We start from the raw sequence: 120,704 nt of genomic DNA on the forward strand, positions 1-120,704 counted from the left end.
ATTTCAATTAAGATGAAATACTAGTGGTTGGCACAGAGACACTGTGGTTAGCATTGGTGCGTGGGCTGAATACCATACCTGAGCAGCTACAGTATCTGTGTGGAGTTTGTGTGTTCTCCCTGTGCTTGCCTGGGTTTCCTCCAGGTTTTCCAGTTTCCTCTCACAGTCCAAAGACATACTGGTGGGTTAATTGGCTTCTGTAAAACTGGCCCTGGTGCGAGAGAGTCTGTGTGTTTGTATCTGGCGTCCCATCCAGGGTATATCCTGCCTTGCGCCCCTGGCTTGATGGGATAGGCTTCAGCTCCACTGCAGTGCCAAACAGGACGAAAAGGATAGAAAACGAATGGATGCATTGGATTGGCCTCCACTGTACAGTACATGGAGAAGCCCCACTTTGCGCTGTGTGCTTTTGTGATGGTCTGGGCCACAGTGACCCTTACCAGGAACAAGCAGCTTTCTGATCATGCATGGATAGACATCTTAGACTAGATTATTCTTTATTGCCACATAATAATAGTTGGAGGAATTTGCTATCGGTACAGCAAAACCACAGATGAGACATACATATAACATATACAGTACAAATTTAAATAGGACAGAAGACAGACAAACATTGTCACAAACATATGTAAAATCTTAGTTTTATGCTGGATATCTGTACTGTACTGTATGTGATGTAATATTTATGTATCATATTATATACATTGTACCGCTTTATATGTCATTTTTGATTTTGTAATTCGTAGTACAGGAGTGGAGTGTAAGAGCGTACAATGGGGATTACACAGGAACAAGAACATTAATTAAGGTGCAATAACTGGATTTATTGTACTGAAAACCAAAGGGAAAGTGGTAGAGAACAGAGAAAGAATTGCATACTTTTATAGAAACATGGTGTACTTCCACAGCAATTCCAGGGGCATCTGTATCTGCTGTGGCAAACAAGATGTTAACGCAGACTCTTCAGCTTTCTGAGTCAGCATGTCGTGGGCAGCAGGATTTCAGCATGAAGAAGAAAATAGAGACTGCAACAGCCTACTATTGCTGAAAAAATCATGCTAAATATTTAAAACAGTAATCGCACTGTATGTTAAAACCATGAAGAATTTCTGCTTTAATGCTTGTTTAATTGTAATATTAAAAGTAATAATTACATTTAACTTTCAAGGAAAACTTTGACTTATCTATGATGTGTTAATAAGCCATAGGCTTGTGTAGAAATGTTTCATTCTGCAGTGAAAGCCTATGAAAGAAGTTAACACTGAAGGGCTGTGGTTACATACAGTATGTCCATTCTCAAAAATATGTTGTTGAGATGCATATACAAAAAAATGTAATTTATTTAATATCAACCCTGGTCAATTCCCTTATTCGGTGCACTGAGATGCAGTTTTCAGAGGTATTTTTCAGTGAATGTCAGGATTAGCGATCAATATGGCCACACATGACTATGAACAGTATCTCCTACCATTCCACTGCCCCTGCTACTGTCCTTTTGATTCAGAGCTTAAAAAACTGCATTCTACACAAGCACATACTGTAGTTTTATCCTCTTAGCAGGCTGGTGTGTCTCATCAGTGAAAAGTACAAAATTTCTCATCACTTTGAATAACCACATATCCAATTTGGTCAATTCAGGGTCATAGTGGCCTGGAGCATATCCCAAGAACCTTCTCTGGCCAGGCAGGATACATGTTGAAAATGCCAGTCCATCTCAGGCTGAGAAGCATGTTTTTCGCACGCACAAACACAGGTTTGCACACCACCTGTCTGATCAAGAAAGCGCAACAGCGCCTGTACTTCCTAAGACGGTTGAAGAAGGCTAAGATATGTCCCCAGATACAGGTATGTCCTCACTAACTTTTACAGATGCACTACAGAAAGCACACTGACAGGTTGCATCACAGTGTGGTATGGCAACTGCAGTATTGCTGACCGCAAAGCCCTACAGCGGGTGGTGAAAACTGCCCAGCCCATCACTGGGGTTGCCCTCCCATCCATACAGAACATTTATGACAGATGGTGCTTCAGGAAAGCTCTAAGCATCATCAAAGATCCAACACACCCCAGCTACAGACTGTTTGACGACCCTCTACCATCTGGAAAAACGGCACCCGAGCATTTGGCCCCGGACTACCAGACTCAGAGACAGTTTTTACCCCCGCACTATCAAACTATTAAACTCCCAGCCTCTCTCACTTACTATCTGAACCTCTCAGTGCTTTCTCTCTTTATCAAAACTCAAACACACATATAAATCTACCTCTACCTCACATGTCAAGAAGCTCACTCCCCATAATTTTCTATCCTTTATTTCATTTTGTTGATGTATGTTTTTGCACACCTGATGTTGTTTTGCACACTGCCTGTTGTCTCTTTCTTTTATTATACAATAGTATTGTTTTTTTGTACTACTTATCATCTGAGAGCTAGCTAAATAGAATTTCGTTATACCATATACCTGTATATGAGTATAATGACAATAAACCTGAACTTGCCAATTGTTCTCAAAGGTGCAAAAAAACAGACAAAATTGTCTTATTTTTGGTATTGTTACAGGCTGAGGTAGATGACAGAGGAGGCGTCTCTTAAGAATCTAGACAGAATGGGCAATACCTAACTTGTGTCAATGTTTCCACTTCCAAGAGATTCAAGCCAAGTGATGTTTATTTAGGTATTACCCATTCTGTGCAGTTTCATAAGAAGTTTCTTAGTTGAGCTGCGTGTGAGACACACTGATCAAAAAAAATCTTCTGGCTAACCTTTTGGATATTCAGGTTCTGAGAAAATGGTAAAGAGTATCGAAAGTGTAAGATAAAAGTGAAGGAACAGACCAGAAAAAAAGCAGACCACGAGAGAGAGGAAACAGGAAGAGGCAGAACTTGGACCGTGAGCCATGCGAGAAGTCCTTGTTTGAGACAAGACCAGATTGGAGTTAAATATTTGAATCTTGCTATTCTGTACCTTTTAGGGCACTCTGATTTCCTGAGTGAGGAAAACCTCACCTCTGGTTAGTGGGTGCATTTTGGAACAGGGAGATAGGCTCCCATTTATTTTGTGGCATTTGTTTAGTTTAGAAGGCAGCTTACAGTATCTCTTATTTTGGCCTCTGTCAGAATTATTTAAGAGTGAAATACTTGTTAGCCATCTGGGGGTTTTCCCTGGTGGTCTAGATGTAGGTCTCTGAAATACCTTGTCTGTAAACTTGTAATGTACATATGGAAATTTGTGTGTAGTATGATTATGTTGTGTGTAGTGTTTGTATTGTAACTGTTAATATTTTTTTAATGAAGTGTACCTGAATTATTGCTCTTTTAACCAAAACTGTATAATTATACCAATCACTCAGGTATATTCTTGGGGAAAACATTTACAAGCCAGGGATTTTGCAACCCTCCATTGTAAGTGTATTGAGTGGCTGTGGCACTGCGTTCCTCCCAGAGCCCGAGCTGCTGACCTCACCTTTGATTTGAAAACAAGCTCACTGGTGGGGCGTCCATCCTTGGCCTTTCTAAGAGTGTGGGCTAATATGGCTGACGTGTATTGGTGAAATAGTGAAAGGCTTGTAAATGACCTGTGCTCCCAGAAATTGACAGGTATCCTTAATGACAAGAGCAGAAAGCCTTAAATGATGGTATTTAATAAAACATGACTACAAGGATGCATTGATTAACCATCCTAGAAAAGCAGTGCTGGAGAATATCACCTTTATAAAGCATGTGCAAACTGCTAGAATAGGTCTGATTTCTGAGTCTGAGGCACTGGGCCAAATTCCCAAGGCTATATATTTTGGCACTGACCTTGAGTGTTCATCAGATTGAAACTAACACTAGCCTGTTTGTGAAGACAACCCATCAATCAGCAAAACTGCCACAGGATTATGACCCATCAAGAAAAGAATGTTGACAAAATGTTATCTGAAAATCTATCCCAGTCTGGTGTGCAGGGCATTTTACTTTGTAAATGGTATTTTTAGTTGCGTTACTAAAGAGGTTCTTATTGGAAAATAAAACTTCCTTCTATTGTCACAAGCATTTGGAAGCATGGCTGCAATGTACTTCAAACAAAAGTAATTATGTCAGAAGAAAGAAAATGAATCAGAGCCAGTCATTTATGATCTCATATATTTTATTGACACTGTAAGTTTATTGGGTGTTACTGGAGTAAAAAGATGCGCACTGTAGAAGTGTTTTTTTAAATGAAAAAGCAATACTCATTTCAGTAACAGGAGACCAGCACACACGAAGTTCGGTATTTCATTTTCATTAAAGCTTCAGCTAATGCAACTTCCCTTTTTTAGAATATGCTAAAATTCGGGTGACATTCCTAAGACAGCCAGAGGGACAAATCATGTGTCCAGAATACAAGAATATCCACAATCTTCATTTTGAAATCTGTGACATCTAAATTTGAGTTTGGATCTTTTAGGACTTTCAGATGCAATCACATCTGTAATCATCTTTTCATTTTTTTTTTACTTTATACATGCTTTAATGATACCTTATGCCAGGTATCATTATGAAACCAGTTCCTTCTCAACTATTAATTGTTCTGTTTCTAAAGTGCATTTTAAAATTATTACATGATAATGAATCATCTTATGTACGTCACAGTAGCACATTATATACCTAGTTTCAACTGTGTGTTTTCCGTTCTCTTTTCAATATACAAAATATTAGATAACATTTAGGGAAGAACAGCAACTTTAAAAGAAACCAGAGGTTATTGGTTAAACAAAGTCCCAAAGCGTCAAATATAATCCCATAAGATGACATTCAAACAATAAAATAAATTGAAGAAACTGTTGCCTTATATTGCTAGATTTTGCAAAAATAAAATAATTGTTTTTCTGTAGGTTAGTGAAAGAAAAACACTTGGTTATTACCAAGGACCATTTCAGCAAGATCTATGAAGATCATTGTCTGGCTATCAAGCAAATTGTTCATTAGGCAGTGTCTGGGGTGAGGAAGCTCACTATTGTATACTTTAAGAAAACACACAAAACCCCCTGGCCAGCCAGGGTGCGTCATCACTCACATGAGTAATACAGGGAATTAAAAGAAAACGTACTATGGCCACCTGCATGAAAAAAAGTGTTTCTGAGTAATTCGTGACATGTGACATACTAAGTAACTCCACTTACATTTGCTGTTAAACATATCCTGATATAAATTCAGCCTTTCTTAAACTGAGTATTTTTAGACTACTCCAGCTAAAAATCAGCATCCTATATGGTAAAATAAATGTATCTATCAAGACAAACCTATTTCTAGAATTTTGAATTGAAAGCTGAAATTTGTTGCGTGTCGATGTTTTAGACTGGCTAAAACACTAGCTACAAAGAAAACCCCTCCTGAAGTCCAAGCTTAAACATCTCAGGAGATTATCAAGCTAAAGACTTATTCAAGGTCTTTAAAGAGTTATTGCAGAACAATTGCTGGGATGAGCTGAGGTGCTATTACGAATAAAAGCACCTATTACAAATAAAAGCAAATAAAAAGTGTAGCAGACACCATTTTTCAGAAAGGCTGATGTTAAAACAGCTGTACATTTTCTGAAAAGCAGAAAAAAAATATTCAAAATTTTAAGTTACATTCGAGGTGTTTCATTTGAAGGTTTTCACCTTTAAAAACATAGTGGCAACACCATTCAGAAAATTACCTTCCCCCCCAAAATTTTACCTTTAGATGCCTGGATGACCAGAACTCAGAACTGCTCACTATTATTTCAGACGTCAGGAGCAATAAATATTAAAAGGGACTTCAATTTCACAACATTGTTCAAAAATATTACACAATTTGATGCTTTTCTATGCATGCTGAAAATCTGTGGGCTTAGCAACAATGGACTCAAAATAGCAGGGATCCGTGGATTTCTGAGTCATCGAGCGAAATGGACTTCAAGTACCTCATGAACAACACGGCCTCCACAAATATCTGTTCCATTGTTCGGCTAGATCATGCTAACGAGGCAGTGGAGTAAAGGCATGATGATTAGTGCTGCGCCTGAGTGTGAAATGAGGCAGCAGAGACGAAGCTGCACTCGCAGCCAGGAGCCGCTGTTTGAGGGACCTCAGACGTTGAGCAGCGGGATCTGCCACACCATGATGGTGGAGACGGTCTCTTCCTGACGTGGCGCCTTTGTCTTCTTGATCACTCTCCTGTGGCCCGGCCCTCCGGACACGACGAGCACCGAGCTAACCGCAGCCTTCTGGGTCTTCTTGCCCCGGTGCGCGAAGCTGGGGTCGTGCAGGAGGTCGTAGAGAGCGCCGTCTTCGGGGCTGTGCTCCAGCGAGCCGTGGGAGAGCGCGAGGGACCCCGAGGAGGAGGAGAGCGAGCCCTGCTGAGCGATGGACCTGCTGGAGTCTCCCAGCCACAGCCCTTTGTCTTGCGCACTGGCCAGGGACGAGGACGATCCCAGCGGGTTAGCCACCGCCTTTTCTCCGTCTTTTCCTTCCATGGGGCGAGGCAGGCTGCCCACGGAACTGCTCCTCTGCGCTGCCCTTGTGATGGCTTCGGCCATGGTGAGGAATCTCACGGGCCCGCAGTGGGCGTGGAACGACACCATACCGCGCCCTGGGCACATGAAATGGAAAAAACTGAAAAACCCTCACTGAAGCACTTGAACCATGGGCTGAACTTCAGAATAACAATTTTAACCCTGCTTACATCTAAGAAAGCTGTTTTTATAAAGTGGATAACAGTATATTAGGTTTCTGTGTGAAATGATTATTTTAACCTGATAAATTAACTCTAACTCAGATAATATCTATTATTAAAATGTCAGCTGATATCAAAGTGGTCAACTGGGTCTGGCCTACACAGGTCTCATAGGTTGCGAACCTAAACTGCTCCTTAGCTCTGTTCAATTACAGAAATTTGGAATTTATCTAATTTCTATTCTAAGCAAGAATTACTTTCCTGATCATTAAGGGACTGAATGTAGATTGCAGACAAGCTTACCTTTAGATCCTAATGACATGTCAGTGCATTAATAATAACACAGTGCCAAGAGTGTACATACAGTACTGTATTTCACTGAAAGCTAAAAGTAAAGTATTCATATGTTTTGTTGTGTTTTATATTGGCCCACTCTGCTTCTACTGATAATTTGACACAACAGAAATGTGGCTGCTATCCTATCTAGTTCTTTCCCACCAGAGTACCTAAGCACATTATACTGTAAGATCTGTAAATAGTACTGTAAGTATAAGATCATCTTTACTAATGGCTGCCTGACATTTATTGTAACATTCAGCAGAATCCTGGCAGACAGAACTTGAAATATGCACTGGTAAGTGTTATACTTGCTTGAAGGAAAATCAGTTCACTAATTATCTTTCTTACTTAGCATAAAATATAATTGCAGCCTGACTGTCTCTTGATAATATGAAGTAGGACAGGTCTTAAAAGCCTTTGATTAGTATCTATTTTAAGAAAACTTAAAATATGCATTTTCATCATGTGGCATTAAGAAATGAGTATTTCAGGAGGTGATGAGCACAACCAAAATGTTGCTCAATTCTTTACTCGAAAGAAAGGCACGGGTTTCTATACAGCTGGAGGAAGGGGAGCCACAGATGAAAGAAAAAGCTCTTAGCAACCACAGACACCTACAATAAACAAACCAAACCAGGGCTCAATGCCAAGACTGAGTTACAGCCTTAACCACAACCTGCATTGAGGAATACGAATAACAGCACAACTTCACCAGCATTTGCAATGAAATAGTGTTTGCAGGAACGACACCTAGAGGCATGTCTCTCAACCATCCTCCTGCGTCAGTGAGCAGCTTCTTGATGAAACCAAGGAAACATATGATTGCTGCATCAATGGACATGGGTATCTGAATGGGACTTTAAAGCTGTATAATTCACGTTCTTCCTGGATATTCATGATCCAACAAGGGGTGACAGCCGCGTCCGCTTGTGTAGTTCACTGTAAACTCACTCGGTGTTTCCCTCATCTGAGGTTTATGACTCATTAAGTTAGCTTTTCGCAACAGTGTTCCATCACTTGAATGTAATTAGAATTTAAATGTATTTGTCATCTGTCACATGCAATATCACTTTTAACCACTTTTTATGACCTTTATTTCTTTATTCATCTGAATTATTTTTGCCATGGAAGTATTTTGTCATGTAAGATTTAATAAATGGAGAACATATGTGTCAGAAGCTTCAAAAACCACCCAAGTTCTTTATTTCTATTTTCACAACACTGCTGAATTTGTACAGATATGTCATTACCCACTGTACTGTAGCTCTAAAGACTGGACTATTTTTTAAGTGTAACTATCAGGTGGCCCATTAATGATCTGGCAATCACTGATCTGAACAGATCTTCAGTTTACAGTCAATTTTATTTTTCTCGTCACAGTAGCACATTATATAAAATTGACTGTAAAATGTGGTGCTGTGGGTTAGGTTCCTGACTCCCACATCACACGTTGGGTGTTCGAATCCAGCCGGAGCCATGACTTTTTCTGCAATTTCCCTCATGGGATCAATAAAGTATCTAGTCTATCTATACCTTAAGCTGAAAATGGTTAAAGATCTGGCTTGCCGCTTGGTAAGTGAGTAACAGGCCACTCAACTGCCCTTGAAGGCTCCCTACTGTAGCCTGCTTGAATTAAGTTTAGTGCTTGAATATGGGGTCAGGTATTGTATTGTTTTGCAGTGCTACAGTATATTACATACACCCTGATTGGCTGGATGCAACTGTAAGTCATTTTGTATAAAAGCAATGGTACAGTAAACGTATCCGGATGAGATGAGCATTTTATGTGCAAGGTTTACAGTGAAGATCTGCATTTAGAAAAGTAAAATTCCAATGGCAAAGGAAAAATAAAAATGGAATTAAAAAAAAAAACAACCACCTTGACGGGAATGAGATCCTCACCTGTGACTTTGGGAATGCCTTGTAGTCGAGGGACAGGCAGAGCCACCAGGACTCCCAGGTTTGTCCCCACCATCAGCAGGCCATGACAGACCAGGAGACTGCTCACCGACACCCTCTGGTGACCTGGAAACACAGTGCAGTCTGACACAGCGGCATTTCACCAGGGGACATTCAAGTTATCACTATGGATTTGCGATGAACAGATAATGGGTTTGAAGAGACAGCTTATGCATACTGTACTTGAGTTATTTGTACATTTAAACAGTCAACTAACTTAAAACGTTACTCGTAAGAACATAAGAGAGGTTACCATTGAGGGGAGGCCGGTTAGAAGTTAATTGATCTAAGGTTCTCTTGCAGCTCTTCCTTAAAATATTACTAGGGTACTGACTTCAACATCATGGCTGGACAGGTTTTTCATACTCCCAAAACTCTTGGAGTAAGAAAAAGTTCTGTTCTTAATTTTAATTGCACAAGATCTTAGTAATAACTTCTTACTGCTGCAAATACATCATGGGATTTAAAAATTTGCTGCTGCCTCCAAAGATCAAATCTTAAATATGGAGGTCAGAAATCATACTGCCAACACTGTTTAATACACATTCTTGTATTGAAGGTTTCACAGGTTAAGAAAAATTATGTGATGGAATGTAACAATCATAAATGTATTTTGGGGGGTGTTCACTGTCTCTTTAAGGCAGTAGTTTAATACAAATAGTTTCTCAGCAATCCAGAAACATGTGAATAAAGAATGTACCGTATTGTATAAAAAGAGAAAAACAACAAAAAGGGTTTGTGCAATTATTGTATGTATGACATAATAAAAGTCCTCCATAACCAATAGTTATAAGGTACAAAAGTACAATAAACTCTGTAAGAGAAGCAGAAAGGGACAAGGAGAGGCTTATCTCACACTGCAAAGTATAAAGAAGACGTATAATAGGCAAGAACAGTGCTGGTCACAAAACAGAATTTGTCTACATATAAATGAAAAAAAGAAGAAATTTATATTAATTAAAATAAGAATTAAAAATACTGTATTTGTCTATAAATAAGGAGCTGGTGCTGGAGATCAGGGGAAATCTACTGTATCAGGGGAGATCCTCAATTTCTATTCTGGGAGCAGGACTTCATCTAAACGGCAGCTCATCCTTTAACATATTAGCATGTCACCACACTGACATAGTGCTCTGGATTTTCTGCTCTATCAACATTATTTCCAGCTGCTATGCTAATGTTCCTTAGAGTTTGCCAACCAGGTTGCCAACCAGACCCTACAGTTATAAGCTTGTAAGACCAGACAAGTTTAGGCTTGAAATTAGGTTGGGCTGAATTCTTTATTCTTCTTTTAGTATTACCAGCATTGTGGCAGAAGAGACCTAATATACAGAGACAAAACACTTGTTGCAAAATTGTCATTCTTGCTGCTGTGTGGCCACGTTGGATACAATTTTAATTACAAGGGGGAAGTCTATTTCTGCTAAGAAGACTCTAAGTATACTTTGCCCACTGGAAGTGCAGGATTTGCCTCTGTGGTAATATTCTCATCTGTTGCCAAGGAAATAAACAATACAAATCAAATCTTAAAATACTGTTTAAATAATCCAGCCAGAGGAAACAGGTTCTGAACAAGTATAGTCACTTACACAGGTTGTGGACTCGAAAAGGTAATCAACAAAAACACTTATATAGAGTTTCTTAATAGGGTGTTGAGGCTCAACTGGCACCCAGTATGGGTTGTACACACCATGGCATAGAATCTAGCAGTGTTTGGAATTATGCAGTAGGGATGTGGCATCATTCATCCCCATGAAAGTCAATTAGCTCGTGCCTGGTTGAAGGAACTGGAAACTGCTCTTTCAGACGTCAGTCCAGCATATCCCCATAAATGCTCGTTTGGGTTCAGATTTGGAGACTGAGAAGGGCATAACATTTGCATAACATCAGTGTCATGCTCATCAAACCTTTGGTTGATCACACATTCTCTGAGGAGAAAAGCATTGTTATCCTGGAAGACACCTCTCCCAGCAGGAAAGAAATGCTGCACGTCGTCACAGGGTGAAAGATGATTAATCTGACCACATCAGATTTCTCCAGCGCTTGGCAATCCAATGCACATTCCCAGCGCACACCAGAATTTGTAAACATGCACTGCCAGGTGTGATGAATGGTTTGTGAACTGCAACCTATGGTATCCCTGTGGAGGTCTCAGTGAATCATTTCTAATGTACAGTAACAGGTTGCTCAAGCCCTAGGTTGAGATTTACAATCAATTAATGGCCTGTTTTACCATGCACTAAAAAGTATAAAACGTATACAAATAAGTATAGTGCCAATACTGTCATAATATAGTGTCACATTATCATTGTAGAGCAAATATTCATTGCAGTGCATACATTATTCTGCTTTCAGAACTGAAAGGAAATCAACTAGGGATGCCTGAGATTGCCACATTGCTGAACTACAGGAGATGACAACTGTAGAAAAGACCTGTGGCAATAATGATCTCCAACTTTGTTAGATATGGAACAATAGTGTTGACAATGATGTGTTTCATGTTGAGAACAATGTCAGCATGCCTGTAATTGACTATATTCTGAAAACAAATAAAACCTGCTATATCTGGTATCTTATAAAAGAAATAGAAAAGTGGAAGGCACTGTGTTACCACTGTGTACAAGTAAGTTCTGTTTACCACTATAAATATTACCTACCACTGCTAAACAATTGAGCAAATTATTCAAATTATGACCAGAAACATGTTTTGAAATGAATACTTTCTCAATTGCTGAGTTCAGTTTTGAGCAAATACCTAAGTTATAAGAAACAGACCCCACTGGTCCTAAAATACTTCCCAGAAAAAATATGTTTTTATTTACAAGGCAGACTTCAAATTGACATAAAGGCACAGATGTGACCAAACCATCAGTGGACAAAATGGCTTCTGTCTCACTTGAGGAAGGGAGTTTTTGGTTGGAGTTCGTTGCCTGACTTACACAATACAGAGTGGCTGCTGGTTTATTCTGGCCACTTCTAAGATTATCTTGCTGGAAAGAAGCCACAGCTTCTGTCACTGATTCCACCATGCTGTGGTAGTGTGGGAATGGTTTACTTCACATCTTTGATTCTGTGGGATTCTCCTTCAAACCCTTTCCTCTGCTCTCAATCTAAGAGAGGACTTAGGAGGTGGAAAGTCTATGATTACAAGCCCTGTGAGGAAGTAGTATTTCTTCAGACCACATATGAGGCTTGTAATGTCATAATGGCACAATAAAACCTAGGCTAAATCCATTCTGCCAGATGATTCTCTCCACAATGCACAGCCAGAGAGAATATTCACTGTGAAATGGCTTAAAACATATGGAAACATAACATAACATAACATAAGGAAAGATGTTGAATAATTCTAAATGTGTGCATGTATTTGAATGTTCTGCTATCTTCATTGTAACGGATATGATAAATAATTCTTGAGTATACATTTCTTTAAACTGAAAACATATTCAACCGGCACATTAATGTTACTGAAATTTCCTCATCCTTTAAACTTAACTTAAATTAACTTTCATTTGCATCTAATTTTAATACTTTTAAACCATAATTCTATTATCAGTCTTACAACCTTTTCCAAGATCTATAACTCTGAGATGTAACAATTAAAAAAAAAAAGAGCAAAAGCTTCATTTAGTTGAATGCTTAACCATGGAATACCCCTATTCAATGATTTACAGCAAGCGTTTTGAAATGATAAAATAATAAAATGTGAAATGAAAACTTTAAACAAGAAATATTTGGGAAGATTTTGTTGTTTGTGTCAATTGTTTTGAGAATTCTGCCAATAGTTTCAAAAATCGTATTCTAGAAAAAGATATAACAAGCACATTACAGAACAAGGAATACGTTATTTAAAGAGTTCTTAAAACCCGCTTTAAGCAAATTATAGGTTAATTTTTGCTGAACTTCACAGGGCTTATTCAAATAAATAAAAAATCTTGAAGTGTTTGTTTTATTGAATGCAGATGTCCTTTTGGCATCATGGCCTTTTCCTGCTGAATATGAATAATAATGTCCTAAGGCTATCTCTGCACGTCTAACTTTCTACAGAAAGCAGAGTTTGTCTATGGACACCTGCAATCCAACGAAGTGGTGCCAAAAATCAAAATTTCAGTATGCCATCAGGATTATTCAATAAAGAGGTTGATCTCTGAAAGACTGACACTTTCCTTTTACTCAACAAATGAAAAGAAAAAAAACTGAAAAATGAAACCACTCAATGAAAAAAACAGCAAACTGCTGGTATTACCAAAGGACTAAGAAGCAGATGTGAGGAGGAATTTGATATCCGCAGATATATAGGTTAACATTAGCTGACCTGTTTTTAACTACAATAAGAGAAAACTTATTTTGAAATTTTCCTTACTGACACCGGTATGTTTATGTATTTTCTCCCTCTTTTAGGTAGGGAGACAGCAAGTCTCCCTACAAAAATGCAGTGGTAAGCTGGAAACCATAAATACCACTGACCTATACCATAAAGGTAACAATTTTCACTAAATGCTTCCCAGCAGCGCTTAAAATGATAATACAGCTGGACTAAATTCCCATCCAGGGACACACGGCAGAGCCCCTAATTTGCAGTCTCAGTGTTGATGTTTAGATCTGAAACAATTCAGACAGTTATTTGAATGTAATATCCACAATAGCAGTTAACTAGGTCAGCTATCTCAGTTCATCTGCAGGGTTTGCTAATCATTGCTGATCCCTTTGTACTGTCCCTTCACTAGGTGACCCTTTATTAGTGTGAAAATGAACACAAGGCAGCCAGTCTGGGACAGACTATTGCAAAATGCTCCATCAGTGCTCTGGCAAACCTCCTATCAGGGAGAAAGCACAGTATTGTCATATGACCGGAGCTCTGTGTAAACACAGGTTGTTTGCATCTGTGAGTCTCTGTCTTTACTTTATATTTAATAACTGTATGCAAATAAAAACCAGCCTATTACCACAAGGTTTAACCTCAAGGGTTATATATCTATTATTGTAAGTATTGTAAAAAATTCAGTTTTGTTCCTTAAAAAAGAAGCATGGCAAATGTTAAAACCACATGCATGTTTTGCATGGATGGCCAAAGCATCCACAGATCACACAGATCCTACAGATATTCCATTAAAAATCATAATCACATCAAGTTATTACTTGGTGTACATACAGTATATACAAACATGAGTCATTTAAATCAATGCTCCCCTGAATTGCAGTAAACCCCTAAACCTTAGGTGCTGAGTATATTGTTTACAATGCACTTGTTTGTCCCATTAGAACACACGTGGATGGGTATTTAGGTCACTGCAGACAAAGCTGCCAGTTTAGACCCTTATCTCCCTAAAGACAACAGTGTGTGTGTGTCCCCTTGGACACAGTGTAATAGCAACTAGTATAAAGGAAGAGTTTTTCCCATGGTATTAATAGAATTTTAGTTAGTGTGATCCAAGCATCTTACTTTTAACTAACCTCATTTCACAACAGATGAGAAAAAAAGATAAATCCTTGTAAAAAATTCAAGGATTATTGTATACATTAAAATTGTCATTCTTACAGGTGTAAAGACATTAATTTATTATGATGAATATCTGCAGTAAAACGTAAAATCAATTATGTATATAGTAAATGAGTAGTTTTGCATGTCCTGAAAAACCCACAGATGTGTTCAGTAAGATGGAGGAGACAGACAATGTCAATGCATGTGAGCCCTTCAGGCTTAACAACTCTAGAAACCCGGGCCAGTAGGTAGATCACAGGATTATGTCCAGGAAGAATAAAGAATAAGGAGGAAGACACGCAACCAAAGAGTGAAAGGTGAGATTCTCTACTGACTTTGTTTATTACAACATGTAAATGCTAATGATGTTAGGTTCATTAAGTGAGAAATTTATTTACGATATAGAATCACCATAAACATAAAAAAATGTAAAAAGACAATAAAATAGAAAAACAAGACAAATGTGACAAACAATAAAATGTAGGAATAATTCCCAGCAGCCATTTCACCCTGCAACTCAAAACTGGCAGCCCACTGAAGCTCAGCAGGTGTGAGCCTGGTCAGTACCTGGATGGGAGACCTCCTGGGAAAAACTTCGCTGCTGGAAGAGGTGTTAGTGGGGCCAGCAGGGTGCTCTCACCCTACAGTCCATGTGGACACTATACTTTAAACAGGCGCCATCCTTCGGATGAGACATAAAACCGAGGTCCTGACTCTCTGTGGTCATTAAAAATCCCAGGGCGTTTCTCGAAAAGAGTACAGGTGTGACCCTGGCATCCTGGCCAAATTTCCCATTGGCCTTTTCCAATCATGGCCTTCTAATGATCCCTGTCTTGAATTAGCTACATTACTTTGCTCTCCTCCCCACTGATAGCTGATGTGTGGTGAGCGTTCTGGCACACTATGGCTGCCGTCACATCATCCAGGTGGATGCTGCACATTGGTGGTGGTAGCTTCAAGGCGTTAACAGTATTTCTAAGAGGAAATAAACTCACATGAGAAAATTGTTGAAAAGAAGAACTATAAAAGACTAAAAGGAAGGAAGCTTATTTACTAAGGTTTTCATCCTGCTGACAAAAGCCCAACAGAAAGACAAGGTCAACATGTGTTCATAGATATACATCTAACTGAAGAGTGCCTTCATCTTCCCTGCGGTTACAATTACACAAGGGAAATGAGTCCAAACAAATATTGCTTAACTTATTATACCTCTCTGCAGGCATCTTGAGCTTTTCAGTTTAACAAACAATGGACAGTGCTTCAGTATTGTCTGTCATGGTAAAAGATTTGCCCCTTGGTAACATCTGTATATATTTACATTCTGCAGTAATAGATCACAATGAAAGGACATTCAATTATTTTATTTTTCCTGTCACAGCATTACGTAACCTTACTCCAACCCAGGGTACATCTGTTGTTATGTTACTGCAGGAAAAAAAAAACTGCTACAGTAACTTGTGAGTGTTACATCACTCTCTGCTCTTAAAAACGGGCTTCTAAAACAGGCTCCTAGCTGCTTACTCTCTCACAAACTTCTCTGTAAAAAGAGCACGGGATTAAGTGGATTAAGAATATAAGGGGTTTATGATTGCAGATTCAAGGCATTAGTAAACTTAAGTGCAGTTTGAAAATTCCAGATACAAAACAATATTCTGAAACTCATCTCTCTTTGTTGCAGTTCTTTTCATTATTTTTCATGTCCCATGTTTTTTTGCCAAAATAAGATGTCTATCCAGGAAAACGCGACATACAGTAGTGTATTACATGTATTTATTTCTTCACAGAAGTACTAAATCTGAGATGAAAACATTTCACTCATGTAATGTTGAAAAAAATGAATCTTTTACTATTTATTTCTCTGGTTGCCACACATCGCTGATACTGCTTATGCATTAGTAAAAGGTTCACTTTATGCTTTTTACTTTGGATATAAGATACTTTTATATTAAACTGGTTAGAGACTGCAAAAAGCAAAAATATTCTTTTAATTCATTTTGTATAGTGTATAAATTACTATTCAAATTCATTTGCTTTTTTTTTTTTGGTCTGACAAAATCACACCCATTGCTTTTTCACATCAGCTATTTGATTTGCTGAGCCAGATTGCACCTCTCCCGATAATTTGTATAAGTTCAAGCCTATTCAAAATCGGCTGCATGCTTTGTCAGTCAGTAAGGGAGTGTTGAAAAAACTCAAAGCTTCTTTGAGTTCAGTCGATCAAAGGTCACAATGACGGCAAATATTAAATGCAGCTTTCTCCACCTCTCGGGAAAATGTGCCAGCGCTAAGCAGAGATTTGACAAAAGAATATATATTTTTTCAGAATTTAAGAGAAACCTTAGGAAAAAAGTAAGCCTGGGGGAAAAGATAAGTTACACTCCAATGAAATCATAAAAAGAGAAAAACCTGTCCAGACAAATTAAATCGCTAAAGTTGATATTTTTAGACTGCGGTAATAGCCAGTAATTTCTTTTGTTAAAAATTGTTGTAACTTTTTGAAAGAAACGTAACGTCTGTCATAACCACTGAAATGAACCTGACTAAGCACAAGTATCAATCTCTTGCCATATTACTAAAGCACAATCCACAAACCAAGTAGTACGACCATAAAAATTCCTACACTATTATACATTAATACATATATTCAATGTTATATATCTTATCAAACAGTCTTAATCAGTTATTTAACATGAAAACACAACAAAAATAAAAGGCTGAATGGCTTCCCTTAATTTGTTACTTTTCTGTTCATAATGAACAAAATAAGTCTGTTTGCAATGTGAGTTGTAAACAGTTTGCTTGGCACTGTTTTCTGCATTAATTGCAATGTGAGACTGCGGTCTCTCTATGCGGGGGCACAAAATGCAATAACTGATGTAAAAAATGAACTAAAAATACTATGATAATAACAGCAACCTTTCCACTAATTACAATAACTACAAGGAGTATTATCTATTTTGCTCCCAGCAAACTTTTCTAAATTAAAAAAAAAAAACAGAAGTGTAGCACACTTGAGTAGAGGTTCCAGGAGGGGACCACCTCCTGCTGACTCAAACCCAGGCCGTGGCTTGTTGGTTTTGGTGAATTTAGGACATTGGGCGTAGAGAACAGCCGGCAGAGAGATCCTCGATCTGTGATCTGTGATGTGATGGTTGGTGTCATGTCTAGTCTGTTGCATACTGGGCGAAAAAGACTCGGAGGGACCTGTGTCTGCTCTTCAGCTCTGTCGCTTGTTAGGAATCTGAAGTGCCAAAGGAAGGGACCAGCTTGACGATATACCTCAGAGCAATTTGATTGTTCCTATGTCACAGTAGGAAAGCAGGAAGTTGGCTTTCAACTGTCTATGTTACAATCCTACCTATTTCCACTCAGGCTAAAACTACTAAGTGTAAAACACGATGACAGGACGAATTATTAAGAACCTAATAATGATCCCGGTGCATGTTGTTTGCTGATATGGATGGACCAGGCTGTGGCTAATCTGTCTCTTTACATACCGAAGGTTGTTCATGCCCTTCAGCTGTCTGTTCTACTGGATGTGCTTCCCTGTGGGCGGTCGTCTTCTGTGTCTGGAACCATGCTGCGTACGCTCGAAAAAGAGTGACCTCCATGTTTCCTGATAGGCTTGTGGTCTTTGCCACTGATGCCCTTGCTTCATGCTCCTAAAGTCAAGCTACCGGCGTTTGTGTCTGCTCAATCACGTACCTGTCCTTGTATTATCCCAGTGTCCTTGGCTTCCTGTTTATACAATAAACTTATACTGATTTCATTTCTATGCTTTCAAATTGTAGACTGAAAAAGGCACAGGGGTACAGAGATCTGTATTTTAAATACCATCACCATTTTGTAATAGAACCCTGAGATCATTAATATGGATTTCTCAGCCCACAGTCCTGTTCAAATTCTGTAGCAAGTTACAATGCCAGACAGACCTCTAACAACCACTAGAATGTGGTGTTTAAAGTGCCAGCTGGACTTCTGGATACAAGTGGGATTATTAACAAATAATGTTCTTGCCAAGACAACTTTTAATTTATTTTAGATCTGAATTCTATTAGAACAAATAGCAGTATGTACCACTCATGCAGATATTATTGCATAAATAAACCTAAAAGCAATGACTTGCTTGTGCCTGAACTAGACAGTTTGTTGGACATTTTTTAAATCAATACTTCATTGAAACTCAATAAAACTCTGCAACATGAACTGAAGCACAATTAAATAAAAATCAGTATAACACATGAATCCAGTATTAACGAGACAAGGTCGAAAAAGGATAAGCTTTATTGTACTCCCTCAAATAAGTTAAACCATAGTAAAGGGAAAGTATCATGAAATCATGCTAAGTGATGAAGATATTTGACAACCTATGACTTATACTGTGCCAAACTATTCTAGACCTGCAGTCACACACACAGATAAAGAAAATACACTTCAGTGACCAGTCACATGACAAAGTTCTCAAGTAAATTAACAGAAACGTCAAAGAGAGAAAATTGATAGATTGATGGGTCACTGTTCTCCAAGACCTATGATTAGTGAAAAATCAAGAATTCTCAGAAGCCTAATACTGCTAGAATACAAAAATAAACCTTTCATTGGAGTTTGAAAAAAAATGTATGGAAATGTTAAATAAGGACACATGGAATTCCTTATGGAAAAGACAGCCAATTCCAAGCACAGGCAATAACTACCACTGCATGTCTACTCAATATATCCTCAGGGTCAGAATTTCAACCAGCATGCAATGCAAACTGTAAAAAAGTCACAGGTCAGTTTTACAGATGACATTGGCGTGAGTTCTGTCACTCCCCATTACAAATTCTTTCTTCAACAAGTAATACGTAAAGAAATAATTTTATACCGCACTTACATTTCACTTGATTTAACATTTACAGCATACTAAAATTCTAGTATAAGACCTAGAACTGAGCGTTTATGGGAAATGAGTCATAAGACATTCAAACTCCTGTATTTGCCATCAGCCCCTGGAGCTGCAACTGGATCATGCAGGGGATGTACTAACAGTACCTTACAATCCAGTCCAGTCCAATCCAAAATACTTTACTCGCCTCCAGGGGGGCAATGTAAGCAGCAAGAGGTGCAACGTACAATACATAACAATTATAAAAACAGCATTTCTAAGAAAAAATATACATGTAAAAAACAGCAAATGGACCATAAAAGTGAGAGAAAGTAACAGTGTGTAGTATTTAAGAAGGTAATAAAGTTTTTTCTGTCCAATAGACAGACTTCATTACAGTCATTGTTTGCAAGCCTGATGGCCTTTGGAACAAAGCTGAATTTCCTTTTAATTGTTTTGCACTGTGGTCAGCGAAAACATCTCTCTCTTCTCTCGCATGAAATTAAGCAATAGGCTATGAAGCACTAGGTGTGGGCTCTAAAATTCCTATGATCATGTAAAATTATTTGTTCCTGCCATTATGTTTTGTGAGAATTATTACTGTTTGTATGGTTGTTTCATATAGATTTTTACACGGCGGTCATAGGGTGGGTATTTGGAGGTTATCCCTAATCTCTGACCTGTCTGAGGGAAACTGAGTAGTGAGAAGGAACCTGAACACACAGTTTTGGGATAAACCATTTTTGATAAAAGATTTCACCTCCTCATTCTTGACAGCCCATGTCGGTAGCTGCAAGTATGACAATGATTTTCCCTTCTGTAGCTTGCAGAAAACAAGAATTTGACATTAAAGATATTTCTATAGGAGGGAAAACAGGGTGACTCAGACTGACGGAGTTCCTGTACAGCGCCCTTACATATCCCTGCAACATACTGTACTTTCTCCTTGTCTTGACGTGTTTTAGCCACTGGCAATCTGTGGAGGAATCAAGCATATTTCAGCACAAAACCTGTTTATGCACAAAGCAGGTTCTATAATCGCAGCTCGAGACATGAATTATGAGTGTTTCAGAAAAGCTGATTAGGCTTTGACAAAATGAGGGGTGGAACCTGACGTGAACAAGTGCTGTCCTGCCAGATACACATCTGTTGACATTAAGGACCAATAACATTAGAACAGGCTGGAAGATGTTTGGAACAGTTTCTGTTGCTTTCTGTGCATATAATCATAACAACTTTGTCATATTCACCTGAAGAGCAAAACAGTGCCCTTTTACACATTGTTATACACCTGGAATAAACTGCTCTCCAGACCAAAGCCCTCATCTTACCAATGGTCAGTGCTGAAAGAGCACAGACGATTCCCAAAACATGACAGGTAATATGACAATCTTTTCTCTCTGCATTGCTTAGCTGATGGAAACAATCTGCTGTCATATTTATGTAAACTCACATTATCTGCACAGACTGTGATGCCCCTTAACAATGTAAGTCAGAACAAATGTCAACTCAGACCAGGGCATAATGAAATAAGGATGACGTCGTCCACATTACTTGAAAGGAACACGAGAAAACATCAAAAGGAAATTCAGTGCAGAGAGATAAGCAGTTATTTGTTGTATGTTGGCAAGTGCAACCTTTAAGGCCAAATACTTTGAATGGCAGATGAATACGACCGCAGCATTCAAACTGTTATGACAAGGAAAAATGTAGCATGTTTCCACAGCTATAAAAAAACAACCACAAAGGTGGAGCTACCTGCCAAAATTACCAGTCAGTTTGAGACATCTTGTGGAGTAAACCTGCACTGCCTATTTACAAATTAACGTTTGAAGTATCAGAGTTTACCATGTCAGAATTGGACAGTGTGAGTGACAGTATCAACGAACACATAACAGATTCTTCTTATTATTACATCCTGCTAGTTTTTTAGATCTGCATGAGTGGCTTCACTCTTAGGAAAACTCTGCAAAGCATTTTAACACCCTCCAAAAACAGCACTCCACCTTGTCGTGGTCATTATAAAGGAATTACTTTTCAATTCTAAAAAGGTTAAAAAGACATTTGTCTTTCTAAATCATTAATGCTTAGCAAATGAATTTGAATTTTTCAAATAAAGCTTTGATTAAAAAAAATAGACTTATTTGGTTGCCTACTTTACATGGTAGCCTACATTATTCAACTCATAACCTCCTCTTTTATGAGCAAATAGAAAGGATAAATCGATAAGTCGCAATGCATCTGCAGCGGAGTACAATCAGGAATGGCTGCCAGAAGAGTATGATTTGTACTTTCTCCACTTGTTGGCCATTGTTTTTAAGTAGCTTTTAAATCATGCCTAATGCCACGAGAGCTTCAGTGACATTGCTGTGTTGCAATTCATTGTCCACAAGATCACCCGTATATCTCTTTCCATGTGTCATGTAAGCAAGTTTTCTGATCATTGCCGCAAGGATGCAATTCTCATCTAGAAGTAGAAATGTCATCTTTACGCCCAGCATCTTAAAAATCCATTTAAATGTTTTTTTTTGCTATCATTTCAGTGCATTAACATTAACAAAACACTTTAGAAAAATGTACAAATGCTAAATGGCAAATGTTGGGAGTGCATTTGTGGTAATATCTCTAAAATGTGAAGAGACACTCCACTTGGCTTTGGACCACATAATACCTTCGGCATGTAAAGTACTGTAATAATTATATTTGATTATTTCTGAATTTACCCAGGTTAATTTGGTTACGTTCGGGAGGGATGACAACAACCAAGTTCGATCAGACTCAGCTGTTAGTAATATGCAATCACTCCTGACACTCCTGCTTTTCTAAAACAGAACAAATACTGTACCTGATCTCCTTCTCTGCCTCGCATACATCTTTTTGATTCCACCTCTACCTCTGCAGCTGCCCCTTGGTCACTCCTCACTCTGCATGGGAGTCCTAGCCTCCTCACCCTCTGTCCAGGAGCTTAGCTCTCAGCCCATGCAGGTTAAGCTAAATTTTAACTAAAGACTCCATAATCTTTTCAGTACACTTAATTCTTGGTTGTTGTTATTCCTACTAAAATATGTTAATGCGGCTCAACACTTAAACACCAGATCAACACCAGCAATAAACCATCAGCTATAAAACTAGAAGATAGAGGTAACAGGGAAAAGAGCTCAGAGTAAGCTTTCAAGCATAATAACCATAAACTAGTTTAAAAAAGTAATTAGTTTTGTACAATTATTGTAAGAGACAGAACATGGTTAACAACTTATATAAGAAGTCTTACAAAGGCCCAGGATTCTAAAATGTGTGAAAGAACTCAAGGCAATATTGAACATAAGAGAAAGTGTGAGGGAAGCTTAAATGGCCTTCAAAACCACATTTAAAACCACATTCTCAAAATATTACACACATTCTAGAATTATGAACTTGACATTTTAGTCACACAATAGTGTTCCTGTAAAGCTATGAGAACATTCCACCACCTGCAGAAATCAGGAAATCAAACCTTCCTCTAGTTAATGTTTCACATGCTTGATTAACAGATGTGGCTGTAGTGTGGGAGGAGCAATCAAGATTAGAAATGGAATAGAAATGAACTTGCCTGACACAGATTTCCAGTTCAAAGGAAGGTATAACCTGACTCAATATTTAAACAGTGCTTGTCGACTAGATCTTACCTGACAGCATGTTGTGCACTGGGGTTGCAATGTTGATGTCCTGTAGGTGCTCCAGTGTTTCTGTGTGAAAGAGTCTGAGGGTGGAACCTGTGCTGAAAGCAATCCAGATTCCCACTCCAGCTACAGCCATATGGGAGATCACCATGCCTTCCTCCTGGTGTGCCTCCAGTTGACGCTGCAGGGAAAGAGAGAATCAGACTCTCAGGAGAAGGTGAAAGTCCCCTTTCTTCAAACACAGTACAAATCCATATTGAAGATTGTTACATCACTGCATTGGTGCTCTTCAGAATTTAAAATGTACAGAGCAGCATCATACAACGCATTTTAGTCTGTTGTCTGCACTGGAATGACACCTGGAAAAAAATACTTTGCCAGAGAAATTAAATGACTGAGACTAGAGCTGGATAAACAAAACCCACAAGAGGCTCAATAATCTTCAAGAACAGCAGTTTAAGACCCCTGCTCTGAGCACACTTAAATAGAAATCATAATCTGAAATAATGAATCACTGTGCAACTTTTGTCCACCTACTAGAGTTTAAATTCATCCCCAAAAATGAATGTCAGCCTGTACTATGACTGAAATGATAAGATTTTAGAGATGCTTCACAATATGCAAATGCCCCGTTGTGAAATATTAACATAATTCACAAAGGAAAAGGAGCAACGGGAGATTCCTTTCTAACAAGATTACATTACAGTTCTCAGCAGGCACAGAAATCCATCCCTGATTCATCCCAAATATTTGTGCAGGAATGTTTATTTTTCAGCTCTTTGTGAAGTACAAACCCCTTGAACTATTTGATTTTCAATGAGCAATGGGCAATGCATTTTATACACACTAGAAGTAAATGAAACCTTTAAAAAATTGTATAAGGGAGCTTGCCACAGACCACACACAAACTAGTTAAATGAGCTACTTAAGGAATTCTCCATTTAAATTAAATGTAATCTGCTGAAAGAAGCATTAAGTACAGATCCGAATGCTGTTTAGCTACAGAATGACTTGCGTGCACTGGGGCTGTGAAGGAGTGCTTGTTTTCTCCAAAGTTTGATGGTGCCATTGTTTTTGAGGTTTCAGTCCAAGAAGTTTCCTAGTATTATCAAGTGTACTTTATGCCGTGTACAAAGTAAAATCCAAAACAATGTGTGGGATACTACATTTCCATAATCCACACGCTGACCACAAAACTATTTCAACTATGCTCACAGTATGTGATGAATGCTGTAACACCAACTCAGTTGTAACTAGGCCATTTTGACTTGAACTTATGAATAAAATGTCACAGGGGACTCAAACCATAAATATTGCGTAGTAGCACTTTATGGCACCAGGTCTTTGTTTATTAACATTCTTTTGAAAGGAAAGCAAACTTCTCAATTAAAAAAAAAAACCAATTACAATATAATTAATTTAATAAGGGAAGATCAATTTGACTAAGCAAGAAAAAAAACAGCTAGAAAGTTTTCACACAAAATCCATAGCTGATTGCGTATTGTATAAACTGTACAACAATTTTCCATTAAAGAACTGTACTATCAGGATGGATGTTAAGTCACAGCACACTGGAGAAACTCCCAAGCAGGCAAAGGCATATTTTTAGCCATTAAATGTATTATTCATTATGAAATAATAATAAAAAGGCTTTGTTGGTGGTTCACTATAGCTCAGTGTGCTTCACTAGATACCACATCACATCACTTTCAATACCCTCTTATGCACGTCAGGGTCATGAGATACAGTATGTAGCCAGCAAGCACTGTTTTTACGGGTCACTTAAATTTCCTCAGTGAATGTACAGGAAGAACTGATCCTTCTTCCGCTAGCTCATCCCCGACGCTGCCAGCTCTGAGCTGCCCCGAGCGAGGAGGAGACGTGAGACGTGGGCCCGTCCTGGCGCTCTCTGCAGCATGCCCCTTAGTGACCCTGACACGGCAGGGCACCGTGACCCACACTTCCCAAGTACAGTACCTCAATCGCCTGCGTCTGGCTCCCGATGATGAAGACCTGCCCCCCAGAAGATGCCCAGATGGTGTCTTCCATCGCCAGCATGCTCTTCACCGGCAGGACCCCCAGTTTGACCACCGCTGGGGAATCTGTGCTCCAGGCACCATCTGCAGATGAGAAACCAACAGCCCGCTATACTAAGTTTTACCTGACTACAGACTATAGTTCTGTCCTTTTTAACAACCTGTTGTAAGAAAATACCTTTGCACCCCGGCAATGTCCTAGCACAACATTGCTACTTAAATATTAAAGCTCTACAGAAATATCTTACATTCATACCATGTTTTTTATTTCTGATTAGTTTCTTGTACTTTACAATGTACATGAGAATAATATATGTGTAAGCTCATATAAAAACAATCTGAGTGTGAACAATGTGTACTTTTTTAAAATGTATTTAACCTTTGATGATTCATTCTTAAAGGTAAACTGCCTTTAAACTCTTTTTGCCCATCCCCTTTAGGCTTAAGTTTCACAAATATAGATACACTGTAGGAATTAACCTCAAACATTAAAGGTAAATTAAATTGCTCCATAATATTCTAATCTAAATTTAATCATGAAAAAGTGAAATTCAAAAATGAAGTCATAAAAGCAGCAGCACATTATCATTTGAACAGATTCAGACATATGACTTTGCAAGATCATGTAAACTATCCTAATCTTTCTAAAACAATACTCTGATTCTTTATTTCAAGGGCTAGACCTGGTCACATCCAGTACATTATGTGTTATATTATGCAACTCACAGCTCTTTCAGGTACTTTATATGCTGTAGATAATCAATAGTTTATTTGCTTTAGATTGAAACCAAGTCATGGTGCTGAGCAAAAAAACTTAACTGTAGCTATATTTACAGCAGGATGAAACTGTTATCAACACTTTAGAGAGAAGAAATGATTCTGTGCATTTGAAAAATATAATATTGATGGATTAGTCTTGGAATGGTGTTGCATACGTTTTGCAACAATCGCCAAAGTGACTTGCTCCAAAATAAGCCCACGTCATTATGCAATTAAACCCCTGCAGGTGTAACCCAGTGATCTATCAAGAATTCTACAACCTGCCTGCAAGCACTCTGCATTTTAAACCAAAGAAATCAATGGGCCATTCCTCTGTTGTAAGATACTCAATTTCTTTGTGATATGAGAATTGCCTTAAATCTTATATTTAATCCTTAAATACACCATAAGGACTAATATATTTAACACAGCATTCAATGTTTTCCAATTTTGGGGATATCTGTGATTTTACTTTTTGTTAACCTTATGTGGTACAGTAGGTTATACACACATACAGATTCCAGGTCTGTGGGTGCTGTGTACTCAAGCACAACAATATTTTTCAAACTACTCAATCAATAAGTGTTTTATGGGAAAGTGCAACCAATGGACTATGTGCAAAAGTGAAGTGGTAATGTATAATTATAAGGTTTTAGTGAAATTGTGGGGAGAGAATATTTACATGGTTCTGTTGTCGTTGTGTGGATTTCTGTAGGAGTGGAGTGAAATGAATATGTATGGGTAGATATCTGTTATGCAATGTTACATTTATTTGTAATGGAAAGTTTACTTGTATTTGTAGGTTTTGTAAGTTTCTGTGTGTGTAACACAGCTGCTTTGGGGAAATAAAACATTTCTGAGAAACTAGACAATAAACTACTAATATATCGTATTTTGAGCATATTATTGTGAGGACAGAAATGAATGCATTTTTACAGTTTTTCTGGGAGATTACCATAAAGATTGCTCTTTCACAACAGAACTGTAAACAACCATTATGTCCTGTACTGTACTCCCTAACCACTTCATCTAATTGTTAGTTAATTATCACTCAGCTGATTCATCATTTAATAACACATCAGTGAATCACAAATATGATTAGAAAAGTGTCTGTTCTGGAACACATAAGATTAATTGTTTTCTTCTTGATTAACTTACTGTTCATGATTGTCAGTAATGCAGTAAAGTATTTTTGTTATGCTTTAAATATTGATGATAAGAAACAAATAGCCTCATTATTGAAATAAATGATTGGTCACCGGTAGTGAAACGACTGAATGTCAAGCCATGGTAAAATAAAAAAAGAACAACATAGAAAGGAACCAACATGCACATCAAGAGAACAATGCCTTTGTGCCATCGGCATGATGGAGATGCTGGAGGTTAAACAAGGTCACCACACTGTCACACGCTGTCTGGGGTGTCACCGCCAGCAGATTCTGATCCGGCAAAACATTCCAGACAAACACAGGGCGTCAATAACAACCCAAGAGCTGGGAGCCCACGAGTCACAAGACCTCGCCAAGATCAATGAGGGGGGGGGTCCAAATGTGCTGAATGGTGTGTACAGAACTCCACTTGCAGTGATTGATGGCAACCTAATCGCATACTGCTGCATTGATCACATTCTGGGACCTCAGTAGCTGCCCTTCTTGCAGGCTCATCCTGACATGAAAATCTTCCACCAGGACAACACGTGTCCCCATGTTACTCATCTAACGATGAGAATGTGGCAGTTATGCTATGGATGCCCCACAATCCCACAATGCTTTGAGCCCCACTAAACATTTGTGAGATAAAACTGGGGTTGCAGGCGGCATCTAGGGCTCAGAGACCAGTGAAAACGCACATACTTGTCTAAGCTCTATGAGAGGAATAGGATAGAACCCCAGGACAGTATATGCAACCTGGTACAAAGGATGTATTACAGATGTACAGCTTTTACTGCTCCTTTGGTTACACACACTGCTAGACTGTGACATTCCCAGTACAGTACCTGTCGATCAATGCTGTTGAAAATAAATGTTAATTATTATTATTTTCCACATGCTCAGCTGATTTCCTGGATGAATGTATATATACAACAGTAGACTCTACAAACAATATTATTTTACCTGCTTAATCATGAAAAAAATCTACAAATATATATTTTTTATCAATACAGTTCAATTATGTGTAATTAAAGTGGAACGTTTTGAAGAGATCACTATGTACAAAACTATCTGCACATTACAATTAGATAAAGATACATTCAAATCTATCTGAATGGTTGATTCAAATGTGCAAAAGCTTTTTAAATCTAGGGCACTATGAGCACTTTTTGTGCCTAAGAGTAACCAGTGGTTGCTTGGATTTTAGCAATCAGTTTAAACCTAATACAGATTATGTAACATTTATTGTCAGAATGTTTGTTGTTGTTATCTCATAAATCTGTGTCATGAATGTCAGTATTGGCAGGAATATGCAATGAAAGTATCTTGTCACTGAAGTATCAGTGATTCACAAGTACTTGAATAAAACAAGTAATAGGTTTATTCCATGCTGAAAAAAAGAAGAAAGAGAACACAACGTTTCGGCCGTGGAGCCTTCTTCAGGTGTGACACCTGAAGAAGGCTCCACGGCCGAAACGTTGTGTTCTCTTTCTTCTTTTTTTCAGCATGGAATAAACCTATTACTTGTTCCTTTGCAGCCTACGCATGCTGACGCAGCTACCCACCTGAACTACTTGAATAAAAGCTGTTTTATTTGTAAAAGAAAGAAAACATTCTTGTTTTCTCCTCTTGCTTTGCATTTGTAACTATGAAAACAAGGAAGAATTACTACAGCAGATTATTCTACCATAAGAGCCAAATTTACAAAACAGAACCATCAGAATGTCTTTATCCTCTCAAGGGTCTTCAGAGTCTCACCTATTATCTAAAGCATTAAAGGAAAAATCTTATCTATAACAGCAGAAGGGAAAAACAATTTAACCAACTCCGGTTTGAGTTTCTTTCTCACAACTCATTTTCACATCTCATCAACTTCTATTTATTCAATATTTAATTCATGGAACAAAAGCAAATATTTTTATCAAAAACTAAATATTTTAGTATCAAGAACTATAAAAAACGTTAAACATTTTAAAATGATAATACAAATAATGCTATGATAAAATAAACGACATGATAACATATTATCTATGATAAATGTGAATTGCTGAACCTTTAACATTCAAACAAATTTATAACAGGGTGATACAGTTGTACATCAGTACTGTAAACACCGTGATATGGTAGGGAAAAACTTGACAGTTAATACTTTATAGCATCTTATGTTTCATCAACAGAAACAATATCTCTACACAAAATTTTAAAGCGATCCTGTTTGACTAAGTCAGTCTGACTAGAGGGTGATTAATATGGAAAAAATGTTTAACAGTTTTCTCAAAGAGATAAAACATGCTAGTTGAATTCTGTTCAGGATCTGATGATGAAATGCTTACAGATGCACTCCAGTTTTTAATAAAATTCCCTGCACTTTTTTATTTTGTCATATGTTTTTCTTGGAGCTAATGATGTGCAGCTTATTTGTTTCATAAACAGAGCTCCTTGTGCAGACATGAGAAAGATTTTGAGGTTGCGTGCACAGTCCGTAATTTACAACAGTTCACTGTACATTTCCTTATCACAATCTCTGTGACTGTTCTCCTGTTTTAAAGACTTTCCGTTTTGAAGAAGAGTGCTTCTCATTGCATTTAATGTCCAATCAAGTCACAGCAGGTTTGAATATTAAAACAAAAATACAGAGAATCAAAGTCATACTAAACTACAGCCACTGAATCTCATTTTCCACTGACAGTGAGGCTGGAAGGAAGAAAGTCTCAGTGTTAGGCAGCAGGGAATTTAAACCCTAATTCTATTAGGAATACAAAGACCTGAGGATCTTGAATGAATGTTTGACTATGATATACCAATACTTGTCATGAATACAAAAACACATTCTCAGCTTGTACGTATTGAAAGACTTCTACTGTAAGTGCTTCATTGAACAGCTCTGTGCCATGCCATGCAGTCACAGGACAATATCATCTGGGTGATTCCATGAAATCAAGTGTGTGGGAAACAGGCCTGGAGATTAGATACTATGAACCCTGTGTCTCTGCATTACCAAAAATTACAATGGCTATAAACTCAATTTACATCAACAAATCCATCGAAACAAGAAGTACTAGTAAATAGTCAACAACTAGGTTTGTTAAGAACTGAGCTAAAGTTTACAGATCTTATACAAATTTCAGTAGTTCAGTGTTTGATATCGGAGTTGTATTAAAATTGCCCATATGAGTGAATGATTCGATTATGTCCCACTTGAGCAATGAATACTACCGGATTTCTATGAATGTGTTTGAAGACTGCCTGACTACAGAAGAAGTTGCCCTAAGAATCTTGTATTCAGTTTCCACAGTAAGCAGACTAGTTCAGAACAAAAAACAATCTGTGAGGCACAGGTCACATTCTCAAAGGCAGAGATTCATATCTCCAGCCCAGGATAATCCATCTGTACAATTATGCTCAGACATCAGTGGCTACAGGATTAAAAAAAAGTCCAGGAAGAAATGACCAGATTGACTGCAGCTCACCTTCTGCATGAAAACGGACTTGCATTGTCGGAGGCCAATCCAGGGCAACATGTTGAAAGCTAAGAGATGATATCATCATCTTCTGTGACCTAGAGAATATCTGAGGTGGCAGCAGAGACCATAAGAAAATTTACTAACAAAATGGGGGCATTTGACCCATCTAGATCATTTGGTTTTTAATAGCCATGAAGCCAGGGTATCGACTTCAACAACCTATAGTAGCTAGATTATTCCATACTCCCAGATCCCTTTGTGTAAAGAAATGTTCTCAGTTTTCTGTTGCAAATGCATTTCTGTGTGGTTTTCACTTGTGTACTCTGGCTTGTGATTCAGTGTTGATTCTGTTAGTGCCTTTGAGGATTTTGAAAAGGATTTTTTGTCAGGTCCCCTCATCACCTTCTCTGTTCAAGACTAAAAAGGTTCAGCTCCTTTAGCTTGTCAGTGTAGGACATTCCTTTAATCTGGGGAATATACTGTATTGCTGGACTGATTCCAGTGTAGCAACATCTTTTTTGTTTCACAGTGAGCAAAACTGTAATGATATTCTGAATAAAGTCTTAAATTTTAATCCTCTGATTTTAAGTTCTACACCGTCAACTATATATCGTAACATTTTTTGTCCTTTTATTGCTTCCCTGCAGTGTCTAGAAGATGATAATGATATGTCTCCATAATTACCTAAGTCTTTTTCACAAGCAGCCTCTCAGACTTGGTGTTTTCTGCATTTAAAATATATGTTTTTACAAAGCCCTGCACTTGTGTACATTAAAAATAATCTGCCAGATGTTTGCTGAGCTCTGAATGGAGTCTAAGCATTTTATTGAATTCATATTGCAGTTTCTACAGTGTTGGTTTTCCTATCATCTGTGAACTTGACTAATTTGCTTCTAATACCTAAATCTACATCATCTAAAGTATATAAATTTGGAAGAGCGGTGATCCTAAACTAGACCCCTGAGGTACTCCACTAATCATTTTAAACTTCATGGTGAGTGTCATGCTGATTGTAAAGTGTTCAAGCTTCCAGATGATGCTAAATATCTTCATTAATATCAGCTTACTGTATAAGACAACTCACAAGATACACTGTAGGACGTCCTCTACATTCTTTAAACACTCATCATGAATGAATTGCACATGGTCGATGCCTGATGGAAAATTTTGGTCTTCTGAATATTAGGTCGAAGTCCTATATGCTCAGTAGCCTTATTAATTATATCTGGATGTATGTCTGGAGATATATTGCTTACATTGTGCATACTGCAGCATCATTAGTATAATGGAGTTTGATCACTAAAATTTGGTTTAGTTGTGGGTAATAATGTGTGCATTTAATTTTAAGCACTAACGATATCAGAAATTAGGGAGTTGTATGAGATACAAAAACATCGCTAACACATTTGAAAAATAGGTTGAAATCTTCATTATACAAGTACAGATTAAATGTCATGAATGAAGCAGTGATGTTATTATAATAATTATCTGTAAATATGAAAGGAAAGGTTGCTGGGTTCCATTTCCTTTATTTGAATTGTTTTACAGTTTCTTCCTGCCTGCTTTGTACTGTACTGCTGTACTGTAAGCTCTTTAAAGAGCACTAGGTCAGAATTTCAGGCCATTCTAATTTGTCTGCAGGAAAATAGGTCAGCTATGTGGATTAATAATATCACCGAGGCAACCAAAACTCCGCTGAGACATCTCTGCAGAAACAGATCACAGTTTTTTAAGCATGACAAACAAGTGGTACACCCACCAAAACATGGAGGAAAGCACTGAATTTGCAAAGTTGTGAAATGCAGTGCGTGTCAGTCTGACTATTTTTCATTTGCTTCTTACACAATCAAAAGTGGATCAAACACGGAGAAGCTGGGGCATGCAAACAAGCTAACAATTACACATGCAGAAATGGCAGTAAACTAGAATATAATTCTGCCAAAGCAGTGTGTTTTTTTAAACATAACCAAATCTTGAAGTGCACAAATAAATAAAAATTTCTTGGTTGACTTTGACATTTCTTATGTGCTGCCAGAGAAAAACATACATTGTTTCTAGCCCATAGTGATTAGTTATAATATAAAGGTTTTCTCTTAGGGCAGCACAATGTTTTACATTGCTGCCTGGCACTGCTGAGGCCCTCGGTTCAATTCCAGATCTTTTTATTCCAGTGGCTTTTTATCTGCATGGAGTTTGTATGTTTTCCCCATGTTTCCGTTGGTTTACTCCACACGCTTTTGGTTTCTTCCCACAGCCAAAAAACATACTGACAGGTTAATTGGCTTCTATAAAATTGGCTCTGGTGCAAGTGTTTGCATGTCACTCTGTCTGTGTGCGCCCCTGTGATTGTCGTGTCCAGAAAGGTCTAGCTCTAGTTCCCCCCTGACCCTGAATTTGATTAATTTACAGTATTAGAAGATACAGTAGATGGATGGGTTTTCTCTTATGGTTTAAGTCATCTCTTGCAGTTCAAAAACAGTTCAACCACAAATTGGAGTGAAAGTCCTCAGTAAGATGAAGTAATTGTTAAGAATGTAAAAACTGGGAAATATACAATTTAACATTTTCCTATTTTTATATGTAGGACTTCAAACAGGGGTTTTGTCAATGATAATCACACTGGTATTTGTCTCATCTTCTCTGTTAACAGCATATTTACATATGTGTGTCAGGTTAAGATCAAAATGGGTTAACTAATGGGGTAACTGTCAGTGGGTCTGAGGAGCTGACAGGCTCTGAGTACAAGGAAGTCAGGCAAAAGAGGGGAAAGTATTAGCTCTTGCCATATAGAGCCCTGATTGGTTAGGGTAATCTAGGGTTAAGAGAGCTCAGACAAGGCACCCTTGAGTCGTTGGTTTAGTCACTAGATAATACACATATTCAGACACAGACAAATAAAGTAGTAGCAGGCTTGGTCGTTGCTGAGTCAATTCTGCCAATAAGATAATGGTTAGGGTAGAGGGGACCTGGCCGCATGGGATCAGCTGAGAGATGGATTACACTGCTACTGTGGGGCAGTTCAAGTTCTCTCTAAGACCATGGAAAGGTAATGGTTAACATCAGCTGATTAAATACCAGAATGGGCACAGTAACTTTGTTTGCTTTATATCAGCCGGTTATAAATACAGGGGGGGATTTGAGTTTCCCCAGTAGGGGAATAGGTGCTCTGATAGGGGAATAGAAGATCAAGGTTCTCCGGTAAGGAAACACAACTAATAAAGGTTCCAAACTTTGAATAAGAGAGAAGAATATTGGGGAAGGTCTTGAATAACATACTGAAGGTGAGAGAAGTAACATGTAATGGGTCAACTGATAGTTTCGTGAAGGTGGAATGAATTAGTTTGGTGGCTCTGAAGAGGTATAGAAGCAACAGGTAAAAGGTTAGGTAAATGGGAGGGAATTCTAAAATAGGGTACCAACATGGCACCATCAGTTACGTGCGAGAATTCTTATACTATAATATCGAGACGGACGTGGGAATACCAAATGGGCTTCCTAAAAGGGTACCAGAGACCACAGTTCTCTCTAGTACCACATAAGGGGCAGTTAGACCATTCACAGGGTCAGAAACTCTGGAGGGAGTTTGGAAACAGTGCTAAGGTTAAAGGTAGTCTGAGGAAGGGAGTAAGTTAGGAAGTAATTGCACTGTACACCGAAAGGAACCTGTCAGCATTCTGAAGCTTGGAGTCTGCGAGCAAAGGGTTAGGGATGCTGCAGTGTGGAAATCCTCGTGCAGCGTGAGGTGGATGGAAAGGGAGCTCTTGAATCCAGATACTAAGAAGTATAGCCCTGAGACTCGGTAGATATGTGAGATATGCACCCATCTGACCTTCAAGGAGGTTAGGACTTGGGTAATAAAGGTCGAAGATAACGCAGGGGATAAACTCAAGAGGTTAGAGCTACAGTTTGGCAAGGTTAGGCGAGAAAGGAAGCCTTAGCCTGGGAATCTGTGAGATAAAGGCTTAGGAATCCTAACGACAATTGTGCTCTGCTAGAGATAAGATTCAGTTAAAGAAACATCCCCTGGTCGGTTATCCCAGGAGTTGTATCTGAGAGTTTCCCCCAGGAGGGAGAACAAAAAAAAACAAATCTCAGAGGATATTATGGTAACATCAAATAGAGGTTTTCTATTTATTATACATCAGGTCAATGGGAAGCTGGGTATCTGGTCCTGTAACGAGCATGCTTTGGGAATGGGTTAGAGACATTAGGTTCACCAGAGCTGTTTAAGGACAGGACCACAGGAGGAAATACAGTTACATGTCAACCAAAATACTACAGATGTATACAGGTGCATATCAGAGACCAACAAACCTCTGGACAGATGGTGCAAAAAGCGGTGCTGTCTCAGAGACAAGCTGTCACTCTGTAACAATACTTAATGTTTAACACTGATTACTCAACAAACCTACATGTGACCATTTTCAGTATGAGGCTATTGTTTTGTAACACAGTGGGGGACTTCTTCTAGAAAAATCATGTAGAAAAAAAATATCTAGAAAGACAAAAAAACTCTTACTTCTCAGCATCACAGCAAGATGGAGAGGGTCAATTTTAAGAGTTAAATCACCTTTTTCTAATTTCACACTGATGCAGTGTCAAAACATCAAGCAGTATCAATGGACTTCATATTTTAACACTGCATGATCATTTTGACATCCCTTTGCAGTGCTGAATGGAAAGGGACAGGAGAAGGTAAAGCAGTCCTACCTTCTGTTCTGGAGTAGATAGCAACAGCTCCACTCACTAGGCCAGCATAGAGGCATGGAGAACTGTAGACCAAACTCATTACCGTTGATCTGTCTGGAGTGAAGAAATGCTGAAGGCGAATTTTCTTTGACCGTTGACAACTTTTATACACTGATATGCTATGGAATTGAAAAAAAGATTTTGAGATTTAATGGAAAGCAGTCCTTAGAAATATTACTAAACCATGTAGACAAGCTACACCATTACTGATATGCCTTACTTTATAGAAACCAGTTCATACAGATAGGGTTTGTCAGTAATTTAATAAAATAAAAGATGTGCCTTTATCTCACAAATTTATATTTGTGGTCTCCTTAGAATACTAAAATAATAATAATAATAATTGCTTACACTTTCTGGACACCACTCAAAGCGCTTTACAGATAATGGGGACATTCCTCCACCACCACCAATGTGCAGCATCCACCTGAATGATGCGATGGCAGCCATAGTGCGAACAGAGTAATGAAGCCAATTCACAGAAGGGGATAATTTGGAGGTAAGGTAAGGGCCAATGGGAAATTTGGCCAGGACCCTGGGGTACATCCCTATTCTTTCCGAGAAACGCCCTTTAATGACCGCAGAAAGTCAGGACCTCTGTTTTATGTCTCATACGAAGGACGGTGCCTTCTTACAGTATAGTGTCCCCATCACTGTACTGGGCCATTAGGACCCACACAGACTACATGTTGAGCGACCCCTGCTGGCCCAACTAACACCTATTCCAGCAGCAACCTTAGTTTTTTCCAGGAGGTCTCCCATCCAGGTACTGACCAGGCTCACATCTGCTTAGCTTTAGTGGGCTGCCAGAAGTGAATTGCAGGGTGACATGGAAAAACTATACACAATGGCAGATTCTGGAGGGAGTAGGAAGCTCGGTGGAACTCGTAGTTAAGTATGTTATCTCATATCACAACCAGAAAAACAGAGAACAATAATATAATATTTGAAGATTTAAAATGTTTTCTACTTTTTGTAATTCACTGATCATGACAATAAAACCCTCTTAATTTGATAAATAAAACACACTTGAAACCATTTTTAGTTGAATGAATATTTCTGTTCAGTGCTTGTGTTTTTTGAGTTGAGTTGCGATCTGCTGAGAAATGTTACTTCAGCACATTGTAAAAGCCATATTTATTGATTAGAAATTTAATTTCACAACATTTACATCTTACCTTTTTAAAAATTATCTAAAATCCAGGTGATGTTGAGTACTTTTGTCTCCATTAAGATCACTTAAAAAGCACTATTTAGAGCTTTAAAAATTTACATACACTTGTTAAATAAATGCTTAAAATTGTGAGCCTGTTCGTAATTAATCAAAGATCAGATAAAACAAAAACATTCAGCAAAGCTGTAAAATATGTGTAAACATTTACTCTTGTCAAACTGAAGAACAAAAATTAAGTATTTTAGTTCATGTTAATCATATGTTTGCCACTACAATTCCTTCAGCACTGTGATGTCTTCAGAAATCTCACACCATTTGGAGTCAATGCCCTTTCTCTATCTTTGCACAATGGCAACTTTGTTCTAGCACAATCAGTAATGGTTCTCATACATTCCATGACAGTCATCAGATCCTGTGCCTGCTTTCACAACAATACAAACATGTGGTGCAGATAATTACTGTACATTTACATTAATTGTATTATTGTCCAGGGACCTTTAAAGAGTGCAAACCTGGCAGCTGCACTGTCTGTTTCCACAAATTTAAAAAAATATTTTACCGACTCTTTTCATTCACATAGCTCAGATGTCTAAGGGTGGGAAGGCGAAGCAGACAGCACTAAGCTTAAGCTTGTTTATCCTGCACAGTTGAGTCAGCTCATGCTGTTCAGCAGGTGAAAAACCTGATCAGGCCAAGCAGTAAGAGAGGAAGACACTCACTGGCCTGAAATCTAATTTTCTCATACAGATGGTTTTTAAATTCCAATTCTTACATTCTACAAATACAATGCAGTAGACAGTCAAGAGATCTAAATAGGAGTCAAATTATTAATTCAGATGCAGTGGTCAGATAAGGCCATTTTGGATTAATCTATCTCTCTTAAAAATACATTTAAACCTTTTTTTTTAAGTATTACTTAAGAAGAAAAGAACCAGACCAAGCATTTCCAGGTCTGCTTTCATGCTGATGTGATGGCAAGTGAAGAGTTTGATTAAGGTTTCTGGGTTACCTGCCCTCTTCCATGCCCAGGCACACAGTTGGTGAGTCAGGGCTCTTTCCTGTCATGTGCTCGGTCTCGGGGCCACCCTCCAGCTCCTCCTGAGTCTTCTCAGGAGGGATGTGCACCATGCACAGTATGCGAGACTCCACATTGAAGCATTCTGTCACTTTGGGGTTGGAGTTATGAAGCGCCACAATGGAGATCTGACCCATCTGATTTGTACAGCTGGCAATCTGTCGAGTGAAATAATTTTTACACTTACATTTGAAGAAATCTGACTCTTGCCTGGGGGTCATGACCTAACCACAGTGCATTTTAAATAAGCACCTGCCATTGTACTAGACATCACAGAAGTAACCGAAAGGCATTGGTAACATTATCAGGAATAGCCACAGTGCCAAAAGTGGAAATATTTTCTATGATCCCAATATGATTGGTAAATGTCACACATAAACACCCATTCATGGTAATAACATAGGGTGAGCTTGGCTGTACATTGAGTATAAAACTCGCTGTACAACTACTGCAATTCAGGATTCTGTGGAAAATACACCATGTGTGTGTCTTCTTCCGGTGTCCAAACCTTCACTGAACTGTAGTGTGACTCCTTGCATCCATACACATTTTTTTGAAATTTTATATGTAATTGAACCTACAAGAAAATTCCTGAAACAAGAATGAGCACTCTTTTTGCTGAGACAAAAGGCCTATGTCTCAACATGACATAGGGCGCAGCTGTATAAGTAAAGGTCCTCTTACCAAGTGATTTAATTTAAGTTCCATCTCTACCACTTACTGCTTGTTATTCTAAAGTTACTCAGTCTTCTTGTGTACTTAGCCGAGTTGCAAAATTGTGAATGAGTCTTTGCCAGGTGTTACAATGTTAAAATCAGTTTTTGAAATTTTAATGCAATTGTGGTTATAAATTCTCCTTGAGTGTCAAAAGCTGTTCAACAGGACCTTGAAAATGTGTGACAATGAATCACTTCAGTTAAACCAGGGTAATGCACAAAAATATCATGACAAGAGATGAAAAATAACTTTGTGCTGGTGTTTGTCAATTATTAGTGTTTTTAAAAACTATTATTCTTATGTTATAGCAACATTACAGTTACCTAATTGACCTAAATAAGAGTCAAATTATCAACCTCATACCCCAAATCACGGGTAACCCTTATATCCTAGTGGCTGAATTATTAGAACTTAGCACACATTTAAAATACAGTCCTGTCTCCAAAGAGTTAACTGCATTCTATACTTACACCCCTCAAGTGGATACAGATACTCACCCAGAGACACCCATGGCCCATAGACAATGCGTCTGGTATGTTATCATCTCCACAGAATGGCTCAGGGTTATGAACAGCACATTCCACCTGCACAACGAAACAAGACATTGACTTGCGTTCTTAAAGAGATCTAAGAATCATATTCAAGTAGAACATAAAGTTCCATAAATGCATGTGTTGTATTGCTTGGAACTGGCACCAAAAACTGAACTGACTTGTCTGATAGATATTTATTAGTTCATACAAAAAACATACATTTTGGCAAAAAGATATACGTTATTTCTGTAGAGTTTTTAATTCAGATGAAGAATTATTATGTTGTAAAAATAACATTACTTAGTCTGACATGGCTAATGCACAAAAAGGAAAAGGGAAGTAAGTACACTTGCAATAGCCTAGCGGGGAAAACAATAAAACAGATAACATACATATAACAACAGAATAACATTTATCCCATCCCAAGCAAATTTCCCTTACCCAACCTCCTAAGTAGTATCACCTCAAATGTTGTACCTACATATCTTTAAAATATGATAAAATATGTTTAGAAACAGGGATTAGACCGTGTCAGCAGCATCCAATGTGCGAAACTGACATCGCGAATCCCTGCAGTCAAAGGTTCCATCCAAATAATATCAAGATCTGCTAGGTTGCCATGAAGCCCAGAGACCGGATGAGAAGGCTCCCAATGCAGACTCTACAACTTTTTAGCTGCTGTCAGACCAGCCCATCAGATCCGTTTCTGACACTGTGAGAGACCCAGATTAGAGTCATGAAGCCCCAGACACAACTACACAAGGGACTGGTATCTAGCTTCACTTTGTTCCATCTAAGAGGTATTAGGTCCACTTTGCAAAGTGGTTAAAACCTCTGAATGCCGGACTTGTATTGTCAGAAAATGTTCTTCCAGGAAATGGCTTCATGTGCGACATTCACGTCCCTGTATAGTAACCATATAGTAACCACTGCTAAGAGCTTACAGTATACTGTGTGAACAAGATATGGACAAGATACAGGAGTGTTGAGATTAAACCATAGACAATGGCAAAGAAAGTAAAGTGAATTGAATTTTGAATTTATAAAATGCTAAATATTCTAACTGCTAAGTGAAAGAAGAATCAGAACTAAAATAACTCAGTTGAAAAAGAACTATTATGTAACCCAAAAAGAAGTGGGGAGCAATATTGTTTGTAAGAAGTGTTTTATTTTTAACAGCTGTATGTTTAATGTGTTTCACTTACAATTTGAACAAGACAGCTGAATGCATTTTAATTAATCTGATCAAGCTTGTTGGAAAATGCCTATTTTCTCAGGCAGGTTTTTACCAGATTTCACCAGATCTCAGAAGCTAAGCAAGACTGGGCCTGAAAGACTTCCAAGGAAAACTAGCAACATTACTTGCAGCTGGATGTGATATTGGTAAACAGGAGGTGGCGTTCTCCACTTCAGACCAGAATGTTGACGGCATTAGGTATTGTGCATCGGATGAGAGGTCTTGGCTCTTTGATCATTAGAGCTTCCATGATTAACATAAAAATTGTTGCTAAATTGTCTAAATTCCCTGGGCTTATAAAATCTGGCCTTCCTAAAGTTCTCCTGTAATTTAATTGGTGAAGCATTTTTTCAATTGCCCTCTGGGCCTGTTGTGGTGTGAGGCTGCTGATGCACAATGCTTAAAGTGGTACGTGCGCTACGGTGTCCTTCAGAGGTGGATGAAGTGGATCCCCTTCTGTGAGCAAAGTGCTCCCTAATGTGCTACTGCATATAAACAAGAAATTATTATAATTATTGTTTCATCTTCTTTAGAATATGTAACCGTATTAAAGACAAAGCCTGAACTATATGCTTACATTCTACAACTAACACTTCTTCGGACATTTCTAATGATAAGAAAAGGATACACTCCAAGATCGGTAATTTGTATACACACCAAAATGTTAAGTTTGTATCATGTCTGAAAAAAAAAACCCACCATAAGCCATCAAAATGAGAAAAAAAGTAATTGGAATAAATGGAAATTTGGTTCCCAATGCCAGTTATAAACAGTTTTTAACATTTTTTCCTGAGCAAGACTGAGCAAAGTAGTTGTGTTCCCATGGTGATGAAGCTATTACACTAGGCGACCACTTCCAAAACTGTATGCTAAGTAGTTAACTGTCAACCGCCACTGGCAAGAGCAGCTACTAATGATTATGCCACAGAAACTCCAATTCAAAAGTGATCATTAATACTAAAAATGTTCTATATGGTCATATACAGTATTAAGTAAATTAGTCAGTGGAATCCTTTGTTTTTGGATTATTTTCTCTTCAATTTGGAATATTACCGTTACAGCATTAGGTTACTGACGATGAGAACAAATCTACCTTGAACTCCTGGAGTTTAGACATAATGACAGGCATTTGTCTGAGTAGAAGAGGATGCTTCTGCTTTTTGATCTGATTCCCATCATCCTCTGCAAGGAACCAACCCTGCAGGTTATCATCTTCTGTGAAGAGAAACATTTCTTTTTTCAAATATGTTATCTTGGCAACACAGTCTCCATTTTACAAAAACAAAAACAAAAAATAAAGCTATTAAAATAGCTTTTAAAGACATTCGGCAGATATTTCCAAAAAGCGCCGGTGTTACACCTTAAAGTTACACCTTAAAACTCATAAAGTTACTCCTTTCTGGACAACTGAGTTTAAAACAGCAGATAAAACAAGTTCTCCCATCTGAATCTTGGCCAAACTACCAAAATAAATGGAGAGTATCAGTAATGCTGATTTACCACTTTTACCACTTCTATTTTGGCCACCAGTGGTCTTCAGATTGTCAAACTTTAATGATGCACTCTCTGTGCCACTGCTGCACAGTTACTTGGCAATGTTGAATAATTTGTGAACAGATGTACCATGGAATTCTACAAAAATGAATTATTTTGGTGTAACTTCAATAGAAACATTAATACGGGAACTCCCTTAGAGGCTTATATACAGTAATGACATTAACATGATATTCACATAACTTGTGAAAGAACAGATAATGTTTACTAGTCTTAGGTTTGGCAATTTGATTTGAAGAAATCACAATATTTACATGTATGACACAGACTAACATAATATGAGGCCCATGGCTGCTTTTTAGACATTTCAAACAAACAGCATGCATAAACTAAAATTCATGGATATGCTGATGCTGCAGAAAAACACAAAGACATTTTCAGAAACAAAATAATCATGCTAATGTAAAGCGATACATATTTTTTCTGACTGCAGCACCAATATATTTATTTCCACCACAGTTACTTTTACATTTTGAATAGCGGACAAGTAAGAAGTGCCAAGAGCATGTTGGCCAAAAGCATTTGACTTTAAGGCTGCATTGTTTTCTTGTAAGAAACACTGCACACCAGACAGGAAACAGAACTGCAGGATTTTAAAATTCTTAAAACCAATTAAATGTTTTTATATGACCTTTCATAGCCAATGCATTACATAACAGATCATGCAAAATAATGCAGTGTTTTTGTCCTGCAGATATAAATATATACCAATCTACAAGGGAGAAAAGGATATGTATGTAGAATTGCCTTAGATAGAATAGACATACCGAGAGCCAATTTTGCCATCTGTAAATTACTGATCCAGGATTGCTTGATAGATGGAGTAAATGTATTAAACACCGCTGTGAAATATGTAGGCCTTCCAGACCTGCCAGGAAAAGGGACAAAAGCATCATTGTTTTTTTTTCCCAAACCTGGAGTTTACCCCAGCACTAGACATTCACAATGTCAGCTTTCTAGGCATCATATGATCAAGGAACAAGTAATAGGTTTATTCCATGCTGAAAAGAGAAGAAAGAAAACACAACATTTCGGCTGTGGAGCCTTCTTCGGGTGTGAGGGAACAGCCAAAAAATTGTATTTTCTTTCTTCTTCTTTCACCATGGAATAAACCTATTACTTGTTCCTTTACTGGATATAGAGTATAAGTGCATTTAAAATTAGATCAGGAGGCACTTTTTTACCCAAAGGGTTATAGGAGTATGGAACAACTATTGTTTCTGGAGTATTCAATTTAAGGGTCTTAAGGTCATATGAAATTGCTCGGTCACTTCTATAGTAGGTCTCGGTTCTAAACGATCATATGCAACTCTCAATATATACTTAGACAAGGAAACAAAGGATATTTTGGTGCTTTTGTAATTCTATTAAATAGATCAACTCCGCAAAAGAATCAAAGGTTAACTGGTTACTAATGAAGCATTTCCTTTTACAGAATTTTATCGAAATGTTTAGTGTTGTGGGGGTATGGAAGAAGTCACTCAGCCATGATGGATAAGACAATACCCTGGCTTCTTTCAAGAAACAGATGGATCAGGTCCACAAATCCATTAACTACTACCTACCAAATGGTTTAGATGGGCTGCATGGCCTCCTCTTATTTGTAATGTTGCTTTCGAGAATGTCTCATTTGTAATGTTCTTACAGCATGGTCTTTATTTCCTATGAACTGCGCTGTGTACTACGAACAATTAAAAAAAAAAACACCTGCAGTAATGACAAAAAATAGCTAATTCTGCACAACAACTGAACTAGATTTTATCCTGAAAAAGTTCTAATATCTGCACAACTGTCTGTTCACAAAATTGGAGACTAACTTGTCATGCTTCCCGGGGAGCTGTAACTGGATCCTACAGCGGTCTGCTGCTCTGATCTCTTCTTCCTTTTTAAAGATCAGTCTTTGGAGTCCCGAGATCCAGTCCTGAGCAACGGCTTGGTTTACATTCTAAAGACGGAAAATTTCACAGCCAAGTTACAACGAAAGCACTACAACAAGTGTTGGGGTTCACAAGGCAACAATCTGTCTAGAGGAAGAAGAGGAAGAGAGGAATGGAACTGTGCTTGTTCTTCTCAGCCTCATCTCTTTTTTCTGCCCTCTCAGAAACATAAAAAAAATACAAAATGCTCAGAAAGATTACGTAATATGTATATGCCTAGAAAAAATATCTGGTGCCCGGAGCTTAAAATATCTAACAAAAATTGACCTTTTAAACTTAATTCAGTTATACAAAGCACATGTTCCCTGCAGAAACTTTGGCCTCCACACAGTTTGCCTACTGCCATTTTGATTGATCTCTGAAGGGACCAGAAAAGCTACGCTGTAAAAACATTTTCTTATTAAACATACAATACAGGGCAAAACAGTCCGAACAGCTGTAGAACAATATTTGTCAGAGTTTGGGGGCTCTTCCCTGCTGGGTCACAGCTCCAGACAAATCTTTTCAGTGACAGGCCATAGGCGCCAGTAACATTAACACAGTGCCAAACAGTGCTACAGCCAGCTCCTTTAAAACACCCATGGAAACAAGTACCAAGAATCGTGTTCCATTTAGATGCCGGAAATGTACACGACGGATATAAAGATTATGAATTTGAATGCCATTACCTTTGAGTTATCAACCATGAGAAAAACTCTGGAAATACAGACCACTGAACAAGGGCAGCAAGGCTCTTGTAATAGATTAAACCTCAGTCTCATCACTGTGGTGCTGTGTCTGATTTTTAAGGGAATTCTTACATGCATACATAAAATAGATAGATAATACTTTATTAAACCCGTAGGGAAATTGATGTAGGTGATAAACAATTGATCTAGAGGTGTTTTTAACTCTTCAACCTGTTCCCAGTCGTACAGTGAAAGCATTGTCAGAATAGCTTCAAAATAACCGATATCCAGAAATGACAAAACACTTAATAAGTTTACTTGATGTAATACTTAAATCAGAGTAAAACATTATATTTATTACCTCTTCTGTAAAAAGACACTGAAAGGATTCTGTTGGAAACTTACATTTTACAGAAGGCCCGTAGCTCTGTTTACTTACCTGATAGTGTCCTTTCAGACTTCCAATCATGTGTGTGATTTGGTTAACAAGATTTAGATCGTGGATTAAATTCTGCAAATCCTGGTACAACTGTCCTGGTCCCATGTAGAGTTTACCTGTGACAAATAGGGAGAAGAAAAAAAAATGATAAAACTAAGCAGAACATTGAAGACCTGTCATGTAGCAGAAGTTATGTATAGATACCTCATGGCAATATTGGTAGATTCTAGTGATTTACTGATGGACACTGGGAGCCCTAGTGAGTAAATCTGGTTGCATTTTTAGCAGCAACATTTCCAGAGTGCTCTCTCGTACTCTTGCCATGAGCCATGACTGTGCAACTGCAGTGTTGTTAAGGACTGCAGTCTTTTGTGCATGGATACAGCACCTTTATACACATACTATCTTTTTTATGTTTTGTGTTGCGTATAATGCTTCAGACATTTTAGACACAATCATTAGTTACAATATAGGGAATGCAGTATACATTACACGCACAACAATTTAATCACTACTAAATGCTTTCTACAATTCTAACACTGTCGCCTGTTTATACAGTTTTGTTTGAATGAGAAGAGATGAGTCGTTTAGTCATTTTTAAGTCACGCTGATCTGAAACGTCAATAACTGGAGGGACACCTCAAAGTAAACTATACATAAGAAGTAAATATGAAACGCTATAGCAACTATCCCATTATATTTACTGTAATAATTAATTCTAATTGATTTTCTGACAAGTGTTTCTTCCCATTAATGTCATTTGCCCTTCTCTATATATCAATAAAGCTAGGAAACTGTTTTCTATACCTCAAAAACATACATGCAGGATTAGGATTAAGTTCAAATTCAAAATGGTAGTTAGTTCAAGACAAAATGGTTAAAACATCCCTTACTGTGCCACAGAAATATGTTTCTGCATTCTACATAAAGATGAAAACACTCTCATGTTAAACAATAACCAAAGAAAAATGTCAAAGACTCCACAGCAATGTAGAGTACAGTATGTGTTGTTACACTTGTTGAACACTCACAAGGTAACAAACTAGAGACATGAGCTCTAGCATTCTACATGGCAATCTAACAACCTTTCAATATATCATACTCAGGTTAGCACTGCATAACTAAGTATGAGGGTTGGAGTTTTGTGTGGGTGGCATGGTGGTACAATGGTTAGATGGTGGTACAATTGCTGCCTTGCAGTGCTGTGGCATTGGGTTCACTTTCAGACCCGGGGTGCAATCTGTGTGTTTTATGTTCTTCCTGTTTTCACGCTGGTGTTCTCCAGGTGCTTTGGTTTCCTCCCACACTCCAAAAACATACTTGTATGTTAACTGGTTCCTGGGAAAATTAGCCCTGTGGGTGAGCTTGTGCGTGTCTGTGTGTTCCCTGTGATGGACTGGTGTCCCATCCAGGGTGTACCCTTCCTTGTACCCGTTACTAGTCAGGAAAGGCTCCAGCTCCCCTGCTACTCTGAACTGGAAGAAGCAGTTAGAAAATTGATGGATGAAATTGTTACATTTCTAAAGTGGTTCAGTACATGCTGACATATTTTGCTAAACAGATTGGTAAAAATGATACTGGGAGGTCAATGATATATTATTATGAAACTATGGATTCTTTAATAATACAAAATAAGATGTGAAATAAGCCTAATATGACACAAATTTACCATGCTTCTTCAGCATATTTTGTTTTTCGCTGTCATTGAGAAAACGGAGACATAATCACACTTTGACATCTAAAATTGAAAGCAACAGATGTTATTAGCAAAAGTTATGAGTAGATTCAAATGATTGTCAGACCCACAGAAGGTGCTTGTCACGAGATGCCAATTATGAAAGAAACCGTCATGTTTGCCATTTTTGGCTTGTTTTTCGTTTCCCACTGCATGAGGCCCCGCTAATGGAAAGGCTGCACAGTTCTAAACGGGTGGGAACTTTTTCACCCTTGGCACTTGTCTCTCCCAAAACCACAACACCACTGCGAGAGCAATGACATTAATTGGCACGAGAGCCAACACTGTGGGTTCACCAGACTGATCAGCATCTGTTTAATCTATTTCCCCTTTTTATGTCATTAAACAAAATGTACTTTCTGAATGTTTTCAGGGCTATGGTACAAAAAGAAATTCGTTTTTTGCATCAGATGTATGGTGAAGCAACTAATCATTCACTTCCAATGATACAAATTGATGAGAAAGACGTAGTTGGTTCTTGTGATACACAAAGATTCGTCTACACATTTGCACAAATAAATGTACCATGCCTCTTTTACCAAGGGAAACCTTTTCAAGCCTAAGGAACATTCATTTAAAAACCATTATTTAACCACACTGTGCTTTTCAGCGGCCAAACGTTGCTCAAACGCGAACTCTCACTGTGTCCAGCATGGTAATTGAAATCAGGCTACAAAGTAATCATTGTAAAGCTCTCTGCCTTGCTCGTTACAAAAGACTGCTTAAGTTTCCGTGTATATCCCAAACTGGAAAGCAGAGGACAGATTTATTGGCGACGCCTTTCATTATCTGGTAATGAGTTACCTTTTCTTTGACACTGAAAGACCGTAAATTCTTGTGGTTAGTACAGAGAACTAGAGGCTAGTGATGGGTCCTGCACAATATACATTAAAGAACAGCTGAGCATTCTGCAACTCTGAAAATAACCTCATCTTTTTCGTCATAACTCTCTGGCCATTAGACTATTGTCGTTGATTTACAGTTAAATTGGAGTGGATACATTATTTTGCTATCAGCATTAATTACATTTAGCAAACATACTTCCTAATGGATTATGCAAAGAACTAGTTTGTTGTGTTATTTAATTAATGTTTCATTACATTATCCTGACTTATTATACCTTAGACTGTTTTCACATGCCATCACAATGGATTTATCACAGAAATAAAAATGAGCAGATGGATATGTGAAGTATCAGTGAGTGCAGATCCCCCATTACTGCTCATGGATAACAAATTATTTAAACTGCATCGAAAAGAACAGATCAATACAACTTATTTGCACAACAGGATGAACAGTGTCATTAAGTTCACAAACAGGGAACAAATTCAGCTAGTTCTTTTCTTTATTCAGCCAAAGCTCCTTCAAGAAGGTTAAAAAAAACACAGTACTTTGCTGCGTCCATCTACTGTACATCACACATTTCTACTAATCTTCATATACTGTAAGGGAAATGTTACAAAGAAATCTTACAAAGCTTATATATAAAATATAATTATATATTTTCCAATGCACCTTTTACATTGTATTATACTGTATATAATATACACCATCATATTTTCAAATAATTAGATTAACATTTGTTTTTGTTATACATTGTCTGATGAAAGATTGCATGTCTTTGAGCCATCCTATATAACATAACATAACATCACTTTATTAGCTCTATACAATTTCTTGTATTAGTAATTCGTCTTTTCGCATACCCCAGCTTGCTCTCCGTGAGACACAGACAGGGAGAGAAGCCTGGGGTCAGAGCACAGGGTCAGCCATTGTACAGCACCCCTGGACCAGTTGGGGTTAAGGGCCTTGCTCAGGGGCCCAACAGAGTAGGATTCCTCTGCCGGCTGCAGGATTTGAACCAGCAACCTTCCAGTCACAGGCGCAGATCCTTAGCCACAGAGCCTTTACTATAGCTTTTCAACAGAAATTCACATGGATATAGTTCAGTAGGTTGCATACTGTGAAATACTTGTTAACACTCCTCCTCAAAAATAATTAAACGAGATAATATGGGAAATAATATTTCAGACACAAGAAAATGATAAAAACACACATGACATCTCATTGGTGAGGAGACCCGCTTAATTTCTTTTATTTTTATGAGATCTACAGTATATTGGATTCCAATACCTGTTTTAGGAAAAGTTACTGTATGTGTAACACCCACAAAGTCACTATGACCTAGCAGACTGCCCCTCCTAGACCCATACTGGAGTACAGTGCTGCATTTTCTGGAAGACAACCCCTTCTGGCCTAACAAGACTGATGCAAGCAGAAATTCTATCCAATGAGCCGTGGGGTATGGCTTTGCTTAGATTTTAACGTCTAATGAAATAGGGCCTGGAGATCGTGAATCTCCTGTCCAATCCATGCTTTTTTAAAGAGCACAATGTGCCACAAAATTCGAACTTTACTTTTCCAGATGGATGAAAAGCATCTGTGAAATGCAAAAAAAGCATTTAAATAACATACAGTATATGAATGAAACAGCAAATAGTTATGTCATTGCTATGAGCCTTCCCATGTTCATTACCTATTCATAGTGGAATAAGTCAAAACAGATACATAACAACCCTGACTGGATAGCAAAGTGTAATAGACACATAGGAATTGATGTTTTAAAAGGCTAAAATTTCTTTTAGCTTTAGATATTTAATTTCGATTCTGCACAATGAAAAGGAGTGTATGGACAATTGTCTTTAAAATACAATACTTGTACACCAAATCAATCAGGCTCATTATTAGAGTACTCATGTACATGTTCTTTTGAAATTTTCAACAAAATTTAAATATATTTCTAAACGTATTTCACTATTTTATATCATGTATGTTTCAGCTTCTTCTAAACCAAGGTAAGAAACTTTTGTAAAGTATTTGAAATTACGTCGACCATTTTCTAGTGAATTTAACTGAAATTAAAACTTGAACACAGAAAATCCCTAAGACGTCTCACAAATTCATTTACCTACCGCAGTTGAGACTACAATTTAATACTTTAACTATGTAAATGGATTCCATCTTTAAACTTTTCAAACATTTGTCTGGTAGTTTCAGTCCTGACTCAATTTCGAGGTAATAAATTATGGAGCAGAAGATGTAGTGACCACAGATAAAGTTTTGATAATCAAAGAAGACAGCTAATAGCAATGTATTTTCATTTTAAAAAATAATACAGTAGTCTGTGCAGAAAAACAACTAAGTTGGTATTGAACATACAGAAAAAAATACCCTATACATAATTAGGGAACTTATCTGTCTTTTTACACTTACTTTTTAATTTCCCACCTAATCCATACACTCTAACAAAGACAACTGTAACTACATTAGACATTTTTTGTCTTGCTATATAAGAAATACATATTGAATATAAGTATATATAATGTTATTATATTGAATATTCATATGTAAGAAATGTGCATATCTTCTGCATGTAATGTATTATATCTAAAATAAAAACACATTTCTAGAACCTGGACTGCAGTACCACTTCAGTACGAGTAAGCAGCAGATTTCCAGTCACCCTTTTGTTTGACTAGTGTAGTTTTTCACAGCTGCACAAAAGCTATTCTGCGTATTTATTTGCAGACACATTCTCTTTCACAGTTACCAAGGTAACCACAGCTGTCCTCCCTATCCAGCACTTTGGAGGCCTTTTTTATTTTGTCCTAAGAAATTAGGAAAGAAGGATTTGTTTGTTTGCACACTTTGAAGAATTCTTTTCACAGAGAACTCCTAAAACCAAAATTCATTTAAATAATGAATTTTCTTCCATATACTGTAAATTATTAAAAATGAAAAGTGCTATTGTGTCAGAACATCTCATTTATGGTATTTTTGCTGGGTTTCTACATCAACATAAAACCTCACAAGCTTAAGCATCTGCATTCTTTGATATAACTTTTAAAAGTATTAAAGAACATTTTTTTCTTTATTACTGGTACAATTTAAGATGCAAATAAGCTTTTCTCTGCAATTACAAAGAAACCAAACCATGATGTGAGAATGTTTATTTTTTAAATCTACTTCCTATGTAGCCTCTAGTCCTTTTGATATAAATCATATGGTCTACAAGACAGGAATTTTAATTATTTGTACTTTATCTTGTTAAATACACGAATCTGTTCTCTCCTGAAAATGTCCTGAAGACCAAAATGAACTTTGCTAGTTGTCAAATATTTATGGTAAAAAACAAACTCTACAGAAAGAAACACATCTTGTAAATCACTGTGTCCTAATTCTTTCTAACTTAAGTATAAGAGTATGTCCTTATTGATTCATTATTTCTGTGTTGCACATTAAACTTGGTGTTCACTTCTCTGATTGTAAATGTTTGCTGAGCCTGTGGTTAAATATGACTTTAACGGAAACAGTGATTTAAAGCATAATTAGTTATTTGTTTCAAACCCCATCTAATAGAAGTAAATTATTCATAAAAAATAGCACATACAGTACCACAAAAATGAACAACACTGACCATTAACTCTTAAAATTGTGCACTATTAACATAACTAGTAAAGTTTTGTAATGTTTTCTTAAATAAGAAAACAAATGGTATAAAGGTAAATTTTAAATGGTTTATGACACAGTGTTAATTGTTTACAACAGACCTACTGTACATGACCAATGATCAATGGTTTTATTTGATAATAGATACAGATACAGATATCACCAGATGGCTTTGAAAATATGAATAAACCTATTAAAATTTTAATTCCAAACTATATTTTTAGTTCTGTAACAGCATCTACTTTATCTGAAAGTGTGACAGTAAAAACTATTTTTTAGCTTTTCCAATGTGTGAAATACCAGTCTTTCCTTTAAGTATGGATCCTGAAACCTCATTTTGTAATCCACATTTCTTTACTTCACTATTAAGGCATTAACGTCTCTGCCCATTAATTAAAATACATTTACATAACTTCCTCCTTAACTACCATGCAGTTGTACTTCATACGAGAGACAGAAGATCTTAAGACAATGATTGTTTTAATGTTTATAGGTTTTCTTCAGCACAGCTCTTCCAAGTCCCCAGTGAAACTGGAATTCACGATCCCTCATTGCAAAAAGCTTTTTAGCCCATACACACCTTCACACTGATTGGTGGGTGTCCTGACCGTTTGTTCACCCAGAATATGTCTTACTATGTGGTGCAATCAAACTGAAGACAACCGAAGACCCAAGGAATCAATCCTACACCAGTGCCAAACCTCACATTTCAACATCCTTATATATAACTTCACTTACCACTCAATACATTGTCTGTGTTATACTCAATACAATAAGACAGATGCTCTTGAACAGCAGTGCTTAGTATTTATTGCAGCCTATAACCTATTGATTGCCTCACTTACTGGATTCCAATATTGATTACTTTTCTAATGTAGTTTACACAAATGTAATCACAGTCTTCCCAGAGATGGGTTACAAATTGTAATGCTACAAAATACTCCTCTAACCTGTGATTCATGACTTGGGTTATGTTTCTACACCTGTGAAATATCCTAAAATCCAGTTCCTCCTTACGACAGCACTAGAAGTGGAGCTGCAGGAAATGAGAGGGGATGATCAAAATGGATTTAGCAAAGGAAGGTCTTGCATAACAAAGGTCTTAAGAGTTCTTTGAACAGGCAACAACAGTAAGGCCTACACACAGATCAAATGTTTAGATGGCTTTTAATAATTATAGGTAGAAGGCATTTGGTATTATGTGTGTGTTTGGATTGAGAATTGGTTTAAATTAAAGAGAGTGCAAATAAGGAGTGTATGCTCAGGTGATGAAGTGGAGTACAAAACTCTGTACGGGGACCACTGATCTTCCTAAAGAGTTGAGATTCTGCTATAGTTTGTAAATCAGTGAGGTTTGCAGATGATACCAAAATAGGATGAAACTTAGACCAAACAGATCATTTAGATCAAACTCAAGACTGGGCAAACACCTGTCAGTAGACAAATGCATCACGCTTTATGTAGACAATGAAAACGTCAACTAGAGATACAAAATGGGAAGCCCAGGTGGAAGAGGCTACATTGGGCACAACATTTCCATCTTCTGTGAGGAAAACAAAACAAAGATTATAAACAACATATTTCCGTGTAAACTTCAATTTTGTTTTAGAAATATTCATATCCAATGTCAATCCAATGTCAAATATTCCCCACCTCAAAAGTTAAGATGAAAGTTATGATACTTAATAGGTCCACTGGTCAGCTTCATGTACTACTGTACCTGTGTATTGACACATGGCGCAGTTGTGAGGGACAAAACAGAGACAGGGCCATGCACAACATCTAGAACATGTCATGGTATTAGCAGAACTACTGTTTCAAGGCAGAGGCGTAAGCCAGATGTGCTCCTCTCAGAGCCCAAGATCCTGCAGTGACCACAGATGCTGGAGTCTGAGGAGCTTGAATCAGTAGGACTCCCAGGTCAGCGGTTCAGAGTGTTGGGTGGGAGGCTTTGAAAGAGATCAGCTTTCAAAAAAAAAAACTGATGAGAAAAAATGTTTCATTGTTCAAATTCCAAATCTGCGGCTTAAAATCTATTTTTATTGCAGTAGGTAAAGCACGCACATTATGCCACACTTTCCTATGATTTCAAGTGCACATCCTCATAAAATCTAAATACGGCCTCCTCATAAGGTAACATTTATATTACCCTCTGTATATTTATTAATATTAAAATACCAGCTCTTCAGCCCCAGATTAAATAGTAACTCCTTTCAGTGCCATGTAACCCATCTGTGGGCATGTAGTCAGGGCTTTTGTTTAAAGACTCATTTAAAAGACAACGCCTCCAGGTAAATGCTTAAAAGTTTTTCCGGGACTATGGTTTGGAGATCCAGGTTCATATAGAGGAACTACCTACTGCTAAGAACATGGAAAACCACCATCACTTACAGCACTAACCTTGCTTACCTTCTGGTGCTGCAAGGTGGTAAAACTGTTAAGTGTCATTTCCATCCTGATAGTTCAGGTTGATTATTTCTTTAAGGTGAAAAGCATATCTCCCAGTAAAGACCTTCCCCTTTTCTACACCGGTGCCTACATAGTCTGCTGACCAACATCACAGACCACTGTACTGTCATGACTGCATGTCCTATGGCTCCAGCTATCTGCTCAACACATGAATGCCAAACCTCTAACTCAGCATAATATCAAATGCATTGAAGAAGACAGGCTCTAGTAAGACAGCCAACCAAGAGTTATACAGTGTATTATCTCAATATTACATGTAGCTAATAAATAAGGAATATGTACCCAGCAGTAATTAAGTTACACTGGCCAATGGCACACCACTTACATTGAAAAAACAGAAAAAATGAAGGGATGCTTTTAGCTTATGCATTAATGAAAAGGCAAGAATTTAATTTTACTAAATGCAATTCAAAATGACAGCACAATGTCTCAATTCTACTAGCAGCAAGAAGATAAAAAAGTAAAAAAAACTCACAGTATGTAAGAAAAATCTGTAGCATGCAGAATAACACAAATTAAGGGGATTGTAGGCTTTGAACATAACCCACAACAAGCCGCAGTAAGATTTGGTGACACCTGATACGAGTTCATGTATGTCTGGTTTAACATTTCTTATGTGAGAGGTTTGTTGAGCAGCAATCCAGTCATTTAACCATAGCCACAGACAGGAGAGAAAAATTACTCATGGTCTGTGTTATAAACTACAAGTGGATTTGGTTTTCGATTCTCATTTAGGAGACAAGTGCTCATTTCCGCAAAACATAAAGTCCAATTATGATACTGTGACGTGTTCATGTTCATTACACCAATAACTTCATTAAGTGAATGCCATGCATGACGTTTGCTGAGACAGAGTTTTCATTTTTTTCACAGTTGTTAAAAAGACACTATAATTCAAAAAATATGTGCTTTGTGCTTCATGGAAGCGTGGGACAGACAGCAACAGATCACAGGCAACATCTGTCAAGCTAAAGAAAAACTGTTCCTGATTACCAGAGAACATTTAGAGTGGAACATGGAAGACCATGGCAGAAGTTTCCAAGATAGTGTTAGATCTAACACTGAAATGTAATAAAAAGAAAATTAAATTAAGGATAATTCATGCTAAATATGCTTTTATCAAAAGCAGCTTAACCTAGGGAGATTTGAAATATGCACTGATAAGTCCATTAGGAAACCAGACCAAAGACAGTCAGGACTGCATTGGAAACCGACTCTTTTCCTTAACTACTGGACTGTAATTCAAGGCATTAAGTATGAAATTGTTAATATAATCCGATGTAATTATTATTAATAAAGATGTAAAGGTTTCTACCAAGCACTACACACTTCCCTGAAGGTGCTGATTAAGGACATATTCTCAGTATGGTTTTTATTTGTTTAATACTGAATGTATGATTATTGTAGAACAGTGTTTGGTGTTCCCAGCTTTGTAAGCTGGAAGGTTGTGGGTTCCCAGGTGAGACACTACCATTGTACTGTTATGCAAGGAAATGTTATATTAGGCGTAATATGTAAACTTAACCCAACTATATGAAAGGGTACAAATATAAGTCATTTTGAATACAGATGTCAGACAAATAAATCAATAATAATGAAAATTTGCAGCTAGACATTCAAATGTACATTAAAATTGTAATTTAACTCTACATTAACCTAAAGAATCATGTCTCTGAGTTTAAATCTCTTGGGATTTGCTATGGAGTGAAAGTAATTGCTGTAATTATTTGATTATCATCAATGTTTCAAAGGTGCTAGTACAACAGTTAATCTGCAAATGGGTTTACCACTGGCAAAGCTATTGATTTTACTGGCTCTGCATTTCAAGGCTCAGCAGTCTTTTTGCCTCATCACAATAACTCAGAGCTCCAAAAGGAAATGACTTCTAACAAATGAAAACCAGACTGAAACAGAGTCTGAGGACAAATTATAGTACTGAAGCAGAATATGCTGTGAAATCCCAAATAATCTGTGAATTACAAACTCATTTATATTTTAAATGTATGTTTTCTTATGGAATAGCAAAAAAAAATGTTCGCTACATTTTTGAGGCTATAATTAAATGCGCAGTAAGTTTCAGTGATATGTCCATACACATTTTCAAGAGCAAACTTGGATATGGTAGGATTAGTATAGAATGTGTTCTTCAATTTGGAATTGCCAGTTAGTATTCTATTTTTCCATCCAAATTCTGAATGTGCCTAGTTTCTGCTCCAGTCGTTGGAGAGCACAGGGAAAAGGGGAAGACTTTCAATCCAACTTGCCTACCTCTCAGAGCCATACATCACTGGACACACTGCGAGCTCCTTACAGAAATGATAACATTAATTGGAGAGGCAATGTATTTTTTAATGACAGCTGCAAGCTTGCAGCAGTCTGTCAAGGCCCACTGTTGCACGGCAACCTGAGGACACCGCATTCTAGCAAAGATCAGTTTGGAGATCACTAATGCAGTGTTGGTTTGGTGAAAGATATACAGTAGGCCAGGCTTGAAATGGCACTGTATGGACTAAATGCTGGTTGATATAAAAGACAGGTCAGGGAATTGCTCAGTTATAAAACCAAAAAGCAAAATTTGACGCAAAAAACAACAGAATTAAACCCTAAGTTTTATTTTCTCCACAAAAAGTAGTACAAATGATGCTGGCTGCCAAAAGACTGGAACATACTGTAATCTCCATGCCGGTTAATTGTCCTTAAATCAAACTTCAGCTGTACGTACTTGGTTTTGCATTGAGAACCACTTTCTCTCCAGAGTGCTGTGGGGGGAATCGGACGTTCTCCCCCATATCTTCACTGGAGCCAAATTCCACTACGTCCACGTGGCTCAGAGGCATGCTCCACTTTAGCAGGAACTTCTGACTGGAGGGGACAGCCCCACTGCCTTCAGGGTGTGATCTACAAGAGCACAGGACAGTCTCAGAGCCATTTCCATACAACATATTCTGCTGAAGGAAATTTACCGCTTGTCAACTCAGAGAAAAATAATATAAAAAAATAAAATGCCTAAGGTGACGCTTAATAAAGCCACCTGAACATTTCAGACGTACTATACTACATCTTTGCTTATTAAAGAAGGCAGAGCTCTATTCTAGTGATACATTCTTTATCAATATGGCCCTTAGTCACAAAAAAAGGCATTAAAACACCACATGTGTGCACGAGTTCACACCTTCCAGACAAATGTTTCGGCTTACATTCCCTAGTGTCTAAAGAGAAAGAAAACATCTTGTTTGTAAAGGCTAGAAAATGGACCAGATACTTGTCAGGCCTAATATGTACTATATTAGGGGCGGTTCGGTGGCTCTGTAGCTAAGGATCTACACCTGTGGCTGGAAGGTTGCCGGTTCGTATCCCGTGGCCGGCAGAAGAATCCTACTTCGCTGGGCCTCCGAGCAAGGCCCTTAACACCAACTGCTCCAGGGGGACTGTATAAAGGGCTGACACTGCGCTCTGACCCCAAGCTACTTTCCCTGTCTGTGTGTCTCGTGGAGAGCAAGTTGGGGTATGTGAAAAGATGAATTCTTAATGCAAGAAGTTGTATATAGCCAATAAAGTGATCTTATCTTATATGTGTCCGAAACACGTTTCTTGAATGCTTTTGAGATGGGGTGCTAAGTTACTGATTGATTCACTTTGTCTGGTTTACTTTTAGCCTTTAAAGCCAAAACTGTAGACATACTCATAAACGTAAAGGGACCTAAAAATGTGGTGCATTGGACCCTAGCTCTCTGTTGTGAAAATGGGGCGTTACCTCACGTTGGCAGTGGCGCACATTAACACGTCGTTCAAGAGGAACAGGCGGCGCTCCTTGGTTTTGATCACTTCTCCCTTCTCATTGTAAACAGTTTCCACCATGTCATCCGAGCGAATCAGATACCTGCTTCCACTGCTCAGGAGCTGCATTCACAAACCATAACGAAGAGGATCATGGACATTAATAGAAACCTTTAAGCCAGAGGTTAAATTATGAAGCAAAAACTGATACGCTGCGAACAGTGAAAAAAACATTTTGCTCATTTTCAACACCCAACCTCATAGCTGAAGCAGCCCACTGAAAAAGATGAAGAGCAGAAATCAGTGAGTGCAGTCTTCTTTTCCAAACATGCTAAAGCTGCCTAAAGTAAGGAATCAGGCCATACAATTATTTTTAAAAGGACATTTTACTGGTGAACATGCCTTGAGTGTGTTACTTGAGAACTGTGTACCACAGAACAAGAGGTACAAGATACAATACTGCACAGTAAGGTTTTGTACTTTGCTGTATGGATGTGGCTTACAAGCATTTGTTTTTAAAGTGTTCAATTATGTAGAGAATAAAGGGGTAGAACAATAATTCCAAAGAGTAAACATGTCAGTTTGATCAACACAACAGTGGTCCATAAACAGGATAAGAGAAGAAAAGCAGAATCATATTAGGTCTTGTGCAAAGCATTTAATTAAAACTGCATAACACAATGCTTAAAAAAATCACTCTTTTGCACCACAATTACATGTACCACAAAGCCTGCATTCACAAAAAAGCCACGATCTTAAAAACAAATAAGGCCTGCGTACCTTATTGAGATAGCGCTCGCTCATGGCTTTGGCTATTTGTTTAATTTCACAGCGCTGGTCTGCCTCTCTCTTCCGCTCATTCAGTTTCTCTGCCAGTGTTTCTAGTTCAGTCAGAGCCATCTGCAGAGGCAGCCTGTCAGGGTGGCCTTTAGGAGTGTTCTTTAGCATGTCCTACAGCCATGAACATAACAAGGACAGTTTTTATTTTTTTGTTATAGGAGACATTTTGCAAGTGAAAAGTCTACATAAGAAGCTTTTTGTGCTAAAATATAAAAAAAACCCATTAATGTACCCTTATCAAGTCAAAATATAAAATATCTAAAAGCTTTTCTGCTAGTAAAGTAAATTAAAGCTTTGCATGTGTGTGCAGGGCTCCATCTGTTGGTCAAAGCACATCAATTATATTCCTTAGACGTCTCATTGTAACACACAAGATGAAAAAATAAGTAAAGAACTGAATTAGTTAATTGCTCTATTAACAGAAAAGCCTTTTTAAAAAATGCCATAAATTAGAGATATATTTAAAGTTGCAGTTTTCACATTTTGTTGCTTTAAAACGTGCAATCATGACACTAAATTGAAGAAGAAATTCATATTTGTTGTATACATAACCTACTCCACACATTAAAAAAAACAAAACAAAAAAGTGATATGAAAGAAAAAAAACAAGTCACAATTATTCAAATAAGTATGTAAACCCTTTGCCGTGGAAAACAATCTGAAAAAAAATCACACCAACCTGGCGTGCAAAGATTGTAGACGTGTTCATAGCGACTAACCCAAACATACTATACAAGGGTACTTGTAGCTCATATCTGTTGCCTTTGGAGCTTTGTCAGACATTGAGGTCACAGGTCTGAATACGTATGTGTACGCATCATTTTTGTACGTTTGTAATTTCACAAAATAGGCTGCAATAGAAAATATCTGAATTTTCTTGCAAGCTCCTGGAACCACTGGGTAATAATTCCACATGATGTTTTGAAGAGGACCACAAGGAAAAGAAATAATAACTTCCACAAAAAGTCTGTTCAGTACTTGGAATTCCTGCAGTGCCACTCTTGTGGGTTGCACGAAAGCTACTGTACATTACAATTATGCAAGTTTCAAAATATAGCATGTTAAGCTGGAAAACTGCATTTTCAGACATTTGTTTTTTAATGACTGAGTACTTTTTGAAAAGTGAATTTTAACTGCAACTGGGCAAAAATTTTAATCCGACATTTCATATTTGTGACTAACCCTCTTTTAAGAAAAGCCAGACTGCAGAGATAATGTACTGCAGTGTCTCGGTCTTTTCCAGGGTTACTAACTGATCAGAATTAGCTATTTACTGCCAGTCACTCCTGACAGCAACTCTGGATTTCTTGTCTGTCATGTACACTACAATTAGAGAGCCCTAAAACTCAAATGACCCCAAAATGCCATTGTAAGAGACAAAAAGCAGATAGCTGAAGAGTCTGTTGATTCTGATTGACCCAGGATGGACTTATTTCTGTCAGACCATGACAATCCCCTAAGTATGAGACAACGGCCTTTTAAATCAGTTGTTTCACGAGAATGATACAGCACACTGAAATTCTGACTAAAAAAGTAAAATGCTATCTGTTGTCTTAAAATCTAAAACAAAAACTAGTTGTAAAAACACAAAATAAGATCACAGTGGGTGTCTATCATTAGAAAACATTTAAGCTAAACTTAAATGCTGATATTCTTTAACTATACAGAAGGACTGCATGAAATGATATATGGTGTGCTCAGATACTAAATGTCTGTGGAAATATTGTTTGACATTTTCAAAGTTTCCTATTACAATGGTTATTCTAGGATACTGAAAATGGACGTTTGTTTGTTATATGAACATTGCACAGCATCATCAGTTTAACAGTCAATAAGGGTCGTGTTTCGAAATTATCCAAACAATTCATTTTCTCGCAATTTCAAATGACTGTTTTTTTTTACCTGCAGCAGCAGAATAAACTGTGGGAAACGCTGAATCGGCTTCATCATCAGCCCATACAAAGTTACGCGATCACTGCTGCTCTCCTGGCAGTGCTAAGGAACATGACAAGGGTTTGAATAACAGCCAAGGAAAAGGTGTGCCTTTATCAAACCAGGTGGTCAAACATCATGAAACACTGTGAAAGTGTATAATTATACTTACAGCAGGCAATTTTCAAAAGCTCGACATACAAAAGTCTCAGCTGTACACTATACACACCAAAGTCCATTGAACATATTCTTAAGCACTGCAGTCTAAAGAATACATATGACTTCTAAAATGATGGCCATTGCCTTAAAACTCCAAGTCATAAATTCATCTAAATAATTAATTTACTCTGCTGTTGAATAGTGTTAATAATTAAATCAGTCTGTTGTAAAGAAAACCAAAGAAGGCCCAAATGCCTTATTCAACTTACTTTGAGAAATTCAAGGAAAGCAGGCTTTGACGCACACATTTTCTTCACAACTCCCATGGCTGTGCTGAAATGATTCACATACTCGCTGTATGCATCCAATACCATAGATTTGGAAAACTTAGGAAAATAGAACAAGTGACGAGTGAGCAATGAGAATGTTATGACAATGTCATGACAACTGGAAACACAGTCGAAAAACATTGATGAGGGAAGTATAAGATAAGATCACTTTATTGGCCGAATTCAATTTCTTGTATTAGGAATTTTTCTTTTTGCATACCCCAGCTTGCTCTCCATGAGACACACAGACAAGGAGAGAAGCCTGGGGTCAGAGCACAGGGTCAGCCATTTACAAGGCACCCCTGGAGCAGCTGGGGTTAAGGGCCTTGCTCAGGGGCCCAATGGAGTAGGATTCCTCTGCCGGCCGTGGGATACGAACCTGCAAGTATCTCCCCACTTGTGAGAAAAATCAACAATTTGTATGAACACTTTCAAACCACACCACACTGAGAGCAAAGACGGCAACGCTACACACTCTGCAGAGGCACAGGAACAGGAACATGCAGAGGTTAATTTCACGTTGAAAGGTAAAAAGAAAGAAGAAAAAAAAGACCTGAAAAAATCCCACACCTGAAACATGACACTTTTGTCTATTTATATTCTGCCGTGGAACTAACCTCTGCGTACATGTCAATTTGTTAGTACCAGTAATGAACATCTCCTCTGTGTGCACTAACCTTCTTTCTTAGCAAGACATCCTTGTCCCAAGCATATAACAAAAAATATCAGCAGTGAGAAAACAGAATACAGATGCATAAACATAAATTAAGTCCCTGGACAGAGATTTCCAGAGTTTCAGTTCTGGAACAAGTAAGCTTTACTGGCATAGAACCTGTTGCTGGACTGTAAAGACTTTCAAAGTTGAGAACGTGATCAACAGCTACACAGCTGTCTTCAAATCTTAGCATTATTAATGGCACAGAGTGAGAAACTCTTAGAGAGTCTTAGTGAGCAGTCATGCCTCTTTAAGCTGATCAAGACTTTGCTTTACTGTTTATTCTTTAATCACTCTGGATTATTTTTGGAACTTACTGAGGCCACAAATACATCTCCAATCATCTCAGACGTGTCCCACTCAGCCACACGGCTGGCTAAAGCAATCTGGAACAAAGAATGACACTGAAGAATCTCTCTTATCCGGTAGAAAATCATCTTCAGCTTTCTGTCGCTTATGAGTTTTGGTTCCATTTCTGACAGAGGGTTTTCATATTGCTGATGGGGAAACAAAAAACAAAGCTTATGTTTTTCACTGAAACACAAATGTACAGTAGGTGATACACCAACAAATGGATCACTCATTCAAAATAAGTGTTTTCCATGCACATTAAATAAGTATGGCACCTGCAATTTTTTAAAGGAAAGCAGGACATTGTGCAGTGTTTAAGTAAATAACATGATGAAATTATATGACAACTTCAGATAATACTTCTCTTCCAATACTTATAAAATATTTATGTAAGAAAACAAGAAAGCAACAGCTCACTATACCTCTAAAATGCGCTTCAAAGCATCCAAGTAGTTCTTCTCACTTTCCAATATAGATTCTAGTATGTACCTTCTAATAACCTGTTGAAAACAATAAAAAAATGACTCCTTTTAGATATATTTCCAAACAACTTCTATTTTAGAATTTTTTCAAGGCCAGTATATTTTTTCTGAGGTGCTACAGGGATGCTACTCCTATTTCAGGTCAGGGACTGGAAAGCTTGTCAGGACTGTTGAAAAACTGTACAGAGCAAAATACAGGCAAACACTAGAGGAGAGCCTGCTTCAGGTTTCTAAAAATGAAAAATGGGGCAAAAAATTGTCTTTCAAAAGAACAGTGATCCAAAGAACAAGACCAGAGCCAATGTTGAGTGGCTTAAGAATCTTTGTGAAGAAAATGAATGTTTGTGAGTTGCACAGTGAAAGTCCTAACTTTCCTGACAATCATACTGAGAATCTGTAAAAAGACTTGAAAACTGTTGTCCAACAACAATCTCCTGGCTACCTGGAAGAGCTTGAGCAAATCAGATAAAAAGAATGGGGAAAAAAATACATCAAACTGGTGTGCAAAGCTGGTGAAGACTTACTGAAGACTTGTGACTATGATTGCTGCCAAAGGCACATCTGCTTAATATTGAGTTCATAGATATGAATACTTATGAAAACAACATATTTCATTTTTTTCTCTATTGGCACTATTGGTTTCTCCAGCATTCACTGTAATTAATGTTATCCTTTGGTTGATGTATTGAGGTTTTAATTAAATTGTTATTTAAAAAAAAATGTGTATGAGTTAAATTGTAATTTTGCAAAATGGGAAACAACTGGAAGGGTCAGAATGCTTTTGAACTCACTCTATGATGTAAATTCATTACCCACCTGTTGTTGTGTGAGTCCCTCTGGCATTGGATTCATCACAGGCTCCGCATTGAGACACTCCACTTCAATAAACATACTGGTCTCCTCTTCAAGATCGCCAAACCTTCGATCTGAAAGATTTATTAGGGGGACCAAGCTCAACACCAGGAATAAATTAACTTAACAGATTGTGGCCAGGTGTAAATTCACAAAGTTGTACATCAGTGAAAAACACCACCTTACACTATTTAACTACTTCTTATTGACATTCAGTGCTCAAATGACGTGAACTGGTTTCATGCTGGTTTCTGGTCCAAGAGACACAAGAAAAAAAACAAGCTTTAAACTTAAACTTAAAAGTTTAAGTATTTCTAGACCTAAGAGAAGAAAGAAAATAAGGAAGGGCTCAAATATGTTTGTGTACAAACAAAATTATGTTTTAATATGAATTAGTGAAAACTATCATAGAAATCCCCTGGTTTTAATGTTTTTTCGTAGTTCAATAATATAAGTTAGGCACTAAAAATATAAGCACTATATATACTATATAAGTACTTACACACACAGGCAAGCCACTGTTAAGCTACACTGATTATTCTAGGGCTGGGTTCTGAAAACGTAATTCCACAAAATATTGTTCCTATGCACAGCACAGATCCGTGGCTTGTCTACTTGTGAAATAAAAGAAATATGAGAGAGCAGCCCAGAAAGGTTTGGGAAGCCGTCTTTTTTTTACCTTGATAAAAGGACTTGTTTTTTATGAATGAGCGCCCCTTCTTCACTGCTGCTTTGGTTTTCTCTAGTCCATCTTTGGTACCTTCTTTTGCTGCCTTCATCAACTTCTGCACCTTTAATAACATTTGACGACTATAAGCTTGGTAAAAATATGACCTGTTCCACAACAACAAGACTAACTTATTGTTTAAAAAAAAATATTGCTGCGTTAAAAAGGTAAAAGACATCATGAACTACAGAAATGTTGTCATTTTAGATATTTCTTAACTACAGTGAAACTGTATGCAGCTTTTCACAATGATACTCTATCAAATCTACAACATATTACATAATGTTCTTCTGAATTTTAATAATTATATGGAAAGATCTCTATATATTGGATCAATATTTGTCAGTTGTGTCAGTTTCTTGTGGGTGGTCAAATAAAAATATGTTTAAATACTTTAAGCAAGAAATTCTTCACTATCAAACACCACCTCACTTTCTGGTTACACATCTTAATCTTTTGTTTATTATAGATTCAAAATGAGATTATATAATACTAATAATACACTAATACTGCACAGAGCTTTAATTAAACTGCAACTTCTATACACAGTTGAAAACAAAATGAACAAGCATAATTGGAATAATTAACTACTGTGTTACTTTATTAGAATAATTAATATAATGTTCATTCAAGACAATGTCATTTCATGTGATCTATAGTACACTAAAGTTAACGAACAGTAAGTGAGGTCTAGTTATCCAAACATCATTCCAATTCACTCCAAAAAATGTTTTTTGGAAATTTTCACATTCAAGACAATTTAGGGAAAATATACAACAATTTTCTGTTTCCAAAGGTCCGGTAGATTAAGAGTCCAATCCTTACACTCAGGTACTGATTTGCTTTAGTAGTACACTACAGTATATACAGTACAATATTAAAAATGGACCTCAACACGATTAATCATACTGTAGCATTAAATGTAATTATTACAGTGCAAGGCAAAGTGAGATCCGGCTGCCTTGTGACAACAATATGGAGGACAAATCCGATACAACAAATTGACTCTCGGTGCTTTCCTAAAACCTTTGCTATTGCTTTTCAAATTAAAACAAAAGAAATCTCCATTTTGAGTTCTTTAAAAAAACATTGTGTTGAAACACAAGCTGAACAAGGGGACCGGTATGAGCATGACCCTAGTATTTTTTTTTAAAAAAAGCATACCACACTTTTTTACAGATCCATGCAGAATCTGTAAAGTGTGAGTCACTGTGAGATGAAGTGCAAATCTTCCAGCAAGTCTAAGCAGAAAACGCTCTTTGATGGGATTTGAATTCCATGCACTTGGCACCCAAAAATACAGCAAGATATAACAAAATGCATCTCCTGACACATCTTCTGACAAACTTTGATTAAATATTGCATGCAGAATATTTAACATTGCCCAAAGGAGAAACAGTTGCTGTATTTTGTATGATAGCTAAAGAAACTAAAAAAGGAAGATCATACTGATGCTTCATGGAAATTCAGAATACCGATCAGGCTGTTTCAAAAAATCAGCAATGAAAGGAGTCTGACAAAAAACAGATTAATAAGAGTGCAACGCTTTCAATACACGGAAGCTGGTAGGTTAATGAATGGGGAGTAGGGACTGTTTTATACTAATCACTGTATAAAAGTAATGAACATCCCTGATTCTGAACAACCTTTATTTTTAAGAGTCTGTGATACAAACATACAGTACATAATGATATCTAGTAGCATGTCCTTTGGTATTATATAATACGTGAACTACAGTATAAGGTATATAAGGCATTGGAACAAGCAGGCTCTACTGTACATCACAGATTGACACAGAGGTTTAAATGGGCAGCTGCATCAGAGTGCATTTGATGCAAAAGAATATGTAATGGGAAAAACAGAAAGGAAAAGCACACGTTTTTAGCTACAGAGCCTCCTTCCCCACCAGCTGAAATGTTGTGTTTCTCCTATTTTTCAACACGGAATTAACCTTTACTTGTTGCCGATACAGATTCTGTCCAGTAGATCTTGAGTCTGGCCTTTGGAGGGGCCCATTCATGTGCTCCTGGACAAGTGCAGTGGCGATCATGTCGGGACTCAGTGGCATCAGAAGCTGCTGCCCATTTCACCTCCTTCGGAGCATGTGGTTTAATGATTTAAGTCCTTAAGCTTTGCTGATACACCAATGTTTGTAAATAAACCTGACTTCCGACAACCTCTCTTCTACCCAGTGGGAGTCCGCGTTTACCGTTCAATTTACCTTCCGTTCGTGCTTCTGCTTAATCTGCTGAAGCTCTACTGTCCCCACTGTGTTTGCCATTAGATCTTTCATCTTTTTCTCATAGTGTTCTTTCAAGCGAGTCAGATCTTGAGAAAGCTGAATGAAAGTAAGGGAAGCGTTAGCACTTGCGCTTTGAAGATGCGAAGCCAAAGAAGCACCCTCTTCTCCCTTGCACCCCCCCACCTTCCCGCCTCCCCGCCCCTCAGAACAACCCTTCAAAGAAGAACAGATTTCTTTGAAGAAGCCATCAGAAGGATAAACCCAGGGCTTTCCTGGCAGAATACCTATAATGCTCGATGGGGAAATTCAGCACAGATTTGTAACCCCATTCCTGGCAGTCAGAATGTCCAGGGTAAGTGAGATGTGTTTCACTGCAGACAAGGACTACAATAACAACAACTTGTAAACCCTGAAGTACAACAGACACCAGGTTAATGTATTTATTACAAGTGTTAAAAAAACAGCTCTTCCCTTTCACAATATAAGAATGTCTTAGAACACTGTTTCCTGTTCTGGTCCTGAGCCTTCTGGCCTTTGTTCATACCGAGGTCTTGGTTAATTAAGCTTGCTGAATCCATAATTGACCCAATATCCTAATTTCTATTGTTTTGCTGCATTCGGGTCTTTGATTCAGAAATAATCTCCTTTGTTTGTATTATTTCTGAGCATTATTATAATGCTGTCGAGACCCACTGTTTTAATTCCACCGTGCAACAGCAAACCCACATGAGGGGAATTCTGAAACAGCTTCTGGCACAAGGTTATTTCTGATTCCTTACCTTTTCTCAATATCATTCCAAGATGGGAAACTAATTTTAAAAAAGTATATTGTTCAATTAAATGCATTTAGTGTAAAATGAATTGAAGGCTTAATTTACAAAGATAGTCTGGTGATGCGTTCTTGGAAAGGGCACCATATAGCAAATCAATGTATGACTCATCAATAGTCTACACACTTGTTTATAAAGTATTTTTGTACTGTATATCCTCTATATTTTTTTCCTTTAAAACAGTTACCATGTACAAAAGTAAAGAAAATAGGAAATGCAGTAATGTAATATAAGACTAAAAAACAATGTTTTTTAAGCAGACTGTTTTTCAAACTCCGCTGTACAGTTTTGGACACTAGTGATATGAGTTTCTGGAGCTTGGCAATTGCTTGTCTCATCTTTTATTGCTTTTATTTTAATACTCTCTTTGTGAAAGTTAAGTACAGTATTAAAAAGACTTACACTATTAAAAAAACTTTCTTAAATCTCATCCAATGCACTGTACATTGCATATTTGTGGTATTCTATTGTATAGTAATATACAAAGAGTATTAAATAAAGTTAAAACACTATGTTTTTAAATGTAACAAAATAGAACTAGGAATTTATGTCATCTGCACCAAATGGTGCCTTGTGACTTGATAGTCAGAGCAATGTATTTGCAAAGCTTTGGGTAATGGGAATCTTGGTTATAATCTATGATTATAACAGCAGCATATTTGTGAATCAACAGATAGAGAATCAACTTATACCTGTATTTGTTGTCACTCTCAAGGATGGCTTTTTGTTGTAACATCAAGAAACATGTAATATAATTTATATCTCAGATAACATTATGTTTTAGACCTGAAGCAATACAGTAATAATATCAGACGCCCACACAGCATTCTGAGTGCAATCTCTTTTACTTTAACACTAGCATGTTGTGGAAAACTGATTTGTTCCTTTGACTGAACTTTATGGTGCTGAGCACAGAATTTAAACAATTTACTGCTTTGGACTTACCACCTAACTGAGGCCTTGTGAAAATATCTCACGAATCTGAGCAACTATCTAACTTGTATAATTCGGTTTGAAACTTCCAGGTGCCAGTCAAGCCACTTCCGTGGAAGTCATTAGCCCATTTACTGCTGGTCAGGTTTAAAAAAGTGCCTTGGTTCACAGCATTCTGAAAAAGGCTGGGGAAACATAGTAATTACGCAAAAAGGCTCAAATTTAATGGCACAAATATTATATGAAAGGTGTTTTTTTTTCTTTCACAAGAGGATAGAAGAGAAAATAAAAGAAGCACATCAAATGTGCAGATTGTGTAAAATGTTTAAAAATGATCTTAATATAATGAGGTTAGGTTTGCAATGCCAACATACATAGCTGTTACACTTGTATCAGCATCACGTACCTTACATAAGGACAATGAGTAACTCAATATGTAGTGATGAATAATGTATGCCAAACTTCATTTCTCAATAATACCTCTTCTATGTTTCTTTTATCCATTATCTTATCCTCTTGCTCAATGTTTCTTACCCTTCTTTTGTACGTTACACAGAAAAAAAACTATGTCTGAAAGCATTAATTTGTCATGAATTCCTTGTCCAAGAAATCCAAAAGAAAAACATTTTCCTGAATATGTATTTTTTCCTTGCAGCACGTATATCCGATTTAAAACAGAAAAAGAAAATGTACTTTTTTAAATTGTTTTTAAAGGCACTAAATTCAAGGCTTATTATGGCCTACTTATGTCTTTTTTAATTCTTTAAACTATTAGATTTGGTGGACAACATCTTGATGGTCCAGCCACTGACTGCTGGATTGAAGGCTGGAGTTGAAAACCAAACGGAAGTTACACACGTGCGTTTTGCTCCTGGGGGATTTTCCTCTGAGGAAGGAGTCCGGAAGGCCATTCTCCGTTCTGCCCTCGGTGTCGCTCTGCTCATCGTAACTCTCGAATTCGCTGGAGCTCCAGCCGTTGTCCAGAGAACTGCTCCCTCCCTCCTCTCCCCGTTCCACGTCATCGTAGATCATTTCATCCGGGTCTGGCGAAACGTGCGGAGAGGCAAGATCAGATTTCGTTAAAAATCCACATGCGCGAGGAAACAAGCGCTTCAATACAAAAGGCGGTTCAAAAACAGAACAAATGAAAATATTTAGGAAGGCAGAACCTGTCAGGGACACAGGTCTCTCATCTGTCATAGAAGCAGACATACTTTACCTGTGGTGGAGTCTGAGTTTTCCCTGGGCACATCATCATAAATCACTTCATCGGGATCTAGATATAAAATGCGATTCTGAAAACCTGAAATTGACAGTACTGGCGGATAACAGCCTCTGTTGTAAATGAAAAAAGAATGTCACGCCACAATGCAGTAAAAATGAAAGAGGAAGTGATTGCAAAATAGAATCTAATTAAGTGGAAAGTAACCCTACTTACTGGAACTTTTACCAGAAATGTATGAGAGGATGAACTGAAAAAAATGTGCATCAATAACAGCATTTTCATGAAATAAGCAAAAACTTACAACTTACACATGAACTTACAACCTAGAGAAGAAAGCAATGACACCAAGGCATAACTGTTACATTTAACATATTTCAGTATGAGGAAAGTGCATAGCCTTGCTTTAAATATTTGAATTATTTATACATAAATATTCAAGAAATGATCCAACAGAAGTGTGAAACATAATAAGAGCTACAAAGAAGAACTTAGGTAAAATTAGGAAAACTTACTTTCCATCCAAGCAGTGTTTGCTGGGTCAGCAACCCATCTTGATAAAGCATCTTCTTCCTTAATGACTGGGTGATCTTCACTAAAAACACTTTAGATTGTAAATTGTAACATGTTAATAAAAAAAACATACTAAAAATTATTAAATCATCTACATAACTGTACATTCTGTTGTGAAAAATATGATAGTTTTACAAACAAATTATTTCTCCAATCCAGAATGGGAGAAAATTTGGACAAATGCTTAATTTCCTCAAAAGTTCAAAAACAGCACACAGTTTACGATCATTAACGCAAAAGTAAACCACAAAAGCCATATACAAAGACAGTACCCCAAAAATATTTGGGTATTATAATAAATATTTTATCCAAAGATAAATATGGAAATTTCATTTTACCATGAGTTTCTTGAATCAGAACCAGTCTTTATATAAATATACAACAGGGTTTATAGCAATAAATTCCATTATTGAAACAAAATGATGTATGAATTTAACAAAGAATGGGTAATTAAGCTAGTTTCATTTGCTTCATTTAGAGAATAATTATAATCAGGTGTTTACATTAGGCAGATCTTAGGGACCAAGCTTGAAAAACCCCACCCTACTGTTTATAAAGAAAAGAAACACTAGTCTTTATCAGAGTGATGTAAAACTTGAGTCTGGTTTTTATCATACAGTTGTTTGGAATCAAATCATGCCAGGATCAAAGGAAACATCTGAGGACCTCAGAAAAAGAGTTATTAATGCTCATCTGTCCAGAAAGGGATACAAAACCATTTCTTAGGATTTGGGGCTCCCCCAATCCACTGTCAAGACGGTCTACCACAGTCATTTTACCCAGCAGTGGCTACCCTACCTATATCTCTCCAAGAACAAACAGGGAAACCATTAAGGAAGTTCTAAAGAACCCCAGAGTAACATCCAAGGAACTGCAGGCCTCTCTCACCTTGGCTAATGTGACAGTTCAAGACTCAACTTCTTGAAAATGACTAAACAAGAACTAAATATGGTGTTCATGGAAGGACTGCATGGAGAAAATCACTGCTCTCCAACAAGAACACTCCTGCCCATCTGATGTTTGCCTTTTGGAACAATGTTTCCTGGACCGATGAGTCAAAAGTAGGACTCTTTGGCAAAAATCAAATACTGTCTTTGAACAGAATAACCTGGATGTCTTGCCATCATTGATACAACATGAATTCTGATTTGTATCAGAAGACTCTAGAGCTGGATGTCAGGTCATCGATTTGTGACCTCAAGTTACACTGAAAGTGGGTCCTGCAGAAAGACTGTGATACTAAACATACAGATGTACAAAAGAATGTACAAAAGTGATGTGAAAGACTGATCAATGGTTACAAAAAATGTTAAGTTATTGCTGCTCAAGTGGCTGCCACCAGTTATTGTATCTAAAGGTTCACATACTTTGTGATACATGGATATTGAATCTTTGCATATTTTGAGTTTGTACACATTTTTAAAGAGTATCATGTTTTGTGTCATTTTTTTCATCAGGTTGACTTTATCTATTATTAGATCTAACAACAAATATGTGAAATCCTAATCCTACAAATATGTGAAATCCTAAAAGTTCACTAACTTTTTCTTGGCACTATACAATGAGAACTTAACTGCAGTAACCAATATGACATACTGTACCTGTCTGCTGACAGAGTGTTGCTGGTTCCAAGGACAGTTACTGGAGAAAGAAGAAAAAACAGTGCAGCTCACAATACTGGATCAATACAAAAATCAATCAACTGTTTAGCATCGAGACAAAGTAGAAAAGCCATAAATAGAAATGCATTTTTTTAAGCCAAACACAGCAAGAAAAAAAATCAACAAATTCACAGGGGACAGAACTGTCAAAACATGCTTGGTGTAAAGTATCCACAAGAGGGAGTTGTGATACTCTTAGTCACAACTGTTTTCCTTTGTGCTGCAAAAGTGTGGTCCATTTCTCAGCCTCAGTATTAAATACACCATGAAAGCTGCTGATAATAGTGTACATACATAGGTTATGTTATGAGCTAGTTGGGAACGCTGTTTCATTTTGCATCAATTAGCCTGTTTCAATAATGAGCTACCACATAAATAGAGCAAAACATGACTAAAGTATTTTAAAGCGTATGGTTTGCAAAATAACTCATGCTAAGTCAAACAATCCAAAAACATCAACTAAAAAAAAGCATCTATAATTTGCGTAATGTATACACATTTGTCAAATGTGTCTTTATCAGTGCCATGGTTGGAATTTTTCAGGCCCTACTGTCATGTGCTTCGCCAAGCCAGATCTAAATGCATTCACTTGGCCACCCCTTTCCTGTCAGTCAGCACCCTGTCACGGTTCCCAGGAGAACTCAAGCCAAACACACTGTTGATTTCCTCTCATGGCCCTGACAGCTCAACTCACTCGCTTCACTTAACAAGTGAGCACAGAACATTTTTTACCACCCTTGAAGTTACATATCTGAAGTCTGTCAAATGTATTTTACCAGCAAGCAGCTGTCCTGCCTTTTCTGAGTTTATTGATCTTAATTTACTTGATCTTGTGAAAGTAATTCCATATTATGTGGAAGGGCACTTAAAACTGAGAAGAGGAGGCACTTCCTTACCCAAAGGGCTGTGGGTTGTGGAACTAGCTAGTCCCGCCTTGTTGTTGAAACCAATAACCTGATTTCTTTCCAGTAACAGCTGAAAGAGATCCTTGGATCAACTAGCTACTAACTACCAAACAGGCTAAATGGAATTAATCTTGGCAGCACCATGGCTCGTCTTCTAGGGTGTCTGTCTATGGTTGGTGAGAGTCCAGGTTTGAATCCTTGTCTCTCCAGACTATAGAGCATTTGGTGTTGGTGGGGCCAGTAGGGGGTACTTATACCCCAGTATAGTGGTGGGAACACTATACTGTAAAAAGGTGCCATCCGTCAGATGAGGCGTACAGAGAAACTGAGGTTCTGACTCTCTGTGGTCATTAAAAATCCCAGGGCATTTATCGAAAAGAGTAGGGGTGTAACCCCGGTGTCCTGGCCAAATTTGCTCCTGGCCTTTACCAATCATGTCCTCCTAGAAATCCCCATCTATGAATTGGCTTTATCACTCTGCTCTCCTCCCCACTGATAGCTGATGTGTGGTGAGCGTTCTGGCGCACTATGGCTGCCGCTGCATCGTCCAGGTTGGGGCTGCACATTGGTGGTGGTGGAGGGGAGTCCCCATTACCTGTTAAGCACTTTGAGTGGACTGCCCAGAAAAGCGCTATATAAATGTAAGGAATTGTATAATTATTATTCATTTTGTGGAATTTCATTATTTCAGCTGATAGTTTCTGCCTTTGTTCCTTAATATATTGCTTATTTGTAACGTTTTCACATGGAGAGGGGTGTAGTAAGCTGGCAAAGGATATAGTTCTGTCTACAGAATGATACAAACACACATTAAATACAGAACATTCTTTATAATTGATGGCATTCAACCTCAAACATTCAATTCATGGTCATCTTAGCCATCTAGCGTCTCACCATAATTGCACTGTGATTTTCACGACACTAACCCAGTCGTGGAACTCTTCACTAAAATTACAGCAGGAAAAGCACATCTCAGCAAAACCAGAGGTTTGGAGGGGACTAAATATAGTCTCCACTTCCTTTTAGTAAATCTTTTCTAAAAAAGGTCCACAGGAAAGAAACAGCAAATACAGCACCCGAGCCAGAGCGCAATCACCAGTCCGCCACAGTAAAGATAAAGATGAAGGCACACTTCACGAGCAATTCTGTGGTCCCGAAAATAGGGATTTACCTTCCTCATCAACGGAAAGATGGCGAATGATGACCGGAGTGGAGTAAGCTGGCTTGATCAGAGGAACATTTGAGGGCACAGCATATCCACAGGGCACAGGCACCGCATAACCACTAGGAACTCGTGGGCTCCCAGAGTCCTCTGGGCCACCTGCCTCTGTGTCTGGAGAGCAAGGCTGTTGCTGGAGGGGGCTGATGTCGATGACAGAGTAGGGGTTTGCCCTCCCAGACCTAGAGATGGTCCTGGGGGCCGCAGAAGGAGGCATACGTTCTTCACTGGAACCATCTTGCTCTGGGATCAAAAACCAAAACAGGACATTTGTCTCAATTAACACAAAAGTGGATCAGCACGTAACCTCACCCTCAACCTTCCTTTTTAAAGGGGAACTGCAGTCCCCATATCTCAGTTGACGCAGCTCGCATTCAAAGCGAAGCGGCCCCTTCCTGTTCACTAGTCTCTGTAATGAATAATGGAATCGGATGGAAGAGTATATAAATACAGGTTGTGCATCAGACAATTCACCGCAGAAATGTTCCAACGTGATCTGCAGAGTTAACAAGTAAGTAGTATTTGTCCGCAAAACCATCACAAAAACAAAAGCAATATTTCTCTTGGATTAAAAGAGGCTGCTTGTTTACAATGTCATTGGGCCACAACACGTCACCAGAAGTTTTGTTGCCTCATTCTGAATCGCAGAACATGGCACTGCCCATACCTGGAAATTTTGTCTATTTTGTGATGTATTTTGGAGGTTTTACAAGTTACTGTGCTCATTTTAACTTTGGTTTGAAATGCACTCATCAATGCTGATTCTTTCTAACACTGAAACATAAAAATAGCATTACAGGTTCCCCTTTAAGACCAAATGTTGTTGTTGTTGTTGTTGTTGTTTTTTTAAATGACTTAATTGTGATCTGGGCAAACCCAGTTACATTCATCAGACAACTTGACATGAGGTCCTGGCAGCAAGAAAAGTCATGAACCCTGCACAACGCAAGGTTAATGTATCTCAAGACTTCAAAAAGACTCTGGTGAAGATTGGGTGTTTTAGTTGAGAGGACATACAGGGTAACAGTCTGGCTACTAACAGGGGTACAAACAAAACAAACAAATCAAGATCAAATCAGACAAATCAATTAGACCTCAGAAGGGGAAATGGCAAAAAGATTCCATGCAAGCCAGAAAGCACTGTGTTGTGTCAAGACCCAGGTGATACTACTTTATATACCCAAATACAGTGTCTATGTAATGTACAGTACATGATGACTTAAGAACACAAAAGTGCATGCATAATGAAGGATACAGAAACTGAAAAATATTTTTAGATTCACTGATATTATGGCAGGCACTAAAATTTAAGGGTACTTAAGGAAAAAAATCACTTTAAGCACTAGAATTACAGTACTAGATTAGCACCAGGTGAAGTTTGTTTTTCCTTAAAAACTGTAAAATTAGATGTGGCAACATGGGAAGCCACCTTGCAAATGTGGGTCTTTCTTTGGATGAGAGACTTCTGGCACATTACCTCCAGCACTGCTGTGTCTTCTACTAAGTGGTTGCCCTTCTGAAGGACCATGTTGAAAGGCCTGGGGATCTTGAGCATCAAACTGGTTCTCGTAATCAGGCACAGGGGGAACAGGAGGCTGTCTGTCAGCTTCAGGAACTTCGTCCCCACTGTCGTCAAACGCAAACAGCTCTCCTTCCTCTTCGTCGGCATATGGCAAGTCTTCCTCCAGCACTACAGAGAGAGGAAGACGTTTTTTCCATGCTGTTTGATATCCTGATATACCTTCTCAATAAAAGCTTCTGCTCTGTCGTCTGGCCACTCGAACTACTAATACTGAGTTTCCTCGACCAGTCAGTCAACTGGTCACTCAGTGCATCCTGGCCTTGAATAAAGTAATCTCTCCAACACATAAAGAGATCCACAAAGGTCAAATCATCTGGCTTAATCAAGTGGGATGGGAACATTTCATTTAAAAAACATAACATTTCTGTACAACACACTGGAAGACAAAAAATAATCAAATACATCTCTCAAATTTATCAACTCCGTTATATATGGCTTTCCAATAAAATTAGACACGTATTCATTGGCATGAAGGACATTACGTAAACATTTTTTAAAAGGGCTGGTCTGATTTGAGTAGAACATTGCACCACACAGAAAGACATTCCAGATGAAAAATCTTTCAAGGCACTTATTTCTAAATGCTATTCTAATTCTATCTAAATAAAAAGGAATGCCTTTCTTCAAAGCTGGCAAATAAACAAAAATGCCAGCTGAGACATGAACACAGTGATAGTCACATTATGTATCACAGTGTGAATCAAAACACCATGGAAACAGGAATGTCAGTTTGGAGCTATAAAAAATATAGTCAAGACTGTACTCATTTTTTTGCCAATGTGCTATCTACTAGTCGACTTCTGAGGTCACAGATCACTTTTTCATACAGTACTTCTCATATTATAATAACAAGGTAAAATGATAATGCTGTAGTTATCAGAATACTTATTCTATTTAAAAGCTGTAACTCAGAAGTTCAGAGTTTACAACACTTGGCATTTTTCATAACTGTAATTAAGTGTTGATGGACCATAAGGGGCAAATGCACCACAAAAGTCAGAAAAATAAATTCCAACTATGTGTCTCTGAATTCAAATGTCCTGTTTTATCATACAAGTAATGTTACCTAGGAGACAAAAACAATCCTTATACCAGACTAATATGGCTTGCATCAACTCTGTAATGCTGAGCTGGTGTATAGCTGAGCCACAAAGACGGCAGCTGATCCCTCGTGGGACAAGCTCTGCCATCACCATGTCTGTTGACGGTCTGCTCTGAAGCTCTAGTTCCTAAAGCATTGCCACATTTTTTTACATGGAGAAGACAATACTTAACAAAAAGAAGTGAAAAGAAGTGAAAGTGGTCAGAAATATCAAAGATGAAAGAAAGGTTATACAAATGTTAATATTAGGATACTATGGTAATAGATCAGTACCCCATAAATCAAGCTAAACAGAACAGGGAGGAGATGGCATTGTGAGAGTCTCCAACCCCTTGCAGTGTTTAAACGTGTGAATTGGTAACACTCCCACAGTTTTTTTTTTATATTCCACAGATGCCCTGTGCACAGCTTAACTTTGTTCCATTTTCAATGTCAAATTGAATTCTAATCGACTGAAGGGAAATATTCATGCAAAAACAAAAACTCCCACAATATATCATGAAAATGGATTTGTTGTTGTCTCCCAATTAAGAGCGGCTGCTGAACAATGATTAACTCTCAATTACCTGAGTTTGGAAAGGAAGAAAAAAGACATTTTCCATGACTCTGTGAGACAAGCAGAGTGATTTAATCTCTCTGTTTTTCGTGCAGGTGAATAAATCAATAGAAACTTTAATGGTGACATCAAGGTCCCTTCAATTCTCATTAAGAATCTTACAGAGACCTTCGTTAACCAACAGCATCTGAAACTAAGGAGCCCAGACTTTTGCATTGTGAATGGCCTTTCAACGTTTTACTTCGTTTTTGATACTGCAGCCTTCAGGTTCTGTATTTATTTCAATGGGGCTTAAAACAAAAACTCAGAAGGAGGTAAAACCCTCATCTCATCCATGTCAGCTTACCTACTGTACAAATACAAATATAATATTACCTACAAATATAACTATAAAGAAGGCTCCACAGCCAAAACGTTATGGTTCCTTTCTTCTCTTTTCAGCATGGAATAAACCTTTTACTTGTTTCATAAATGTCACATCCAAATATCACTCTTCTCTTGGGGTTTAGACAGCCCCATCGTTACAAATCAGGTCCAATAATGCCCCTTCTCTGCCTTAATTAAGTTTATTAGAGACATTTGGGAAGGTTAGATCCTAACTTCGAATGCCTCATTTTTTTAAGACTCGTTCCCTTCACGTAACTCTCTCGCACACCCCTGCCTACCCATCTGCCCCCTTGCAGCAAACTCCCCAGCTCAGACTTTGTCCATAGTGAGGGGGGGCTGGTTGGGCAGCCTTTCCACATGGCTCAGCTGCCATTCCCTCAGCGAGGTGAGTCATGCCAAACACTTTCATCCCTCCGTCGCACTTAGTAGGATCTAACTGAACCACTGAAATTAAAGTCTGACCAAACTACCGAACTGAATTTAAGTGTGGTGTTGAATTAATGCAGAAAACCTCTCACCTCAGTTAGGAGTACTATCCTGTGTGTTTTATTTTGCTGGGAGTAAAGTTTATTTAAAAAATAATCAACAACTTACTTAGCCAATGAATCAATTGATTATGCATGCTGTAAGCCACACCAGTGGATTTCACTTGCTTTGGCAACTGAAGTTACTGTAAGGGATACAGCATTTGAGGTTTTAAAAATAATCATTTATTTTTGGACACTGCTTTTTTATATATAGTACATAACATCTCCAAAATACGAGTTTAAAAGCTGTTGCTAGGCTCTACATTCTTGACATGCTTACAATGTTTTTTGTTTTATTTTTGAATTACTTTCTTCTCAGACTTTGAATCAGGATATTCAGTCACACAATGCTTCACTGAAGATTAAACACACGTTGAAAGAAATAGACGTTTCTTCATTACTGTTAAACTGAAAACAGGACGTCTGACAGAATTTTTAACAGGAGAGTTAATAAAACTAATGCAGTAAAATTATTTTATTAAAACACGACAAGGACTTCTGGCTTTATTCTCAACCGCTAGAAGGGAAAATGCCAGATGACAGCCACCTCCCACAGTTTTACCAGCTTATTCTGTGCAGCACTCACAAACGGGAAGCAGACAGAACGGATAAGTGTGTTGTTTACCTCCCATAATTTCTGATGAGACAAGCAAACAAATGTTCCAATAAATACAGTGAATGATTGCGTGAAGCACATGCTGTCAGTGCTTTAGTTGCTACTTCAGTAACCCTAAGTTAACTCGGAGCAGAGGCATGATTTTGAATCTGTAAGTTTTACTGGTCGAACTCGCCTGGGGAAGGAGAAGGAGACAAAGCCAAGGCGCATACTGCCCCACTAACTGAGCCGCGACCAGGATGCTCGAGAGGGGAAGCGCCGAGGCGCGGGCTCTGGGGGTGCTGGGGGTAGAGGAAGTAGACGAGCAGACATGGAAGGAGCTACACAGTCGAGCCCAAGCTGAGAGGGCAGCAAGCTGCAGGGGACAGAGGGGCTCCTGAGGGACCAAGTGGGGAAAGCAAAGGAAAGGCAAGACATGGAGGACAGTGCTGGGGCCTTAGGCGGGGAGAAATGAGGCCGATGATGGAAAGGGGAAACGTTAAGAAGACAGGGGAAGCGAAAAGGAGGGTGAGAGAGAGTGAAACAGTGAGAAGAATAATGGAGGGCTGCCCCAGAGACAACTATGGCTACGTCAATGGGATGTGCAATCGGCCCACAGAAGAAGCACAGGACATCGGGCTGATTTGGCTGCTGGAAGAGCTGTGAGTGGACTGCTGTTGCTCGATACGGATAGCTGGGGATCAGACCGACAGCCGGGAAAGGCTGTGTGCGAGAAACTGAGCAGTAGCGAATGGAGTCGGTGATCCGTGGAGCGTTAATGTCCAGGAGAAACTGGGATTCTGAATTGAGCTGGAGGTCCCTAGCTTGCCGAGTCGGCGGGAACACTGTTTGGGGTTTGGTTTTCTTCGAGAAGGAGGGAGAAGGGAGCCACGGAGAGCTGTAAAATAAGGACAATACAGTATACAGGCCGAATGGCCTCCTCACGTTTATAACTGTCCTTGTGTTCTAATAACAATGTACAAGTACAGTCCTTTACTGATTTATTCCTTTACGGTGATTATCTTGCTGCCCCAGTTGTGACAATCCTGCTAGATGTGTAGGTTTTAGAATTTCTGTACAGACAGTTGTCTCGTGGTACAGAGAGGAGAGGACATGCACGCTGATACAGTTTTGACAAATTATGTCCTCTCCTCTCTGTACCACAAGACAAAAGTTCTGCACCAACAGCTCCCTCTCTGCAGGCTGTTTGGAATACTGTGAATATTGGGCTCTATATCAAAACTGTTTCAACTCTCAAGACTACAGAACCTCCGCATAAGCTGCCACATTAATACAAAGCATTAAATCATAAACAGGACCTGTAGAATAAACAGAATATACTCAGAGCTTTCTTAAATCTCTTTACATTGCACACATTTTAGAACAAATGTCAGCAAAACAGTAACACAACTTCGTGTTCATTAACGGAGTATAGAAACCATACAGTAGTTCAATCTTAATCAGGCTTTCCCAGCTGATGTATTTAGACTTGAGAACCAATCAAGAACAAATTTATGGGTGCTCTCTAAAACATGTTTTGTAGTAGAGCCCGTAAAATAAAAACAAAGAAATGCTAACTAAGTATGACTGCGCATACACCTTGTGTAAAACAGATTTTATTTACCATCTGAAACTGGAAAGTGCAAAGAGAATGAGTATTTTATAGTGTCAGGCTCCATTTAACCTATCAGACCTTAAAGACTGAGAGCACTTACAAAGTAATGATAGTATCAAGAACACCTGGAACACAAGCCTATCTCTGTTTCCATCTGCCATTCGGCACATAACAGCACAGAAAGACAAGCAAGAATGTATTTATAGAAGGCTTTCAATTATCCATGTTCACAAGGCAGCTAACATTAGGTTATAAATTACAGCACAGGCTGATACTTTGGCTACTCTCTATACAAGTACTTTATATCAACTAAAAGTGTTAGGAGTGTTCTGTCCTTGATACAACAGTTACATGCCTGCATACTGTAGCATGGTAAGAAACATAGTACGTTGTCCGCAAAGAGGGAAACATTTGTACAAAACCAACTGAAAAACAATTTTCCACTGTCCCCTGTTTGAAATATTGTAAATCCCGTTGAGTCTTCCCTTTTTCAGTTATCCTTCCATTCTCTAACCTCTTCTTCTAATTCAGGGTCATAGAAGAGCACCCTGAAAGGGACACCAGTCCATCGCAGGGCACACACAGACCACACTCACACCTGGGAAAGTTTTCCCAGAAGCCAATTAACCTACCAGTATGTCTTCGAATTGTGGGAGGAAACCAGTGCACCCAGAGAAAACCCATGCAAAGACAAGGAGAGCATAACAAAACTCATGCGGATAGCACCCCAGGAATTGAACCCAGGGCCCCAGCACTGCGAGGCAGCAATGCTAACCACTGAGTCACTGTACCACTTCTTTTCAATCATGCCCTTCACAAAAGACACTTCTCAAAGAACGTCATTGACATAGTGGGGCAAATGCAAGGTAAAGGAGTCAAAGAGAAGCACATTTTATCATTTTTAACAATTAGTTATCTTAGCTATCTTAGGCAGTGGTTCTCAAACTGTGGTACGCGTACCTGCAGTGGTACGCAGAGTGCCGCCAGGTGGTACGCCAAATGACCCTGGAACTGTGTTGTGTGTGCTGAAAAATCAGGACGGGTTTTCATATTTTGTATTTTAATAGGTGTCGAATACACAGCCTACGTACTACGATACAGTGCGCGCTAATACTTCAGTGGACACAAGAGATACTCTGTAATTCTATACCACTCTATAGGAATGCGTGCTATGGATGCAAGTAACCAATTGTATTTAAAAAAAAGCTACTGTATCTCCAGCAAATAGGGAGGAAGGAGAATGTGCGTGATTTTGGAACCAATGCCAATGTTGTAAACACAGGAATGCATAGAAATACATGCTACGAATGCTGGTAATCTTGTGAGCACAGGAAAGCGTGATAGATAACCGAAAAATATTTAAGAACTGTTCTAAGTTAATTTGAGAAAAATACACCGAGCATCTCTGTGTTTCGCTCCCACGCGCATGAAATAAAAACTTAAAATAAAAACGGAAATAAAAACGGAAACACAGAAAAATACAAGCTTGCGGGTTGCTAAAGCAGGTAAGCCCCACACTATTTTTGAAGAACCTTATTCAGGCAATAGAGCTGACACGTATTATGTGTGGAGAAAAAGCTGCTAAACAGCTCGACCTGCTGCCCCCTCTGAAAGACACAGTCACTCATAGAATTATTGAAATGAAGGATTATATCAAAAGTATGCTGGTAGAGCGCGTTAAGATGAGCAGATGTTTTTCACTGCAATTAGATGAGTCTGTAGTCGATTTGGCCAATTTGCTCGTTTACTTTCTGTTCTGTAAGCCCTTACCAACAGGAACTACAGGAGAGCACATTTTCAGCTTCTGAATGAATTCATCAAAGAGAATGGCATCGACTGGATAAAACGCGTCAGAGTTTGTACAGACGGTGCTAGAGAGGTTGAATTAGAGGTTGCTCCAGAAATGAATGGATGCATTGCAACATCCACCGCAAGACTTTTGCCGTCAAGAAAATGCCTGATGATTTAAAATCTGTTAGACTCTGTTGTGAATTGTATCAAGGCTCGAAACATTAATTCACATCTACTTTGCTCGACTAAACAGGCTCACCCCTCTCACTGAAATGGTGCTTTTTTATTATTTTTATTTGTTGTTGTTACTGTTTTTTTCTGTAAAACACTTTGAGAAGCCACCTTTAAAGGCGCTATATCAAATAAAGTTTATTATTATAATATTTATTATATGTATGTGTGAGTGTGTGTGCACGTGCGCTCATGTTGGTCATTGAGAATTTCTGGGGTTCCTATGGGATGATGACTTGTAGGTGGTACTTGGATGCTTTGGTTAGATTAGGGGTGGTACTTGGTCCAAAAAGTTTGAGAACCACTGGCTTACAGTATATGACAGTGTTGCCCCTTGAATGCTCGTTCTGAATGCTTTGCACGTCAAAACACCTTTCTGCTAATGCGAATGAAACCTAAATTCGACCTTGAATTAAAAGAAGCGGTTCAAAAAATTGATAAATGAATGAAAACCTGTTCATCCCACAGCTGAAAAAAATAAAATAATATTTTTGCAATTTTCACTATATTTGGTTTGTTAAATACAATGTGCTCCCATGAACACTTTGGATAGCAAAAAATATTAACAAAAATAAATAATGACAGTGAGGAGCACAGCCAGAAGCTCCTGTTTAATACTTACAAGTGAAGTGAATACATTAAAAGTGAAGAGATTCCCAGACTCATTCATTTTTATTATTCAGGCCACCACAGCAGTGTGCATCTGCACAGTCCAAAGAAAAAAACGCCCGTATTTTTTTCCATCTTCAAATTCTTTAACTGCACAAAGGTTGATGGAGAATCTCAAGAAACATAAAGATCCCAGAAAGGAAGACATAAAATCTGTTCAATTATTTTTCCAGTACTTTGTTTACTTTTTAACAGTTTGACCAAAAAGAAAGGGGAAATAAAAACAGTAATTGAGAAGAGACCATGTACATTTAAATCATTCTCATTACTTTTAGTAGTACAGTCAGTTCTAGTTTATTTCAAGAAGGAAATAAGGAAATAAAAAGAATTTAGATGTTCACTGTGTAAAAAGCTAGCAGCAACTTGACTGGTCAAACAATCGACAATTCATCACAACAATATGGTTTTGTTCTTCTGTCCCCACTGCTTGGCCCTGCTCTGTAAAATTAGTCACTCTTTTAGACGAAATTCAGGCATCTCTCACCAACAAAGAACACAGCAGTCCAGCTGGGAGATGCATTCTTTTATTAAAGGCTTCTGTACTTCTGACACTGCAGTATTCACAAATTGCAATACAGAGTTCATTGTTCGGGTTTTGCTCTCTTCCACACTTCACTTCTCAGTTTCATCCTACGTATTGTCAAGAGGCAGAGGCTTGGAATCTATGACTTGAAATCAATTTGCTTAGAGTGTCAAGCAAAAAAACAAAAATTCCGGGGATATAACCAGTTGTTGGAGTCTGGAGTCTGATTTAAAAAGCTCTTTCTCCTATATTTTTAAAATTTCTTTTTATATGATACATTGTATGTATGTTTTTTTATGTGAGAAAATATGAGAACCTTTCAAACAGTTTTAACAAGAAATACGCAGAAACTAAACTTTTAATAACTTTCATAGGATTTTTAATAATTTCTAAATACCTTCTGATACACAGTAAATACTTCACCAGGGGTCAAATCATCATGGCTATTATTATTCAAATACACATCTCTCCAACAATATAGCAGATATTTTGTAAATGCTACTAGCGTTACTACAATACACAACAGGATCTGCATCCAGATATTTATTTAACAAATTGAATGTGCTTCTGTTCTGCTTTTGTTGGCAGAAACATTAAAACAAAATAAGCTTCAACGAAAAAGTTTTGTGATCAGGAATTAAATAATATGAAGTCAGAATATTTTAAAAACTAGTGTCATGCACTTTCAAAAGTCTTTAAACATAACAATTATACAGTTGTCATGATTCAATTCTTTTTCAGCATTTCTATAACGCCCACAGTTACAACAGCACTAGAAGCTCTGAAGCTTAATGTATTCATCAATTATCAAGAACAATTATGGATATCAATATTTCCTGCACAAGCAAAGACTACAATGTCCTTTGAACCATGCTGTACTAAAGCAATCAGTAGCTTAGACAGCTTGCAGTTCTAGCAATTATATAATTTTCTAACTAGGCACCTGTGTCTTTTGGATGAATACGGGTACATACAGTATATAGTTGGCATAAATGCAATTTGGCATTTGTTTTTGCTAAACCGTCGAGCAGTTTCACTGTATTAAGGGTACGTATATATCTGGAGAGAACTGTAGATGTATGAACAGATGCTGAAGTCGGCAGTTGCTGAATGCCTGAACTGTTGGTAAAGTGCCCAGCTGCTGTGGGCAGATGGTGAAGTTACATCTTATTTTATCAAATTAAGTCAACATATTACCCAGAACTGCCAAAGCCACTCAGGCAACACTTTAAAAACAAAACAACATGCAGTGTACTGACCCAGATATATTCCACATCAAAGCTCACATCAGAAAAATTATGCTATGACGTAAGACTCACAATTTGATAAATAAACAAACTGCCCCTTACCAGTCAACAAACTCCTCTAAAAACAGGCAAAGATGGGGTTTTCTGGAAGTGTATTAGAAGAGAAACCAAAATGCTTAAAAAGTGGGCAAAAATCTGCAGAACTTCATGTGTCTGCATGCCGCCTAGATGTCAACAAAATTAGCGGTGCAGTTTGATGGTATAGTCAGCATGCTGCCCCAGCTTTGGAGATGATGCTATTATCGCAGACTCCAGTTCACCACCTGGCTGTGGCTAATTCATGTTTGTGATGTCACAACAGATCAAGCTTGCCTTGCAAATTCACTGGCCGACTGAAGGAGACTTTGCACAAGTGATATACTGTATTCTTTGTGAAGTACTGTCAATAGTTAAGTCTGCATTTTGACTATAAGAGAAACATCAATTGACTAATTAGGCTATTAAGGTATAAAATAGTTGCCGAAAAACTAAGTCAGAGATTGAAATTGTGGAACTCGATTAATAGTTAATATTTACTGTCTACACATAAGAAACATCACTCCTGAAACTAGGCAATCATCTCAGAATGTAACAGAATAATTGCACAAACAAGCCAAAGTCTATTATTATTTTTCAAATCAAGTCCTTTGCAAAAGAAACTGGAGAAGAAAAGGATTGTGGGGGCTGGAGTGAGCTACCCAGCCATGTTATTGAAGTTGAGACCTTGGCTTCTTCCAAGAAACAGCTCAGATGAGATCCAATTACCTGCTAGCAACCAGACATGCTCAATGGCCCCTAGTTTGGAACTGTCTATTTGACTTACAGTATAATCATCACAGAAAATAAATCTATTCATTCATATTAAAAACAAATATCTATATGAATGACAAATAGGTCTTTTTATCCTGTAAAATCATAAGTTGTTAACAGATAATTATTATGAGATTATAGTAATTAGGCAATTACCATTTTTATTACATCATAGTAAAACAAAGGAATACAATGTGAAGATCAGACAAATCTCACTAAATCTAAAAATATTAATAAAAGAATTGTGGTACTAGCACATTAACATAAAGCTGCACCAACGTTATTCAAGTTTCTAATTACTAACTTCAAGCACTGGGCTCCAGTATCCATTTCCTTGATATCCCATTTTCCCCACAGTGTTTTATACCCGATTTAATAGGGGCTCCTGCAGCATAATGACTGCTACGTGTCACCCAGAACGCTGCAAAGGTACATACAACACAGGCCAAATTGATCTGTAATCATAGGTTTTGGTGATTTATCTGAAAACAAAAGACATTAATTGCCCCTTTAAGACAAGGATTATTGGACATAACGGTGATCACAGGATTGCCCAGGACTGTCCTGAAGCGCGAGGGCTTGAATTCAGTGGAAGTGGGTAGGAAGAAGCCAATGACCCCGATACAGATATTTACAGTACCTTCCGGTGGAGGGGGAGGGAACTCTTCTACATCCATGTCGAATGTTGGCTGTCTAGTGGATATTTATTCTTAACTCTGATGAAAATTCTTCAGCGCCAAGCATATCCCTACATGGAAAAAAAAGAGACCATTAACATGATGCACAACAGTACAAAATTACCTTTGAAAAACAAAATGATTTCTTAGCTATGGGAATAAAGGGCTGTTCATACAAACACCTCTGCTCAAAACCAATTGTGCAATCACTGTAATGTCACAAACATGAGCAAAGCTAGAATTACAGTGTAGCACTTGAAACAGTGTGCATTAATGTGGCTTTGCAAGCTAATTTCCCAGGGGTGCATTACATTTACAGCTGCTGTACTGTCTTACAGACAACAGCAAAAATTCAAGCCCTCCATCTGTAAATCCATTTAACCAGCTGTTTCGTCACACTCCCTCCTAATAACCATTGCTCCTGTATCTCTCGACTCACTAAACTTCAGTTCTGAGTCTTTTTATGGCTCTTTTATAAGTACTTGATGTGGAACTCTAATGTTCACTCTTGGTCCCGGAGGGCTGATCTGTCATCTGGTTTCCATTCCACCTTGGACCAGCAAGGTACTTGAGTCAACAGTCATGCTTACATAATTGGTCTAAATTACGACTAATTCCAGATCTTTCCTCATTGACAATTTTAAGGTCCTATAAAAAAGGATGTAGACCGACGTCCTCTACTGAGAGAGACCACCAGTTGCTGTCACGGTACTTTTTATATACACACACACAACTCTAGCAAATTCTAAAAGTATTTATGCGGACCACAATTTCAACTGTACGGCAGAGACGAGCTGTTAATGTTCTCTGAACAGCAGTGTCCTGATGAAGTCCTTTTCCAGTGAAGGAGAATGAACAGCATATGTTCGTATTTCTGTGTTGGTGGTCCAACGCCTTCGAAGTTTTTATCATTCCCAGGTTGTTTTGATCATTAGTGCTAATTGTGCTTATACTGTCCCTTCAGTATAGGGCTATCTTTATGCAACATTTGAGGAGTTGGAGGTTAAACAGAGAGCACGTCACTAAACACTTCTGTACATTTTTTTAATTCCACAAATTACATAAAGGACATCAAAAACCAAAATCCTATACAGAGAATTAGTAAAAACCCAAAGACAGAAAAGGTACACATAAAATTGTAACATGGGATACTTTACTGGGGGCTAGTCAGAGAATCTGACTCATTATTTGGCAAACACACTAAGGAATGTTTATCATGTGGTGTGAAGCTCTATACTGACCCCCATTTCTCTGATCTGGCCATCAACTACATTCTCTAGCTCCATGCAAATATTAAAACCTGATGGCTGGTGCTGAAGATGGAACAGTGAGAGCTGGGCTAATTTATCTGATAATCTAGATGCTGGCTATTTTTCTGATAATCATTCCAGATGCCCTGGACAACAGACTGTTATTTGTGGCCAAGATGTAACCATTAAAACGTATGCAGTTCTGGATATCTTAACTCCATATAAAGAAATCTATTCAAAAATGACTCCTCAGAATGTAACGATTCTCATGATTCTGCACATTTTATGTTAAAAAGACCCAGTAGAACCCATAAGAAACACATCTATATTTTTTGCATACTGTCATTTTAGCTCTAAAAGTGATGTTTCCACTTTATATCTTTCAAATAATATGAAACGTTTCAATTCCTATTATTTCGTTTTATAACTTCAGCAGCTTGCTTGGTGTTAGTTAATACATATCACGTACTACTGTTCATATAATTTGCCACTGTTAGTCTCCCTGTCACTAAATCAGTACTAGGCTGCTCTCTAATTGTCCTCACACATAACAGTACTGTTGTCTCTCTGTGGAAACCCTATGCATTAAGTAGTTCTCAGGTTTGAAAGCTGGCTGTACATTTAGGAAATGAAATAGAACAATGAGAAATGCTAAGGACTCTGTTTGAAGTGTAGCTGTGGGACAATTCAATAGCTGACAGGGGCTAGTAGTGACTCATAGTTCATCCAATATAGTCCAAACAATAAAATACAGATTCAGTGTAGCACCTTAAGAAGATGGAGTAAGTATCCTGTTTGGTTAAGAGAATAAGCGATTTATATACAGTATAATACCAGTGCAGATGAGAAGAGAAAAGAGGTGTCATAAGATTTTAATCTGTGACACAGTTAAAAATAAAAATATTTACAAATTAAAGCTGTTTCTCCCAAGTCATGTTTGAAGTTCAAGACAATACAGTAAAGGAAATGATTTCCTTTCCATTTTCATCCACTCTTTTTGAGTCCCACCTGTCCTGGTGTCTGTTATGGTTTGTCGGGGTAACTACAGTATAATGCCCCGACAGAAACCATGATATGGTATGTTCAATTCAATCTAAGCTTTAATGAAGAAAGCATTCTTAAACTGAACATATCCAGAGCACTCCAATTAAATTATTATGATACATAAAGTTGTTTTCTTTTAAAAATGAACCAATTCTTATCTTAATACCCTGTGTATATAAAACACATGCAGATGGCTTTGCTTTTGTTAAGCACTGCACTTGCTGTAACTAAATCTGCATTTTAAAGACAAATCTTGGCTCTTCAATAGGCTGCATGAATTCTAAACTACTAAGATAATGTAAGCTACTTAAAAACCTCAAACCTTTTTGAGTTCAGAAGAAGATTACTGCTTTGTGCAGAATGTAAACTGAACCTTTGGCTCCTGTGCCAATTGCAAATTACAAACCCAGTGCTTGATGGCATCTCCCTGGTTGTCAGAAGCCTCTTGCTTCAGCAGCAGACAATGGAAACCAGGCAACATGTTCTGCATTAGTAATGTGTGATTGACAAAAGGTTTAATTTAATCCAGGCTTTAGACTAGTCTAAACTATGATATAATTAATGTTAGACAGAACATTTCCATCGTGGACCAGCTTATAATAATTCATAAAAATGAGGAAAGGTGTCATTGATCATTGAAGGACATGTTTTATTGATGACATAAAGTTGCTTTATTTATTCTATATTTGAAAGTGGATATCAACACATGCTCTACATATATTTTACCTACAACACAAATTACAGCCATAAGTACACAACAAGTCTTTAAATCTCAGGAGATTCCAATATTCAATAGCTAATGTGTATGTGTGTGTGTGTGTGGGGGGGTGATTTGCTATGAAAGATACATTTGCTCCATAAAACAAAAACCTTTCAAGACTGCGCACAGTATGTAAATTAAATTGTATATAATAATATACAGACTACAAACAACATATTTTAGATGTTTTTGGTTCGGGAGAGAAAGGAGACTTCTTCACATTGTTTTTACAACAGCGAAACCAAAGTGTCATTATACTGTATGCGTGTGTTAAAGTACTTATTCAAGCAGAATCTCTTTACCTGCATACCACTCCAGGTCTTTTCTGTATAAATCTAGATCAAATACTCAATATTTCAGTAGTGCAAGTTTAACTTTCGCAATCATTAGAATTTGATTTATCTTCTACTCCTCAAAGATATTTGTGAATTTAAAGTGTTGTAGACTGTAAGTAGAATTACAGTATGCTACACACATGTACAGTATACTTTAAACCCTTTTAACAATATAATTGAAGGGTATCGCAGGACTTTATTTAAATGTTTTAGATTAGTTCATTAGCAGACTTTATACTCATATAATTAATGTTTTGTGATGACTGGCCTTTTTATTTTTATGTTTATGCAAAAAATAATAAAAAAAGTAATATAAAAAAGAAAATGAAATGATTTAGATTCATGACCTATTTAAAAACAGAAAATCCAGATTAGCCAAACAAATCCAGATTAGTCCTCTCTTTCTTCGTGAATTTCTTGATCTAAATGCTAGGGTGGAATGGGTTGGAATTATATAAAAATATGTTCTAGGCTAATAAGAACAAATAACAATTGTATCTAGATTTTGAGTAGCTACTTTTACCTTTCTGTTGTGCTACATACTGTATTGCAATTTGCATTAGGTGTAAAGTATGAAGGAGGATTCAGTCTCGTGTTATGATTGTTTACTTAGAGCCTCTAGTAAACCACTACGTAAACCCAAGAGTTTCAGTGAGGCAAGGGTTTTGAAAAAAGGAAGAGATAGCAACACAGTGAGAAAGGTGTTATAAATAACAAAAGAGTTAAATAAATTGTTTTAAACTCCTATAAAGGTTAGTCATTTATTTTATTTAATATCACTGGAGGTTCACTAAACATATGCAGTGCTCCTTGCTTAAACTGTACATACTGTATACCTCAGAAAGTTTAAATTCCTCAGTTAACACGTTATTGATTAATGACTTGAATGCTATCCTATAAGCATTAAGCTTAAGTATGAAACTATGGCATATTAGAAAATAAAATGATGCTGTTAATTTTCTGTTTCTGCCATCACTATTTATGCTTATGCATAGTTTAGTAAAGCAATAACTTCACTTGTACTGTAGTCAGCCCCTGACTGCAGCTACTGTGCAGTAGATGCCCTGTGTTGATTCAAACAGGGATCACAAGGATTTACTTCAGTGTCCATCTACACCAACAGTATTAAGGGCACTTTTTCAATGTTCTGTTTTGTTTTACCCTGTAATTCTTGAACAGAAAAAAAGGAATAAAGACACAAATAAAAATGTGGAAAAAGAGAAAATGTAAACTTTAATTAAAAGCCTGACTAAAAACCATAGCTGTGGAGCATGGCAACAGAAAGGACTACTAAAAGGTGAGCCTTAGCAGAGCACAGAGCTCTGCTTGGCACATCAGGAGAGACAGATGATAAATACTGCATGCCAAAAGAAAATGTTAAAATGAATGTGCTGGGTAATGGGGGGCCTGTAAAGCTAAGTGAGAATTGGGGTGATATGGTCATAGAGCCCTGAAATCCAGCAGTGGAGTTTGGACAGTCTAAAGGTTGATTAGAGAGTGAGTGAGGAGACTACTGGATTATTACAGTAATCCATCTGAGATGTGATGAAGACATGAATTAGGGTTTCTGCAGCAGTGTAATCAAGAAAAGACTGAATACGGGCATTACTTAGGTGAAAGTAAGGGATGTTACAGATGGCTTTAATTTGTGCATCAGAACAGATCTCTGTATCAAACCAGACCCTGAGATTTTTCATTGTAGGGCATAATCTGAAGCTTGTTTCCAAGTAGGAAGGATTTTAAATGAGATGTATCTTCATTGGGATTTATGATCAGTTTTCATCATATTTAAATGGGGGAAATTTCAGCTCAACCAGGTCTCAATTAACCTCACACAGTTTGACAGAATCCCAGCGGTACAACGGAATGTTCGAACAAGACAGAGATGTAAAGCTGAATGTTGTCAGTGTAAAAATGAGAGGGGACACCCTTTTTGTCAATAAAACTGCTTAATGGGACTAAATGGATTAAAAACAGAATAGGTTTTAGGATACAGTCTTGGAGGACACCAGGAGAGAGTGAGGCAATTTTGGACTTATTAACTTATTAATGGCAAAAAAAGTGTTCCCTGTTTGACAAACAAAACGTAAACTATGCATATTGCCTTAATGGGGATGTCTGCGCTCAAGACCACCTATTAAATTAGGAAATGCTGTAAGAAATGTTTAGATCAATACACCTAGCTACAGGGAGTAGAAGATAGTACATACACAGTGGATATTATACACGAATATTCCCAGGTAATTCATGAAACCCCCGTTCAACAATATTCACTAATGCATTGTCCGGAAATTGTCTGAAATGCGTGCAAAAACTGTTTTAAACTGTTTTTTGCAAACACCACTTTTCTTATTGCATGACACACTGACACTGTACTGAAACCCTCCGAGTCAACTTACAATGAAAAAGCTGCACCAGTCACTAGGACCTTCTGCCCAGTGCACAGAGTTCACATTTCCGTTAATGCTGCGCTACGATGTGCAGTATTAATAAGGTAGGTGCTAAAGACATTGTGAATGTAAAACTGTACCCTGTCTGCTGAAATCATATCTTTCAATAGAAATTATCAACAAACTGTATCAACTGTATCAAGGGTTTTGGCGATCTTTAAACTTTCATTCTCTCCGCAAAGCTCTAATGTCAACTGAATCCCTGACGTGATTTTTTTTGCAGGAGACTGATTTGTCTGTGACTTGAGCTCAACCACTAAGTATAGTACAGTTACTTAACCAAATACAATTTAATCATTCTTCGTGAAACTGAAAATCCAGATATTCTTTTCAACATACTTAGTAAAGTTATCTGGCTAACTGAGAAATCTCACTTTGCGAAACATAATATATTACTAGCATGTTGCCCCTTTCATCTACAAATTATATTAGCATCCCTAAATACTTGATTTTAAATTACAGTTTGTTAAAGATGTTAAAGGCCTTTTAAGTTGAACATTTGAATATTTTTTCTTCATGCATGAACCCCTGCTATATTAAGCACAAAAGGTGAACAGCTCCAGAGGCTGTTATTTGTTTTGTCTATGAAGTTGTGATGTATATCACATACCAAACCGTCACAAAAGAACTTGAAAGGTAGTCTAAGATTAGTTTTGCTTTGGAGCACAAAAGAATTTGGGGAATTAAAGTATGTGCACATTAGACATAAAGGAGTTTAGTAAAGTACAGATTGAGTACAGACACAAATTAAGTTTAGCATAGATTTGTTTTAATGAAAAACACATTACTCCTTTGATTACTGATGTTCAATTAGATTCAGGATTTCAGACAACTGACTAAAATGATTATACATTGTTATCCATGGAAAGGCAGCTCAGTTCTGGAGTGGTTTAGTCACATGAGAGTCAAATAATAAAGGGTCAGATAAATAAAACTTGTGAGTCGCAAAGGTCCATCAATTTAGGTTACTTAAGATCTATTAAATGAGGTTTTCAGTGGTAATTTGATAGAAGGTACACTGCAAGGGTCATAGGACAAGTATTTGAACACCAACAAAGTTTAAAATACTTTTGAGGTTCCTTATATTGTGCTCTTTAACAGCCACAGCCTGTCTGCAAGTTCCATATGCTGCCCAAGGGGATCAAATCCACACCCACTTTCATTCATGCCAGAAATGTTTACCTTTCCCTTCATTGTACTTAACTAAATAGCCAAGTCATTTAGGTCTTCCTTTCCTTAACTGTAAGACAATTACTCAAGACCCATACTTAAGACATGATTTGTATTCATGATGACCAAGACCTTCCTTACTTCAACATTACCAGTGCTTATACTGTAAGTCAAGGAATGTTTTCATCCTAGGCCAACACAGCCAGCAGCAAGAAAGTCTACTTCTGCTACTATTCTAATAGACTCTGTTATTAGGTACAGTACAGTATAATGTGTACAGAGGAACATTTGTCAATACTGTACTTGTGAAATGAGCCTAACATTTCTTTAAATGTGAATCTGTGGGAACTGGGGTAACTTATCGCTGCAAATGTAAAACTTACTATAAGAGACTAGATGACAGGTTTCATGTCTTCACAAGCCTGTGGAGCTCCCGAAGCATTGTTCTGGCAGAAAGCCCCCCAGACAGGCAGAAGCTAAAGACCTACAGTAAAACCACAAATCAGATTACAGTTGGCATTCCCTTACCCACATCAACTAAAATAAAGTGAACATTTTCCTTCATAAGAACTGTGCTGCACTTGCCAGCAACATTTCGAACTAAAAAAAAAAAACTGATCTCCTTACCTATTCTTGTATTAAAACTGAACACAAGAGATAAAAATCATTACATTAGTGTGAAATTGGGGACAACTGGTTAACTGCTTTATTCAATTTCATATTACTTTTCTGTTTCTCACACAACATACTGTTGGTCTGCTCAAAGGCTTCTCCTACTTATGTTGGAGAGAACAAGCTTTATGTTATGAGAACCTCTGTATATCCGTGATAAATTATTTGGTCAAAAACCTCAGTGTTCCAGACCAAACTGGTCTTTCCAAACAATACCAACTCATTTCCCTTACTGTATATAACACACACCTGCCAATATTCACCTGGAGTTCTCCTACATAGAAGATTAGATGGAGAAGTGACAAACTGCTTACTAGCTCAATTAAGGGTGGACCATTAGGAAGGTCAGATTGCACAAAAGGGGAGTGGAATTTAAACAAGATACTAGGATAAACTAATTTTTCAAAAATTGCCAAGGGATCTTTACTGATCTAGGGGTCACGGCCTTTGCTGAACATTTTAGCACTCTCTACAGTATAGTACCCCTGGTCACCATACTAGGGCACTAGTTTAGATGTGTAGGTCCACAGCAAAAAAGTACTTGTATACCAACACCATTTAAAGAAGTGATGTTTATCGAAAGGCTCCCCATTCTACAGCTGTCCAGTCCTGCCTTGCTTAGGCTCTGAGATCAGGACAAATCAGGCTGGAAGATGGGAACGCCACCATCACTAATGATCATGAGACCATGTACTGGAGGGAGGTGAGTCGGTTGGTATCATGGTGTGTTACCAGTCTATTAAAACCAGGTATTTGAACAGCTTCTTTCTTAGGTCCTGGTAATTTTGCTTAACCAGAATTCCTACTTACATGTGCGCTGTCTAAGTAATGTCTACTGTCTTGTTTGTGAATGTTTGTGAATTGTGTACTGTAGCACCAAGTACACCAGAATAAATTCATTGGCGAATAAAGGTGATTATAATTCTGATTAATTTAATAAATAATGACACATGGGCCTTAAAGAAATACACATTTTAATTAAGCACAAAACATGTTCATATCCAAGTAATTTTATTTTATCACCAAAGAAATCCCATGTTAAAAAACAAGAACCACATCTGGCTGTGTGTCACTTACTATTTAAGAAGTACAGGACCATTCAATTCCCATTATAACCAGGTTCCTTATGAAGATATGCAATGGCAGCACTGCAGTAACCATTAGGTACAACAGAAATTGCCATTCTAACCATATACCCAAGAAATCACATACTACTCACTGACTGTCAGTAACAATACTGGACATAATAATTGTTCAGAGTAATATTAGTAGAGCACCAGGCTGTTCACACATGAAACATACAATGGGATTGTATTATCACAGGAGAAAATTGCTTAAATTAAATTGCAATGGTAGCTCCCATGGTTAAATGTTTCAAAATACCCGATATCTGTGAAAGTATTGTAATGGGGCAGTAACACAGGACATTTTCATAAGTGTTTATACAGCACTAGTTAAACAGGCAACAGAGCAACTTGTGGCAGAGATGTTGTTCTATTGCACAGGAAACAAAAACATCAATGTCCAAGGAGAGAGTGTACCTTTTATGAAAAAAGGGACAAAAATATAAAATATCAAATATTTACTGTTTTATACAGTAGCTGTTGATATTAAGGATTGCATTTTTTTACATGCACCCCAGTCTTTGCAAATTCAGATTACAGGAGCAAGACTTAAAGGGAATGAAGCATTTTATTACGAATTTTACAACTGGCCTATGAGACAACCTTTTTCCAATTGTATCCAAAAATTCAATATATAAATAGACATTTCACCAAAATATGGATTTAAGCGCTTCTTTAAATGCTATCAATAACTCTTGATAACAAAATGGCTTTTTAAAAACCTGAGCTTTTGCTTTTTCGAAAACATGTAATGGTATTGGAAATTCAAGGAATTTAAGAAACAAGGAATAACTATTACAAACCCTTATACAAATGTTGAAAGCTATATCTACAGCAAAATGGCACCTTAAAAATATGAAGGATAAAAAAAGAAGGATATTTTATCAAAATAATTTGCATAACTAACAGAAAATGAAATGAATAATGTACACAATTGTAGCATTAAGTCTGTCCAACTAATTTGACAGAAATGGTGTAGGGCATGCCTGCTCTGAATGGGCTGGACACACAGTAGCTCCAGGCCAGCTCTTGTCCATGACTAACAGATGTTATAATATTGCTAAAAGGCATCAATCAGCTTTGGAATCAAATGCTTCACAAATGTAAGAAGAGCACTCATTAATCGGTGTGCTCTATTTCCACTACAAAATTAATGTGAAAAACAATTTCAAGATACATTTCTAAGGTTTTTTAGCAACAAGGCAAAATTTGTACCCCATTTTCTGAAAGCTGTCTTCTGTATTTTATGTCAGCATTTACCAATCCAATAAGGGTATAAAAAGTCCACCTTACATCGCAACAAAAGAATTAAAGATTTTCATATTTACAATTATAAAAGTGGATTTCCCTGTACATTAAGCAGAAAAAAATATAATAATGAAAAAATAAGTTTTTATATAGGCATAGTGTGAACCTCTTTTGAGCTGTTAATCCTTTAATTTCAAGTTTCAACACACTTTCACAATGATGTCTACCCAAGTGTTTAAAATATATTGCTTAAAGGAGCAGTTAAAATGTCCCACCACATACAGATTAATTTTTAAATGTAGGGTAAGTCATTTTTCATTAATTTTACACTAGAAGTTAATCCATCCTAAATGTGTGGGTTAGACATCAATGAATACAGACAGTGTGGAGGAGATCCCACCTAGTAACCACCTAACGATGCAAGAATGTAATTGTTTCTTAGTGACTAAAAGCGTGTAAGGTCATGCTACTTTTAAAGCAGCTGCAGAAATGCTAAGCTACTCTATTATAAAAGTTTAGAAAGCAGAACTTTCAACTATTTTTCAAAACCATTGTCAGCTTCTAAAAAAGACATACTGAATATATTCAGAGCTTTTATAAAAACTTCAGTTCAATTAATATAGTACAGTATGTGTTGTACAACTATCACATTTCCGCCTGTACACAATGAAAAAGACAGCCTATTAGATAAACAGTATAAAAGAGATTTACTATACATACTGTTCTGATGGATACACTGGATTTTAAGGATGATACAGTACAGCATACAATACCACACGATTGTCAGTTATGAGCTCCAATTAATGTATTCTAGAGACAACACAGTCTTATCTGAATACAAGAAAACACACAGGCATTCTGTTTAGTCTACATTTTCTGGTAGAAGACAACCTATGATGTAAAAACATCCGTTAAAATCGTACTGGGACAAAATGATGCTGTTATAAAAACATTTATATATTAAAAACCATTATATAAAAACTTGAAAAACATCTTAAAGCATTCACATAAACTTATAATACCTTGCAACATACAATATGGCCCAACGTGGAAGTTGTGACCTTTTACGATGCATACAATGAAATGACGCAGTGACTATGAAAAAATATACAGTACATGCTCAGTGAACTACTTCATTGGGCTAACCTTATTTTCATTTTATTAATTATTTGTAGTTGTGATTCATTATATCTATTATGTATTTTATCAATTGTAAGTTACCCTGGATAAAGGTTTTCATTTTCAGATTTTACTGTCTACTGTATTGATACTCTGATTACACATCTACAAAATAAACCACATGATGAGGATGCTCACTTTGTTTCAGAGAAGACAGCTGAGATCCAGAAACCAGTTTTGCATTCCGAATGGATTTCAGTATTTCAAAATAGAAGGAACAAGCACGTCAGTTCCCTTGTAACCTACGATTAGGTCTGTGCCAAATGACTGCTATTGTACTCCATGTAGCGAGAAGCTTTGAAGCGCCAATTAGCCATGAAACACATCATTTTCCGCTCTTTAAATACAAGAAGAAGTGTGCAAAGGGTCTTAATATACACACTTATTAGCTGGAATTTGGCTTGTCATAAGCACTTGCTTTAAACTGATAATGGCTTGTAATGTTGTAGTATCACCCATCTGCAGCTTAACGCTGACAGTAGGACATACTCTCACGCCAATGGCAATATCTCTTGCTCTTCTGTGTTTAACATGATTTACCATAGTGACACAAAATGCAAATACTGAAAGCAAAACTAAAAAGATTAGCACATAACTGAATTCATGAACACTTTCCCCATCCATCCATTTTCTAACCACTTCTTCAGATGCAGGGTTGCCAGTGCCTATCCTGGCAAGGAGCAGGAGCAAACAGGGTATACGCTAGAAGGGATGCCAGTCTATCGCAAGGGCACACACAGAAACAGACACGCACACACTCACACCAGGGCCAGTCTTCCCAGAAGCCAATTAACCTGAAAACACTGGGAGAGCATACAAATCCTATACAGAGAGCAATGTGCTGCCCATGATTCTACAAATGAAACAAAAAAAAAGGCTTACACAATTTATTATTCTATAGTTACTTTTGTAACTTTTTGAATTTGTCACACACGTGCATGTGAAATCATTCATGCATGATCTGAAAGCCATTTATTCTTGGTAAGGATCACAGAGGCACAGGGTGCAAGGTAAGACTAAGCTCAAGACAAGGACAAGGACTAGGGTTACCAGTACACTGCAGGCAGCACACACGACCATGACATAAGAAACAGCAGGGGGGAGGAGCATGCAAACTCCACACAGAAAGTATTCCAACCCAGACCCAAGAGATGTGATCCAGCAGTGCTAACCCAAATTCTACAGTTATCATGATCTTTTGGCGCACCAGAACCGGCCACTGTCTAGGGAATGGTATTGTGCGTGCTAGTCATGAGCAACAGGGATCGGATCCCAGCAGGCTGATGTCACAGGCTGATGCCTATCGGTCGCTGAGGCTGCATTGCAGGGAAGCAGGAAACCGTGGGGGAAGAGGGCCAGTCACACATGGAGTGTCTTGTGCCACAGCAGATCAGCAGCTTCCACTGGAAAGTGTGGAACGTATTTGACTCATATCTAAATTGAGTGTTCAATATTAGACTGACAGGAGAAACAACGCACGTCAGGAAGACTTAAAGTGTGTCCACTTGATTGAAGGCCAAAGAAAATCATGGTTTCCATGAAGCTATAGCCCGAGTATTTTGATGGCCTGGATTTGTTTTTTACATATCTTAGAAATACAGTATTCCCTTACTCTACTGTATGCGAGCTTATGCAGTTTTGTGTATTCGTGCAGAATTTTATGTATACCATTTCACCTTGTGAAACCCCCAAAAGTTTGAGTGTACACAAGTTCAAGAAACAGCCATGGTGCGTGTTGGCTAGAGAGTTCTTTTCACGAGCAGCCACGTGGTCTGATCTCGTTCTTTCACAGTCGGCCTCCCTTGTGAGTAGATGTGTCCGCAATTCCTCTCACATTCTTAGTGTTCTGTGCAGATCAGTGTACATGATTGCACTGGGCATTGATGGTTATTGATATTTCATTGTGCAAAAAAGTGTTAGGAATAGTGATTTTCTAAATAAAATATTAGTTTAATAAGGAATAAATGAGCAAATTAAAATGGCTCCTAAGTGTATGAGAAAAGATGGGTCCAGTGTTGCTCAGCGATCTAGATCTGTGACGAGTTTAGAAGAAAAAATGTTAAGTGTTTTATAAGTTGTGTGAAAGACTGTGCAAAAGAGTTGTGGGTCGGCTCTTTGGTGTAAATGTATCTACAATTCATACAATAAAGGAAAGTAAGGAAGCTATCAGAGTAAGAGTAAGAAGTGGCACAGTGACATCGCTTAAGGTCTTGTACAAGCCATGTGTCGTCACAGCAATTAAGTAAGAATTATGTCAGAAACCCATCTAAAATCTAACCATTCAATAGTTTTTTCCAAATATAGTGTTTTCTTTGTTATTGTTTTACTCTATTTGTCACTCTACTGTAGGTAAAAACAAATATCTGAGAGATTTTAACAGGGTAAACTTTGACTTCAGTTCCCCTAACCCTATTTTTCTAAAAGGGTCTTCAGCTTACCTACTGTACCACCCTACATTGAGGGCTTTCAGGAACACAACAAGAATTACTTATTTTATCTAAAAACTGCCAAAATACAAAATAGCTCACAGTAATCACAAAAAGTTTTGGATAGTTGCTTTGCAAATTATCAATAATCTGAGTAATCTCTTCATTAAATGGATTTTAAGAAGTAGATCGCTCGTTTGTTTTGACATGTGCTACATGCTAATAATTTAATCTAAAAGCACTAATAACAGATCATGTCTGTGTCTGAGAAAAAAGGCTTTGAAACGGGTTTTTATAGAAAATAAATGCAGAAATAACGAAAGAGAAGTTAATCAACACAAGTATTAAGATAATATACAGTAATACGTACAGTAAGAGATGCTGTTGATATTATCTAGTTATACTACTTTCAAACCCATTGCAGATAGTTATACAGTACACCATCGGTCCCCTTTCAAAGCATCACTTGAGAGACAGCTCAACAGCAATGCCATGCCATCACAACAAGATTTCCACGGTAAACGATAATTTCACAGCAAGAAAATAGACACTTTGCTTTTTCTTGGAACTTCTGGCTTTTGCAATTTCATCAAGGTTTATCTGTGTTTCGACTTTGTTGCCTGCAAAACTTTAGGCATAACTGTGAATGTCAACAAACACACAACTTCACTGCCACCAGCTTTAGTGTTTGAAACAGTCCTGAAGGACTAAATATCAGAAAATGTAAACACCAAATTCTCATTACCATTATGATGAATGATCGATTATAGGTCTACTTTAATGAATGATCTAGGCACAAGGTCATTTAGCTGAAAATTAAGTTATTTATAGTTAATAAAATTGAAAACTGCATTATGGCTAGTTTGTAAAAATTGTATAGATATCTAAGCACATTAATACAAAATATAAAAACAATAGGTCTATACTATACAGGTACTGTATAGATCTTCTTTATATAAATCTGTATCCGACCACTTTTTCCCATCTGAATCAAGTAGGTCAGATGTTTGCTGAGCAAATTAACATATGCAAGTAACACTCTGCCTACCAGTTTTCAAACAGTGATGTAAACCGAACTGGACAAGCACGGCACCCAACAAGCAAAGATCAAAGAGTTCACTGTGCTGAACGGATTTTCCTTTGAAAAGCCAACCGTAGCTAATTACAGCACACTAATAGCACTGATTGAGTCTGTTCTTTACAGCATAGGGCGAACTTCATCATTGAAAAACACACAAAACCCCAAACAACAACCCCAGAAGAGTTCTAAGCCATGTCAGAGCAAGACAATTAGCAATTTCTAAGAGTTCTTAACCTTTTCTTCCTATGAGACCCCTTTTCAAGAAATCCCCTCTCAATAAGCAACCTAACAAAATGAAAATAAAATCAAACTGAAGTCAAAAATGTATTACAAATAATATTAAGGGTGACTATAAAAGCATAAATGAAAGTCCACAAATTTGCTATGGGTACCGTCAGTCCAGATTCAAAGACTCGCTACTTCAAAAAGACAGCACAGGAAAGACATAAAAATTAACTATGTGCTTTGGTTTTATGAGCAGAGTCATCTTAAAACTACGTGATATATCAAGCAAACCCCTCCTGGAATATTGTGGTCAGTTTCTGTCACCATGCAACAAGATCGCTACTCCAGAGGCAGTACAAAAGAGACCAGAGAGTCTTATTTCTGATCTGAAGTGAATGTCATACTTCTATAGACTAAATGAACTGAATCTTTTTTAACCCAGAGCGGAGATGATTGTCAGGACTTGACAGATGTATTCAAAATCTCGAAAGGCCTTGACAAAGTCAGGGGGATTTTTGCCCCCTGAGAAACACAAAGACCCTGGTTACACACGATGAAATTGAGATTTTGGCCATTCATGACAGAAAACAAAAGGCATTTTTTACACTGTCGAATGTGGGAATCTGGAAGCAACGTCCAGAACACGTATTGATGCCAACATCTTGGGATCCTCTAAAAAAGATTCACAAAATTCATAAAACACCAGGCTACTACCAACCAAACTGGAAAATTTTAGACAAACGGCCTTGTCTTGTTGGTAACCTTCTTTGCATGCCATCTTAAGTTCTGCATTTAACTGGTCCCAAGATTAATCAAACTTAGAACTAAAAATACTAAAAAATAAATGTCTGATGCATATGCAACCTTGAATCAAGGTGATAATATTTTATCCTTGTCCATTTGCTTGGCAACACCCCAATAAGAGGTTCACAGCTCTTGAACTTGAATCGTCATATTCAGTACTTCATTCTATATTTTCTACTAAACTTACTGATACATAGTCTTTACCATCAGATAGTTTTTGAGCCCCAGCAGTTGATATATACTGCCTCTCGAAGTCAGGTGTCCCATTGTAGCAAAGCTGAATCAAAATCCTTACATTGGAGTTGACTGGGGGGATTCGTTTGTGCTGAATCACGGGTATAACACATATCATTTTCTTCAAACTGGTGCTGTTTTTCTTAAATACTTCCTATCGCGTTGACCAAAGAGTCGATGTTCATAAGATGAAGTGTTTATTAATCACGGTGTTTATGTTTATGTGAATCTTAGATTTGAACTCTTAAATCGCTGGGTTGTCCTGACAAGAAAACACCTTATGAAGAACAACATGCTGCTCATGTTCAGGGATGAAAGTGTATCTGTAAGGTCATCTGGCAAACCTTGACAACTCTTGAAGAACATACTGTTTGTTCAGGACAATAACCTGCACACATCATACAGCCTTTAAATCTGTTTTTTTTTCTTCTTAAAACCTCCTTATTTTACTGCAGTCAAATGAAACCTATTTTTTAGAGATTAGATCAATCTGGGAAGTTCTAATGGACTATGTTAACAGAATTCTGTTACATGTATGTTCTAAAGTATTGCTACAGTGTGAACCACATCTGCACCACAATGTTCCACAAACATCTGGGCCCTTTTCCTTGATAAACATCTTGAGTGCAAATTCATCTTTCAAAAGGTACTGAAGAACGCTCTGCTGCATGAGGTTAGAGACGTAAAACAAAAATATATAATCATATTTCACAGCATATTTGTCTTTTACAGGCAATAAAAGACAATTAAATATTCTTCTGTCCCCTTTGTAATCTGCTTTTAAAATTGTCACAGAGATAGTTGGTTATTAGTATCTCCATCCTTACATTTTTAGAAACCCTTTACCCTTAGAGGGTGAGAAAGAGGCAGAGGTTACCCTGGCAGGCATGGGGTACATGGAGAAACTTCACCCTGGATGCGATGCCAATCCATCGCATAGCACAAATACTGGAGGACAATGCAGACATGCTAGTTAACCTGGACAGCACGTTTATCATCTGTGAGAAGAAACCAGAGTACCTGGAGTAAAACCCATGCAAGCACAGAGAGAACATGCAAAGTCCAACAGACTGTGCTGGATTGCAACCCAAGACCCTGGAGCTGTGAAGCAACAGCACTACTCACTGCAACCACTGTTGACCAGTCCACACCACCTTGAGTGAATCTGCAACATCAGACAGCTTTTTAACCGTTAAGACATTAACTTAGCTTTACTGGAAAATCATTCTTTGTCAATTTTCTGAACACTGTATGAGCATTTGACACATGGATATTCATTACCTCTTGTGTGACACATAGACAGCTTGTCCATTACCCCTTGTGTTTCAGACTGTTTGTCTGGGGTTTGCCACTCTGACAGATACTCTTACAGGGCTCACAAACCCATTGTGTTACATTACATAGATGGATTGCTTATATAAATGCAATTCCTGCTGCATGTCATCAGACTCTGAGGTATTGGATGAGGTAACCTTGAACAAAGTTTAAGTTTTTAATCAACTGTAAAAGACCCATAAAAAATCCTATAGGTCTACCTAAGAAAATGCTTAATTCACCCGTTTAATTGACTACCCAGGATGCGACGAAAAGACATGAAGAAGACATGAAGCCCTGCAAGAGCTGAGCTTGAGACCTGCTCTTTAACAACGCCCATGCCCTGCAGAAACAGCACCCAACTACCTCCTACAAAACTGTGACAACTGGAAAACATTTCCTGAACTAATGTGGGATCATCGGCACGAAGCTCCGGTTATCAAAACACTCATTTTTATACAGATAACTCAGACACAGTAAAAGCTATAATTATTCACAACGACAGAAATTACTACACAGCTATGATGATCGGTTGTAATAGTGCGTTATTCATAAAAGAACAACGCGCAGTTGTATTGTTGGTTAGTCGCCATGCACTTGAATAGGTGAATTGATACTCTGAGGATTACATCGCTTCTCAAATATGACCAAACATTTTCAAGAAAACAAGACAAAATCTACTGTTATCCTAATGGTGCAGGCGCTTTGGAAAGTTTATTCAGGTCGACAGGTAACAAAACAGAAAGCAGTTTGATAACTGGTAGGTTTAATGTGATATAGGATTGTTTAGCTTGTTTTAGAAAATCCCACAACTACTGTATGACCCCCGCTTGCTTTTTAAACTACTCGCGAAGTTGTGCACCAACTCGAGATGAAACAGCCAGACTTCTCTAGCGCACCTTACTGCAGGCTTTGCCTTTTCCGTCGTGATTTTATTAATCAATGAAACTTTACATCTGGGACTTTCGAAAGTAACGGATATGCTGTAATTTCTGCGCGTTTAACACACTTTAAAAAATCACCTACTGTATGAAAAACAACCTGGCAGATCATAGAGTAAAATCAAACGGCAAAGTGTAATTTTGTTTTTCAAGAAGACAAAAAAATTGGAAGGATTTGAACTGAAGAATAAGTTAACTTTTCCAATAACATTATTTTTTGCCTTTAGACATCAAATAAGTGATCATCACGATAAAACGAGTACTTCTCGCTCACCATTTGCATCAGCTTTTTCTTCGTTTCTTCTAAGCTGGGCACTGCCATTCACCGAATCCGTGCTCCCACTTCATCCGACGCTTTTTTCCTCTTTTTTTTTCTCCTCATCCCAGTTTTTCAAGTCTCTTCCCAAGAAGACTGTTGTGTTATGACCTCGCCCCCACTGCTCAACCATTGGTGCGTCGTCCGCATTCCCCAACGCTGATTGGCCAGACGGCCCCTCAATCACATTCCAGCGGTCTGTTGGCCGGAGAGAGAGGTGCTGCATTCCAGCGGCCCACGTGACCCGTGAGGTGGCTAGTTCTTTGCACAGCTGTGCCAGCATCGAAAAACATCATTCCTCCATCCCGCGGCGGAAGACGAGTGAAGCCATGCTGGCGCGCAGTTCGCCTCGTTCTGGATAGAGACCACATCTGCTCGCATTAAGAAGAGTGTTTCCAAAGAGTAAAATAAACTACCCGTTGCATGCTGCTGTATTTTGTAAATGTGTTTTTTAAAGAACTTTCGCGATGTATTTAGATGTTTTAGAAGTGTTTGGGAAGGATTCGACCCACTTGTGCAGCATATTGTCAAAACATATTTTTTCACCTCAGAAATATCGCTAAACTACGCCCTCTGTTATCACTATGACCATGGCTGAAAAGCTGATCAACACATTTGTGTTCTCTCGCATTGACAACTGTAATGCTCTACTCTCTTGGGGATCTAAATCTACTTTGAACAAACTGCAGTATGTCCAAAATTCAGCAGCTAGAATCCTGACCAGGTCTAGTGCAAGTGATCACATTACTCCTGTCCTGGAGTCCTTGCACTGCCTTCCTGTCAAATTCCATGTGGACTTTAAAATCCTCATGCTCACCTATTGTATAAGGCTCTGCATGGCTCGGCACCTCAGTACCTGTCTGAACTATTATGGCCCTACTCCCCACCTCACAACCTTCGCTCTTCTAATTCTTGTCTCCTAACTGTCCCCCAAGCCAGTCTACATTGTATGGGTGACAGGGCCTTCTCCTGTTATGCCCCCAAGCTCTGGAACTCTCTGCCCAAGGATATCAAAGACACCTTCTCTAAACTCCTTCAAATCCAGACTCAAAACCTTCTTCTTTAGAAGAGCTTTTACTTTACTTTAGTCAAAGTGCACTCTTGTTGGCAGTGATTGATCTAAGCATCTTGAGGTGAAATTTAATTTTTTTGGAACAATATACAGTATGAGGGGGGCATTATGTTTTAGATGAAATTTTTATTCTTTACAATTACTCCTAATGGGCACTGATGCAACAGAATAGGTACAGTATGCAGATTGGTTTAGTTCTTGTCTTATTTTCAGATGTTTTCCACACCAGCAATAAACTATTCCAAGAAACACAAAGATGCAAAGAAGTATTGGAAATACTAATGATTTTACTGGCTGTTCCTGGCAGGTGAGGGTGATTGGCTTGGCCAATTCTTGTTTGAATAGTTGTGACCTCTGGAGACATGTAATGGTCATGTAACATGCAGGTGAACAGTCAGAGTGAGCTCTCTTTGATTCTCTCTTCTCAACATATCTCTCTCAACATATCTGGCCTCCTTTCCAGATATTCTTTGTTCATTTGGTTCAGTTAAGGGCCATATTAGGTGTTGCCAGAACAGAATATAAATTTGTAAATACTGCATTCTTTATTGAACACATCTTCAAATGCTCTTTCCAATTCGACAGTCTTCCTCTCCTAAATCCGTTCTTCCCCTTTCGTATACTATATTTCAAAAGGACTGCTTCTTGGGCAGTTAGGTCATAAATACTTCTTGTGAAGCTGAGGAAACCACAAATATCATATGTGTGTGATACACATGTTTTTTATATCTTAAGGTCATTTATGCATTTAGCATTTTCTACTATATCTTTATCATTGTTTATCATCCTTCCCCACTATACATGAAATGGAGTTGGAGCAGAGTACTGTAATTAGTAAAAGTGTAATTAGTAAAAATTAATAAAAAGTGAGGTAATCTGCTGTGTAAAATGAGAGCCAGCATTTCTGGGGGATAATCCTCATCATGGACCAGGCTTGGAGGGGGGAGTCATTTGCTCCCCAGTCCTAAATGCCACAGAAACCAGAATGACACATTGAGTTTCTTTTTTTTAGATATCTGATATAAGTGAAATAAACACAGTAACAAATTATACAGTTTACAGCCACTTTAAAGAGGCATATCCCTTCGGATACCAAAATATATAATGAACAAGAGCAGTGACTTAACAATCAACACTTTCCCCATATAATAAATACAGCTGTATTGCTTTGCTAGAAATAGAAGAACATGCCATGACACCATTATTGCACTTGCATGTTTGTACAAAACGAGCTTAACACTTATTCTTCTGAGTAATAGGGAGTGTTCCTCTTGATTTTGATTACTAAATGCATCTTTGGGAGAAAATCAAACAGCCAGCCCATGTGCTTACAGCATTTACACACTCTAATTAGGGGTTCTCAGATGATTGTGGTTGGGGAGCCCCCTTTTAAGAAACTCAGTCTCAGTAACAGCTCCATTTTAAACATAAAAGGGAAAGTACAACAATGGGTGCAGCATAAAAAGTATTAGAGCAAGTATTAATTTTATACGGTAGTAGAATGGAGGATAGTATTCGAGGACACTAGCTGAGTAATACTATTTCAGACAAAAACAAATGTGAAAATTAATTTTCCCTAATATTTAATGTACTTTGTCAACATGTTTAAAATATATTTTAAATGATACATACACTCTGGATATTCACCATTTTAGGCATTAGTTATGAACGTTTTGCACAAGGCTTCTCTAAAAGAATGCACTGAATACTAATTATAGGCTCCCTAATTGTGTGAAGTTTTATGACTTTCTTATTTCAAATGCATCACTAAAAGTGTTCTGTGACTGAGAATGTTAAAAAAAAAAATTATGCCTGAAGAGATATCCTAAGTTAAAAAAATAGTTTTTCATACTATTTATACTGTATTATTCACTCAAAAATAAAATATTTTTATATTATTCTATTAATGAAAACCATATTTTTTAAAATAACAGAGAAGGATTAATTATGAATTATTTTTAAGGGTATACTGCTGCTTTGTTTTTTTAGGTCTGTAAATGAACCATGCAAAAATGATCAAACTTTGACATTACAAACAGTTGTAAAAATAATTAGATACCACTAATTCTAGGCATAGTGTTAAAGATAGCAGTATGGGTTAGGCTAAGATTGAGGGCAGAGAACAGTAGGAGTTTTTAATACCACATTTCTGAGACTCTATTACATTACATTTATAAAAGATAAATTGTTGTCACTTGTCAGATGACATGTATTGTACACAAGATCAGAACTGTGCATGCACGTATCAAAAACATAATTACAAAATAGGAAACACTGGGAAAGAGGATGCTGACTGGTGTTTATGTTGACTTTTTACTGTACATATTCCAGAGGATGTGAAGAATCCATTAAAATAGCAAACAAAATGTTAAGACACAACGTTTTAACTATTAGTCTTTAGTGCAAATGATGTTGCTACACATATTTAGTATGTATACTGTATTGAGTTCAATATTTTTCATCACAATATATCAAAGTTAACACTGGAATCAGTCCAGAGAAGAGCAACTAAATACATTCTGGGGGCTAAGGGAATGTCATACTGACAGAATGAAGGAACTAAACCTGTTCTCAAACACCTAAAGAATTTGTTGCATAACAAAGCATGCATTTTCATACCCGCCTCTCACCACTTCAAAAATAATATTGTTCTAGCAAATGGGTAACTTTTGAAGTAGAAAAGGAGATGCCATCCTTATGTCATAACAGCCAAGTACCACATCCCTCAACATTGCTCCTCATTGCATCTGCATTCTTGATTTTTAATCCCATCTTATCTTGTCTATTTATCTTAACTATCTTAATGACTTTACTATATTAACTACTATAGGCTTACCAGAAATGATAGTGTTTTAATATGATGATTCAGTGTGTTGTTAGGATAAAAATAAGTCTTATTGGGTGATTTTCCATACCTTGGGAAATAATGCTAATTTTGTTTAGGGGTTTTCACCTTTACAAGTGAGAACAGGACTCACTTCCTTAGCCCAAGAGGTGTGGGAGTATGAAACAAGCTACTCAGCCATGATATTGAAGTTGATACGCTGGCTTCTTTCAAGAAACAACAGCAGTTTATTGAACAAAGGATCAAAAGGTGGCAAAGTTGTAGGCATACAGTACATCTACTAAACCTGAAATGTGATTGTTCCACAACACCTTTATAGTGCTACTGGTATCCTGGAAATGGAAGCGATCCCATGTGTGATTGTGCCTGTGTTGCACATCTTTACTACAAAATGTATATAATAGTTGTCAAACAAAATTACATCATACTGTAAAAACAGTGCTTTTTATTGAGTGTTATCTCTGTGCTATGGCAAACAAATGACAAAATGTATTAAATCTAAATATACAAGTAAGCAATTAATACTTTGTGTAAAAGGAAGAAAATTCCAAAATGTACTACTTTCTTTCAAGTCTATATAAAAAAAATTAAGGTTAAAATCAATTCAGAAGTTGACATAAATAAAATACATTTCGCAGACTTTTAGACATCGACACCAGCCACAGAATTATCCAGCTTCACCATAATACATGAAGGTCAAAGCAGTTTATGGTAAATTTGTATTTAAGAACATACTGTAGATAATTAAGGTTACCAATGCGAGGAGGACATCTGATCCATCGAACACATTTGCTAGTAGGCGACTGATCAAAGGATCTCATCCAGACATTTCCCGAAGGAACCAAAGTTGTCAACATCAAAAATGTGACTGGGCACATAATTCTAGAATCCCAAACCTATGAATGAAGATTCCTGAAATAATTCCTATCTACTGCAGCTTAGTTTTGCATACACTGTGCTCATTCCTTTTAAGAATCATTCTCATTATCTAAAGCTGATTAAGGGGTTTTAAAGCTTTAATGTCACATTCACCATTTTATTTTTGTATGTGTTAAATTCAGCACATAAACAGTATTTGTACATTACAAATGTGCTGATATACGTCACGTTTAACCTGCAGAGGTTGTGTTAACTTTTCACTTTCAGGTTCTGTGAAACATGCAATTTGACCAAGGGTGCCAAAACATTTGCATACAACTCTACATTAAAAAGGGTTTTTACAATAACTAAAATGGAGAAAGTGAATTGCATTATTCTGGTACACTGCAATGTTAATTAGATGCAGCAATTAGTATAACATACACTGGTAGGTATTTAGGTAACATTCTATTACATGTATCATTTTTCACAATAACATAAAATTATTTTGAGTATCAACAAAGTTTGCTAGTTACAGTACAAAATGCATATTTTTTATACAATTGAAATGGGAAAAAAAGACCGATCAACACTGCACTTTCCTTGTCACTCCATAAGGTGAAATCGTGAGTTTCCATAGAACTGATTAATATAACCTACATTAAAGTTCTTTTTCCCAGCACTTCAACTACAACTTTGACAAAGTAACCCATAACAGAAATAGCAAATGCAGAGCTATTATAATAGGAATGTTATAATCCTACATAAATCAGAATGACACCCAATACTGTTAGAAAATAGTCAACATTTGAATTGCTGAACACATTAGTCCGACTCATTGTCTCCATTTGGAGATGCATTTATCACACTGCAGTTATTAAAATGTTTACAGCCACCTGATACATAGGAGGCCCAGCCTTTGCATTTCTCTCTTTAACCAATAACTTCAGATCCCCTGAAAGCCTCTGGTGTCTTGTGCAACATTTTTGTTTTGAAGAATACTGATTAAATTTATCAATTCAATTATTATTTTTTTGATACAAGTGTTTTATGCACACTGTGCATAAAATGACAATGATTGTTTTTTTTTTTAAATCTGGCTCAGTATTTATTCCTCAAGTCTAAACTGTTGATTAGAATAATGTAGGAGTGGGAGGAGCCAGGGCAAACACCGGTAAAAGTCGATGCCTCTGCACTCAACACAGCCCCCACGTTAGGCCACACTGCACATTTCTCATCTCTGAACTGAACACAATTGATATGATATTAATAATTGATTATTCGTTTTCTTTCAAAGGTTATAGTGGCATCTTGCAAGCTGTCCATAGCAAAAAAGCACAAAAATCTGTTTCTAGGTTAGCCTGCAGCTGTTTTGTCGACTCTTCAATATGCAATTGCTCATCTATGTAGCTTTTTAACAAGAGGAGAAACAGAAAAAAAAACTGTTAAGACCACATATTATTATCTCTCACCATTAACGTTTCCAACATATGATCCAGTTTTATTTAACTTTACCACCGTCAATATTAAGAAAACATAACTACCGTACACAGTGCAGTAGCTCATGTTTCCCAATACCCGTATCAGGAGAGTGAAGCATTAAAAAAGTTAGCAAAATAGACAAACTAGCTACATTCTCACGACTCCTTTTTGTATTTTTTCCCCAAGTAGTTCTCTTTCCCACAAACATTCTTGAGATTTCATGTGGTTTTGACTGCCCTGTTTGTGTGAATAAACAATTTGTTTTTTAAAAAAAACTAAAAACCACAAGCCAAATCTGAATAAAAAAAGGAAATCAAGGACATGTGCTCCTGTTTGAAGATTATTCCCACTGGACTGTTCAGTTTGAGTACCTGTAAATGTATGAGTAAATAGCTTACTAAATATCCTACACTCCTTAGCAAGTCTGATTAGAAGCTCTGTTCACTAGACCACGAACAAACAGAATAAACTTCAGAAATATGCATGATATTATCTGCAAGAAACAGATTTCAGTTAAACAAAACAAGGTAAAACAATATATTAATGTATACCATGCCATTTTTGCATTATATTTACAGTAATGCAGGAACTGAACGAACCAATGGTCATCCCAGTGTAATTCACCCACAAATTACCTGATAAAATCAATTTACCAATCATTTTTACTGAAATGCCCCAGAAAAATACTGTTCATAAAATTCAAAAAGGGCATTAAAACCCCCTGCAACAGATGACTACTTCTTCCCGATCAGCAAAACAGTAACATGTGCTTGTAAAGAAACAAGTAAAAGATACTTGCTTTTATGTTTCCCACATTGAAAAATAAAAAGGAGAAACAACGTTTCTGCTCTAGAGCCTTCTTCAGGAGTGAGCCAGAGACAAAGGAAGTGAGAATATAAAATACAAAGAACAAAGGTGAGAATGAATTTGTTCCTTATTCTGCTCCCCTTTATTTTTACTTCTCTCTCTCACATCTGAAGAAGACTGCATCCAAAATGTTGCTTTATCTTTTCTATTTTTTGTGTGGAATTAACCTTTAACCTTTACCCAAACACGCCAACACAGCTCCCTACTTGAAAATGTTTGTGGCACACCACAAGCTGCAGCACGAACCACACAACAAATAAAGCTTCAAAGCAAAGACCTGATAAATTCTTCCATTTCTCGCCTGTACTTTTCTATCCTGCCAGCAACAAGCTGTGTAATGGTTTCTGGAGGACGTTGATGTTATATAACATGCTGTACAGGAACATCCAAGAAAAGTTCAATATGGTTCAAGTTATATTTTGATTGCTTTGTCTTCGAAAGAAGAGTTCCGCCTTTGAAGCCTCAACGAAGACAAGCACTATTGTCCATTAAAAACTCAAACTTACCACACACCATTAAGTGATAATTACAACGTACTATACATTAACGTAAGTACAGTAAGTGCAGCGAGACTACCTCCTTTAAAGACACAGAGAACAATAAGCCCATTCATTTTGACCCTGAAACAATTACAATGTTAATGCAATGCATCAAAGTCCAAAGCTTAACAATATTTAGTAGAGAGGCACTACATACATACAATACATACAATAACTTAATTCACAAACTATACTTATAATCAAAGGGTTTTGAAATATGTAACTCAGGTAAGATGAAGCCAATGGCAACATACAGTACGTCTGCAAACTGGCTTTTACAAGTATTTCTCACTAACAGAATAAACAGGTTGTTGAAGCAGTTTTGAGGCATCAGCTTTACACCTTTACCAGCAGATGGCGCTTGTAAACAATTTTATGCTGCTAGCTTTTCCTTACTAGGTGGCCAAGTTAAATCCAGGGGATGCCCATTCTAGAGATGCACCAGACAGTCAATATCAGAGCAGCACTTAGACCAGGACCTTATTTAATGAGGCAACGCACAGACATCCTCTCACTTTTTCTTCTGGACCTATCTCTGACTACAATTGGAAGTCAGCCAGACCACGGGAGTCAGATGGCACATGCAAAAATAATAGTGCAAGGTTCACGATCATAAAAATATTAAGTTACAAATAACTTAAAATTGGTTTTCAAACAAAACATACAACTGTCTTTGTTGATTAGCAGGGATGGATTATGGAATTTGTTTTGACTATATAAAGCTGGTTTACATTATGCAAGGTAAACATATGGGCGGAGGGGTGGGACTGGAAGGTTGTTGGTTCAAATCCCGCAGCCGGCAGAGGAATCCTACTCCATTGGGCCTCTGAGCAAGGCCCTTAACCCCAACAGCTCCAGGGGCGTTGTACAATGGCTAACCCTGCACTCGGACCCCAAGCTTCTCTCCCTGTCTAATGGAGAGCAAGCTGGAGTATGCGAAGAGACAAATTCCTAATGGAAGAAATTGTATATGTCTAATAAAGTGATCTTATCCTTTCTCTTATATAAGATACACTTTTTTCCCCAAAACACTGTTAAATGAATGAGTAATAACAGGAAAAGAATAAGAGGCTCCTATGCTGAACAGTACTCTTCCAGCAACCTGAAGCACCACAAAAATAAAAGAGAAATGTGGTTAGTGTGTTAGCTACAAAAGCTTTAAAACAGATTATTATCAATCCATTCCTGAACTCTCCTTCCAAGAGAATGCCCTAATTCCAGAACCTGCACTCCACCGGAGCCTTTCCACTGGATTCTACTTTCCCTACTTTTTACAACAAAATACACTGTAATACCTACACTTTACCGTGGTGTGACACGTTTTAGTATATTTTATCATCTTGGAATACAGACTAGGCACAGGGAAAGACCTTTGGAGAAACTGTGTGATTTTAGTCACTTTTCTTCGATGGATGTTGTTTTCTGCTGCTGCCTGGGCCATTTACTGGAGCTGGCTTATTCCCGAAGTTCCAGTCCACCGGGTTGAGAAGCTGCATTGTCTTTTTGTGTGTCCAGATGGGATTGATGATGACAGTGAGGAGCGCCAGGCCAGTGAAAAAGATAATGCGCTGAAGCAGAGGAATGTGCTGTCTCATTGCATCCCAGTGGCACCAGCTAACCCACCACATGTAGTAGGTCAGGACCATCCGGCAGTGAAACAGGTGAATCATCAGCCACTGGTTGACCTTCCAAAAGAGTGTTTTTGCCCAGCCAGCCTGAGGATGAAAATGAGAGCAAAAACTATCAGGAGAGTTACGGTATAACATCAGTGAAAGCCATTCATTAATTCAAAATCCATCCATTTCCTAACTGATTCTTCCAAGTAAGGATCGTGGTGGAGCCAGAGCCTATAGTTTGTTCTCTACCAAAACTGCTGAAAAACATTCTTGCACTGTCCTCTGTTTTTAAATATGGTAAATCCCATTGAGACTTCACCTTTTCACTCATCCATCCCCTTTCTAACTGCTTCTTCCAATTCAGGGTCTTGGGGTTCCCAGAACCTATCCCAGCAAGCAATGAGCGCAAAGCAAAATGAGCGCTAGCTCCAAATTGTTTTTAAAAACAAGATTATATTTACGAACATTTTTTTCTAGACAGAACTGGTACTCTGTCTATAATATAAACAGATACAGTTTAGTTTCGAAGCATTTCCCCAAAACGTTAAAATTCTTACATTATGTGGTTATTTTCATTTTGTGTGACTGATAACCACGCTAACTGCACACCGCTGCAAATACAGTTACATCAGTGCCATCAGTCCATTAACCACACAAAGAACTGCAGATTCTGAAGCTATTATCTGTGATCATATACTGCAGATGTTCAGTATGTCGTATATAAGAAAAAATACTTTTTTACCACAGTTTAATAAATAATTTCAAAAAGAGGTCATACTCATCTATTTTTTGTATGCAAAGAAGTGTTTTACTGTTTAAAATTAAAACATGTGTCAGACAGCATTTAGTATACTGCTTCTCACACATTAAATTTCATTAATTTGTATTGCACCTTTCATCACAAAGTATCCCATATGCTTCACTTACAGGAGGGGAAGCCACTTCATCCACTACTGAGATGTAATCACGAACACAGTCGTCATTCAGTGCCTGAGAACATACTATATTACAGAGCCAATGAAAAATGGAAATGGAAATCTACTGAGCCCGCTGAATTAGATTCAAAATGTTAAGAAGTCCAAAGTGGAATTCAGCATTGACACCTCTACTTTTATAACAGTGTCATGAGATCTTTAATGGCAAAGTGGTCAGGACTTCAGCTTACATCTCATCTGAAGGATGGCACCTTCTATGACACTGTAGCTTGGAAATTTTTAGCCCAGAGAAAAGAGCACCACCTACTGGTCCACCAACGTCACTTACAGTAGCAACCAGGTGAGCAGTCTACATCTCAGTATTGACCTGACCTAAACTTGCTTTGCTGATGAGATCTAAAAAGATCAAGATAAAAGGTAGCAATGCCCTAGAGCTGGCACACTATTTACAAGAGCGATATGCAAGAAAAAATACAAGCCATTCTCTGAATGATAACCCCCTTTGAAGCATTATAGTTTTGTCTAGAGATCACCCTAAAAGATTCAAGGATAAAATATTTAATACAGTCTTCAAAAGAAAAAAAACGTGGCCTGAAACTCCAGCTACCTTAAAATTTAAGAAAAACACAAGCTCTATGCTTAAAATAGTTCTCTTTCCTTAAAACTTTGTATAAAAAGAATTATGCCATTTTCACATTTGACAATAATGCATTCATAACCTCAGAATCAATAGCCATACATGTATTTCTATTACCACATGACTACCAATTATATCAGCGTTTAAACTCACAAAACCTCATCAAGCTGCTCAAGTCTGAATCTACTCCTAAATCCACTAGAATATTCTTCTTCAAAACAAATTGTATCTTTCGTTACAGTATATATGGGAATACTCGCAATGGACATGATTTCACCTGCAAAAAAAAAAGATTTTTTCTACTTGATCTGTATAGCAGGCAACAATGATGAGGGAATCACCCACAAAATACCAAAATATAAATTATAAAGCTGAAGTGAAAAACGTAAGGCTCAGTACTGTAAAGTACATGACAAGCAGCCTAATATAAAATGATGAAAAGACTGTTCCTTTTGATAAAACTTGTGACTTTCTGTGGTTTTGAGTTCCTGACTGTGCTGCCAAATAAAAAAAAAAGACAGACAAACAGGTTGTTTTTGTCAGATGGTTTAAATGTGACTTTTGAAAACAGCTCTAAATCCTCATTTTCAAGACTAGAACACTAGAACAAAGGGCGGTGAGAAACTATAGCCCGTTTCAGCGGCAATCGCCCCCACTAGAACTGACAAAGCCCCCCTGCCCGACTCAGTATCAATGAGATGCGAAGCTACAACGAAGTGGCATTACAAACCTTTTATAAAGAGGGGGAAGTCGCATCCATCACTTTTTACTTAAACAAAAAAAAAGTAGAACTAGTCCATCAGATCTAAAATTTGAGACGGCAACAGTCTCAAAGGTATATTTGCTTTGTTAAAAAGTATAAGAATATATTCAGGGTTGTACCAAGAGACATGAGATATACCAGTTCAATTCATTCCACACAGAGTGGCAATGCAGTGTCGCTCATCACCAAATCAAACATTGCAGCACTGATGAATGACGAATCCCCAAAATATTTGTCGTGTTTCGGGTTTGAACATACCTTCAAAAGCATCCAGGAAATGCAAGTAAATGGAGTGCTCATTTCGAGCAACAGCGTCACCATAGGAAAATAGTGTCCGACATGGTCCCAGATCACAGCGCCCAGAAACCCTGCCAGGGCAAAGAAATGATGGACGGCCAGGGGCAGGTCAAAGGAGCGGAACACTGCGTTGGATCCATGCAGAGCCACGTTTTCGAAGGAGAAGAAGGCCGTGGCTGTGAGGATGCTGAACCAAGACCAGTCCTCCTGGCCCCTGACTTTGTCAGCGGAGACTTCCGAGTCCAACATTAGTGCCCACAAGCCAGCAAAGACGCTTTGAATGCCAAAGACAGCCCGGGTGGCAGCAAGGTCCCAGAAGAGCTTCTCTTTGGCTGTCAAGGAACAGTACGTCTGGGAGCAGCAAAGTGAGATGACATGAGCAACCAGAAACACTGCGCTGTAGAAAACAAAGCCCAAAGCAATTATTCTGTAACGCACATCCCAAGACGAATAGTCCATATCAAAGACACCGGAGAGCACAGTGCTTTCTTGGTCAGACGTCATTATTCTTCTAGTGCTTTAATTTCCCCGCACCCCCCAGGATAATGAGTTTTAGCTTCAGCCGCAAGTCGCTCTGCTCTAAGCGAGCATCCATCCACAAGCCAACCACGGTGACCTGAAAAAAAAAAGGGAAATAGGATGAAATGTGATGAAAGTGTCCACAAGGTCACACTTCACACATCGAAGACGATATGGCGTCGGAAGTTGAATATTAACAGTTTCTTATACAGTATATGCATGTACATGAGCCCATAATCAAATCTGAGTATTGGGCACAGAGGCATCAGTCACTCCTGACAGGGAGAATTAATGAGGCGAAGTCCTCTTCTCATGGAAATATATTTTTAAATAACCAATTGCAGAAAAAAAAACATCCATGCAAAACATGCACAAACAAAGGAAGGACGTGAGAATTCCTTCCGGTAGGACCCCAGACCCTACACTAATCCCAGAACTCTGGTGCTGGGAGGCTGTGGCTCCCAAACAACACCTCACGGTCTGGCTCATGCACCATGAGTATTCTGATAAAGAGCATAGAACACATCGCAAATTCGGGACTTAACGTACGCTTTGGAAATGCCAAGCCTTTGTGCAATTCTGGGGCAAGATAAGCACAAACGCATCTGTAACTATTTTGCAGCAGCACGTAATTGCTGATTTTCTTCACTGAGGTCAGCACAGCCCTCCCTTATCTGCTCCCTCAGCGGGACTTTCTTCACATCCCTCTGCGAGGTTTGGTAAAACACAGCTGCTCAACCTGCTCTTTATGTTTGTAAGGTTGCTGGGTTGTCAGCATACTTGTGCTTTACCTTATGGAATGATTCAGTATGTCTGCTTTTTCAGTCTTTACCGAAGTTACACAGTACTGAAACAGATCAAGTGAGATACTGCTTCTACTGTAGTATCCCCAAACCAGATGCTACTGTCAAATTTTCCAAACACACCTGTCTTTCCACTACAGCTTGTAATGTGTATCAAGAGGCATTAAAATCACAATAAATGATTCTGTTTTTATCTATCCTCTTATCTTTTAATATTTGCCCATATATATATATATTCGCAAATTATGAGTAAAAATAATTTCATTTACATCACTCCCTAACTGTCAATTTATCTCGGTCACTTGCATATCGTAAGACACCATAAATGGAAGAATGGTTTGTAGATGTGAATGTCATCATCATGTTACTACATCTTAAACTGTAGTTACAAAAAGCAGGGGTAAAAGATTCTACAAAAAAAGACACAAAAAGCTATTTAATTCCTTAAATTGAAATCTTTTTTCAGGCTAAAATAACAGACAGGCTGCAGATTCTCCATATTTATATAGTCTGCTGGACGATGCTAAAACGTGTCTTCTGTAGTTAAGTTAGTGCAAAAAGCTAGATGCCCAGTGATCTTATGATCCTGATCACCAGATCTGAAGCCAACCAATCATATATTCTAGATCGACACCTGATAAGAGAGTTGACCTTCTCACAGAAGAATGGTGCGGCACAATTCCAGCTGCTGGTACATACTATGCCTGTTATTTGCCATGGTTATACCATTCTCACTTTACAATCCACTGAATATAAATAAAAAAGAAATATAAATCTCAAACTGCAGTTCAGAACATCTCCGTAATATCATACTGCATCTCAAAAATGAAGCTAAGTCTTCCGAGTGGAAGATACCTCACTTTTGCACCACAGGGGAAAGCACTCCTACTGAAGTGCTCTGACACACAGCCAATTAAATATCCCTGTAGAAACACCAGCTTTAGGCTGTGAACACCAGAGGGCAAAAGAAATCTGTAGCAAGTCACTAGGAAGTAACATAACGCTTTCTAAAAGTAACCTCTGGCACTCCCCAGGGAACATCTATAACTTCCTATTTTTTACAAACACCCTCAGATTAGTTTTGCGGACTGGACTTTCAGATCTTCTAGTTCCCATTCGTATTATTTCAAACATAATAAATAGAATGTTTTCACATGTGTATATCTAGCATGTTATCCATCTGTGGAGGAGATATAGGACATTATGTGTGGCAGACTTCAAATAAACTGATATTTGTGCAGGGGTATGGGGTATTTCTCACACTTTTCTCAAACTGTGACATTTGTGAACACTTTTAGCTTAGTCTGCCGCCTACTTTTCTGGTACCTGGCATCCCACCAGATTCCAGGGTCTTCCAGCACTCCATGCATGTTTAAAAAATCTGTCCTTCAACAAAGCTGCCTTCACAGCAAAACAAAATACACAGAAAAGCTTATTTTAAACCCAATTTAAAGCCTAATAATGTATGCTGCTAAACTATTGGAAATAAGTATTGAGTAGGGAGGCACATTGGTGCAGTGCATAGCATTGCTACCTCGCAGAGCTGGGGACCCAGGCTGCTGTCTGCGTGCAGTCTGTATGTTCTCTCTGTGTTCTTATGGGTTTCCACCTGGTGCTCCAGTTTCTTCCAATAGCCCAAAATCATACTGGTAGCTTCACTGGCTTCTGGGAGAACTGGCCCTGGTGCGACTGTCTGTGTGTGTCATGTAATAAACTGGCGTCCAGTCCGAGGTGTATCCTGCCTTGTGCCCGCTGCTTGCCGGGATAGGCTCTGGCTCCCCTGCAACCTTGAACTGAAAGAAGTGGCTAGAAAACAGGTGCAGAGAAGTATTAATTACTAGTGTACTTTGATGTTTATAGAAGAACTGCATAGGCTACTGCAACTCAACCTTTTACAAGTAAAAGAGCAAAATCAGACTGAAGGGAAGTTTCATTCAGTCTATAGCTGCGAGACTGGAATTAAACTAGGCAACACAAAATGACTTCATTGATCATAGCCGGACCAGTTTAATGCACTTCCCCAATTCACGGAAGATGCTGGAAATACAGAACAAAACCTATAAAACATGTTAGAGAGTGTCCCCCCAGGACTAAGAAGGTTACAAATGAGGGAACATGTAGAGCACACTAGTACACCTTAGACGACATATTTATTACCTGAAATAGCATATCATATGAAGTTTATTGGGATAATTAAAAATTTCAAAACTGGCCCTTCCCAATATAACCTGCCACAACTACTCACATACTGTAATTCAAATAAAGTAGCTATAGACCCCTGTCAGTCTATATATTGGTGTATTTATTTCTTCAGAAATGTGATCGAAATAACATGAAGAGAAAGTCTCAGATGAGCTCCAACACTGGTTCAAATGAGCCTCTGACACAGCTCATTTCAAACCTCAAACACTGTGCTGGCACAATTACTAGTCAAATTAATGACTAATCAATTACACATAATAATCAGTAGCGAAATGTATACATTAATGTATTGATTACCCTGCATGTATTGATTCCAAACGGTGACCCAACTTTATTCTAGCTTCATACTGTGCCATCGAAGACGGAACTGATACTTTAAATTTTCAAAAGGTTATTTACGCCACAGCTAAACTGAAACCACGATGTCTCTGTTTATTCACTCATTTAATTGCCTATTACTTTCGGGGAGGTTCAACACTATCAGTAACAAACCATGAAACAAACGCCAGTGAACTGAATACATTCATAACCACTTAAAAGCAACAAAATGTGTTCACTCAGTTTTCAGTTCCCTTCTCCTTTTTGCTTTTCGCAAATAATTTCAGTAAATCTTGTCCCCACAGCACTGAATCAAAATTGAAAAGAACCGGTGCCCAATAAGACTAACCTGGCAAAACATTACCACTAGAAGTGTGCGTTGGGCGAAGCCTACAATTAAAGCACTACAACCTTCGGTTAATAGCTAAATACTATTGTATTATACAATCATTTCAAGCAACCGATTTCCGCAGCAAAGTTTTAACTTACCTTCAACCTCAACGCAAGTTTAAGAGATGAAAATCATATGACGTGATTATGTTTTACACGTGACAAACTTGCGGAAGTCCAGCCCCAGTTCAGGGACTTCTCCCTTTCGATTGGTGCACTGGTGCATTCGTTTCCGAATACCAAGCAGTTTATAACATAAGCGCAATAGTTCAGGTGAAGTGTGTGTGTGTTGGCAAGTACTGTATTTTGCGCAATTTTATATAACGGTATTGAAGACTGCCTGCTTTCCGTAACATTACTTTATTTCCCCATGTTCTTCGTGTGCATGGCATGCGATTATAACTCGTTTTCTTGTCTCTTGAAATAGTGTTCAACCCGAATTTGTTTCCACCCTGTCACCGCTGATCGCAAGCAGTCGTTAGAAATAATGATCTTGGAGAAATAACGCTGTATTGCATATTTGAGGTCGAGCGGTGTATACAACAATTTATGCTCTTGTGGAATCTCGGTGGAGAACACGAAACATGCTATTTTCTGCTTACCGTAATATTTCAGTATAACTTCTGTTTAGGTAGAGCAGAAGATTTCAACAAGTGGCTGAGTAATGTGCTGAATGTTTTAATTGCCCCCCAAAATCTACTTGACACAGGTGCCTTCATC

The 120,704-nt window shown here is 37.7% G+C and overlaps 2 protein-coding genes across 4 annotated transcripts; both read right to left on the reverse strand.

Moving 5' to 3' along the window:
- Window positions 1–4,110: 4,110 nt before the first annotated feature.
- Window positions 4,111–103,948, reverse strand: arhgef10 (Rho guanine nucleotide exchange factor (GEF) 10). Of its 2 annotated transcripts, XM_015357881.2 has the most exons (29): window positions 103,800–103,948; window positions 85,232–85,339; window positions 74,395–74,607; window positions 72,870–73,160; window positions 70,734–70,773; window positions 69,075–69,163; window positions 68,557–68,613; window positions 68,196–68,380; window positions 65,554–65,670; window positions 63,285–63,396; window positions 62,570–62,679; window positions 61,694–61,771; window positions 61,238–61,417; window positions 60,146–60,262; window positions 59,688–59,780; window positions 57,726–57,896; window positions 56,923–57,068; window positions 55,891–56,066; window positions 44,456–44,571; window positions 43,229–43,356; window positions 42,179–42,279; window positions 40,951–41,072; window positions 38,585–38,671; window positions 37,305–37,528; window positions 35,083–35,240; window positions 24,940–25,082; window positions 22,969–23,143; window positions 8,901–9,023; window positions 4,111–6,575 (listed from the first exon to the last, which is right to left on the reverse strand). In XM_015357881.2, exons 2-29 carry the CDS (start codon window positions 85,266–85,268, stop codon window positions 6,073–6,075), a joined length of 4,092 nt encoding a protein of 1,363 aa, XP_015213367.2. In that variant the 5' UTR covers window positions 85,269–85,339; window positions 103,800–103,948; the 3' UTR covers window positions 4,111–6,072. The 2 variants fall into 2 exon arrangements, with proteins under 2 accessions (XP_015213367.2, XP_015213375.2); XM_015357889.2 differs by lacking the exon at window positions 65,554–65,670.
- A 6,142-nt stretch (window positions 103,949–110,090) lies between these two features.
- cln8 (CLN8 transmembrane ER and ERGIC protein) lies at window positions 110,091–120,162 on the reverse strand. 2 transcript variants are annotated; one of them, XM_015358314.2, is made up of 4 exons: window positions 120,084–120,140; window positions 118,609–118,880; window positions 115,714–116,368; window positions 110,091–113,219 (listed from the first exon to the last, which is right to left on the reverse strand). In XM_015358314.2, exons 3-4 carry the CDS (start codon window positions 116,254–116,256, stop codon window positions 112,896–112,898), a joined length of 867 nt encoding a protein of 288 aa, XP_015213800.1. In that variant the 5' UTR covers window positions 116,257–116,368; window positions 118,609–118,880; window positions 120,084–120,140; the 3' UTR covers window positions 110,091–112,895. The 2 variants fall into 2 exon arrangements, with proteins under 2 accessions (XP_015213800.1, XP_006626469.1); XM_006626406.3 differs by lacking the exon at window positions 118,609–118,880 and having other exon boundaries at window positions 120,084–120,162.
- Window positions 120,163–120,704: the final 542 nt, after the last annotated feature.

The sequence above is a fragment of the Lepisosteus oculatus genome, chromosome 2 (assembly GCF_040954835.1).
Source record: "Lepisosteus oculatus isolate fLepOcu1 chromosome 2, fLepOcu1.hap2, whole genome shotgun sequence".
In the NCBI taxonomy this organism is placed as follows: Eukaryota; Metazoa; Chordata; class Actinopteri; order Semionotiformes; family Lepisosteidae; genus Lepisosteus; species Lepisosteus oculatus.

Excerpts from the sequence above, each read along its gene's own strand:
- arhgef10 (XM_015357881.2), bottom strand. The coding sequence starts at position 85,268 with ATGGATGTAGAAGAGTTCCCTCCCCCTCCACCGGAAG. Across the intron at positions 61,418-61,693 it reads CTTTGAAGCGCATTTTAGAG|CAATATGAAAACCCTCTGTC; the intron begins GTATAGTGAGCT and ends TTTCCCCATCAG. Across the intron at positions 42,280-43,228 it reads CTCCCCGGGAAGCATGACAA|GTCTGGAAGGCCTACATATT; the intron begins GTTAGTCTCCAA and ends TTTTCCTGGCAG.
- cln8 (XM_006626406.3), bottom strand. The coding sequence starts at position 116,256 with ATGACGTCTGACCAAGAAAGCACTGTGCTCTCCGGTGTCTTTGATATG. Across the intron at positions 113,220-115,713 it reads TTTCCTGGATGCTTTTGAAG|GCTGGCTGGGCAAAAACACT; the intron begins GTATGTTCAAAC and ends TTTCATCCTCAG.